Source organism: Botryllus schlosseri, chromosome 12, assembly GCF_051294905.1.
Source record: "Botryllus schlosseri isolate E-star chromosome 12, Bs_hap1, whole genome shotgun sequence".
In the NCBI taxonomy this organism is placed as follows: domain Eukaryota; kingdom Metazoa; phylum Chordata; class Ascidiacea; order Stolidobranchia; family Styelidae; genus Botryllus; species Botryllus schlosseri.
Genome location: NC_137247.1, coordinates 12,464,076 through 12,570,791, shown reverse-complemented (window position 1 = coordinate 12,570,791; position 106,716 = coordinate 12,464,076). Strand labels below are relative to the sequence as shown.

Sequence of the window (106,716 nt, the reverse complement as noted above, 5' to 3'; positions counted from 1 at the left end):
CACAGATTCCAAAATATGCTGATTACTACTTCGGCGTGCAGAGATCCTCTACTTTCTAATCGCTAGATATCATCTATTTGCTAATCGCTGGATTGATCAATCAACAGATTAGCCGTAAATCCAGAATTGATCCCTGAACTTTTTGGCGTATACATTCACTTTTCATGGACCACTTGGATAGTAGTCTGCGGACCCCGAAAGGATTCACGGGTCCTAATCTAGGAATTCTGCTTTATATACTTGTTTCGTCGCTTCATACTAACTCATGCCAATTCTTGCTAACACTTTTATAAAAAAAACTTTCATAAAATCTAAATTTTCCAAAAGCCTTATTTTTGGCATTTTCACAATTTTATTTTTAGCAGTTTTGGCATTTGGTTATCGAAATGCCAAAAATAACACGGCCTGGCTATGGGTGCCGCGATAGCATAGCTGTCTGAAAACGATTTTTTTTCATCACTTAACATAGGCAATATCTGGAGGTCTTCCACGCTGATGACAATTATCAAATAGGCACGTCATTGACAACAGGCGTTTGTATAGTGAAGTGACATCTTCGCAATAATACGCTAATGTTTCCAAGAGTTCTTGATCTCATCCGCTGCCTTTTCTCCTATCATGTAACAAGGAGCTTGCGTATTTGCAGTCGTGATGTGAGGCATAACTGAGGCATCTGCTATTCTCAAATTTTGAACTCCGTACACTCTGGAAAATATCATTCATGCATTATTCTTGTTACCAGGAGATTGCGATATCTTTCACCCTTGACTTACTGTAGCTGGGGGTTTACAACCGCGAGCTTATCCGCTGCTGAACCTATCTTGGCAGTGCAGCACGCGTGCCATCCCATTGTGGCTTTGTGATTTATCAGACATCGGTAATATTCGTCAGACCTATAGGTATATATCAGAGATCAGCATTGGACTGGACTCGGGGTACGAGGTCTTTTACTAGGATCTGCATAGGACCGGATTTGGATTTTTTTAAACGTTGGACTTTTAGCAAGCCAAGACCCGGATACGGAAACACTGTGACGAAGAGGAGAATCCATCTTTCTGTAATGGCAGTAAACTCTGTCATTGTTTTGGGAAACCTGATGAAAAACCTGTTGTTGGATGAGGTGCTGCCATTTACGTCTGAGAGCCTTCAGTACAGGCTGTGTGAACTTTATAATATATCGTCTCATTAAAGTCCGTGCAGGAGTATATTCAGGAGTAGGATATATTAACTCGGCTATATCTTGCGATGTTAGGGTCTCTTGTTCTCTGGCCTATGCTATTTTATGTAATCGTTGTGTGAACTATTAATATATGAAGAGACTCTTTGGAGTACAGAACTTTAATATACATTTTAATAATATATTCATAGTAAATATATTAAAACCCGGAGCTTTTCGAGCTGACACTTTTCAAGGGCAATCGTCAGCAAATAGAGAATTTCAAAAACATGCATCTAGCTACATTGCATACAAGCAATTATGACGTCATAGAAACAAACAACATGAAATACAGGCAAACTGCGAGCGCAGCTAGTGGCCAATTTTTAGATTCACTAAAAATTCCTTCTGCTGACACAAGCGACAACTCAACTCAACTCAACTCAACTCAGCGCTTGCAGGAACGCATCACACAACATGTTCCGAGCGTTATTAGATCACGCAAATTGGACTCTCGCGAAGACGCAGCCGTAACTGATCTGCGATTACTAGAACGTAATCAGGCCATGGCTATGAACTCTGCCATCGGCAAGCATTTGGCTGAAAATGCAACTTGCGTTAAAAACTATTAGTAAGGGAAACTTGTGAAAATATGTGAACTATATTGTTACCAAACAATTTCTTCACCAATATGTTTGTTAAGGTGTGTAATAACATGTGTTAAAATGTTGAAGTTCAACTCTTGTGGAGACACCTCCCAAAAAAGCTGTTAAATTTGACGATTCAAAAAAAAAATGAAAAAAAAAATGAAAAAATATTTATCGCCCATAAGTAACTTGGGACGTGTTTAATAATGGTTTTCCATGATTCTCAATTGATTGTTAACACTTATAATTCACTACAGGCTCTGCTTTGTGAAAAACGCCACACCCACTTTTATATTCATGCACAAAATCGCCTTTATTTCGCATAGCTATGTTCACTGAAGAGGTAGCCTATTTCACATGCACAATATCAGACATTTCAACAGGCATTGCCTATGCCTTCTTCGGACTCAACATCATCGTAACCAGGGTTGTAACCAAGTCACAAGGCTCCGAGTCACAAGTCAATCTCACTTTTATATTTTTGACTCGAGTCAAGTCGAGTCATTTTCAATTCCCACCGAGTCAAGTCCGAGTCCAAGTCAGCGAACAGAGGATCGAGTCCGAGTCATGGTATTATGACTCGAGTCCGAGTCCAAGTCATTGTGTTGACTGCTCAGTTTCCAGTTAAAGTCTTCCTAAACCCACTTTTTTAACTCTGTTTGGTGATATTGAATGGTTCGCATTTATAATATATCAATTTTCCTCACTTTTAGCAGTTTCTGGTCGCATTTTCAAGCACCAGTACCAACAAACGAAATCCCAATAGTGTGTTGGCTTCGAAATTACAATGACATGTCGGTCTTGGCCGTCTGAATCTCGAGTCAATGACTTGCTTCGAGTCATGCGCAATGACTCGAGTCCAAGTCGAGTCAATACACAGATTGACTCGAGTCGAGTCGAGTCATTTCCGTATTTTGAGAAAATGACTCGAGTCGAGTCGAGTCATTCGAAAATCGTGACTCGAGTCTGACTCGAGTCGAGTCATGACTCGAGTCATTACAACCCTGATCGTAACTGCAATTATTGCATTATAGGGTCTTTACATACTCCACAGGCTGAAATGCACGTGACCTCATTCTTCTTGCAGCTGTATATTCGTTTGTTGCAATCTTTATGACAAATATAGCTTCTGAACTGCAATAGCTCATCAGGCTCATATCCATGCACGCCTATTGTCCATCCATAATCGCTGGGGTTCGGAGACAAGTTCTGTAAAAGAATCAAATCCCGGGTCTGCAGGTACTCGCGGAGTGAACGTTATGAAAGCTGCACCCTCTGTTAGAGGTAGTGTCTCCGATTTTATCACTCCTGTCGCTGTCTTCCTTGAGAACATGTTGTATGTTTTCGTGAACTGCTGTAACCATCAAAGACCACAATGACATTCTGAAAGCAACGGCCCAGATACTGCACGTAGCTATGGGTAATTGTTGGTAATTCCCTGTCATGTCTGACGTTGACCCCACTTCACCATGTACAGAAGCCATCCACCATCAATAATGAGGGTCCAGTATGGTTGAAGTCAAATCAAGTGGTTCAGTTAAGGCCTACAAGGTTGTATACGAACATTTTGCCTTGGTAGCCTTGTTCATCTTCTGATTTTTGTTGCTGAACAGGGACAGCGGGAAAGGAGTGAACTCATACTGTAAGCTTGTCGCAACATCCATATCCCGCTGAGTGAAAATGATCAATCGGTTGAGCAACTTCAATGAGTAAATGTGAATGTTTTACTCGTAAACCTTAGGACATTTTCTTTGCGATGACAGGGCTTTTACCCAGGGTTGTAACCAACTCATAAGGCTCGGAGTCATAAGTCAATCTCACTTTTATAGTTATGACTCGAGTCAAGTCGATACTGCTCAGTTTCCAGTTAAAGCCATGTTAAATCCCCTTTTTTATAACTCTGTTTGGAGATATCGAATGGTTCGCATTTCTAATATACTAGTTTTCCTCACTTTTAGCATTTTCTGGTCGCATTTTCAAGTACAAGTACTATTAGAAGAAATCCCAATAGTTTGGACATGACAACCATGGTCGGCATCACTGACTTTTCACCCAGGTTGATCTGCATGGCCAATGGCCATCCTAAATTCAGCTGCTCCATCAGTATTTCGACTACGTCATCAACCGTATACTTGTGAATCCACTTGAGAAATACATGAGCAACTCCTTTTATCCATCGTTGACGAATGGCTTCATTTCTTCAACCCATTTTAGGACAAGTTTATTGGCCCCTGCATCTCTCTTAATCTGTGTCTTGATAAGCTCTCTGTAAACGGGTAGGCCTACATGTCTGCTGACGTCCTTCTCCATTCGCCGGTTGACAACCGACAGATGACTAAGAGTGGGCACCCAGCATCTGTGGCCAGAAAAACTGTTGCTCATTCTTCCTCTGCGGGCTCACCAACGTGTTTCCCGTGGGCGGCAGACGTTCTCAAACTGGGGGCGGGGGTCGTGGAAGCATCTGAGGGGAGGCGCGAAGCCGCCTGAGAGAAATGATTGTCTTGAACTCGGAAAGAGTTTAATTTGTGCTGAAACCTCCAGTTTCAACAATGTAAATAATCCTAATTAGGCCTTTCGATTTGAAATGTCATAATTCCGCCGTACCATCCACACACTGATGCTAGATTTTGAGTGATACCGAACCTTGCACTAATCAGAAGATGTCCCTGAATGAAGTGTAACTGGTAAATGCGTGTAGCTGCCATTGGATTTTGAATTAGGTTGTGGTCAGGTCCGTTCGAGCTAAGATCAAGTGGGGTAATAGAAAGGGTTAGGCATCAAAATCGCTAAAATATCTATGTGCTACATGTTATCATTGCACATGGTTATGTTTAATAAATTATTCAACTGCAACTACATATTTGAGAAGTGTCTCAACAGCCGTAATACCTCCCGCGCCACCAAACAATGCATTGGGGTTGCAAACATTGGTTGCTCTTTTTTAATACTTTTCGATATGACGATAAGAGGGGGCGAAATTTTTTATCAAGCGGCGTGCCGAAAAAAGTTTGAGAACCGCTGAGGATGGCCTGCAGGTGTGAAGCATCTTGGTAACAATGCAGGACAGATTCCCATTGTGGTCTGCGAGTCACTCGGTTCTGATAAAGACATTGGGCACATCTACCATGAATTGGTACTCCACCTAGAGTGCAGGTGTTCGTCCTCTTTTTGCGAATCGATTGAACGTTTCTTCAAACCTTCGCTCAAATACTCGCAATACTGGGTCACAGTGTCTGGCTCCCATTTCCCCACCAGTCACCTTTTCCATGGAGGACTTCGTGTCACCACGCTTATCCTCAGTTAAGGCAATTTCCATGGTATGTTGATCGATAGCTGAATCGACGAGGAGGTGAGGAGGGATTGCCTTGTCAAAACATCCTCCATCCATGATGTGGATGGTTGTTGTGCTTCCAGCATAGATCAACTGGATCACATCTAGTAGCCCAGAATATTCCATGTTGTCACCAATTGGTCCAAGATAAGATTTCAATAGGTGAAAACCACTCAACCTTGGAATGACTGGTAAATTTGTCTGCTTCATTATATATCTTGCCTTCAGTCCAATCGGAGGATCGACGGTCACTATAGCTACCCCAACGCGTTGTGTGCACTCTTTAAGACTGACGAAGAAGGTTTTGAGGTCATCAGGGTGTCCGTCAATAACTGGAAGGAACTCGATCTGTGCGCGCTGTTTTGCATCATTACCATTGATTCTCTTAATCCAGCCATTCCAGTTGGAATGTTGAAACTCAGGATCGTTGGCTTTATTAACCCAAACCGCTGCTCATAGTGTGAAACCTGGATAGATGAGCGTCTGATCCAAGCTGATCCATATGCCAAGGATCAGAAATTATGGTGAAACAGCGACGAACCATTCAGTAACAATTGACAATGAACTCACACAAGGCCGTGCTGAATTCATAGCCGCTTTTTTACTTCGGTACAATTGCGTCCATCTTATAGAACGGAATGATACAGAAAATACCGTTTTAGACCTTGCTGCATGGCTTAGAACTGCATTTAAGGAATTACTGAACTGGTTTTAAGCCTATGTATGTGTGTGTTACCCAGTATTACAGTATACAGAATTTGTTGAATCGTTCGGTATCGAATTACTGAACGGTGTACTTATGACTAGATAACTATGCCATCAGTGCCATACTTTTATATATATTTCCACAAAACAGCCTGTAGTAACATGTAAATTTTAACAATCGATTGAGAAACATGAAAAACCATTATTAAACCCATCCTTGGTTACTTATAGCCGATAAAAATATTTTTTTCAATTTTTTTATTTTATTTTATTTTTTCAAAGTTGTCAAATTTAACAGCTTTTTTTCTGGGTTTCCCACAAGAGTTGAACTTCAACATTTTAATACATGTTATAAGAGACATTGACGGACATATTGGTGAAGAAATTGTTTGGTAACAATATAGTTCACAGATTTGTGAAATATTTCATAAAATGCCCTTACTATATCGTGATGATAGATTTTCTATATTAGGTAGAGGCCGCACTAATTTCCATCTGTCTGCACTGGAATCGACTTATATTAAAATCCACCGACCGCGCTTGTGTCAGCAGAAGGAATTTTTAGTGAATCTAAAAATTGGCCACTAGCTGCGCTCGCGGTTTGCCTGTATTTCATGTTGTTTGTTTCTATGACGTATTAATTGGTTGTATGCAATGTAGCTAGATGCATGTTTTTGAAATTCTCCATTTGCTGACGATTGCCCTTGAAAAGTGTCAGCTCGAAAAGCTTCGGGTTTTAATATATTTTACTATGAATATATCATTAAAATGTATACTATTAAAATAGTATGTTGTGATGATGGAGGTATCAAGAGGACTCATGCTGGTTTCGATTTTCTGTCTTATTTCTCTGGCACAGAATGAATTTTTTGTATGGAGTACATTCTAGGCCAGTGGTTCCCAAACGGTGGGGAATTCCCCACTGGTGGGAATTCAATGGTTTCTGGTGGGGAATAGACGCATTTGTTCAAAATCATATACAGGATAGTCTATACCAGGGGTTCTCAACTTTCCTTGCATAACGGGCCGCATCGTAACAGCAAAAACCGCTGCGGGCCGCAGAACATTATTGCGATATATTTGTGGACTACTATTATATTTAAGCTAATACAGCCTATTTACCAGTCGTATATGGGCATGGCATTTAGTACATTTGTATGCATTCTACAGCATTAATGGACAGCGTTCGTAAGCTTTCAGTTGCTGTTTCTAGTGAGATTATGTCATCTTCCGACGGAACAAGTAAACTACTTCATGAAGCGTGCATTGCATTCGTTCCCAAGTCGGTATGTGCACCTTCAAACCCTTGCACCAGAGAACTGAACTCTCTGTTTCAATGCGTGAGCGAGCAAGTATAAAATTTACGGTAACTTTTTCGTTACGGAGGCCATTGTCACTTTCAACTCTCAGTGATATGAGAAGAAGTCTCATGCTCGGGGTAATTTCTGAGCAAACCAATCAACCCTTCTCCTTTCCTTCCATGGCTGATGTCCTGCACCAATAGTCACAGAAGTCAGCTTTGTCAAGTGAATGTTGTTGCTAGTCCCCTCTCCCCACGTTTGCCCGGCCAGCATTACGTCTACAAATATATCCACTCTGATAGAATAGTCCAATACAATTAGCGTTGCAATGTCCGTGGATTTTGTCCAATGCAAGGTTAAAGTAGTCTACGCGGCAACGTGTTTCAAAACATGCGACAAAAGATCATCTCACACTGCTGTTACTCTTCTTGTCACGGTTGAATCAGACAACTGCAGCTTCAAAATTTATTAGCTGAAGTTGTCCTTGCTGCTAAATTCCGTAAACAGCGGAGATTCGCATAGTATAGTAACATTTTGTTGAAAAACAGCTTTTCTCGCAGATTTCATGGGTTTAGCGATATTCCAAGCAATTTTGAACCATGCGTTTTTAACGTCGTCGGCAATCTCTACAATGCCTCAAAATATGGATTGCTGGGCCCGAGACCTAGCTAGCAACGCTTTTTTCTAAGATCAGGTGATATGTATAACTCCAGATGGAACTGTCCGAAGACCTATTCTAAACAATAAGAATCTAAACTCGACCATATATCAAGAAACCAGAACACACTGAAGAATGAGAATAAATTCGAAACGGAGACGGTGCGATAAGAGAGCTTAAGTAGCTAAATTAATATGGAACAATACTGTGCCGGTAGTAATTGTGATCATATTGAAAGATCTCGCGGGCCGCAGAAAAAGCGTCTGCGGGCCGCATGCGGCCCGCGGGCCGCGGGTTGAGAACCCCTGGTCTATACTATATATATTCACGGAGACACATGCGCAATTACCGTTACCAGTTAATTGCTATGGAATGTATGTATCGAAAATTATATTGCGTGTTGTTCACAAAACCTCATTTTTACCTCTGGATGGCCAATAATGGCGTCACAAACGCATCCAACACGACTAGTAAATAACGCTTTCGCGAAATTTTGAGCGTTACTATGGTACAGGTTCACAATACGTTTTAAGTTGCAGTTACAGGCGATTGTCTTGCGTACCGGTGTGGTTGTGTGTCTTGTGTAGTCAAACCAGCAAATAGCTGCTCTGTGATGACGAAAGTGTTGGGTAGTGAGGAACAGGACAGGACCGCAACTGCCGCACCCCAAACCCCCCGATTGGGAGGGGGCGAGCTCGAAGGGGCCCAAAATTATTCCGTGAATTAACATAAATCAAAGTATTTTTTTGAAACTTACCCCACTCTTTCAAAATTTTTTCGCGCTTGTCGCGCGATTTAATATTGCCGAATATCTGATTATTCGGTACCCTTCCCCCACAAAAATATACGCAGAATTTGTAGAAATGGAGACTTCGGCGTCGGCCATTACTGCGCCATGACGCACCAAGGCATATGAAGTTATAGGCCATGTAACATGCAGCTCCGAGAAGTGTGCCAGAACGATCAGCAGCGAGAAGACCTTGGCCGAGAAGGGATGCCCTTGTGGTGACCCAAACATCGATATATACGCAACATACATATATGTTTAGTTGCCAATAGGCGGCTAAATGGCTGGCGCCGAATGTTCCCGTCCTGGCGATCTGAACCCCACAGGACAAATGCCATCCCGCAGGGAAAAATTATTTGCCAGTAAAGTGAATAAAACAAACAAACAAAATTTGCCAGTAAAGCAATACCAATTTGAAATCGTGGGTGCCTTTTAGTTTTGGCGATTTCCATATCTTTTGACATAGCAGATATAGGAGGTCACGAAATAGCATAATGTAACGAAGTCAATATTGCAACGGGTTTGCCAGAAGATGTTTAATTCTTATTTAGGGGTCCTACCTTTTCCAACACACCTCACTCAGCTCTACCGGTAAATCTGATTACGTGAGCAGAGAGGGGATAAAAAATGGATAGCAAAATATATGCAATTTCCAATCATATTGACCGATTCAAATACGAATTATATGAATTTTTCGCGCTTCGCGCGTATTATCGAAATAAGGCGACGCACTAAACAGTGGACCCAATGTTGCTGGTTAGTAGCAGAGAAAAAGCGTACAGGCTCAGCAGGGTTGGGTTGGTTGCCCAAGACCTACGTTTGGGGGGGGGGGGGGCTGACGAAGTGCTGTTACGAGCCTGGTGGGGAATGAAGGCTCGGAAGAAATTTGAAGTGGGGAATGAAGACAAAAAGGTTGGGAACCACTGTTCTAGGCTATAGTATAGGCATACCGGAGAAATATACATATCGTATATTTCAGACACGGTTTCTATTACACATATTTCAATCAGTATTTGGAACATGTTATTCTTATTTACATGTTATTCTTATTATATACAATACAAATACCAGGGTTGTAACCAAGTCACATGGTTCCGAGTCACGAGTCAATCTTACTTTTGTGGTTTTGACTCGAGTCAAGTTGAGTCATTTTCAATTCATCACCGAGTCGAGTCCGAGTCATAGTGTTATGACTCGAGTCCGAGTCCAAGTCACAGTATTGAAGTCATGTTCATCCAATGTTTTCAATCCTGCTTCGGTGATATCGAATTTCTTGCTTGCCTAACATGCTTATTTTGTCCCTACCAGAGTCTTGACACATGTTTATTTAGGTAGATTACGGACAGTTCCCGGCCTCATTTACCGATGCTACAGATAGACGAGTCAGGCCGCCAATATGATAATATTAGGCTACTAATCTTAGAACTTGAAATCAAATATCTGTCTTGTCAGTCTGATACATCACAAATACAACCATATTCAGTTTTTATTACGACCACATCGACGACAGCTCACAAATATAGCTGATTGAGAATCAACGAATTCAAGTCTGCATACTATCTGATAGAGAACCTACGAATTCACGTCGACAAATAAGGTGATATAGAATCAACAGATGCTGTTTATGTAGGGGTATTTTCACCAGGCCAGCATGCTATAAAAGCGTGCATGTAGCTATGTGCAGCGACAGAAAAAAGATACCTTTTGATATTACTAAAGGTTTTCCCAATTGCATTACAGACTACATCGCAGTTACAGCATTGGAGAAATAATTGGGGCTGTTAAAAACATTTTTTCCAATTTTCCGGCTACTTCTTAGAATTGTTAGATTGCCTAAAAAGAACTCAAATGTGGCTCAATTCCGACCGGCAGAAAGTAATGCTCTGGGAGAAAATTTTGGATTAATTACGAATAGAGATTTTCGAATTTTACTGGCTATCTCATGATATTGTTAGATTGTGTAAAAATATGATAGCAAATTTGGCTCAATTTCAACAAGAAGAAGCGAAGTTATCAGAATAGGATATTTTGGATATGAAAAAATAGTCGGCTTACCACTAGTATCTAATTATATTATATGAAAGAATTTCCCACTAAAAATACTCCATTAATTTTCAAATCCAAAATTTTCTCTTCTCATATCATTGATTCTACTTTTTAAAATTTAACCAGATTCAGTGTTCTTTTAATGCAACATAACAATTTCATCAAGTAGCCTTCAAGTAAAATAAAAAAGAAGTTATTTCTGAACAGCCCTACTGTACAAACATCACACAACATTAGCCATTCATTATCACTCACGTGCACAATGCACATACCTAATAAAACGTCACATGGACAGAGGGTATTGTGTGTTTTCACAGACGGCAGATCAAATCAATGATGAGTTACACTTCAAAAATACCAAAGTGTAGATGAGATCCTCAGATATATTAAAGCGGCATGACCTTAAAATAAATCCACATTTACTGAATACACTTTCCACTGGTGCACTAGATGCAGGAATTGATAAGCATTTTTGAACCTCACTGAAGAGCGTTGCATAGTTATTCTTTCTAGTCGCCCAAAAATGCAAATAATCATCGCCTTCAAATCTACACATGAGCTTATCAGTCTCTTCCAAGTACTTGACCATCTGAGTCATTGCATTGGCTCTAATTGAACTTTTGCTTCGATTCTATGCTTGTATAATTGAAAAGTCTTGAGTACGGTACTTTGATTGCAGAGGATTTATTACCTCTTCATCACTGGATGATTTTGTACAATGCATTGCTGCTATGTACCATTGTCTGTTGTTTTTACGGCGGCCTATCTGATATCAGACTAGTGCAACGAAAGCAGTGGTGACAAATAGCGATGTCGGCAGAATTCATCAGATGCGTTGATCTAGAGTCTAGACATTACGGTTCGCAAATTTCTTCGTCTTCGAGTCATATAAAATAAGTCAAGTCATTGACTTGGGTCGAGTCATGCGTAATGACTCGAGTACAAGTCGAGTCAATCCAAATATTGACTCGACTCGAGTCGAGTCATTTTCCCATTTCAAGAAAATGACTCGAGTCAAGTCGAGTCACAAAAAAATCGTGACTCGAGTCTGACTCGAGTCGAGTCATGACTCGAGTCATTACAACCCTGACAAATACTTCAATTACACGGCGAGGTAAGATATTGGTGGATTATAAAAGTAATGCGGTATATCGATATTTCAGAGAATCAAAATAACATTGTTGATTAACGCGGTTATCTTCGAATTTGAGACGCCCGTGTACACTGTAGCCTACAGTCGTTTGCAGTGAATGAAGGTAGCTATTCCGAAGTCATAGATAGCTTAACGAATATTTACCCGTAGTTTTTTTCTAGGCAGGTTTGATCAGGTATTACCCTTCCACCAACGTTGTGTAGCGCCTTGGTATTCACTATACTTTCTGATTGCTTGATACCTGCATAAAGAATACATTTGTCGACATGTAAGCCTATGTTACATGGTGTGTACTAGATCATTGCTTCATAACCGTTTTAGACTGTGAACTAATTGTGCATTGCGAAAGTATTCGCGGAATCGAGGATTCGATATGAATAATCAGTCAAATTGAACATTATAATAGTTGGATGTAAAAGTAACAGCGGGTCTCTCTGTAGGCATAACACAATACACTTGCTATAAATTCACGATGAAATATTTTCTTTAACCCAGTGGTTCTCAAACAGGGGTATGGGTTAGGGGTGCATGGGAGCATCTGAGGGGAGACGCGAAACCGCATGAAAGTAACTATGTTTCTTGGATTAGGAATGAATTTAATTTGTGATGAAGCGTTTGAGATTCAACAATGGCAATAATAGTAATTATATTTCGATTTTCAATGTCACAATGGCGTCATACATGTCCACACACTGATGCTACATTTTGTCTGATACCGAACCTTGCACTAATCAGAAGATGTCCCTGACTGAAGTGTATCTAGTGAATGCGTGCAGCTGTGCCATTGGTTTTTGATTTAGCTTATGGTCAGGTACGTTTGAGCTAAGCTCAAGTGGTGTAATAGAAGGAATTAGGCACCAAAATCGCTAAAATATCGGATGACGATGTTTAACAAAATATTTAAGAGGAATTGTTTCGCGCAAATCGCGAATTACCAAAAACTTATTATTATGGCTATGTGCATAATCCTAATTCCATATTTGAGAAGTTTCTCAACAGCCGTAACACTTCCCATGCCACCAAACAATGCATTGGGCGGGCATACATTCTGGTTGCTCTTTTTCATATTTTTTGATATGACGATGATTTTTCACTATCATCAAGGGGGGCGTGTCGAAAAAAGTTTGAGAACCGCTGCTTTAACCTGATGCACAACAATCTCGTTGCAATCTGAAATTAGTTTAGTAAAATGTAAATTTGATTTCGTCTTCCATTTGCAGTTCTTTCATTTTGTGAAATAGCACTAGTTGACGACAGAAATCCACACAACATCTGTGTTTAGCCTGGCGAGATAGGGCAGTGGGATAATCCGCGGCTGCAACACCAATGGATTGTGTATTCGAGTCAGACCGTGGTCCCTATACCTAAGTGTTGGAGGTTTATCTAGGCTCATCCTCGCAACCTCATCCGCATAAGATGAGATGGCCAGGAGGAGCCTCCAACACTTAAGGAATTCTGGAGTCGACCTCGGTCAGACTCGAATCCACAATCCATTGGTGTTGCAGCTGTGGATTTTATCACCACGCTATCTCGCCACAATAAGTGGCAATAGTATTTAGAAGCAAAATAAACAAACATACAGTACACGAAAGTTGACCTTATAACGATACGTATCACCGAATGCTGTATCCCTTTTTGAAGTTTCAAACATCAACATTAGAGCTGTTCAAAAAAAAAACTTTTCCTTCAGATTCCACTGGCTACCTGATAAAATTGTTAGGTTGGTTGAAAAAACGCTGCACGCCAACTTTGGCTCAATTCCAACCAGTAGAAGCGAGGTTCTTGCTGTAGAAAGTTTTGAATTTATCATTCAAAAATGAAAAAAATAAAACTTCAAAATTTTTCTGTCGACCCCAAAAATTGTTAGGCTGTTAGTAGAGATGATGCACACCAAATTTGGCTCAATTGCAACCACTAGAAGCGAAGTCATTGGAGTAGAAAAATTTGGATTTGACTAAAATAGTATTTACGGTGACTAACTAATTATTTATCATAAAATCATGGAATTCTACAAAGACTTCCTGTTAAATCGCGATTGAATCTTTTCGGTAATGATTACCCGGAATGGGCGAGATCGAGTACTCGGGTGATTCGACTCTGAATATAAGGCTGCGAGTCGTCGAGTATTCGAGCATTGCTCATTGCCAAGTCACAACAATATAAATGGTATGGAAATAAGTTCAAATATGCCCATTTTCCGGGACCACAAAGAATATAATGCCGTTTCTACATCACACATTCACATTAAAGATTATTTGGTACTATATCGACCGTGCCTATTTCATTTCAGTGAGCACCCACCCCTATTGCTTACTAACCCGCAATATGCAATCTGTAGTCCTCTTCATTGGAATAATATTTTGGGTCGATTTTCGGTTGGACTGTGGGGTCAGTCGAGTTCAATGTTATTCTTCCAGTGGATCGTGGATGAGCGAGCATTGTTACCATAAGTAATCCGTGAATCTGTGCGTACATGTATCCACGACATTGAATAACTATAATACATGTACAATAAGTAGTCGATGTCATGCTTTTATTTTTTCCTTGTGGAACCGATGCCTCAAAACAAACAAGACCGAATAAATGCTTCAAAAGAAACATTGATTTGCGGTTATGATGAAGGGAGATTTAGATACTGTAGGCTGTATTACTATTCATTATGTGCATATATGTAGGGGCTGGGTATTTGAACGCGATATAGGCGATTGATTGTGAAAGAACAGTCTACGTCTCTACGAGATATGAAACGTATTTTGTTTTTTATTGAGGGTAGATTTCAATAACTATGAATGCTATCACCATCGTATAGGAATAAGTGACTCTCATCGCCACCACCGTCTATCATTCGTGTCTAATGTCTAAACAAGAATAATTTGCAATGCAACATGACGAACTACACAACAGCCGACGATAAGAGTGATGGCGACGTTAAAAGGATCCGCCACGTGAATTGGTGTCCGCGAGTTTTACCATGGGAAATTGAAAGGGCTCGATAGAAGTTGAATTTAGGGTAGTGGATGAGAATGAGCTTGCGCTCCCTTTTATCCGGTGAGTATACCCGCGTTGCCATATTTTCATTGCATTCGTTCGAATGAGGGACTTCGCCTCTCAAAAAGTGATGACAGGGTTGTTGTCACGTGCTAGGCGCGTTGCGGAGGCGACTGCATTGGATTTCGTTCTTAAATGTAAAACCAGAGCAGTACACCATACCTTGCGGATATGTTTTAATCAGTGTTGGGATCAAGTCACTACCTTTGAGTCATAAATCATCTCGAGTCATTGCACATTTTGACTCAGGTCAAGTCAAGTCGAGTCGAGTCGAGTCGAGTCGAGTCACGAGTCACGTTACTAGTCAAGTTGAATTTTCGAAGTACGAGGCATGATTCAAAGTCATTGCATTTTTCTAGCTGTCTCAAATACAGATCGCGCCCTAATATATTCTGATTCAATGAACGAATATAGAGTTGAGTAGATAAACGCAAAAAGCCGTTGTAACGGTCACGCATATGTAGAACTGCTAAACTACGCGAGTATCGCTGTGGCCCCAGCAGTCTATAATTATATCAGTAAAAAGAGGAGAGAACACGAAACCTCTGAAAGTTGAAACAAATTGATATGATGCAATACACTACACTACGCTATCCTACGCTACCCACCTAATACACGTCCATGATATACAATTTAAGCCTTCTCCAATATTTTGCGAGTTACATAAACGTATAAACGATGTTAGTTTGATTAAAATCATACAAGAGGGTTCGCTATATGAGCACTTGTCACCGTGAGCAGTTTATAGAACAGAGATACATGGCTATGATTTTACTTTACTACTAGTTTACGACTGTGAGTCCGATAACTGCGTCTGCGGTCAATTTATTTGTGATATCACAATAGAGGCCCGGTAAAATGCACAATGATTGATTGATTGGTTGCTATCACAGGTCAGACCAGTGTATCGCGAACAATCCGAACTTATGCAACTTGAAGACTTGAAATTGACTCTTAAATTTTGCTTCGAGTTACGAGTCAATCCACATTTATGAAACGCCGAGCAAAGTCAAATCATACGAAAACGTTGACTCGAGTCGTCCCAACACTGGTCTCAATTGCATTTATGAAGGTGCCACAGTATCTTGAATAACAATGGGTATTCACAACGGACAACGCTCCATGGCATTGCCAACGGATACGCACCCGCAAAAATAAGACTAAAAGTCGACAAGGTCGTAAAAAGAGGAAAGTATAACACTAACATTATTGGAGAGCTCAACTTCTATGGCGAAAACGAAGATTTCTGGATAAGAGTTCGGTCAGAAAATGGGCACAATGTAAGGACTGGTCAAGAGTGCTGAGAATACAACTTACCGTTCAACCATCGAAGATCCACCACTGTTTTTTCTCGCCCATACAACCACATTTTCGTATGCAATATACCCTTGTCCATTCGAGATAAATTCAGTTTCCATGTTGGTATTTTGCTAGAGGTCATGTTACAATAACAAGTCAAACTACTGTTATTCAAACGTAGTGATAGCCAACCTCGGTAATGTTCGCAGCAATTTCGCTGGTCACGAGTACGTGGTCTTGTAGATTTGAACCAACTCCCGCGAGATCGCTTATTGTGGTGATCTAAAAATGGTTGAGTTCGTTGAACTGAGGGTATAAAGCATATTTATTGCGGTCATACATTGAATTTATCCAATTCCGACTTCGGCCCGATACCGGAAAGCATGAGTAGATGAGGAGTGCCGAAAGCACCTGCGCTCAATATCACTTCTTTTCGGGATGTCACTGTAAAATTCTGCCCGTCTCTCGTGTACTGTACACCGTAAGCGGTTCCGTTGTCGTTGATGAGTATTTTTGTCACCAAGGCTCGTGTTAAGATGTGTAGCCTGTCTTTTCTGATGTACAGCGAGAACGTTATCATTACATAATCATCACATTTTTCTAGTCAGGTTATCATTTGTGCCTTATGTAGTTAGTGTGGGCCTATTCTGCCGGATTATTGCACAATCCCGCATCCTAGTCAAATGTATGGATGCTGAAAATTGAAAATATCGTCGGTATTTACCGCTGAGGGAACACAGGTCGCAAATAAACAGTTGCAGATGTCTCTCGAAGTCCTCGATAAGTCGTTTGCACCTTAAGACCGGCCGTCTCGATATCGTCATTGTAGCTTGCTAATCTGACCCCTTTTAACCAAACAAAGAATGATGCATTGGTGCCACCAGAAGAACAGTTTGTTTGCAATGCAGGCCTATATTTTGAAACGTTTATTACCTATTTCGTCAAAAATATCCTTGAGCAACCCAAGGAATGGTGACATTGACAGTATATTGCTGATGGTCAATTTGAGTGGACCATTTCTGCCGAGCGACTTAGTAAACTGCCCTGTCACGCCCTCTGCTCTTTGAAAGTACTTTTCGACGGTCGCGAAGTCCCATCCTTCGGCTCCGCTCACTGCCCAGGAGTCAAAATCGTGTCGACTTCCTCTCGCATATAGCATATAATTCACAGCACTCGATCCCCCTAGCACCTTACCTCGTGTGTAAATAGGTGCCTGTGAAAAGAGGTAAATGGGTTGCAGTCATTATGTGCATGGGCGCAGTCCTTTGCGTCAAATAGAAGAGACCGTGGTCCTAATGTAACATATATACTGTAATAGCAGTATTCCATTCGTAAAAGCTTCTGGATGGTCGTTAATCCACGCATTAATATAGCAATAGATGCAGTGACAATTAAATGCACAGCAAGTTATGTGAGTCGTAATGTAACCATGCCAACAAGCAAGATGATATTACAAACACATAGAAAAACATATACAATATCGATGTGCGATTTGCAAGTTACGGAGAAATTTTATTAATCAGCTTAAAGTTGGAATGACCAACTTGAATTGCTGATGATTCCAACCTCCAACTCGAGCGTCCTGTTTTCGTAGTATCGTTGAAACGTTGTTTGCTAACTTTGTTGCATTACGGATTACGCGGCCTGTGATTTAGTTGTATAATATTAATATTTTGGAAATAAGCGCTCACTTTCTCATTACCTCACAATATCACCTCGTTACTTAATATATACACATCCAATCAGCAGACTGTGTAAACTGTAAACAATGTCATTCACCGCCCCCATTGTAAAAATAAAATTAATGCGTCGCAAAATATCTTTTAAACTTTCTGCTCGGCCTGTCACAAGATTTCCTGCTTCTCTTTTGGCCTCACGAGGGAAAAAAATGCCCATCTCTTACATCACATGTTCTCTATATAGGCGAGTTTGGCATCAACATGGACCAAAACTAAGGTAGTCAACAATTTTAAGTGACCTAGTACAGATATTAGCGGATATGTAAACAGATGATTACAATCCCAGTCGTAATCACGGTCTCAGTGCGGAAAATCAGTGGAACTAAAGACGCACGTGACTCGCATTCATAAAATAGTAATTTTTCTCTGTCTTAACAGTTTCTGCCCCTATATTCAAGTATCAGGGCTGATAGACGAAATACCAATAATGTGCTAACTTTACTATTCTTTGAAGTTACAATGAAGTGTTTATCTTAGTCCTGCTAGTCTCGAGTCGTATGACTTGGTTCGAGTCATGCACAATGGCTCGAGTACAGGTCGAGTCAATACAAAAATTGACTCGAGTCGAATCGGGTCATTTTACGCATTTGAAAGAATGACTCGAGTCACGTATCGAGTCATTGCAACCCTGACTTTTGAACGTTAATGCGCGGACTAAAAGCATAGTCTGCATATAAACTTAATCAGAAATGTGTTTACATTGAAGCCAGATTATTTATGTAGCGTGATTGCGTACCCTACGTATACGTCGTCGTTCAGTATAGCTAAGTATTTCGTAAAAATTGACGTCACAAGTAGGCCTAACTGTTTTCATTTAATATAATAGTCCAGACCTTATTTGTTGCCATTGTTACTTCAGGTATTAGACGGGCTGTGTGTCAAACTGTTACATCATACGCTTCATAATTCGTAAAACAAGTCAACCAGTGCACGTGATTTTAGCGGTCATCATCCGACAAACGGGAAATATCCTAATGTTCACTCATGGTCATGTCAAGCAGAGGAATTTATTTTAGTTTATAGTGAGCAGGTCACCGTGTATAAAAGTATAATTCGAGTCGGGAGAAAAAATAAAAAAAAACTGATGCTGTGAAATACAGACACTAGACTGATGCTGATATTGCGCGAATCTCGGAAGACCTGCTTTCGCTTGCAACTATAGGGTTGCATTTAAAACAAAAATAAATTAAAATCAAACATATTTAAAAGAAGGCCCTAATTAAAACCTTTTTTATTGTTTTTGTTTTTTCAAGCCATGAAGTCACGAATATTCTATTGTGACGTCTTAATGGACTGACATTGACAATTCAAAGTACAGGGTAAATATAGCTCCTTTGATCTGTACTATAACTGTGGAACCGACTATTTTGTGGGTTCCAACCATCCCATATCGATATACGTCGGCTAAATCGGGTGGTAATTGTCCGAAGGCTCCTGCAATATGTTTTTTGGAAAGCATTTACACAATACCCGCATAATTTTACAACTTAAACACAACGTTGTTATTTTTAAAAAGGTCTTTGTTTAAAACACTGTTTAAAACATGTTTTAAACAAAGTGTTTTAAAACACCGTTTGTTTTAAATGCAACCCTACTAGCAACACAACAAGGCAGGACAATGCGCGGTATCATAACATACCAATTGAAATTGAATCATTGCTGTCTAGCCCTTGTACGAGTACACCAGTTATTGAATTTGTCATATCATCCGGTGGAGAAATATGACGCTAGATATACTATAGTGTAGAACAGTGGTTCCCAACCGCGGCCCTGAGGGCCGCATGCGGCCCCCAGCTAGCCTTCTTGCGGCCCCCAGAAAATATTAAGACATCGAGTTATGACAAAAAATAAAATTTATATTTATAAAATACGCTTGCTTGGCTTGGAGTCGGGAGTTTTAAATTAGGATTGCAGGAAAGTCGTGAGTACACTGCTATCGTTACGTCACTGCTGCTATCTTTACCTCACTAGGTAATGACAGGACCATAACTGCCGCACGCCAAACCCCCGATAGGGGGGAGCGAGCTCGAACGGGGCATAGAATTATTTCGTGAAATAGCATAAATTATAAAGTATCTTTTTTCAAAAAAATTTCACTCTAGGCGTGATTTCATGCTGCCAAATATCTTGATTTTTCCGTACTCATCCCCAAGAAAAAATGCGTAAGATTTATAGAAATAGGCATTGGGCAGATCGGCGTTGGCCGTGACCGCGCCACGACGCACCAAGACATATTAAGTTTTAGGCCAGCGACTCCAAAAAGTGTGTCAGAACGATCGGCAGCGAGAAAACCTTGGCCGTACAGGACTGCCGTTATGATGACCGAAAACTTCGTCATATATACAAAATACTGCCTTGGCAATCTAAACCTCACGAGACAGGGAACAATTATATGCCAGTTAAGAAATACCAATTTGAAATCGTGTGCGTCATTTAGTTTAGAAGCCTACGGTTGGGTGATTCTAAATTTTTTGATATAGCAGACAGGAGGTCCCGATATAACATGTTACGGAATCATACTAACGGGCGCTACAGTTTCCAAGACCCCTCACTCAGCTCTACCGGTTAATCTGATTATATGTGAGCAGCAAGGACAAGAAATTAATAGCAATATATATGCAATTCCCAGTCATACTGACCGATTTTATCATGAATTATCGAACATTTTCGCGCTTCGCGCTGGCCCACTTAACGATAAAACTATTTTCATGGCAACAGCGAACAAGTTAATAGGGGTAGGTTTATCACCCTATGGGAGCCCAAGACCCAAGTTATTTTTTTTTGGGGGGGGGGGGGGGGGGGGGGGTGGGGTGGCTGACGAAGTGCTGTTTCGTTCCTGTCAACGCGGGTATACCCCAGAAGATGTTTAATTATTATTGAGTGGTCCTACCTTTTCAAACATACCTCCTTCGGCTCTACCTGTAAAACTGATTACGTGAGCAGAGAGAGGATGAAAATTGATGGCAATATATATTCGATTCCCGATCATATTGACCGATTCAATCATGAATTACAGAAAATTTTCGCGCTTCGCGCGTCTAGGCGATAAAAGGCGACTCACTAAACTGCCCCGAAAGCAGCATAATTGGTAGTCCTATAGCTCACGACCGAAGCGTCCGAATAATTTGATAGGTCCGGTCATTATCGAAAGCTAGTGTCGCACTGATGCCAAAAATACGAGTTGAAATCTCGCCAGGGCAATACAACTACTCTGAAATAGCCACCGAAGGTCGATTGTTCCGAACAATGGGAGCGCAGCAGCACAATCACCATAATGACCACGACAACGGCCAATGGCGTCGAGCGATTGATCGGAACAATGCCAATTTTCATATTTTGATGACTATTTTGGGTCCGTTTCATTGCCCTGGTATTCGTGCGGCCCCGACCGTACTCTGAAATTCTAAACACCGAACACCGAAAACACCGAAAAAGGTTGGGAACCACTGCATGGTGTAGAACGTTCGATTTTGAAATGGCATGGTGCAAAAAACCATTTGCAGTTATACGCGCCATTTCCAATTATACATAACATAACAAGGCTCTTTTACCACGCCTCACAATGCTCGGGAAGCAGTGACTGAAGCCAGCTTTGTAATATCAAAATAGATTTTGACAAAAGTGTCTGGGGGACTAAAAATAGTTATAAAAATTTTATGTTCACCATTCTTTTGAATAATAACATTTAATGAAAATTATTTTTTTGTAAATAACCGCTGATATTTGCACTACCTAATGTTAACACATCTTCTTAGCAGCTCGTGTTAACAATATATCTCACTGCTATCAATTTATAAATACAATTATCATAGTATATCGGTTATTAATACAGTTCAAAGTTTTGATGCGACGTATTTTCCGCTTCTTCGTTTGCCCACCCCTGCTGTAAGCCAAATGCGTTGGAGTGGCATCGCTGTCAAGAGACGACTGTCGCAGGGTGCTATCAAACTTTTCAGCAATCCCAAGTCATTTCAATGTTTTTACCTGCTCGGCGTAACTCCTTCTACATTATATCAATACCAAAGAGCTGATCAATCTGGTCGTATAAATCGTACCCGAGTTGGATGCGATGCGTAAGTGTGCAATTGCGGCTCGATTGTATAATTCCAGTCCAGATGGCTTTGCCGAAGAGCGTCACGTTGGCTGTTCAGAAACACTCGCGCGTCCTTTGTATCCGTAACTCCCGCTTCCAGCAGCAGAACTCTTTAATAATGCGAAGAAAGATTTATAGTAGAAGTAGAAGTAGTATACATGCAAAACTTCTTGATTAAGTGGATACAATCTGATTGAATACGATATGGAAACGGATAAGGTATTTCATGACCTTTAGTCTGTAGGGGAGGGGATAAAGATATATATTGCGCTTGATAAGAGATGGACGAGTCAACAAAGTTTAATAACCACTAATATTGGTACATATATCCTTATTGGGAGCAAGCGCTGCTGGAAAGGCCGGCTCCGAATCGTTGTTTGGCAGTCTCAGGTCAGAGTGCGTGGTTTTACGATATTTAGAGAGAATAAAACTGCTGACAGGGTATAGGACTACTCAATAAATACTATGAGAGTACAATTCATTCATATAGCTCAGTGTCGTAAGGCATAAACGCTTTTGGGGGTTCCTGGGCCAGTGAGCATTACAAAATTTATATGCTCGTAATCTGTACCGAGGCAGCTTTCGATTGATACCCGTTTTATCAAATTTCGCGCTCGGGCTTTGCAGCTAGTACGAGATTGCGGTAGATTGCATTTGGTCAAACGGAGAGAATAACGTAACTCAAACGCAGTGAGCCGTTCGATTTGGTTGTGTCCACGTGATTGCAGTACAGTATGGATCATAGTGCCCTATATGGTGTTGACTGTTGACACAAGCAAATCTCACGGCTCAGTGAAATTGGTCTACCTCACACTTTCCATTTGGCTAAAGGCAATTTTACGGTAATTTTTGACTGGCTAGCCGAGCATCAAATTTGATAGAGCGGGTATCAATCGAAAGCTGCCGCCGTATACTGACTACGAAAATATAAATTTTATTCCGCTCATGGCCCTGGAACCCCGACAATCAGTCTCAAATTTTTCATTGTTATGGAGATTGAAATGTTGACGCAGCAAAGCTGTCTGGCTAAACGAGAGCGTAGCTCAGGAGCGATGGAGCGGCGAGAGTGAGAGTGCTCAGCTGGCGTCGCGGCAATGGGCAATGAGCTTGTGTTTCGAAGTGCAATCGCGTCACAGAGAAACGTTGCGCTGTTGATACTTTCTATATGTGCTTCGGTAGAAGCAAACACACATTCCCAGTCTTTCCTTGACTTGTAAGGGTAGAACTGGGTCCACAGAATGCAACGATAGTGTTGAGTTTTTCCTCTAGTCACCATTAGCACCACACGTCGGTGACCTTGACACCAAATTCCGGGAAGGCGAAAAAGTGCAAACTCTCTTTGGCCGAATGGACAAAACATTTGTTATTCACAGGTGCGAAAACACTAATGCGAAACCGTTTCATGTAAGTTACATTCAGAGTATAATATACAGTCAACAAAATGAATATAATTCAAATATCTGATACCGCTGTATTACCTCTGGCGCAAAAGGTCCCGGGCATTCTGAGAAATCCGAATGGTGATTGAAAAATGATAAACGAAATTCCAACGTCCCAGTTTAGTTAATTCTCCTTTATTCCTGACAAGGGCTATATAGGCCTATAGTCTTGGTAATATATAGCATTTCAGTGAAAAACAAAGGTATGGATTTTGTGGTAACATTTTGGAATCATTTAACTGGTCCTGCCCGCAAGCTAACAACTAATGGATTGAATCCAGACCACGACCCAGTTTGGTTCGACACTCCTGTTGTAAACCTTTAATCAACATTTTACCTGCTGCATTCGCGGACCAAGTCCTACCCTTACAGGTCAAGGAAAGGCTGGTAATGTGTGGCGTGTGCTCACACTTACCAGCGCAACGTGTATCTGGAGCCATACATCACAAGCATGCTAAGCCAATCGATATCATAATAATCCGACATATCCAATGCATACAGCTACTTAGACGGAAAGATTGTTGATTGAAAGTTGAAGGAGAAAATTCATAGGGCCTTAATGCGTTCTGTGGACCCAGTTCTACCCTTACAAGTCAAGGAAAGGCTGGTAATTTGTGCTCGCTTCTACCTATTGAAAGTATTAACAGCGCAACATTTCTCTGCGACTCGATTGCATTTCGAAACACAAGCTCATTGCCCATTGCCGCGACGCCAGCTGAGCACTCGCACTTTCGTCGCGCAGCCATTCCGTTGCTCCTGAGCTACGCTCTCGCTTTGCCAGACTGCATTGTTGCGTTACAATGCCAATCTCCATAACAATGAAAAATTTGAGACCGATTGTGGCGGCTCCAGGGCCACGAGCGGAATAAAATTTATATTTTCGTAATCAGTACAGCGGCAGCGTCCGATTGATACCCGTCATTTGATGCATGGCAAGCCGGTCAAAAATTGCCGTAAAATTGCCTTTAGTCAAATGGAAAGTGTGACGTAGACCACTTTCACTGAGCTGTGAGATTTGCTTGTGTCCACACCGTATAGGACACTATGGTATGGATAAACCCATTCAAAGGGTTGAGAAGGCTGCCATTGCTTTTGAACTACGAGCTGTTCAATGTCTGATTCAACAGCGGTTGATGCACTGCGAAAGTCGGATTTAGCGTCGTGTTGATTCCCTTCTCTTGAAGGACTATTTTATCCCCGGAGTCAACGAGTTTGAGACCACGCAACATTCTAAATGACTCTTCAATCGCTGTTTAAACTTAGACTAGAGCTGATAATACAATGATTTATGTTGATTCATCAATCTGTTTGCAACCCTATGTGCTACCTGATGTTTTCATCTTCAGTCAGTCTATTTGCGATCACGCATCCAGCAGTACCGGCACCAACTGCAATGAAAGGGTACGCATTACTAACCTTGTGAAGTCCGGCCAAACATATCTTTAACTCATATACTAACCTATTATGAAATCATATTCATCTTCGGCCTGTTCAATAATTATATCTTCCCGAAACATTCTCGAAAGTATGATAAATAAGAGTGCAACAGATGCCAATATCAACTTCATTTTCTTCGAATGCTGGTACAGTATTATGCTACCTGTATGGAATCAAATATGTGGTAAGTGTTTTTCGCAACAGAAATACAGCGGCATAAAATGCAGACTTCTGCCGCAGGATAATTTTGATGTTATCGAATTTTATCTATGATGGATGGGATACTGCACAAGACCAAATTGTTTCCTGAGGGCAACTTCATTTCGAATCGATTGGCATTAGACAAATTTCGCGGTTAACCCAGAGGTGGCCAAAGCAGGCAACGTTGGTATACTACACAAGTAGACGTAACGCCACGAGTTGCTACTAAATTAAAAGTAGGAGTTGCCATTTTGAAGAGAGGTCAAACTACCTGAAGGGGAAGTAGCGAATGAAGGTTTGAAGAGTACTCAAGAAGTTGTTTCTAAAATAGATTTTGTCGAAAGGTTGCAAACTTTGGGCAGTAAATCAGAGATGGGTACTTTCAAAATTGCAGGGTGCTCCTCACGACTAACGCAAAATAACAAATGATTAGGGCGATTTATTTTTTACCTAAAAACGAATGATTTTGACCTAAAAGATTTTGACATTTTTTGTCCTTAAAAAACTTAATTTTGACCAAATTTTTACCTAACGTATGCAAATTACGTGTTTTCTCACACAATGTTGCGATTGTACTACTTATCTTCATTTCTATAGTTGGAACTGTCTGTTCTTACGAAGTAGTTTGGCCTGAAAAAAACTTTTTTGACTTCAAAACTGACAAATTTAAACATAAACTTTATTTTAACGAAATCTGGCCACATGAAGAATTCCAGTAGTTACATCACGTATTATGGTAGAAATAATTAAAATTAGTTGTAGTACAACGAAAAATACTTTACTAATTCTCGGGTAGAAAGTGCCTGTCCTTACTAAGTAGCTTGCCAAGAATTGAGAAAGAATGTCCAACAGCAGCAGTTGTTGGCTGACAACACTGAAGTTGTGCGTATAGTGCTGGGGACACACCGTATTGTTTCATTCTGACAATGGTGTCTACATCACAATTTTTCATCATGCGTTTCTTGATATAAGAACCATGCAATGCCTACGCAGTCTTGCTTCAGTTAGGATATTGCGATACGTTGAGCATAACACTATCGAATGTTAACATTCTATAATAACATCATGTCAACCTATTTGTTTGATTTGAATGTTCATGATTCACAATGAGCAGACAATGGGCCGTCCACAACGTTAGGCCTATAAGGTAGGCTACAGCAAGCTGTAAAATGTTAAATGATAAGTTCACCGACATTACAAAGTCAAATTTTTTTTCCAACCTGCATTTCGGTTGTATGGTAGATTTTGCAATGTCGGTGAATAATAAGAACTCGGCGAAATACCCCCTGTATCAGTGTAACGATATATATATTTTCGAAATTCGCACCCATTTAGAGTCATTAGTAGGGCTATTTTTTTAACATGTCAAAAAAAGTCAAAATTGTGTCAAAATTGTAGCGTTAGGTCAAAAAATGTCAAAATTGTTTACAAACTCAATTTTTTTTCAACCTGCATTTCGTTTGTATCGTAGATTTTGCAAATAGTTTTTACATTTTGTGACCTAACGCTACAATTTTGACATAATTTTGACTTAATTTTGACAAACGTTTTTTTTTGGAGGGGGGCTGACGAAGTGCTGTTACGGCCCTGGCTGTATGTCCATACCGATTGCAATTATAGCACCTTGTTGGAGGCGGGTTATAACTACACCTTTTGAAGCGCAAATATACCCGAAGGTAACATACGATGGAATATGCTCGGTATCGAAACCTAGTAGAACAGTCATGCTGGCCACTAGCTCCTTATTAGACCTCCATTTAAGTCGCTTCATGTACGTGACATGGAAAGAGTTCGATTTCTCTAACAATTCGGGATCGAATATGTCAAGGGGTACGCCCCTTATAACACAGCGGGATGCGTACGGCTTGCAATAATCACGAATCGAAGCCTTGATCGGTATGCTGGTTTGAGAGACGGTGTCCTTGATTTGGTTACATTCTAATATTTGTTTGACCTGTTTTTGATTGTGGCATTTTATAGCAATATCTCCGGACGGTATGGGTTTTATTTCGGCGTAACTGCCTATAACAGCGTGCAGAGCCTTGTTTACCTATCGGGTCATACGTCTATCGCTCCCGGATATGATGATATGAGGCTCGGTTATACCTTCAAGAGTTGACTGTTGTGGTGTATTTTCGGCAACAGCCACCGATTCGGCTGCTGAATCAGATGCCATGGAATTGGATACCGAGGTCTGGTTTGAAGTCTTATTATTATCACCAACATTACTGGCCGGTTGGGCGCAAGAAGCCGTATGATTTTCATTGCTAGCTGGTCGGAAGGTTCGATGGTTAGGAGGGGTGGATCCTGGATATATAAGCATATCCCCTTGCTGGCACCTTTACGTTTATACGCGATGTGCTATCGTCACTATCAGATGAGATGGGTCTGTCGCTTTACGCTTTTCCATCCTCTACCCCAATGGTAGTGAGACGGCAACGATATCAGGCAGATATCGTCTAGGGTTGATAGTACACTAGGGTTGTTCAGAATTGACCGACTTTCAAAAAGTCATGGTTTTCAGTACGTTTCCCATGCCTTATGCCTTAAAAACATATTCTATAGCTACATCTTTCTGTAACTCATCCCTTGCATCCGTGTGCATGTTGAGCTGGGAGAAAATCGGCTGAAAATGGGGGATTCCCCTAAAATATGAGTGCCGCGATTTTACTTAGCCTATTAAAATGCCATATATGTCAGGTTTTAAGCAGCTGTTCTGGTTTGAGGTGATGCAAAACCTCACTGTAGATATTTTTACGAGTTCCGGACACCATTTTCAGATTGCACACTGCCTTGGAAATACTCAGACTTACCTAAAACTGAACATCATTTAGCACGATTCAGCGTGTAAAATAATGCGACCGTAAATGCACCATCCAATCGCCCAGCAACATTGCAAATATGTCTTATTATTCAATGAAACGTAAGAACATAACGGGAAATGGATAACGAAGTGAAAAATCATAACAAAGAAATGGATTAATTCGACAGAAATTTAGTTATTCATGAACATCGACGATTAATATCAATAATCATAGAAGGTTTCCTCAATTTGCTTTTACTCATCCTGGCGACAGGTGAGGCATAGCACGTCACTGACGCACACCTACGCATATTCGACTATTTTGAGAACGAAATAACTACCCTATCATAGAGTATCAACCTTGAGACTTCGCACACAGTTAGATCACAAAATGCAAATATGTCATATGTAATTTGGACATCTATCTCAGTAAGGAACACCGTCAAACTCGAGACAGGGCAATGCTGGCATTTGCGTAAAATCTATTATGTGATAGCACAACCATACACAGTGTTACACAATCATGTCAACTGTTACGTCACAGTCGAAGAGCCGTGCCGTCACCGAGGCACATGGGATTCGTCGTATTCACCATATTTTCTGTGTAAACACTGATCTAATGTCACAACGCTCCACTTATCAAACCGGTTGCGTAACATTTAAACATCTGATACAGGAAAAACGACAGTTGAGCATGTTACATCTCAGCGTAGCTATACAGGGATCGCGAAGCTTTTGCAAGCAACATATTTTTAATTTTCTTTCCGTTGCAGCTATAATTATGATATATTCAACAGATAGGTCAATTTAGATCTGCATTTTGGAGCAAAACCATCAATCGTACACAAAATTAACACGGCTTTGCAATGAATCCGTGCAGAACGCGCGAGGGTAGCCATGCCTCAATTTCTCTTGCTGGCAGTGACGCGTTGTTCAATCCGTTGCTCCGAGCCGTGAAAAAAACTTCAGCGTCGGGACCATCGTTAACCGATATCATTTGGTTAACTTTGGTTAACCTCAATTCTCAAATCCTTCGGCGGCAACATATAGGGTTGTACTACTAGTCTGCATTTTAACGGCATTGCGACCAAGCTACCGAACAATCGGGATTTTGGATGACTTTATATATTTGTAAGTTTAATTTTTAATTACGAATGACACTTTCAAGGGAGTTCATTTCTCGCCAATGACCAGGAAGAGAATGTGGGTTTGAAAAACTACATCGTCATAAAGGCGTCACCAAGTTCGCTTTTCTCTCTGATTAATCGACGCAACGTGAAATCCAAGATTTTAAGTCGTGCGATGTTGCGTACGGGGAAGTATGGTACCACATGATGCCATGCGCGATATCAACTTTGTTTGTCCAACTATGCGAATCTTGTATGGAGCTCGTCGGATTAGATTTGGGTGATGCATATTCCGAAAAAACGTGAAGGCGTTTTCACCATAATCGAAAAATCTCTTATGTTGGACTGGTAAATGAGCGATTACCAGCCGAAATGAATTTTGCGACTCTGGAGGGTTCCGAGCCTCTAAAACGCCCTGGATGTGCCACTTTTTGGCTGTACAAAGAAATTGTCTCAGCTACCACAAGCATAATAATTCCGGTCGTTATGTAAATTTACTAACAAATTCAGCAATATTGATAAATGAGATATGAATTAAGTGGCAAATTAGGATTTCATCAGAGTGCCATATTATATCACCAAAAGAGCCATATATGGCTCGCGAGCCATAGGTTCCCGACCCCCCACCTTCTCGCCATATCATACGCATAAGTGGTGTCGTACAAAAAGCCGTGCTACAAGTCGACAGCTATGGAATCAGAAATATCGAATATCAGCCTGCTATAAATGACCATTGTAGTCGACAAACATAGGGTTACTAATACTATACGTCCTCTTTAAATTTGTCCTCTCTTTTCAATAAATTGAAGGTGTCCTCGGAGGACGCCTAAATCTTCTCTTTTTTGGGGGGAATTTGTCATCTTGTCCTCCTAGTCAACGGTCGAAACGTTTTTGAAATCGTCAGTTTTCTTTTCCGGGCTGGAACTTTCGGAATTTTGTAAAAGTTTCCTCTTTTTTTCTGATCTCAAAATATGGTAACCCTAACAAACACCATGAATATCACAAACAACAACAATATCAACATACGAAAGGGTGCAAGTGGGTCATTTACATTAATTGGGACGGTTATGAAAGTCAGGATCTTGAACAGGAAATGCCCAATAATTTATTTACATCCAACAGTACAGAATGAAAATCGATTTTCGTAACTATATTACAGTTGGCTATACACGGCATTCACAACAGGCGTTTAGTAACATCATTATATCCCGGATTTCATTTCGCGGGAATTCGCTACTGTCTCCAAGTGTTTTTGATCTCATCCGATGCTTTTTCCCCTATCATGTAGCAAGGAGCTTGCGTATTCGCAGTCGTGATGTGAGGCATAACTGAGGCATCTGCCACTCTCAAATTTCTAACACCATACACTCTGAAAAGTATCATACATGCATTGTTTGTTTGCAGAACATCGCAATTATTGTCACTCTTGACTTACTGTAGTTGTGGGTTTACAACCGCGAATTCATCCGTTCCCGCACCTATCTTGGCAGTACAGCAAGCGTGCCATCCGAAGCGAGCTTTGTGATTTATCAGACATCGGTAATATTCGTCGGACCTATTCAAAAAAAAGTACAATCGATGTACATGTTCATATACACGAATGACTTGGCCCCCTCCCCGCAAAGGCGGACACGGCTCCGTCTATTACGTTCACGAGCACATTTGATGACAAATGCTCGTATTCGGTATCATATCAAACGTATGACCAGCTACTATATTGGAGACGACGACTTTTCTCATTTCAATTTTAGGAAGAGCTCTCACATACAGCTTACGGAGTTCAAGATCGATGAAACACTGGCCCTATATTGGATTAAATATTATTTCTGTAATATCAACACATTAGCTCCAAGGATAGCTGAAAAGTTGATGGACCATGTGGGAGAAATGCAGTAAATTCATATTTCACAGAGAATCTCAAAAGCCATTGTTAATTTGTTATCTTTGAATTCGCGGCCTCCGCATAGTGATGTGAAGCGAAAGTTGATATAATGAATCCACAAATCTCTTCGAGAATATTTACCCGTAGATCTTTCCTATGCAGGTCGGATCAGGTACTACCCTTCCCCCCACGTTTTTTAGCGCCATCGTATTCACCATCTTTTCTGACTCCTTGATACCTACATAAATAGTCAATATGACGACAATTATGCTACACTTGTAACTCAATACACCAGTCTTTCTCAACCTTTATGGTCCGTAAAACTAAGTTTTGATTGGCAAAAGTATTCGCGGACTCAACAAACGGAAATGCAGAATCAGTCAATTAAACATTATAATAGAAGAAACACGGGTCTCTTTGCAGGCATACAGTGCTATAACTCCAAGTTGAAACATTTTCTTTAACCTGATTCATAATTATCTCATTGAAATCTGGAGTTATCAAGAAATGCCATATCAATTTTATCTTCCTGCTAAAGCAGATTACAACACACTAAGTTTTGATTATAGTACCGTTGCAAAAATAAATCACAGCAGAAGTGAGAATTGGAAAACATATCTATCGCTGCTTGTTTGCAAAGTTCAGACAGATATACTTTCCCATGTATTTTTGCGGACTTGCAAATCGTCGCTTTTCCATGGAACCATTTGTCAGACTGCATGGTGCAAATTACAAGTACTGACGGGTCCTCGTAAAAGTTAACATACAGAACAGTAAGTTAACCTCTTCCTTATCTATTACTTAATTCAACAAACCGTGTTGAATATTTATAAAACTTCCTATCATATTGCGCTGAGACTCTGTCTCTTTTTAAAATAGATTTCTCACTAACCTGCGATATGCAATCTGTAGTCATCTTCGTTGGAATAGTAGTTTGGGTCGATTTTCGGTTGAACCGTCGGGTCAGTTGATTGCAGTCTTATCTTTCCAGTGGATCGCGGATGGGCGAGTATCGTTACCATAGCCAATCCTAGCGTCTGTACGGATAGTCGTACATGTATCAATGACATTGAATAAATACAATACAATCACAGGTGGTCAGTAACGAATTACTTCTACTTCAAAGGGCTAGTTATCTTCTACTTCTGGCACTTACTCAAGTATATGTAATTCTCCGCTATTCTACTTGTGTGGGCGGGGCCGTTCACAATTTCATTTGTGTGCATTGGAGTCGACTTTTATCAAAATACACCAACCAAAACTCCGTCAACACAAGGAGTTCGTGTACCCCTAAAAATAGTACATTGAACGCTCTCTCATTCGAAATTTTATGCTGGTGACGTCATATTTTGTGATACGACTGTTAAATCAACTGAAAATATAAATTTTATTCCGCTCGCGGCCCTGGAACCCCCACAATCCGCCTCGAATTTTTGATTGTTATGGAGATTGGCATTGGGACGCACAATGATGTCTGGCAAAACGAGAGAGTAGCTCAAAAGCAAAAGAGCGGCTGCGCAGCGAGAGTGGTAGAGCTCAGCTGGCGTCGCGACAATGTCCAATGAGCTTGTGTTTCGAAGTGCGATCAATTTCACTTAGCCGTGAGATTGATTCACGTAACACATTCCATTTGACTGCAGGCAATTTGACGGTAATTTTTGACCGACTTGCCGAGCATCAAATTTGATAAAATATGTATCAATCGAAAGCTGTCGCTGTACTGATTACGAAAATATAAATTTTATTCCGCTCGTGGCCCTGGAACCTCCACAATAAGCCTAGATTTTTTCATTGTTATGAAGAGTGGCACAGTGACGCAACAATGCTGTCTGGCGAAACGAGAGCGTAGGTCAGGAGCAAATGATAGCTGCGCGGCGAGAGTGGGTGCTCACTGCTCAGCTGGCGTCGCGGCAATGATACCGCTATATTGCTTCTGACGCAAAAGGTATCTGGCACTCAGAAAAATCCGAATGGTGATTGAAAAATGATAAACCAAATTCCAACGTGAACGTCACTGTTCAGTTAAACAGTGTTGATATACAATGTTCTTTCCAATTTTCTACTATTTGCTGACGATTACCCCTGACGAGTATCAGCCGAAAATATTCGGGTTCATTTCAATATGAATATACTATTTTAAGATGGTACACGAACTCCTTCTATAGACAAAGCTTGGGCATATGTATTTTGATAAAGGTCCACTCCAAGGCACACAGTCGAACGTGTGAGCGGCCCCATCCAATGACGCCAAAATTTGTCGTCTCTATAATATTTTGCACACGCGGAATTATCCAACAAATGTTTGCCAATGGCATAGTTTCTGACATTTGATCCCTCAGCATCAAGGTTGACCGAATGAGTCATGGGCGAGCTTTTCACCTAGCGCGATGCATGTTTTCTACCATTGTTGATATACAACAGTGGTCGGGAACCTATGGCTCTTTTGGGCATAAGATATGCCTCTTTGCGAAATTTTTATTTTTGTGCTTAATTTATCGACATTGCAGCAACTTGTTATTAAATCTTCAGCACGCCCAGTATATTTATTCTTGTGGCAATATAAACAAATCTTTGAGAGGTTAATACAGTGGCATATCCGGGGTTAGTGGTTCAGACCGCCTTTTCAAAATCCTCAAATTTAAGTTGCTGTTGCGCTGGCGACCAATATTCTCCACGAAATCTTGATTGATCAAAGAGAGTAGGAGACGTGGCGGCACCTGTATCACAATGCAGTTTTCAATTGCACATTGCCTTCCTGATCTACGGCGATAAATGAACTACCGTGTAAGTGACATTCACAATTACAAATTCAAATTGCAAACAACACCATATGTATCCACGTTCTTAATTGATAACGTAGCTTTGTAGTCGCTGTTCAAATGAATAGGCGTGTGGCGTAACGTTATGTTACCTCCGAATACTTTGAGAATTGAGAAGTCTAATCGGAATCAGTGCGACAATTACAATCGATTAATAACAGTTAATATAAATTCTATGGTATTTACGATGAATTGCGCAATCACAGGTCACAGGCAATCACCGGTCACAGGCAATCACAGACAATCACAGGTAGTCCGGCCGTGCCTCCCCTCACCTATGCTTTACCTCTACTTTCACGCATTATTTTCGAACAACAAATAGGCAAGTTGCGTGATTTTGGTAGTAAAAATGTTCAAAATCCAGTAGACAGGAGATATACTGCGTCGCCTGCCTCCTCTGACCCCACGTCACTGACACATCACACATTACAGTGGGTATGTATACTGCTGCATAGTGACTATATGTTTAGCTCCATCTACGAATCATGGGTCGATCCTCGCATTTAAGATTATCATCAAGACGAACCTACGATTTCGTATGACTGAAGAAAGTCTCAAATTTTGTATGAAGCTTAACCTCAACAATTATCAACCAGACTTCAAAGTCATCAGGAATGCCATGCAACACCAGAAGACGTATTAACTGTAAAACCTTGTCAAAAGTAGATTCATACTGTTACTGTTGTCTACGTCTGTTGGAAATCTAAATTTTAATTATCTTAAGCTTCCTAAAAATATCATATGCCTCTCAGTGCAATACAACTAAAAATATATAACTTGCAAATGATTTAAGCAGCTCAAATTTTCCATACTCACACTCATTACTCAAATCAAGACAACCAGCATGATTAGTACAAGTTTTTGCTGAGAAAATACGGTGCAAACGATGAATCTCATGTAGTGATTTCGAATTTGCGCTACCATGACGTCACGATTTTTCAATTGTGACGTAGTAGTTGATTGACATGTATGGCTCTTCGGGAGTTCAAATGGAAAATATAAGGTCAATATGGCTCTTCGGACGAAAAAGGTTCCCGACCACTGATATATAATGTTCTTTCCTATTCTCTATTGGTTGCTGACGAGTGTCAGGCGAAAATATTCGGATTCATTTCAATATGTATTTACTATCCAATTGTACTTTCAGATTACAATTTCACTTTCACGGTAGAAAGTCTCTGCGGGCCGGTCAAAATCCCTTTCCGGGTACTTCGATTGATCAATCCACAGTATATCGCAAATCCAAATTTCAGTACTGGACTTTTTGTCTACGACCCTATGATTTTCATTCGCATTACATAGATCCCTTGGACAGTAGACCTCGACCTTCCGAAGGGTTCACGGATCTCGATTTGGGAATTTAGCTTACAAACTTGTTTTGTCGCTTCATGCAGACCAATTTCAATACTTATATATCTATACCTTTCATAAAAATCTGTTTTCTAAAAAAGCCATATTTTTGGCATTTTGAAACCGAAAACAGTCTGCGGGCAGCTCAAAATCACGTCGCGGACCGTATATTGCCGTCCCTGAACCAGGGCTGTGGAGTCGGAGTCGGAGTCGGTGGAGTCGGAGTCGGAGTCGGGGTAATTTTCGCTTGATGGAGTCGGAGTCGGAGTCGGAGTCGTGAAAACTATAATAGCTGGAGTCGGAGTCGGAGTCGGAGTCGGTGGGAAAATACTGACTGGAGTAGGAGTCGGAGTTTGTGAGAATGACTATGACTCCGACTCCGACTCCGACTCCAACTTCTCTATCATGAAAACATTTGCTTTCAAAGAATTTTCAATAGAATTTTTATGTACCACCAATCACTGTTATTATTAACCATACAGATCGGGTGCGGCCAGCCCGTGGCACGCAGGCCAAATTTGGCACACGAGAAGGTTAGGTGTGGCCTGCGAGGTAATTCTCGAAATTCTTTATGACATCAGGTACAATTGCAAGGCCAACCAAAATTTGATTAGCATGACCGCGGAATATGATGATGACTAAAACAACAGTTCTGACGCATTGACGTTTCCAGGGGTCAGCCACATTTATCCCAGATCTTCGTATATGACCAAGAAGTAGAATATTTCATAGCAGATTTATTGGACTTGAAATTTTTCTTCGTACTTCGCATGATTCATTGTCACTAGATTTCTTGCATTCAGTATTTGAGCCCCCTTCTGAGAATTATAAATACATATTATTCACAGAATTGAGTCTAACTATATTCGCAATTAGGAGATACGGCTTCGCTTGTGATGTGCACTCGCAGCGAGATCGTCGACAAAACATTTGCACAAAATGATAGAGGCATGTTCACTGATACCGTCGATTTTGCTATGTCTAAACGTCGAATAATCCTGTCCTTGCCAAATGAGCCCAGTGGTATACAGATGCGACCCCCAATGTATGTTAGTGACATATTTATTGATATAGCTATAGCCTAATTCAGTTGTCCAAAAAATTTCGCACTTCGCGCGACCAGGGCTTGATTGCGCACTGCACAGTTGCATGACATATTGTTATCAATTTTAGAGCGTATTAATATAAGTCTTGTTTGCAATGTTACCTAATTCGGTTCGCTCCTATCGACGACTAAAAAAAGGTTATCAACATTCCAGTTTCCCGCGCAATGGTTCGTAAATCTCAGGCGTCCCTTTCGCCGAAAAAGTTGCCCACCCCTGATATAGATAAAATTGGACATTACTTGCAAATTACAACTCATTTGCAGAGGGAAAGAAAATCACAAGATGCGTTTTCGTGATGCACTCAAAATTGATGTAATTTTTGGAATTATACCATGATACTGTGTCAGAGAAAATGCTTCGGCTGGATTTGTAAAATTGTAAAAATGATGTAAATATGACCAAAGGATGCTTCCCACTTGACAAAATTAAAAATATTTGTGATGTAGCTGAGCTGGTTGGGTCGAACAAATGATTAGGAAAGACTGCAAGTCCCAATCCTTGAATACTTGATTAAGTACATGTAGACTAGACATAGACTATGGTCTTTGACTACTTAACCAAATTCCATTTATGACCAATGTCTTTTATTAGTAGCAAGAGTGTTAGTGCTTGTAATCAGGATAGTGTGCAATGACAAAATTAGTAAGTTCAATTTCTTTATTAGTTGCTGAGTCATAGACAAGAGCTATACACTTGGATTTTTATCTACATTTTTATTATACAGGATTGGATATCTGCCATACTTGAATGATTCATACATTTCAGGATATTAGAGAGTCCATGTTATAAAAACTTGAATAAGGAAGGATATTTAGCAAATCTTTATTTCATGTTAATTGCATAGATAATTCGAGCTGTGCCACGATGAAACAATTTAGCATGCCACAGTTATTCATATGTGTACATGTGTTCAATGGTTGTATGATAGTCATTCAACCGACAATGTGGCATATAATTTTCGAAGTAAATTGGTAATAATGCTGGAGTCGGAGTCGGAGTCGGGAGTCGGAGTCGGTACGTTTAAAGACCCAGGAGTCGGAGTCGGAGTCGCTACATTTAAAGACTCGGGAGTCGGAGTCGGAGTCGGAGTCGATATAATGAAAATGTGTGGAGTCGGAGTCGGAGCCGGAGTCGGTGGTAAAATTTACCGACTCCACAGCCCTGCCCTGAACTACAAGATCTTGTGAGTAAGCGGAAAATTATGCTGTCGTATGGAAAATTCAGCTTCACATGCGGGGTGAGAAAAGGGACATGGAATAGCTTGTAATGAGCTGGCTTCTCATCCGAAGCATATAGTCGCGCTACCATGTTTCTATTACTTAGTTTCGTAATTAAAAGACTAGTAGACAAAATATATCTTAGCTAATTACGTTCCCTACTTTACATGCACGATGCACGTCTATTGCTAAGTAGTGGAGCAGAGCACCGTCGAACTCCGTACACCATAAAATTCAGACGATAGCGAGGATTTTACTTATTGTAAAATAACTCTTACCGGAAGACGTGTATACGGTGGCGAGGAACATTGCACATGGCCAACAGTGGTTACTTTTTAATGCACGATAAAACCAAAGTAGTAGGCTACACTTTACGGACGTCTTCGGTAGTATGCCGAATAGTGTCCACATCCTCGTGCATAACATGGGTAGATTGTCGAATAACTAACCGCCATGTAACCTCCTCTATATATGACTAAATGACGACGACGTTATTGAAATATGAAACTGTAACACTTACATTGTTTGAGAGTTCAGTTTCAAAGGCGAAAAGAAAGATTTCTGGATAGGGGTTGGCTCTGTAAATAGACGCGGTGTGAGAACTGGTCAAAGGGGTTAACAACAAAACCTATACCGTTGATCCATCGAAGTTCCAGACTCTGCACCACTGTTTTTTCTCGCCCATACAACCATGTTGTCGTATGCAATATTCCCTTGTCCATTCATGATGAATTCAGTTTCCATATTGGTATTTTTCTAAAGGTCATGTTATTATTATTAGTCAGAATAATGTTATTAAGACATAGCGACAATCACCGGTCTAGTGATGTTCGTAGCGATTGCACTGGTCACGACTAAATGATCTTGTAGATTTGAACCAACTCCTGCGAGATCGCTTATTGTGGTGATCTAAAATAGTTGAATTCGCTGAATAAATGATTATAAAGCTCATTTATCTCCGCCATACATTGAACAAATCCAATTCCGACTTCGGTCCGATACCGGACAGCATGAGCAGATGCGGAGTACCAAATACGCCTGCGCTCAATATGACTTCCTTTCGGGCTATTGCAGTGAAATCTTGCCCGTCTCTCATGTATTGTACACCGTAAGCTGTTCCGTTGTCGTTGATGAGTACTTTCGTCGCCAAGGCTCGTGTTAAGATGTGTAGTCTGTCCTTTCTGATGCATAGTTAGGATTTACAGTTAATTGCAAAATATTAATTATTAATGATAATAATAGTTCATTGCATTATTATCATCACCACTTTATCATCACGCCTCTTTACTTAGGCTATATCCATCATTTGTGTACGCCTATATTTCCTGACATATCCTGTCAAGGCTGTTGTATAATGCCAGATCATAGTAATAATGTATGGAGTCAGAAAATATCATTGTTGGTTACCGTTCAGGGAACACTGGTCTCAAATAAGCAGATGCAGATGTCTCCCGAAGTCCACGATATGTCGTTTGCACCTTTTGCCCAGCCGTCTCGATGTCGTCATTGTAGCTCGCGAATTGGATCCCTTTTGGTCAAACAAAGAATGAGGCCTGGGGGGCCAGCATACAGAACACCAGAAGAACGTGATTTGTTTGCCATCTAGGTAGGCCTATATAGGCTCACAAAAGTATGGACACATATTCACTACCTATTTCGTCAAAAATGTCTCTGAGCAACCGGAAGAAGAGCGTTTGTGACAGCATTTTGCTAATGGTCAACTTGAGCGGACCATTTCTTCCCAGCGACTTTGTAAACTGTCCCGTCACGCCCTCCGCTTTTTGAAAGTACTTTTCGACTGTTGCAAAGTCTCATCCTTCTGCTCCATTCGCATCCCACGAGTCAAAATCGTGTCGACTTCCTCTCGCGTAGAGCATATAATTCAAAGCACTCGATCCACCGAGCACCTTACCGCGTGCGTAAAATGGTGCCTAAGAACAGAGGTCAATGATTAGTCATTCTATGTGCTTAGCTTGTTCTATCAATAAAGAATGTATAAATCCACAGCTACAACACCAAAGGGTTGTGGCCTCGAGTAAGACCGAGGTCGACTCCAGACCAGACATGGGGTGATTACTTCATGAATGTAATCGAGTGCGATTACGATTACTTCTGAATGACGCGATTACGATTACGATTACGATAACAGCAAAATCAGGAAGTAGTCGATTACGATTACGATTACATTGGAAAAGTAATCACAATTACTCACGATTACATTTATTTTGCTTCTTAGAACTAATCTAACAAGATATATTGAATACAATATAAGGATTGCGTCGTAAAGGCGTAATGAGATAACAACAACTTTCTCAGTAAAGGATGCGTTGTTTGCTTGTTACGTCATAATGTACCCATTGCCCAACTTAATAAAGGACGATCGCATCCAACGATTTGCATTCTTCCCAGGTCCGTAACTGCCGCACCCCAAACTCCCCAATAGGGTGGTGAGAGCGCTCGAATGGGACTCAAAAGTATTTGGCAAAACTAACATAAATTATAGAGTATTTTCGTGAGATTTGATCAACTTCAACATTTTTTGCGGGCGTCGCGGTTCAACTGTCTCTTGATAGCTTGATTTTGAAATGCATACCTCCCACCCTCATGAAAAAAGTAGACCATGCCTAATTTACAGGAATAAGCATTTCGGTGCCGGTCATTACCGAGCCACGACATACAAAAAGACGAATGCAGTTTCGGTCAACATGCGACTCTAAGAAGTGTATTACTATAGATTATAGAATGTAAGAATGTAAGAATGTAAGAATTGATTCGCGATTATCTTACAGACAGCACACAGATTCGGTAGTAGATAAATGCAACAAGCGTATAAACATACTTCGCCTGCTGTGCGGCACACAATGGGGTGCCTCAAAATCAAGTCTTCTCTCATTGTATAGATCACTTATCCGCTCCGTCGTCGAATATGGCTGCGAAGCATATCTCTTATCTCCAAAATATGTACTGAAAGCAATTCAAAAAATTCAAAACAAGGCATTGAGAATATGCAGTGGGGCAATGGGAAGCACTCCCATCCACGCACTTTTGCACTCGTGCAGGGAATTACTGGTACACATACGTCACTTGCGTGCATGCGCAGTAGCTAGATGTAAAATTGCCGCCAACAATGATCACATTTGCTCCCACATTATTGAAGACTCTTGGCCTGAGATCTTCCCGGATTCTTCGCTCTTCCGTACTTTCAACATGCTGTCACGACTGCCATTGTTCGAGGAAATCACAATTCGAAAAACGTGCGCCCAACAGCTCCCTGGTCGGTTGTAAACTGTGTGGTAGATACTCATCTGTGTTTACTCACACAGCAAATGGAGAATCCTCTCCAAATTCAGATCGAATGCAAGGAATATATCACTCATCGTTTTCAAAATCATACGAAGATATTTACAGATGGGTCGAAATCAGAGGAAACGTGTGGCGCAGCATATTATGTCCAGGATTTAGGGGAAGTTGGTAAGACCACGTTAGACAGAAGACTGTCAATTTTTTCTGCGGAGTTGATTGCAATTCGAGAAGCACTGTCTTGGGCAGTCGAGCAGTGCCCACAATCGGAGGATCTGCTTATTCTCTCGGACAGTCTTAGTGCCTTGGTGGCCATCGAAAATAGTCACACAGAAAACGATATAATTCGGGAAATTGCCGAAAGATGTGGTGTATTATCTTCCAATGACATCTCAGTCACCCTAATTTGGGTCCCAAGTCACAAGGGGATCAGCGGTAACGAGACCGTTGACAAGCTGGCAAAGCAAGCGGCATCCGAGCATACTCACAGCAGCACCATTGAGATTACAGCGAGGGAATGCAAGTCCCTCATCCAAGAGCATTGCGAGTCCAAATGGAAATCAGAGTTTTTTAGCAATGCGGAAAACTCCTTTTACCCAAATTTGTTCCAAACCACGAGTTTCCATGCCCCGGTGTTATCATTGCCAAGAAGAGCCTACGCTATACTTATCCGTCTGCAAACCGGTCATTGCAAACTGAACTCCCATCTGCATAGATTAGGGATTCACGATACTGGACAGTGCGAAAGCTGCGGCGTACCGGAAACCGTTGAGCATTACGTCATTCACTGTACCAAGTATGAAGGCCCTCGACAGTATCTGCGGGACCAAATTGGAGACACCGTTCCTTTCCGCTTGGAAACATTACTGGTTAATCCTCTTACCATGGGCACTCTGATAGAATATGCCCTACTAACCGGTCGAGAGTTGTAAAGATATAAAAGGATACCTGATACTCTCGTCATAGATCTGGTGCAAAAGACCATTAGAAGTCGAGCACCAATATTAAACTTATACAACAACAACAATGTAAGAATGTAAGAATGTAAGAATGTATAGAATGTTTACATTCTATAGTATTACTAAAGAAAGACCTATAGTCTAAAACTTTGAGCATGTGTCCATTGTCAATAACCGCGATTGGTGTGCGTGACTAATGATCCTATCCTTTAAATCTGAGCCAGCAATACAGATGCCACCCGGGCCACCCACAAATGAATAAAGACAGGGCAATTATTTGTGAGTGCGTCTCACGAAAGTTTTTCTTTTCGTCATCTACGTTTGGGTGACAGCAATATCTTTTGATGCTATATATAACAGACCGGAGGTCACGAATTAACAACATACAATAAAGTAATTACAACAACATACCAGATGTTATAATTATGAATTACGTGCCCTCAGCTCCACATGTAAATCTGACTATCGGGGGCTGAGAGAGCCTTAAAAATGAATAGTAATATAATGCAATTACTAATAATATTGACGATAATTCAGTCTTTAACTTGAAAATTGACTACCTGGCCCAAGACCAACGTTCGGAGTGCGGGACGAATTGCTGGTTTGTTCCTTATTCTAGCTACAACCCACGCGATCATGCCATATAACTGGATGGCTATGGCATCAGGTAAAGAATTGCGAAATAACGATTGGCGCCCGTTTAAAGTATAGAGTCATATGAGAATAAGAAAAAATGACCATATAAAATTCTACCTTCTGCACGCTGCCGTTACGAGAAACGGCAAAGAACGGTTCGGTTATGATATACATCAGCAGCTGCATGTTGATTTTTAATGCTTCGTTGTGGAAATTGTAATGTTTCATTTGGCGAGTACAAAATTTCAAATCTTTGCTTGGTGTACGTACGTACTAGGGATGGTGTGAACCTCTGAAAGGTTCAGGTTCGTGTGAACGTGAACCTTTTTGAAAGGTTCTGTGTGAACACGAACGTGAACCTCACAATGTCGCGTGACGTCGTATTTCTAATTCCAACCCTACATTTTAGTGAAGTTATAGCCTATATTGATGTACACGATACCTATAGCGATGACTCGGGCAACATAATGTGGGGTTACCATTTGTCCTCCCTTTCCGGGTTTTTGAAAATGTCCTCCGAGGACGCCTAACTGTTCTCCCTTTTGAGATTTTGTCCTCTTTTTGAGGAATTTCGGTCAAATTCACAGCAAAATTCGACTGAGATGCCGCAAATCAGCACCGAAGTGACGCTCCGACGGGTATTTCGGGAGCTGAGTGGAAAGTTGACCTTGTTTATAGTCAACCACCTGATAAAGTGAAGAAAAAAACAGTATTTTGGTCGCTGAGCGCGAGAAAGATGACCTTTTTTTAATCAACCGGCTACGAAGTGGAAAAAATTTACCATTTTCAGTAACTTCCATCGGTATTCTAAGCTTGAAAATTTTGAAAAAGTGTCCTCCTTTCCCGTTTCCAAAATATGGTAACCCTAACATAATGCCACTATGCTAAAGTATAAATTGACGTTTTAAACGTCAGCAAATGTTTCAACTGGGGCAATCAAATTGTATAATAATCCCATAAATTCAATATCTTCCGTCGCTTTGCCAACAATTTCGACGACGACTTGCAAGGTAATATAAGCTTACGCCTTAACGGTCCAGGCCAGCCCGACAATGTGTTCGGCGTCTGAGTATTGTGACGTTAATATTGAGCAGAGTGTAAAACGGGATTCTATACTTCTACCGATATTACCCCATTACCAAGTTATACAGCAGTAGCCAACACCCCAGTCCCACGGATTTTGTTTTTATGCTACAATAAACATATGAAGTCAAGATTGACCACGTACACCTGCTAGATTTTTTACATTAGACAACGATATCAATTCCTTTGATTGGTCGAATAAGCATAATTCTCTGGTTATACATGTAGTGCATCTCGCTCTTGATGTTGTGTCAATGCTGGTCAAGCTCACAGCAGAGAGTAACTAAATATTCACAAAGAGAATGCTGGTAATTCCGAGCAAAATTTTTGAGATTCTCAAGGTGAACGCTCGTTTAGTGTTGATTTTTTTCATGCTGCCAACGCCATGCATTGAGTGCCCTGCAATTGAAATGCAATAAATTTCAACCAAAGCTGTTATAATGAAGCGAAAACTGTAATATGTGAAAAGGTTTACAGTTCAGAACCTACCCAGGTTAGTTAGTGAACGTGAACCTCTAAATTTCCGAGGTTCAACACACACAGAACGCGAACGTGAACCTCACGTTCACACCATCCCTGGTACGTACTTTAGTGCATAGGCCTGTTGCTCGCCAAACACCAACAGACAAATTGCGTTTAACTATCAGAGGTGATCAAAGTAGTCACCGTGGCTACTCAAGTAGAAGTAGAAGTAACGCCGGAATTTCTACTCAAGTAGAAGTAGGAGTGGTGGTTCACAAGTAAGTAAGTAAGTAGGCATTCTACGCTTATTTTTGCCTAGAAAACTGAAAACTGTCAAGTAGAAGTAGAAGTAGTCTAAAATCATAACTACTTAAAAAGTAGTTTGAGTAGGCAAAATCTACTTCAAGTACTTCAAAAAGTAGAAGTACTTCGTTACTGACCACCTCTGTTAACTATAAGCATAAGCTTTAACTAAACATCAATGCATAAGTTACCATTTGCAACTAGGCATAATGGTGATTATTATCCTGCTGCGAGGTAGTGGCGTCTGGAGTGTTGCGATAACCTGATATATCGCACAGCCGGTGTTCTTATAATCACACTTCAATGTATACGTCGGATATCTATTTACATACAATGTGTGGATACTTCTTACGCAATCATGAGCGAAGCTAATACTTTTGACGTAATAATGAGCGGTGGTGTTTGTAAATCATACGTTTGTCCTATCATTAACCTGGTATAATAACTTTTCCTTGTTCGCGAATGTTGAGTTTATGTCAGAGTCCGTGCACAAATAAAAAGTAATCGCTCTTTCACAAAGAAATCGATTAGATATGGGAAGTAGTCGATTACGATTACGATTACTTCGGAATTTTTTCGAATGTAATCGATTGCGATTACGATTACTTGAAAATGCTGTCATCGTCGTAATCGATTACGATTACTAATCGCGATTACCCCATGTCTGCTCCAGACTACTACCCAAGTGTTGGAGGTTTATCTAGGCTCCTCCTTGCCATCTCATCCGCGTAAGCCAGGGGTCGCCAACTCAAAACGGGTCGCGGGCCACTTTTCAAATTTTGTAGCGGCCGCGGGCCGCATAAATTCCATATCGTTATCAAGTAGTCAACCGCGTTTTAAAACTCTACGTCAGTACCACACTGTGCTACCTCACATAGGCGATAGGTATAGTGAAAACAAAAGGAGTGATATTTTAAGGACTGAAAATAAAATAAAGGATCACTGTAATCAATTTCATTTTATTTTGAACTCTGAGCTGTGCAGGATACCTGAAAACGCTTTTGGGGGCTGGCGAGACACGTTACTAGCTGAAAGACGATCTCCACGTAAAGCTAGATCAGTGATTCCCAACCTTTATCGACTCATCGCCCCCTTTTCAAGCTCAACACCAATCATCGCCCCCCTAATTTTGTGAACCGAAAAATGGGCATCAAAAAAAGGTCAACTTCTCGGCTCGATGTCGAATTTTTACACTATTGCAACTAAATTTTCGTGGGTTGACTATAAAAAAAGGGTCATTTCTCTGATTTGACTCCTATATAGCCGTTTTACCGCGTCATCGCCCCCCTATCACCCCCTTCGCTATTTTCGCCCCCTTCGTCATTTCCGCCCCCCTAGACCGCCAAATCGCCCCCTGGGGGGCGATATCGCCCACGTTGGGAGCCACTGAGTTAGATGGTGTGGGGAAGTCCTAAGCCAGTGCTTCTAAATCCTTTTTAGACATGTCCCCCTTTATGATACTGAAAAATCACGCGCGCTCCTCCTCCTCCCTTATCGTCATATCACAAAATGCATCCATCGTGCTAGTAATACCAACATATAGTTTGATGGCATGGAAGGTTACGAATGTTCATGAGAGAATTCTATAATATGAATTCTGGATTATACACAGAACAATAACTATAACTATGAATTCGAGGTAAATCGCGTCTAGCGCGAAAAAATTTTCAGTTGGCCGCAGCTTCGCGACCCTTTCAGCTGCTTTTAAGCCCCAAGTTTCAGTACTACTACCCTAAGCCGTTTTCTAAGTGTCTCGGTCTTGGCAGTGTTTCTACCATTGCACGTCAATTTCAACATTTCAAAGTGTTTTTTTAGCTTTCTTCCGAAATCTCAAATCAAGTCGCGGGCCGCGTGTTGGTGACCCCTGGCGTAAGCGGAGTCTTACGGAAAGCCTAGAAGTGGGCCGTGTTACAAGTCGGCAGTTACGGAGTCAAAAATAAGGAATATCAGCCTGGTGTAAATGAGCATTGTAGTCGACAAACACCATGAATACAAAAAAAAAGACAATAACAACAGTAAACAACAGTTAACACGGCGTGATGATTAGCACACCTTAAAACGAGTGAAATTTTTAGTTATAGGTCCGAAGTTTTTACAAACTCAGGCCGACGTTTGAAATCTGAATCTGAATTGACCGCATTGGTGGACGTTGGTTCTTAGTAGAGTGGTTCTCAACGTATGGATAGATCGCGGGATGCTGACAAAACTCTGATTGGGGTTGCGGTCTAAAAAGTGCGAGAGACAACATTGTCAATATGAAGCAACGGGTGGGAATCTAGCACTCCAACAGCAGGACCGAAACTGCCACACCCCAAACCCCCTAATTGACGGGGGCGAGCTCGACGGTTGCCCAAAATTATATCGTGAATGACCTTAAATTTTAGAGTATTATTTTGAAAATTATGGCGACTTTATTCATTCAATTTTTTTGAGCTACTCTCGACAAAATGTTGCAAAATCTCTTCATTATTGGGTACCCTTCCCCCAAGAATAAATACGCATGATTTATAGAAATTGGCATCTCGCCGTCGGCCATTATTGCGCCACGACACATCCAGATACATCAAGTAACATGCGTCTCCGAGAAGTGTGCCAAAACGATCGGCAGCTAGAAAACCTTGGCCGAAAAGAACTGCCATTATGCTGACCGAAAACATATATACATATACATGTATATTCAATTGTCCATATGAGCTTATAAATGGCTGGTGCCAAATGTTCCTGTCCTGGTAATCTACAAGACAAATGCCGTCCCGCAGATAAAAATTGTTTGCCAGTGAAGGAATACCAATTTGAAATCGTGTTCGTCTTTTAGTTTAGTACGTTAGGGCGATTTTAATATCTTTTGACATAGCAGAGAGGAGGTAACGGAATAACATCATGCAACGAGGTCATTATACCAACAGACCCCCCCGAATATGTTGATTTAATATTTACGGGCCCTACATTTTCCAAGGCAACACCTCACTCAACGTTACCGTTAAATCTGATTACGTGGGCAGAGAGAGGATAAAAAATTAATTAAATATATATGCAATTCCCGTTATTATTGACCGATTCCATAATGAATTAGAGTAAATTTTAGCGCCTCGCGCGATTTATCAACCGAAACTGACATGATCATAGCAAATCTTGCTCAGAAGTACCGGTGAAAGTGAATAATCTGAAGGGAGGTCAGGGGGACGAAAGTAGTTATATAGATCGCTCGCGAATCGCCATTGTGGCTTATGGGTGCGGTCGCACATCGTATGGAAAACTCGTGGTGGCACATCGTACTTTTGGACCCCCCCTCTCGGTCGCACATCGTAATGTGTTCTTATGGATGCGCTCGCACGTCGTACTTTCAGGTATAGGCATCTGTCGCATATCGTATTGAAAACTCGTGTTGGCACATCGTACTTTTAGGTATAGGCATCTGTCGCATATCGTATTGAAAACTCGTGTTGGCACATCGTACTTTTAGGTATAGGCATCTGTCGCACGTCGTACTTTCACATGTCGTATTTCGCGTATAGGTAGTGGTGGTGATTCACAATGTGTTCTTATGGGTGCGTCGGCATATCGTACTTTCGGGTATAGGCATCTCTCGACCGGTGTTGAATATGTATCAGATATGGATAATAGTCACGTGATTGGTACTTAGTTATTGTGTATATCCCAAATTATTATATATGACCAATTTGAAGTAATCCCAACGTTTACGGTGAGTGCGACAATGATATATCGTTATTCTTATGGATGCGGTGACACGGTGACGTAGCTGATATAGACATGATAACGTTACAGGTATAGGGATCGCGGTGCTACTTAAAGACGCCATAGTTTAGTCGTGACAAATGACCTATCGTGTTCTAACTCAAGTCTTTTCGCGCTGTGCCTATTGATTCCTACGTAACCTGAATAATACATTCAGATCGGATTATTCGCACCTTCCGTACCGCTGTTTCGCACCTACAGAATAGTCTGCTGTTCACAGTCGCAACTTCACCGCGATAGCGCAATTTTCATACCTCGATCAGTAAAACAACACCGCGCTAACCCAGTTGTCGAATCGCATAGGTCAAACATTTCTTGTGAATGGAAATATTGTATTGTGGTATACAAATACGCAAACTATTCTTTCAATTCAACAAGTCTAGTTAACTGATCGATTCTCAATCTGCCGACACAGTTTTTAACGCGAGTGAGTTGATATTTCTTCCCGGGTACGAGTGAGGCTTTGTTCCATTGATCCAAAACCACCTCGCCAGTATCATCCTTCAATGTAAAACTGTATAATTTCAACTCCTTTCCGGCACCAGAATTGACCGTCTTCTCCTCTCGAGAAACACAAGTAGCGGCGATCGAGACGTATTCATCTTTATTTCCGTATACCGATTCACAGGTCAATAATGGGTATTCTTCAGTCGTATGTCTCGATTTTCCATGCAGAGTTACTGACGAAGCTCGTCCCAGTAATACAGCAGGTTTTCCAGTAAACTTGTCAATTTGGACCCAACCGGATTTGATCATAAGTTTTTTTCGTTTGTTGAATGCTTTCTCAATGGCCCCAAACAATTCACGATTGAAACACGTGAAAGATATCTCTTCATTATTACCGTCGATGAATATACCTTTGAGATATTGACAAACGCCGCCTCTTTTGGGTGATGAAACGAATTTGACGCCGACGTGAAAATTTGAAGTTGATCCGACTTGCATGTTGTTGACGCTGTTCGATGTCATATCGTTTGGTAAAGTGAGAGTCATCAACAAATCAATCGTCATTTATAGAATTAACCACGTGTTATAAAACAGGTTAACAGCCTTTGTATAACGCTGATGATCCGTGCGAATAGACTTGGTTTGAAGTAGACTTTACAGGAATTCTGTAGGAAATTACACCATTCACAAGTGGTAAAGGACACGAATGAATTTTCTTCTTACCCAGTCACTTATCAATGTACTGTAGTGAGTATTCAAGATGTCTATTGTTAAATCTCTGTACACCGCGATGTTATGAATGTCGCTTTTCATCGCTACAATGCTTATGACACTAAAAACACCATTCCAGTCGATACCATATGATCGAATCGAGTTAACCAAGGCAGCGAAATCACACTTTCGAACACGGTTCACGTTTTCTCCATGTACATAGAAATCTAGCACTCTGTGGATGAATTTTTCCGTTTCGCTCAAGGTGGGGGTTGTTAAGTTATGATAATACAGAAGGTAATTCTCAATGATCACACTAGTTGCCATAACGACTAACTATCAACTGAAAAAGTAAACCATGACACCGCGAGGTGGTAAAATGGTGAAATATACCGCTCGATCACCTAGAAAGAAGGGGTCTGTGTAAGCGTGTGAAAATTAAATCTATAAATAGACACCACCGCGACCCGGTTGTTATATTTCACTGTCGCAGACATAAACGTTGGTTGGAGCAGTTAGATCGATTATTATACAATGGCCGAGGCTCAGATAGATAATCTTGATAAATTTGGTTATGAACCAAACGCATTTGAATCGCAATTTGAAGAGAATGCGGATATCTTTGACGCGATTAATCCTGGTGATCTGATGACGCCTGATTTAAGGGTTGAAGCCACAGAACGCGACTCTACGACAACGATCGAAATGCGACCAAACCATGCAGATATAGCGCACCAGGCGTGGCTGAAGTCGGGTCAACTAGCTAGAGAAAGCGTGATTAACGATCTCACGAACTTGGTGACGACGCCGTGTGTACCGACTGATGAGGCGGCCGTTAACCTCGAATTACTGAGTACCGAGAAGCCGTCGACTTCTGGGGTGACGCTACCACGCTCTGCTGAGTCGCTATCGGTGGTTGATACTCCTAAATCTGTATCAAACAGGAAGCTGGCTCGTAAAAGAACCATATCGACGATGGTGGAATTAGGCATACCACCGACTAAACAGCTTTGTAATGATAAATTGAAAAATTCGACTCGTACTGAACCAAGACAGAAGGCCGGCAAGAAACCGGCGAAGTCTAAAACCGTGAGTGACGACGATTTTCGCGACGACGTGAAGGGTAAGAAGAAGCAGGAAGAAAAACTATGTCAATACACAGTTGACAAGATGATCACCCACCTCCAAACTATTGACGATGTTAAACCGCATTTAGGTTCAATACTATGCTATGTTGACTCGTTGATAGAGAAAAAAAATTTGACAGTCACAAAGCTCATGACTGACATCAAACGATTGCTTGCTGTCAAGGGTCAGCGCTGGAGTCTCGATGAGATTCAACCTGAATTAAATACCGCAACCGATGAGTACTTGCATCGACTTCTAGAAATTAGAACGAAATTGAAGTATAATTTGTGATTGCGCTGCATGATTTTCATTGTTGTGCGTGTGTATTCTCAATTTCTGTTTACCGTTTCAGATTTAAAATTAGAGCCATAAATAATAGCTTCTGAAATTCAACCACTAGTGGCGCCGGTGCTCGTGTATTCTCGAATCAGCGGTTTAGGTCTTTCTCTCCGGACGTCGAACAGCGAACAACGTGGCTGGCTGTCTGGATATATTCGATCGCGGATTGCTGGATAAGGAGTTAATTAGTAAGTTATTCGGTACGATTACTTTGATTTATGAATGTAATATGTTATTCGTTTATCCTACAGACAAAACAAGCGTCGGAATTGAAGTAAAGAATTGCATAGGTGGGTTATTACTGTTCAGAACTAGCGAACATGATGTAATGATTTTGTTGTTGAACAGACAGAGCAACTCAAGTTGAACGCACGAGTCTACTGGTAAGTTATCTGCTTTAACACAACGTTAGTGGACATAGATTGATGTGTTACTTGTTTTATTAAGCATAAAGAATCGAAGACACCAACAAAGAAACTAGAATGTAAGTAAGACTAGTTTCATGTTCCCCAAGTGCTGAATTTGACCACGTGTTATTAATTTTACAGATGAGTCGACGCAGACGGAATCGTGTTCGCGAAGAACCGAATGCACCACCAGAGATTGGGGACGAACGCCAAGAAGTTGTAAATCAGAACTGGCAAGCGATAAAATCGTATGTAGTGAAAAAGACTAGTCATGTGTATAATATTCGAGTCATCGGTCGGGAGCTAGCGGATGTTTCCCGCGATATACAAGCTATATTTTTCTCAGAGTCGACTCGTTTCAAAATCAATTTCGCGTATGCATTTATTTTGTACCACGTCGAGACTCTAAGATTTCGCTATTTTCATGCATCTGCGAATGTTGATAGTGTATTAGAAACACCAGCAGCAATTTCAACACTAGCTAAATTCAACGAATTTGTTGAATCCATAAGGTTGGAAACGGCGCTTGATTTATTACGAAATTCGCGGCCAAACACAAAGTCACTGCCGGTCTGTCTGACTAATGTACAGTTTTATGTATATCCTACCGACGGCATGCTGATTGGTTGTGCTGGTATTAAACTCCCGATATGGCTTGCGAGAGCGAGATGTATAATGACATTTACCCATCAAAAAAATCGACATCGGTACAGAGACAATCTGTGCGCTTTTCGCTGTATTGCCCACTCACTAGGGAAAGATACAAAAGCACTGGCTCAGCAGTTTACTTCGGTGTATGGTGTAAATGTAGAATCTGGTGTGACTCTCGACATGCTGGACGATATCGAGGACTTGTTTAATGTGGCCGTATTTGTGTACACAAAAACTGAGGGTAAAGCTGTCGCACTCCGTCGTAGTACGTTTGAAGCGAAACCTGTGTACTTACATTTAGAAAGCAACCATTTCTGTCTAATTACTGATATATTCCGTTACGCTGAGAGCTATCAATGTGATGTTTGTGAAAGATTTTTCAATTTGCAGTATGAATTGACCAGACATAAATGTACAACAGAACCTGTTGAAGTGTTTCCCGGTGGCGTGTATACCCCTCCACTGAACATATTTGAAAAGCTTGATTTAGAAGGGGTGTTCGTTCCTCACCAGCTTCGTTATTTCAAATACCGTATCGCGTTTGATATAGAGAGTATGTTTGAGAAGTGTGATATTCCAGATTCCTCCAAAACTTCATGGGAGTGCAAACATATTCCCATTTCTGTTAGCATATCTTCTAATGTGGAAGGGTTCTTGGAACCGTATGTAATTGTCTCGAGTGGTGACCCAAACGACTTGTGTGCGGAAATGGTTGATCATTTTCATGATATTCAAAGTGAGTCATTTAGGTTGTTACAGATGGAATATCAACACTACTTGGACATGCTCGAATGTAAAATTACCGAAATGAAGGCGCTCGACCCCGCCGAGAGAAAAATACCACTTGAACGTTTACAAGAGGAGTTTACGCGATATTTAAAACAAATCCCTGTTTTATCGTTCAATGGTGGTCGGTACGACTTGAACTGTCTCAAAGAGTACTTGATGGGTTTACTCGTTGATGAAAATCTGAATGTATTGAAACGAGGTAACAACTTCCTCTCGTTGACAACGAACAGACTTAAATTTTTGGATATTGTGAATTACTTGGCACCCGGGTTCTCGTACGATGCTTATTTGAAAGCCTTCAAATGTAGCGCCGCTAAAGGTCATTTTCCGTACGAGTTTCTGACTAGTTTGGAAAAGCTGGATTATACGAGTCTTCCTAGCCACAGCGACTTTTACAGCTCGCTAAAGGGTCGTAATATATCCACAGCTGAATATGAAAACTGTTTAAAGGTTTGGAATGATAACAAAATGACTACTTTACGTGATTATCTCAAATGGTACAACGCAATCGATACTCACTACTTCATTGAGGGGTTAGAAAAACAATTTCAATCTTTCAAAAGTCAGTTCAGTGTGGATATATTCAAGGAAGCTGTCTCCCTACCTGGGGTTGTATCAAGGCATCTTTTCAATAGCATTCCGCGCGATTTCACCTTGTTCAATGATAAACATCAAGACCTGGTTTCGCTATTCAGAGACAATTTAGTGGGTGGACCGTCAGTCATTTTTCATCGATATCAAAAACAGGGTGAAACTCGAATCAAAGAAATTTTTTACAAGGAGAACGCTCAGATTACCCAACATGTAACAGGGCTGGACAGCAATTCGTTATACCTTTTTGCTTTGAGTGAGCCTAGTCCAACTGGTTTCCCGGTACATTGGCAACCACTCGATGCTGACTGTACTAAATTCAAACCTGTAAAGACCGCACCGAAATGGGGGGGAGACAGCAGCTCAATGGCTAAACTGGTATTCACACATTCACAATGTACATGTCCACCATGCTTTTAATGGACCCGAAATCCGCGTAGGAGCCCGTAATTACCCCGCTGATGGGTTCTATCGTAATTCAGCTGGTCAAGGGGTAATCTTGTCTTTTCTTGGGTGTCATTTTCACGCGCATCAATGCAGATTTGGCTGTGTAGACCTGGAACGTCGAGAACGAACTAAACGTGTTCATGATTATTACAAAAGCCTCAATTATCAAGTCATATGTAAATGGGAATGTGACTGGCGCACAGAGAAACAGGAAAATCCTGATATTGTGCGATATCTTAATGGTATCCAACCGCAATTGACTCGAACCAAGTCTGTCACCGCGCATAAATTGATGGAGATGGTAATGACTGGTACATTCTTCGGATGTTTATCAGTCGATATTTTTACACCAAAACATTTGCAAAGGAAGTTTGTTGAACTATGTCCGATATTCAAAAATACGATGGTGTCTCGCGAGCATTTGTCAGGTCACATGAAACAGTTCGCCATTGATCGTAAATTACTCACCAAACCCACGCGCATGTTAGTTGCTTCATACTGGGGTAAGAAAATCTTGTTGACCTCTGACTTGATCAAGTGGTATGTAGAGCACGGGTTGATTATATCAAAAATTCATGAGGCTGTAGAATTCACCAAAAAGACATGTTTTGACAACTTTGCGAAAAATGTCTCAGACTGTCGACGGGCTGGGGACCGCGACCCTAGCCTAGAGATTATTGCCCTGACGCAAAAATTAGCCGGAAACAGCAGCTATGGTCGGGTCTTGATGAATCCACGTAAATTCAAACGAACCACCTACTGTGATAAAAGTGAATTGGGTGCCCGCGTGAAGGATCGTTTTTTTGTGAAATATGACGAATTGAACGCTGATCTATTTGAAGTAACGAAGCGACCTAAAACGATCAAGTGGGGTAACTGTATTCAGGTGGGGTTCTGGGTTTATAACAACGCTAAGCTCAAGATGCTGTCGTTTTTTTATGATTGCTTGTGTAAATATTTCCGTGACGAGTGCTTCATGCTATTAATGATGGACACAGACTCCCTCTATCTTTCGCATTCAGCCCCATTCGACGATATCCTTATCCCCGAGAAAAGGGATGAATTTTATGTGGAATACGAGAACTGGTTTCCACGCTATTTTTGTGACGAGCACCGAGCTGAGTTTTTGGCTGATCCGGTTTCTTTTGACCGTTCGCGACAGTGTTGCAAAGACACGTATGCCTATTACCTTCGTCAACCGGGTTTGATGAAAGTGGAGTACGAAGGTGGTACATCCTTCTGTGGACTCCAATCCAAAAATTACTTTTGTGATGGACCAAAGAAAAAACTGGCTTCCAAAGGCCTCCAGAAATCCAACCCAGTCGATTTCGAAACTTTTCTGGGTGTCTTGACATCTAGGCAATCTGTCGGGGGAGTGAACAAGGGGTTTCGGTGCAGAGATAGGGGTGTCTATACGTACAAACAACAGCGTAAAACATTTTCCTATTTCTATGCCAAACGCCGAGTGCTCGAGGATGGCGTGTCAACCCTACCATTGAATGTTTAATACCATTGTGATGTAATTGTATATTTTGTGTGTTATTGTATTTTATCTGTGTCTTCTGTGTGTCTGCTATTATTTTGATTTACTTGTATTTATTACGTGCTAATGTGTCATTTGTTTTCCAGATGGATAACGCTATTTCATATATTGAGTCAGTAATGTCAGAATTGGATTTAAATAGTTTGCACAAAGAGACGCTTGAACTGGAGCAGGAATTAACACAGCTCTCGATTCACGGTACCGACGACAACTCACAAGACCGCACGATACCCGATCGACCCAAGGCGCGCCGTCGGGAACTAGACGAGAAATGGACCCGTGTCCGAAGTGTCTGCATAGAAGCGCTACTTCAACTACAATTTCCTGATCGAAAGACGCCGAGTGATAACCACAGCCTATTCAACAGAGCAAAGCTGACAAATTATGTGGTCTTGGGGAAAAATTGTTCGTGGATACCGCTTTTCGGTTACGAAGAGAGACAAGCCTACTTGAGAACCCGCAAGCGACATCGAAAATTCCAATTTTTCCTTGATCAACATAGAGTCGCAAACAGTTTGAAACGACCTCGTTCTGACTCTGAAAGTAGCGATGCTACAATCGATGATTTTTGCAAACATGATTCTCTTGGTCATTGTGAACATAATCTGTGGTGAACACTGATAGTTTTAGGTGAAACTTTGTTTACAATCTGTGGGTGTTTTCGAAATGTCAACTTGTAACTAAAACATTTTAGTAACAATATTTCCTGAAATCTGTGTCTTGCTTTACAGATGGCTAGTGATTACATAATATCTGTTCTGGAACAAGCAGGTCTGACTCAGTTACACGAAAAGACACTTGTACAACGCCGCGATCATGTACACTTCGTGGAGCTGTATTTGAATCGAGAGATATCGCATGAATTATACGAACAACGCGTATCGACACAACATAAAGATTTAAAAGAGTGTTCAAAAGGTGAGATCTATAGTTGTTATAGTAACACTGTTATATTTTAAAGCTCTATGAATCCTCTCGTGTTATGAATCCTCTTATGTGATTTATTATTTTACAGATTGGGATCAGCTGCTTGACAACCTGAATAAAGCGTTTGTAACACTACAACTTCCACTGACGAAATTACGAGGGACAGATGAAGATTTCATAACCCAGGGAAAATTGTTAAATCGAACTCTACTGGGTTTATATATTCCACTAGAACAAGATGACTACAACAGTGGATATTCCCAACCTTGTTGATATATAAACACACGCACTTTATCGAGTTTCAATAAACAACAAATGATGGAATTGATCCACCCATTCGCGTGTATTGTGAGTGGTCCTTCAAGAAGTGGGAAGACTACTTTTGTTGCAAAGCTGATTAGGCATGCGACATCAATGATTAAACCTAGTGTATCCAGGGTCGTATATTGTTACAATAATTATCAGGAGGTTTTCAAGACGATGCATAACGTAGAATTCCACGCCGGTCTAGATATTTTAGAAGAGTTGAAGGTTTGCTCTGAAGACACCTTGATTATAGTGGATGATTTCATGACTGAGACAGCGAAAATTGCAGACTACTTTACAAGATTTTCACATCATTCAGCCAAGTCAATTTGCTATATCACGCAGAACCTGTACCACAAGGGTAAAGGAGCACGTGACTTGAGTCTCTCAAGCTCGTATATGGTGATTTTCAAGAATCCGCGCGACCAACAGCAGATCAGTTTTCTTGGTCGACAAATGTACCCAAACTCTAGATTTTTAACAGAGGCTTATCGTGACGCTGCTAGACGACCTCATGGTTATTTATTTCTTGATGTCACGCAAGAAGCACCTGAAAATCGACGAGTTATGACCAATATATTTCCTGGTGAAACCATGGTGGTTTATAGCCCACTGGTATAAATAGCCAAGCACAGAGACGATTTTAAATTCAAAATGACGAAGGTACCAGCTCGGACACGGCGACATATACCCACACTAGAGTTCCTACATAAAACTAAACCCGAGATACGCAAGCAAATTATATCGGGGGCCAGCAAAGAGTTGATCGATTGTATATGTGATTGTACAAAGAACATTTTAAACGGTAACATCCCTCTTTCAAAGTATAAAAGAAAGCGACTATCAGCTCATAAATGTAGTTTACGTCGACTTGTCAGGAAAGACATCCCTATTCGACATAAAAAACGTATGGTCAATCAGAATGGGGGTATGTTTATGACTCTATTATCAAGCATCCTACCCGTCGTCACTGGTTTACTCGGTAATCTTTTCAAAAAATGACTTCTTTTAAAAAAATCTTCATAAATCCGAGCCCGATCAACGGAGCTGACGTTCAGAAATTGAATTTGGATATCGACAAATGTATGAGCGACATATTACAGATGAACATACCCCAAGAACGAAAATTAGCCTTATATAACGACGCGCTAAATCGTTATCAAATAAAACACGACACATTGAATCAACCGATGAAAATCGATATATCAGAATAAAGGAATCTATTTTCGGCTAGTGAGTTGGACGCACTGCGACGTCTGATCAAGGGTGAACCATCAAGGATTCCTATACCATCGCCGAGTAGCCAACGAAGCAAAGTAAAGACTCAGCATGCCAAGACGAAAAGCGGTCGTACACCCAAGACCCCGAGACGATACGGATGGGAGCCATACTAAGTATTTCACGCCAGGGCTACCCGGTAGTTATCGCGGTGCATACGTATTCTCTAGAGGGCGGAATAGAGCTAAAGTCAAGGAGTTTCTTTCGAGCAAGGACGCGTACACAAAACATTTTCCCTACCGAAAGAAATTTAAGAGACCTAGAGTGATTACGTCCGGTCTCGGTGTTCAGTATCAAACCGATCTCATGCATATGCAAAATCTTTCAAAAGAAAACGATAATTTTAAATATGTGTTGGTGACGATCGATTGTTTCAGCCGATTTTTATATCTGTATCCACTCAAAAACAAAACCTCGCAAGGTATTATTCGCGGATTCAAGGAAATATTTAAGGATCGTATACCTCATGTTATTCAAAGTGATCAAGGTTCTGAGTTTACTAATCGTGCGTTTCAGACTTTCTTAAAAGAGAACAATGTGCGACATTTTCATACAAATAGTGAACTGAAAGCATCGATATGCGAGCGTGTTATTCGTACTGTGAAGCAAGTGTTATACCGTTATTTCACGCATAATAAGACTTTGAATTATGTCAGTGTCCTGTCTGAGATATGCCGGGGGTATAACACTACTTTTCACGTTGCTATAGGGTGTCCTCCAGCGGATGTTGATTATTCAAATCAAGAACAAATTTTCCATAGGTTATACGGTGACATGACCCCTAAAAAACCCAAACTAACTATCGGCACACCGGTCAGGATTTCGAAATCACGTGGTAATTTTGTAAAAAGTGCCTTGGCGAGTTGGACCGAAGAAATCTTTTTCGTATCTCAATGTCGTAAAGGTGACCCTCCTACTTATCAATTGAAAGACTACCATGGCGAAGTTATAGACGGTCGCTTTCAGCGTGAAGAGTTACAACCAATAACTAAAAATAATAATATTTACAATATCGAGAAAATCCTGTCTACTCGCAGGAAAGGAAAGAAAACGCAATATTTTGTAAAATGGTTGGGTTACCCATCTACATTTAATTCCTGGGTCTCGGATTTGTATAAATAGACGCTGAAAATGTTGTTCAACCAAACTATGGATTCTGATTCCGGCTCATCTCGCATGGGTCAAGTCTCGAACAGTCTGAAAAACCAGATTGTGTTTATTGTACAGATTTGTATGTTAGTGTGTGTAATCGTGTTTTCCTTATATCAAATTTCTGTCGGGGTGGATCGTGAGATATATTTAACGCTACTGTCTTCTTCACTTGGGTATTTATTACCGAATCCATCACCTCACCGTATATGTTGAAAGAAACAATAAAATGTTGTTGACTCTACCTTCGAATGCAAGTTTGGATAAATTTCCGAATACTAGCACAGATTTTCAAACGGAACTTTACAAAGAATTAGAAATGAATCGCCATGAGCTAGGATTATGTGAGCTGACCTTCCCCCATGATTTCCAACCGCGAATTGAAGTGACAGCGAAAAGTATCGGTTTTGGATTTGTCGATGCGAATGGATACACCGAACGGTATTATATTCCCGAAGGTTCGTATTACAACATCGGTGAAATGTTAGAATCGTACGAGAAATATTACATGGGGGACATTTTCATTTTACAAGGATTCGGTGACTTTAGAATCACATTCAGAAGATTAGTCACGAGTAAAAAAAGACACAAGCGGGGTGTACCCATAAATACCGATACCGCAGACTCTAGCGTCAAACACATACCCCTTACCACGCATGATTCACCCGAGCCTTACGGACTGATACCGCTCGGTTCTGTGTTGGCCACAATAACATTTAGACGCGTTGTATCTCGTCGCCGCGGAGTGGTAGAATTTATATTTACACCTGCGATAAAGTTGGAACGGATTGATAAGGTTTATGTGTATTGCGATCTGATACAACCAAGACCACATGGTAACAAGCTGCAACAACTTTTACGGGTGGTTACTGTAACCGCTAAACCGAATGAAAACCAAATCAACATATTCCCAAAACCATACTTCTTTGCTTTAGCGAGAAACAATTTTAGAACGATACGAATTTATCTACGTGATGCAGCTGGCAACCCTATTAAATTTCGAAAAGCACCAGTGACAGTAACCCTACGCTTCCGTCGTAGAGCTGTTGATTCAATATGAGTTACATCACGTTGTCTGGCACCCAAGGTGAATTCTCGGTGGTGTTACCGAATGAAATTATTTGTAATGAGCTTGCGTTGATGGATATGAGTTTTGTCAGTGAATCTCTTGATCGAATTATAATCAATCGTGATCAAGCACTCTGGGAGCTACATAATGAGAAAGATCGAATAGTAGAAGCGTACCTAACACCACTTGGGAATTATGCAAACAACCTCGAGTTGACGCGAAGAATATTATCTGACACTTTCAAACACTGTTTCACCGAAAGAATCAACGATGAACTTTTCCGAATTCGTTACTCGAAACGTATCACACTCCACCCCACGGATATATTCACGAATTATTTCAGTGTAGTTGATCAAGTGTCGACACCAGTATGTAATGTCACGTCGATCAAACCTAAACCAACTCAACCCCACCTCAGATATCTTTTTGTGTATATCAATGTACTACGACATCATCCGGTGGGTGATTACATGAGTCAATTGCTTCGTGTGATCCAAGTAAATAACGAGACGTGTATGAGACAAGAAGTTGTATATGAAAAACCTTTTTATTTCCCAGTATCGATTAACCACATCCGCGATATAAAAATCACCATCCGGGATCAATACGGTCAGTTAGTACATGATATAGAGACCACATTGACACTCCACGCACGATGAAAATAGTGACGTTAACCACCTCTATGCTTGGTGTTGATTTTGAACACAGACTACTCACCATCAACAACATCCCGACAAGATATTGTGAATTAGCCCTCATGGAGATCGATTTCACTTTAACCGAACCGGCGATTGGTCAATATTTGTTTGTGTATTGCGATATTATTCACCCTCACTTACTTGGAGATGTGTTAGCGCGTTTATTACGAGTTATACCACTGACACCTGGTGATGTCACGCATAATTGGGTAGCGACAAATCCGTATTATTTCCCTGTTTCAAAAGATGTTGTAGATTCTGTATGTCTTTACCTCAGGGATGAGTTTGGGGAACCTATAAATATAATAAGTCGTTCATTGCAAGCTACATTTAACATTAGGAAGCGATTATGAAAGTTGTTTTCACGTGTGATCATCATTCTGTCCATCGTCATTATAACCAGACAGGTGATGGTTATGGATATTTTAGTGGTGGAGTTCAAGCCGGTTCCGGTATTGGGAGTTTGTTTAAATCACTCGGTCGTTTAGTGACACCTATTGCGAAATACGCCGGCGGTCAATTGTTACGGACTGGAGGTGAAATAGCGAGAGATCTATTACGGGGTAACTCGATCAAGTCTAGTGTTGTCAAGAGAAGTAAACAAGCTGGCGGTCGAGTGATTGATAAAATTTTAACCCCAAAAGCTATAAAAAGGAAAAAAACAAAGTCAAAGAACACTTCATCCAAACGTCGTCGTAAACAACAGGATATATTCGACTAAGAACTATGTTGATGCACGCGGGTTCCCGAGAATGTCATAACTCCGGATTAAACATATTTAGTATACCCCACACGCAAACCAGTATTGAGGAATCGCAATATGTCGTCGTCAAACCCCATAGTTTAGGTAATGTCATGGAAGTACAATTACCAAGGACGGATCGATATATGGATCTACAAAACACGTTCTTGAGATTACGTTTGAAGCTCACTAAACGCGATGGAACTGATTTAGCAAACGATACACAAGTGGGCCTGGTCAATAACATGTTGGATTCTCTTTTCAAACAAATCGATGTCACTATTTCAAATGAGGTTATCACAAATTCGGATAATTGTCATGCCTACAAAGCTTATATCTCTCGGTTGTTGAATGATACACATGGTGCCTCGGAGAGTTTTGTGCAAGGACAAGGTTTTTATAAAGATGTCGCTGGATCTATGGATGTTCTTGGTGCAGCGAATACTGGATATGTTAAACGAAAAGACCTTACAAAAAACAGCACCCCGCTAGAGTTGATCGGAAAAATTCGAATGGGTCTTTTTGAACAGTCTAGATGTATGTTGGATAATGTCGACATGAAATTAAAATTTACACGTAACGAAGATAATTTCTGTCTTCTCGGCGACGCGGAGGATGTACAAATTGTTTTACTCGAAATGGAGGTGTATGTCAAACAGATGAAGATCGCTGAAAGTGTAAGCTTAGCACACAAGTCTGTATTACAGAAGAATACTGCCAAGTACCCGTGGATACGCTTACAAATGTCGACTCATACATTCGCGGCGGGTTTATCGAAAATTGATAGAGAGTTAGTTAGCGGCACCATGCCAAAGAAGATCGTAATTGGTTTAGTCGAGACCACGACATTTAATGGTGTTCGAGCCAAAAATCCGTTCAACTTTAAACACTTTGATGTTCAAAATCTTTCGTTAAGTGTGGATGGGCGTCAAATTAACGGACGCGAATTTCATTTCGATTTTGATAAACACGGCGGACTCGAAGGTTATATGACACTATTCTCTCAGACAGGTCGCTGGGAATCCGAGGCACCTTTAAATATTTCACGCAAAGATTATGTTAATGGATACACTCTTTTTGTGTTTGATTTGACGCCCGATAATAGTTTGGGATGTTATCAACTTCATAAGACAGGAACTGTGCATCTGGTTTTGACTACCTCGAAGCCGTTACCAACCTCCGTAACCTTGTTATGTTTGAAGGAGTTTCAACATCTTCTACAGCTGAATCAAAAAAGACAAGTCGTCGAAATATGAATACGTCTGAGATCAATGATATTCTCTATAACCACCCTGACACACAAAGTCTATATCTAGGAACTTATCCAGTAGACCAGTTACCAAAGAAACCAACTAGCGGAAAATTCGCTATCATCATTAATTACGACGAGTCGAGTTTGCCTGGGTCTCACTGGGTGTCTATATACAGAGATGGCGATACTCATTTTCATGATTCACTAGGTTTCGAACCGCTAAAACCTCAGATAATCGAATTCCTTGAACCGGATGAATTTTCCGTGACCGGGAAACAGTTACAGAGTAAAACTTCGGATGTGTGTGGAGATCATGCTATAGCATTCTTGATAAAAAGAGCTCAAGGATTTTCCGCCAAGGAATACTTGAATAATTTTGGTGATGATAAAAAAGTTAATGATACGATTGTGCGTGCTTTTGTGAAGAGTTTGATTTCAAAGTAATAAATGAATGTTTAATGTGTATACTTGTGATTCTTGTTGCGACTGTGAACAGCAGACTATTCTGTAGGTGCGAAACAGCGGTACGGAAGGTGCGAATAATCCGATCTGAATGTATTATTCAGGTTACGTAGGAATCAATAGGCACAGCGCGAAAAGACTTGAGTTAGAACACGATAGGTCATTTGTCACGACTAAACTATGGCGTCTTTAAGTAGCACCGCGATCCCTATACCTGTAACGTTATCATGTCTATATCAGCTACGTCACCGTGTCACCGCATCCATAAGAATAACGATATATCATTGTCGCACTCACCGTAAACGTTGGGATTACTTCAAATTGGTCATATATAATAATTTGGGATATACACAATAACTAAGTACCAATCACGTGACTATTATCCATATCTGATACATATTCAACACCGGTCGAGAGATGCCTATACCCGAAAGTACGATATGCCGACGCACCCATAAGAACACATTGTGAATCACCACCACTACCTATACGCGAAATACGACATGTGAAAGTACGACGTGCGACAGATGCCTATACCTAAAAGTACGATGTGCCAACACGAGTTTTCAATACGATATGCGACAGATGCCTATACCTAAAAGTACGATGTGCCAACACGAGTTTTCAATACGATATGCGACAGATGCCTATACCTGAAAGTACGACGTGCGAGCGCATCCATAAGAACACATTACGATGTGCGACCGAGAGGGGGGGTCCAAAAGTACGATGTGCCACCACGAGTTTTCCATACGATGTGCGACCGCACCCATAAGCCACAATGGCGATTCGCGAGCGATCTATATAACTACTGACGAAGCCCCTCATAAGTTAGGTTTATCACCCTATGGAGCCCACGACCAACGTAGGTGGACTGACGAAGTGCTGTTTCGGCCCTGTCCAACAGTATACACTGAAGCTCAATGCTGCCAACAAACAATTGCTGCAGTTCAACGTTTTTCTCTATTCACACCAAGATACTTCGTGAGAACAGACAGTTCGAACAAGAAATGTTGAAAAGCAATACAAATCTATTATTATGTGCATTGTGCTCAAATGACTAATTTAAATACCTGACGGCAAAGTTTTGTAAAAATTAAGTTTTAAGTGTCAAAAATGTCAAAACTATCATTATTAGTGCCGAATGCTTCGTTTTTTAGGTGAAAAAATAATCGCCCTACTGATGACTAAAAATGATCGTCACTTTAGCTCAGTCCTATTACGACCTGTTCATGGCCTTTATGGTAAGGTGATAACTAAGAAAAAGATCACCCCCTCTCCATGTTATAATCACAGGCTCAATACCTGAAATATTCCAAGCTGTAAGCACTCAAGTCGAAAATTAGGACAAATCTTATATATAAGAACAAGAAGGACATTCTGATTCGGATGAATAGTCCATGTACTGAATGTCCGTCGGAGTTTTTTGGATTTTGGGCTGAGCCGGATCGGATACGTATTCATACTTTTGCTGATAAAGACGGATTACTAGGTAGTAGTGAATAGGATTTAGTCGGTTTCGGGGTGGATATAAGTTTTTTTTAAATATATTTGGCCAGAGCAGGATCCACACTTTCTTTGCGATGCGGCTGGAGTCGGATCGGAACCGGATTTCATCATGAAGAAACAGGATCGGAGTCGCAGCAGGGAATTTGTAAATCTGCCCCATACTATCGCGTGGTAACAGATGTTACACACCAAATGTGTTGGGCGGCATCGCTGACAAATGGTGGCTGTCGCATGGCGCTATAAAACGTTTCGGCAGTCGCATGTTCTTTTACCATTATCGGCTAAGCATATTACCCTTTGCATTATATCAATATGGTCGTATGCAATACCCGATTGTGATGCGCTGCATAAGTGTGCATTTGCGGCTCGATTGTGTAATTCCAGTCCAGATGGCTTTGCTGCAGAGATTCTCGTTGGGTGTTCAGAAAAATTTGGGGGTCCTTTGCATCCGTAATTCCAGCTTCCAGCAGTAGAACTCTTGGATAATGTGAAGAAAGATTTAATTGAAGAGTCGAGGTGTCGAAGTATTAGACGGCCCAAAGTTCAAACTCATACATATGATTTTTGATGACCTGCCCGTTTTTGGCCATCAGTGGTTGTAGGCAATTAGGCTAGATCAGTAGTCGAATTGGAACTGTTTTGATGAGCAGTGGTGTATACACAGGGCTATGGCTAGGGCTCAAAATCGAACCCCAGTCCCCCAGAAATGCCGGTGCTATCTCCCATTTACGACATGTTTCAACGGTACTGTTCTTTCAACATACTGCAGAAACGCAGGTCATTTGTGCACCATTAATCTATTGTAATGTATTATATGTGCATTGTGGGAGATTTTAGTTTGATGACTCCGTGAAAAGGAAGGGTTTCTCAATGTCTTGCAGATGAACGTAAGGGTTCTCACGTCACCAAAGGTTAAGAACCATGCAGAACTATAGATTCAATGCACCGAGGAAACTCATCAATTGTTATTTCATCGGAAATATTATACACAGAATTAGAATTTCAGAAGGCGTGGTTTCGAGTTTGAAATGTGTGGGCTTTCGACCCCAAAACCCCACCCGATTGCTACGCCACTGTTAGTAGTGAAGACTCTGAGCTAGCGATGGCTGCCTAGCGCCAAAGCATCATACAACAAAACACCGGTATCACGATTCACGCCATGCGACGACACTTGTTTTCTAGTTGTTCGGCAACTAATATTCTTTCAGATGTGCAACTAGAACTAGAACTAATAGAACTACTCTCTTTTCCAAATCCGCAAATAAATCTAGAACTAGAACTTCGTACTTTTCAAAATTCGCAGTGAGAATAAGAACTAGAACTACTCGCGTCTCAAAATCCGCAACTAGAACTAGAACTAGAATTACTCAAGAACGTTAATGAGTTGACCGTCAACTAACTAAATTGGTCTTTTGTACAAGTCAGGACTTCATGTATTATCGTAGATTTAAAACGATGTTTCCTAGCCGGAAAATATTAGGAGATTTTAAGTCAGAGAGGTTAGTTACCAAACTTTGTGTGGTCGCTACCCCCACTTTTGATTTGAAAATGTCGAGCGACCACCTCTCAATTTGGCGTGCTGGTTACTAAAAAGGGTCTACACCTTCGCATAAACCTATACTCACGGCCCATGTGTAAAGCTAGCGACTACATGTGTGCAGTAATAGCAATTATGAACTAGTTAACCTCCGTCAATAGATTAGGAAACTCAATCAAGATTATAGCGAACGTATATAGGAGTAGTATGTATAAGCGCCTTAAGGGCCCGCCAATGAGAAGAGGCCACGTGTCCAGCCACGCCCACATTCAGATTTGAATTTTCCCGCAATTTTTTCAAATTTTTTTTAAATTATTTTTTTTTCAAGTTTTAAATTCTATACGTCATTCAGAAATCGCTGCAGCATGTAAACATACCCTACCCTAGACTCTAACTGAGGACCTCCTGACTTATAGATCAGAACTGTAACCACTACACCATCGCGTCGACATGAATTTTTCGTCTGTATTGAAGCTTTTAAAAGGCTGTCAGCAACAAACATTGAATGAAATTCATATACGACTAAGCTATTGCTAGCTACCTCTAATTAGGTTCGTTATTACTAATCATTGACGATCACCATTTATTAGATGGAATATCTACATGATAATAAATGCGATATTGTTTTTCATCGGCCTTGATAAAAGGCTCTGCTTTCATTTCTGGTCTCAAGAAAATCGAAAGGTTAGCTTTTTTCCGTGGCTGGACGGATTTCCACATTTGTCTCGACTTTCGGCAATGCGCGTGATCGATAATGATCAAAATAAGCTGTCATTGCTTCGTCATCAGAAACAGGCTCGGTTTTAATTCCCGCTGTTGGAAAGACTGATACGCCAGCGCTGAAATATTCAGATTTCGCGCTTTCGACTTTAATCAGCATGTACAAACGAGCATATTCAACTAGCAGTGATGCTATATCGATACAGTGCAGTGTGTATAGCTGGATGCTAACCAATTCACATTTAACAATGCGACCCGCGCACAATTATGTAACCCGATTTTCGTTGAATATTGACGACCCCGACAAATCGAATGAGTTCTTTTCCATAGACATCTATCAGACAGTTGTCAGTCCAATGGGCACGAACTTGAGATTCCGTGGGGTTAAATTCCAAATCAAATAAGATCAGAGTATCTCTCCTCGCTTTCAGGATTTGGACTGATGCGTCCGGCCTATATCGCAACACTACCATATGTGGCCACACAAACCTGTATACACGTACAGTTGTTACTTGTAGTGCCATCGTCGCCCGCCAATGCGATAAACTCCCAACAGCTGACACATAGGGCTTCAATCTAATACCAGCATAACTTTTACAGGTCGAGAACAAGGGTAATTTAATTGGAACTTAAACGCCTGCGGCGACTATAATTCGAAGATTGTTTCGGCTCGAGGGTCGGATGAAACATATGAATCCATTCGCGTGGCGCGCTATGGCCAATTTAGGATGATGAGCCAAAACACGTAGGCGAGTGCATGTAGATCATAACTATATATTCAGAACAAATCAAGTATTGATTTCATGATAACGTACTCGCGTCATAAACATTCACCTGGAATCTGGTTACAGATTTGCTGATGGTACCTGCTGACAGCATCATAACGATGTAACCTTTACTCACCCATCAGCTAATGTCTTACTATGTTACTAAAACATGCTTTCTGCATGTACTTTTGTGAAGACAAACGTAATTTACTGATGTCCTAAATATTTTATTAATTCAGCTTTTTTATGTGGCAGCTCATAATTTGAAATCAGCAACGACTTCATTACATTATGAGTCTTACATTTTACGTTACTCCCTACGTCCAAATAGAAATACGGTTTGCTTGATTCTTTACTGAAAAAAAAGCGTTTATATTCAACTCGTTGCATTTTAAATTGCTTGGAGTCGTGACCGAAGTTATGAACGAGTTATGTCTACTGCCCAGTGGACCTGTAGAGGCGCGATCTACTTAACACGCACATGGATCGCTTATTCCCAGTAAATCGCTAAAAGTAATAAACGTGCTGGAGTTGTCAACCGAAAATCACATTTATGATACGAAATAAGTCATTGCCATTTTAAAGTTATGGGATGTTTATGAACTGCCTTTGAAATGCGTTGGGCCGAAGTCGGGTCATTGCACCAGCAATAAAAGAAAGTATTATAGTAAGTTTAATCAGGTCGAATTTATTATATTTTTTGAATACATTTCATCAATATCTTGATGCTATCGTGAGCCGCTAAAATGTTGTCTGCGTGCGATCCGCTGACCGTAGTTTGCTCATCCCCGGTTTTCAGCATAATCTTTCGAGTAAGTATGTTGGTAGGCAAAACCTATCAGAATATACTTTGATAAAGGCGTTAAGTCGTTACCGAGTACCTTTCGTCAGCAACTTCTTCAGTAACAGAAAATGGCTGATCAATCGAGACCTATCGAAATAAATGAACAGCATGCGATAGTAGTTAAGTAGATCGGTCGCATGGGGCTATGGGTTCTTATGGCGGGGTCGCGAGCGGCTGGAAAACCGGGGGTGGCGAGCGGCTCCTTATGCCTTATGGTGGGGTGGCGAGCGGCTATTGCGTCTTATGGCGGGGGTGGCAAGCGGCTCTTATTTCTTATGGCGGAGGTCGCAAGCGGCTGAGAAACCGGGGGTGGCAAGCGGCTTTTATGCCTTATGGTGGGGTGGCGAGCGGCTATTGCGTCTTATGGCGGGGGTGGCAAGCGGCTCTTATTTCTTATGGCGGAGGTCGCAAGCGGCTGAGAAACCGGGGGTGGCAAGCGGCTTTTATGCCTTATGGTGGGGTGGCGAGCGGCTATTGTGTCTTGTGGTCGCACGGTAACCCTTTTCAGCATAGGGATAGCTCGCACGCGGCTTCGTTGTTGGCATGTCGTACTTCGTGTTGAATATGTATCAAGTAAATAGTCATGTGATTGGTCCTTAGGTAATGTGTATATTCCAAATTACGGCGAGTACGACAATGTTATATCGTTATTCATATGGACGCGGCGATGATTCGTACTTTCAGGCATCTCTCGCGCGGTGTTGAATATGTACGAGTCACCAACAATAACCGCACAAACGGAAACGTGGCTTGTTGTGAGGATTAAGCAGTGCGTGCGACAGACGGCGATTCGAATATCAACAATAGTCGCGTTCGCAAACTAACACTTCAAAAAGGTGTGAAATATTGGTAAAATCCCGCGATCGCTCACAAGATAATACCTAGGACATAACCATCGCTCGCGACTCGCTGTTACATACATGCCGCTCGTTGACAATGTAATATTTTGGTAATTGGTTTGCCACAGAGCCGGCGTAGACGGTGATTCAAATATCAACAATAGCCGCGTTCACAAACCAACACTTCAAAAACGTGTGAAATAGGTTACAAATCCCACGATCGCTCACAAGATAACACCAAAGACATCACCATTTCTCGCGTCTTGTCATTACACACATCCCAATCGCTACAGTGTAATGTGTCGATGGTTGTTACTATCAAGTAATAAGTTATGAATAGCAGTACCAGCGCAGACCGTGATTCGAAAACCAACAATTTGACACTTGCTCGCGATCGCTATATGTTTTGACACTTCGGAACAGTCGTTAACTTTGTGTGATACAAATCATGAAAATATTCAATCAGTGTGTCAATTTGTCAACTTGAAATGGAACTTACTACACAGCTCAAGTTGATTCGTATCTGAATGTGTTGATCCGGTACAACTCTAATCCTTTGAGAAATCCATTTACCGCGATCTGTTGATTCGAACGTAACCTGAATATTACTGACTCCAACTTCAGTCGCGTCGGATTATTCACACATTCCACGCCGCTGTTTCACACCTATAGAGGCAATACCAACTATAACTCTACAAGAATCACAAGTATGTGCATTATACAGTTATTATCTTTATCAACATGAATTTAAACTCTTAACAAAAACACGCAACTATAATCATTTGCCAACTCTAGCATTACCAAAAAATTCAGGTATTGTTGATTGAAAATTCTTGAATCCGTATTATTAGGAGTTTTATAGTACGACGTCGGAATCCACTCGCGAGATGTACTAAAGGTAAATCCAGATAATCCAAAATGAAATATTTTGACTTTGACATAGTCTGAATTGAAATAGATTGACAAACATGACTAACAACTTACAACTTAGTCATATTTAGAGATTATACGCACATTGATTCGAAACAAGTAATGAAACATTACAACTCTATTCGCGACCTGTCTTTACGCTTGTCAAAGAGAGCTTCAGAAATATTATCACTATGACATCTCAACATTTTAACATCTTGCCATCAACAAAAGAGTAAAATACAAAAACCTTGTCAAGTCAATCCGTTTGTAACTCACCGAACCGAAGCAAAAAAAGTGTCCATACGAAAAGTAGACAAGACTACGCAAGTAATTACTACAACCCACAAACATATCAAGTTCGGTTTTAGGCATATACCACCAACTCGTCTTTTTTGTTCAACTGTAAAAGTCGTTACTATGCCGCAAGACAAAGAAATTACTATGCGGTATATTTTGTAAGACAAAAGTAATTACTTCTCGGTGTCGGCGACTTGAGGTTAACATAATATATTGGAGTATACGACATTTGAAAGTATGACCATCGTAGTTTCTTACAATCGAACGCAGGTGTTATATCGAAAATTATCGTGATGTAAACATAAGGATTGTCACATCGATTTAACATATGAGATTTCGTAATGGTCTATCATGACTTGATTATTAAATTATTCGCGTTAATTAGACCCGGCGTTGTGGTAAAGGTTATTATGACAGCAACAAACTTTTCAGTACCGTTGTTATTAACATATTGAGTTGTAAAACTATGCGGGTCTGAAATGTTCTTTAATGGAAAATTATTCCACCTTGGTACATATCACCCTGCGTATCGCGGATATCAGAAAATATTTTACAAATGTAATTGTCTCCACTAACCAAGACTAAAGATGAAACAACAATTTCCTTTGTTAAACAATAACCGGTACAATACTTTATCATCGTAATCAGCAGTGAGAATTGAAACACTTTCGCACATTATCCGGTGTCAAGATATCACACTGGGTGAATTGACATACAGCCGCTTGATTAATACGTAATCCATTCGCACCATTTCACATACTTTGATCATTACAAAAGTAAATCGGAATATGTTTGCTAGATGCATTCAATTCAGTTAGAAATATCTGGTACACAACAATCATAATATCAAGGAAGTACTTGCTACGCTGTAATCCACTTAACGTGTTTTGCATTGTTGTTCATTTGTAGTATTGATTGTTTTTGAACCCCCCAAATAATAATTCCCGACATGAAACCGAACCGCTGAAAGTCGTTACCATCACAACGAAACAATTTGTACGATATTTTTCAAATGCATCCTATAGTTAGGTGTACTAGAATTATTTGTGTAACACATACGCCGACAATGCAATCGAAAATTTTTCCGTTGTCATTCGCTAAAGTAAATGTCATCACAATACTCATCAAGCTGTCATCTGTAAATCAAGATTACATCCAACTTGTAACTGTATCGTTTAACTACCGGGTTGCATCAGTTTGCTATTTTTGTCATTTAGTGACTGCTGAACATACCAAACGATACACATTCACTTACGAAATACTGTGTTGGTCGTAATTTCCATCATCGTGATAATCGAAGTACATTTGTTTCGAGTTCATAACAACCGACTACTTTTCTATGACCCGATATATTTTTGACAAGTTATGCTTAGAAGATTGGTGCATCTCGCGAAAAATAATATACCACTCATATTGATACTGCTACTCCATCGACCGGTATTTTCAAACGAGTCGATTTTCAACCGAGCAAAATTTATTACTCGAGTTGTCCTGCTTACTATATTTAAATGTAAACTCACCCGTCTTTCAACAACAAACAATGATAAAAAGTACACAAGCAAACACAACAAGTTTTACTTTTGTAGAACACTAATTATTATTCCACGCATCTCATTTCATACTAAGTGTATATGAAAGATATTCATGGTACACGAATATATTCGCTCATGCTACGAACATACGCAATGATTGGTGACGCTTTCACACTATTTCGATTTAGTGTAACAAAAACAACAACAACAATTTTCACTCTCTTGACTTATGAAAACAACAGACGAACCTTCATTCAATATTTTGTTTTTGTCAACTAGTTACTTTTTCATGAGACCCCCACAACTCTTACAGAAGTACGAAAGATATTTACATCACACAAAGTAATCAACGTTACTCGATATTCTCACATTACGAAACTAAAGAATGGTTGGTTTGACTCTACAAACTGTTTCGTTACCTCAAGAACTTTATTGTCTGAATGGTTGTTCATGTGTCTTAAGAACCGAATAGTTCAACACAGCACTAGCACCAACAGAAACCTCAGAGTTGTTTACACAAAAGTTTGTATGTGTACAGTATGCGAATACCATGTGTAAGTCCAGCACAATTGTGGTATCCATCTGGGTTAAGTTAACACAATTTACGACACCAAGGTCGCCTCATCTTTCGTAAGACAACAAACCAACCAAGGTTTCAGGATATGTCCATGTCATAGCAGTAAATCAGCTACTCCAACAACAGAGTACATATGTTTTCTAGTTACGGTGCTTACATCTTACACACAAATCAATCTACTTTGCTAACAAAAAGTGCTGAGTCGTCAAGTGATTGCCCTAGCAACAAAACAGCTAAACGTACTATCATACAAAATGGCCGTTATAGTCACCAACGGTACATGGTACAAGTAACAAGACTCGAGAATCCAGTTATTGAAAAAACGTGAAAGTGTTTCTGCGCCAAGTCGTTATGTTGACGAAAGCGTATATTGTAATATCATGATCGATTTGCATTCGTTGGTCACAAAATGTCACTACTCTAAATAATTATATCTCACTCAAAAGCATACTTGCCGCCATTCGTTTTCATCAAGCACGAGTTCAAGAAACTTACTACGACATGAATTGTTATTTTTATGTTGTGTAAATAGTTAATAATTAATTTTAGTAACACTATATCAACATCACGGAGTTGTGCGAATAGATTTACACGTAGTCTTGTGGTTTTAATCGAAGCACACAGCGTGTTCTAATGTAGAGTCCTCTCTATTGTACAACAACTCGGTAATCGAAATGTGTTAACATTTAAACAGCGATCCTGTTTCGTCACGCGAAAAATATCTTTACTGTCGCAACACTCTGATACTCTGCACAGGACGTGTAAATCCTTTTCACACTCATAATAATACACTAACGGGATACCGACGTCAAGCAACAACGTTTACCAACATCACTGACACTGAACATACGATACCTACCCAAGTAAAAATATCATTTTCACCAGGAGGTCAGCCGTTACCTGTGTACAATTACCATTTGCCCTTGGGGGTCTAGCGTTACCCGAGTAACAAAAACCTTTTTCACTTGGAAATATATTTTTTTCCTGGGTAACAATCCTTTTTCACTTGGAAATATATTTTTTCCCAGAGTAAGAAACCATTTTCACTTGTAAATATATTTTTTCCCCGGTTAACAAACCTTTTTCACTTGGAAATATATTTTTTTTCCTGAGCAGCAAACCTTTTTCACTTGGAAATATATTTTTTCTCTCGGTAACAAACGTTTTTCACTTGGAAATATATTTTTCCCCTGGGTAACAATCCTTTTTCACTTGGAAATATATTTTTTTCCTGGGTAACAATCCTTTTTCACTTGGAAATATATGTTTTCCCTCAACAACAAACGTTTTTCACTTGGAAATATATTTTTTTCCCTGGGTAACAAACCCCTTTTCACTTGGAAATATATTTTTGCCCTGGATAACAAACCTTTTTCACTTGGAAATATATTTTTTCTCTTGGTAACAAACCTTTTTCACTTGGAAATATATTTTTCTCTGGGTAACAAACCTTTTTCACTTGGGAATATATTTTTTCCCCGATCAACAAACCTTTTTCACTTGGAAATATATTTTTTCCCCGAGCAACAAACCATTTTCACTGAGCAACAAACCCTTTTCTCCCCAGGCAACAAACCCTTTTCGTTTGGAAAACTATCATTTACCTGAGTACCAAAACCATTTTCGTTTTTGAAAACTGACAACTACACCGGTCAATTTGATATTTTTTGTATATTGTTACAACGAACAGTGACAAAATATACACCAACAACGACCCCGATACATTTGTTTAATCAAACATTCACTTGTTCTGATTCATCCCATCAAAATCATTGGGTACTCGCATGCAATAACAATGTGCTGTTGTACATCGACATGTATGTTTTCGGAATTGGCGAATAAAGCGGTTTCCGATATGTCCGTGATGTCCAGGTTCGTGCTTTGGATTTTTCAGAGTCAGAATGTCTGAATAAAACACCTCATCGACTTTGGTAACTGGTTGATACATGGATAATGAATTTATGTTCCCCATTGCGCTAACAACACCTGGTTACTTGTGAGTTTCCTCAGATCTGTTTACTATATTGTGTCTTTACTGGTCAATACATTTCACTCCAGTCAGCTGAAACCGGATCACTAATATGAGAAAGTGTGTGAACCGGATCCGGATATTCACTAATGAACCAACGACCAATATTCAAGTAAACATGTTACAGACCGTGTTTTGTCTCCATGAAAAATACCAATGCATACACCATCACATCAAGTACGTCGCGATTGTTCACAAGTATTCGCGTAAACCAGGTGTACATACAATGTGTCGGTGTACAAACATCACGGAAAACAAATTCATGTTCTCAAGTCTCATCATGCGACGACTCTGTACATTCAATGTGGGCATAGATGACACACGACATGATACAATGGACAGTGCATTATGCATACCGATATATTCTCAGTCAAATATGCGAACCGTGTATTATCACGCATCCCGATTTTCGCTGAATATCCACAACACCAACAAATCTGTACATTTCTTTTCCCTCGACCTCGACGATAGAGTTGTCATCCCAATGTACCAATCGAGTGTATGGTTCATCAGGTGTAAAATCCAAATCAAATGTCACCAAAGTATCGTTTTTCATTTTCAATATTTCCACCGCTGCATCTTGTCTGTGTCGTAAAACCACGGTGTGGGGCCAGAGGAATCTATGGACAGTTACGCGTAGTCCCATATTTACTCGTGGATATACTCAGGTAACGACAGCGCTTTCTCAGTGGTCTGCGTGGGTGAACCGTTTCAATACGTAGCTGGATCAACTAGACCAAAAGTTTCCAACCGCGATTTATGTTGAACTGTCGAGTTACGAGATAGCACCCTCTTGCGGTGTGATTAACACGAAATAAGCCTTCAACTCGCAGGGACACACCTTGGAGTACATTATCTAATCATAATCGAACTCGAGATTCACACACACACAGAGTCCCTGTTTACGATTTCATTCCGGAGTCACCGCTCACGATGTTTATCTGTAGTCGTTATGTGGGAGTAGCGACATCTGACATATTCATCGTATTATAGATTGATAACGATGGTGATCGCCAAATACATTATGTCGGGTGAAACACTGCGGTCTCAGCAAAAAAATTCGCAGGTTATGACCAACAATACGCGGGGATTGAGCGAGTTACACAACCCGATTATGTCAAAGTCTGGGTCACGATACAAGTCTACCTGAGAATCCGAACAATCTTGCAAAATCAAGGTGTGAACCCGTGAAAGGGTTGTACTCATGTGATATTGATTTTTCACTAGTTGGGTGGAGGTTGGTTCATACTAAGACCATGTTACGTCCAAATATGGCTGCTTGCCTGTCCCCAAGTCATCTATGCCCACATTGAATGTACAGAGTCGTCGCATGATGAGACTTGAGAACATGAATTTGTTTTCCGTGATGTTTGTACACCGACACATTGTATGTACACCTGGTTTACGCGAATACTTGTGAACAATCGCGACGTACTTGATGTGATGGTGTATGCATTGGTATTTTTCATGTAGACAAAACACGGTCTGTAACATGTTTACTTGAATATTGGTCGTTGGTTCATTAGTGAATATCCGGATCCGGTTCACACACTTTCTCATATTAGTGATCCGGTTTCAGCTGACTGGAGTGAAATGTATTGACCAGTAAAGACACAATATAGTAAACAGATCTGAAGAAACTCACAAGTAACCAGGTGTTGTTAGCGCAATGGGGAACATAAATTCATTATCCATGTATCAACCAGTTACCAAAGTCGATGAGGTGTTTTATTCAGACATTCTGACTCTGAAAAATCCAAAGCACGAACCTGGACATCACGGACATATCGGAAACCGCTTTATTCGCCAATTCCGAAAACATACATGTCGATGTACAACAGCACATTGTTATTGCATGCGAGTACCCAATGATTTTGATGGGATGAATCAGAACAAGTGAATGTTTGATTAAACAAATGTATCGGGGTCGTTGTTGGTGTATATTTTGTCACTGTTCGTTGTAACAATATACAAAAAATATCAAATTGACCGGTGTAGTTGTCAGTTTTCAAAAACGAAAATGGTATTGGTACTCAGGTAAATGCTAGTTTTCCAAACGAAAAGGGTTTGTTGCCTGGGGAGAAAAGGGTTTGTTGCTCAGTGAAAATGGTTTGTTGCTCGGGGAAAAAATATATTTCCAAGTGAAAAAGGTTTTTTGATCGGGGAAAAAATATATTCCCAAGTGAAAAAGGTTTGTTACCCAGAGAAAAATATATTTCCAAGTGGAAAAGGTTTGTTACCAAGAGAAAAAATATATTTCCAAGTGAAAAAGGTTTGTTATCCAGGGCAAAAATATATTTCCAAGTGAAAAGGGGTTTGTTACCCAGGGAAAAAAATATATTTCCAAGTGAAAAACGTTTGTTGTTGAGGGAAAACATATATTTCCAAGTGAAAAAGGATTGTTACCCAGGAAAAAAATATATTTCCAAGTGAAAAAGGATTGTTACCCAGGGGAAAAATATATTTCCAAGTGAAAAACGTTTGTTACCGAGAGAAAAAATATATTTCCAAGTGAAAAAGGTTTGCTGCTCAGGAAAAAAAAAATATTTCCAAGTGAAAAAGGTTTGTTAACCGGGGAAAAAATATATTTACAAGTGAAAATGGTTTCTTACTCTGGGAAAAAATATATTTCCAAGTGAAAAAGGATTGTTACCCAGGAAAAAAATATATTTTCAAGTGAAAAAGGATTGTTACCCAGGGGAGAAATATATTTCCAAGTGAAAAACGTTTGTTACCCAGAGAAAAAATATATTTCCAAGTGAAAAAGGTTTTTGTTACTCGGGTAACGCTAGACCCCCAAGGGCAAATGGTAATTGTACACAGGTAACGGCTGACCTCCTGGTGAAAATGATATTTTTACTTGGGTAGGTATCGTATGTTCAGTGTCAGTGATGTTGGTAAACGTTGTTGCTTGACGTCGGTATCCCGTTAGTGTATTATCATGAGTGTGAAAAGGATTTACACGTCCTGTGCAGAGTATCAGAGTGTTGCGACAGTAAAGATATTTTTCGCGTGACGAAACAGGATCGCTGTTTAAATGTTAACACATTTCGATTACCGAGTTGTTGTACAATAGAGAGGACTCTACATTAGAACACGCTGTGTGCTTCGATTAAAACCACAAGACTACGTGTAAATCTATTCGCACAACTCCGTGATGTTGATATAGTGTTACTAAAATTAATTATTAACTATTTACACAACATAAAAATAACAATTCATGTCGTAGTAAGTTTCTTGAACTCGTGTTTGATGAAAACGAATGGCGGCAAGTATGCTTTTGAGTGAGATATAATTATTTAGAGTAGTGACATTTTGTGACCAACGAATGCAAATCGATCATGATATTACAATATACGCTTTCGTCAACATAACGACTTGGCGCAGAAACACTTTCACGTTTTTTCAATAACTGGATTCTCGAGTCTTGTTACTTGTACCATGTACCGTTGGTGACTATAACGGCCATTTTGTATGATAGTACGTTTAGCTGTTTTGTTGCTAGGGCAATCACTTGACGACTCAGCACTTTTTGTTAGCAAAGTAGATTGATTTGTGTGTAAGATGTAAGCACCGTAACTAGAAAACATATGTACTCTGTTGTTGGAGTAGCTGATTTACTGCTATGACATGGACATATCCTGAAACCTTGGTTGGTTTGTTGTCTTACGAAAGATGAGGCGACCTTGGTGTCGTAAATTGTGTTAACTTAACCCAGATGGATACCACAATTGTGCTGGACTTACACATGGTATTCGCATACTGTACACATACAAACTTTTGTGTAAACAACTCTGAGGTTTCTGTTGGTGCTAGTGCTGTGTTGAACTATTCGGTTCTTAAGACACATGAACAACCATTCAGACAATAAAGTTCTTGAGGTAACGAAACAGTTTGTAGAGTCAAACCAACCATTCTTTAGTTTCGTAATGTGAGAATATCGAGTAACGTTGATTACTTTGTGTGATGTAAATATCTTTCGTACTTCTGTAAGAGTTGTGGGGGTCTCATGAAAAAGTAACTAGTTGACAAAAACAAAATATTGAATGAAGGTTCGTCTGTTGTTTTCATAAGTCAAGAGAGTGAAAATTGTTGTTGTTGTTTTTGTTACACTAAATCGAAATAGTGTGAAAGCGTCACCAATCATTGCGTATGTTCGTAGCATGAGCGAATATATTCGTGTACCATGAATATCTTTCATATACACTTAGTATGAAATGAGATGCGTGGAATAATAATTAGTGTTCTACAAAAGTAAAACTTGTTGTGTTTGCTTGTGTACTTTTTATCATTGTTTGTTGTTGAAAGACGGGTGAGTTTACATTTAAATATAGTAAGCAGGACAACTCGAGTAATAAATTTTGCTCGGTTGAAAATCGACTCGTTTGAAAATACCGGTCGATGGAGTAGCAGTATCAATATGAGTGGTATATTATTTTTCGCGAGATGCACCAATCTTCTAAGCATAACTTGTCAAAAATATATCGGGTCATAGAAAAGTAGTCGGTTGTTATGAACTCGAAACAAATGTACTTCGATTATCACGATGATGGAAATTACGACCAACACAGTATTTCGTAAGTGAATGTGTATCGTTTGGTATGTTCAGCAGTCACTAAATGACAAAAATAGCAAACTGATGCAACCCGGTAGTTAAACGATACAGTTACAAGTTGGATGTAATCTTGATTTACAGATGACAGCTTGATGAGTATTGTGATGACATTTACTTTAGCGAATGACAACGGAAAAATTTTCGATTGCATTGTCGGCGTATGTGTTACACAAATAATTCTAGTACACCTAACTATAGGATGCATTTGAAAAATATCGTACAAATTGTTTCGTTGTGATGGTAACGACTTTCAGCGGTTCGGTTTCATGTCGGGAATTATTATTTGGGGGGTTCAAAAACAATCAATACTACAAATGAACAACAATGCAAAACACGTTAAGTGGATTACAGCGTAGCAAGTACTGCCTTGATATTATGATTGTTGTGTACCAGATATTTCTAACTGAATTGAATGCATCTAGCAAACATATTCCGATTTACTTTTGTAATGATCAAAGTATGTGAAATGGTGCGAATGGATTACGTATTAATCAAGCGGCTGTATGTCAATTCACCCAGTGTGATATCTTGACACCGGATAATGTGCGAAAGTGTTTCAATTCTCACTGCTGATTACGATGATAAAGTATTGTACCGGTTATTGTTTAACAAAGGAAATTGTTGTTTCATCTTTAGTCTTGGTTAGTGGAGACAATTACATTTGTAAAATATTTTCTGATATCCGCGATACGCAGGGTGATATGTACCAAGGTGGAATAATTTTCCATTAAAGAACATTCCAGACCCGCATAGTTTTACAACTCAATATGTTAATAACAACGGTACTGAAAAGTTTGTTGCTGTCATAATAACCTTTACCACAACGCCGGGTCTAATTAACGCGAATAATTTAATAATCAAGTCATGATAGACCATTACGAAATCTCATATGTTAAATCGATGTGACAATCCTTATGTTTACATCACGATAATTTTCGATATAACACCTGCGTTCGATTGTAAGAAACTACGATGGTCATACTTTCAAATGTCGTATACTCCAATATATTATGTTAACCTCAAGTCGCCGACACCGAGAAGTAATTACTTTTGTCTTACAAAATATACCGCATAGTAATTTCTTTGTCTTGCGGCATAGTAACGACTTTTACAGTTGAACAAAAAAGACGAGTTGGTGGTATATGCCTAAAACCGAACTTGATATGTTTGTGGGTTGTAGTAATTACTTGCGTAGTCTTGTCTACTTTTCGTATGGACACTTTTTTTGCTTCGGTTCGGTGAGTTACAAACGGATTGACTTGACAAGGTTTTTGTATTTTACTCTTTTGTTGATGGCAAGATGTTAAAATGTTGAGATGTCATAGTGATAATATTTCTGAAGCTCTCTTTGACAAGCGTAAAGACAGGTCGCGAATAGAGTTGTAATGTTTCATTACTTGTTTCGAATCAATGTGCGTATAATCTCTAAATATGACTAAGTTGTAAGTTGTTAGTCATGTTTGTCAATCTATTTCAATTCAGACTATGTCAAAGTCAAAATATTTCATTTTGGATTATCTGGATTTACCTTTAGTACATCTCGCGAGTGGATTCCGACGTCGTACTATAAAACTCCTAATAATACGGATTCAAGAATTTTCAATCAACAATACCTGAATTTTTTGGTAATGCTAGAGTTGGCAAATGATTATAGTTGCGTGTTTTTGTTAAGAGTTTAAATTCATGTTGATAAAGATAATAACTGTATAATGCACATACTTGTGATTCTTGTAGAGTTATAGTTGGTATTGCCTCTATAGGTGTGAAACAGCGGCGTGGAATGTGTGAATAATCCGACGCGACTGAAGTTGGAGTCAGTAATATTCAGGTTACGTTCGAATCAACAGATCGCGGTAAATGGATTTCTCAAAGGATTAGAGTTGTACCGGTTCAACACATTCAGATACGAATCAACTTGAGCTGTGTAGTAAGTTCCATTTCAAGTTGACAAATTGACACACTGATTGAATATTTTCATGATTTGTATCACACAAAGTTAACGACTGTTCCGAAGTGTCGAAACATATAGCGATCGCGAGCAAGTGTCAAATTGTTGGTTTTCGAATCACGGTCTGCGCTGGTACTGCTATTCATAACTTATTACTTGATAGTAACAACCATCGACACATTACACTGTAGCGATTGGGATGTGTGTAATGACAAGACGCGAGAAATGGTGATGTCTTTGGTGTTATCTTGTGAGCGATCGTGGGATTTGTAACCTATTTCACACGTTTTTGAAGTGTTGGTTTGTGAACGCGGCTATTGTTGATATTTGAATCACCGTCTACGCCGGCTCTGTGGCAAACCAATTACCAAAATATTACATTGTCAACGAGCGGCATGTATGTAACAGCGAGTCGCGAGCGATGGTTATGTCCTAGGTATTATCTTGTGAGCGATCGCGGGATTTTACCAATATTTCACACCTTTTTGAAGTGTTAGTTTGCGAACGCGACTATTGTTGATATTCGAATCGCCGTCTGTCGCACGCACTGCTTAATCCTCACAACAAGCCACGTTTCCGTTTGTGCGGTTATTGTTGGTGACTCGTACATATTCAACACCGCGCGAGAGATGCCTGAAAGTACGAATCATCGCCGCGTCCATATGAATAACGATATATCATTGTCGTACTCGCCGTAATTTGGAATATACACATTACCTAAGGACCAATCACATGACTATTTACTTGATACATATTCAACACGAAGTACGACATGCCAACAACGAAGCCGCGTGCGAGCTATCCCTATGCTGAAAAGGGTTACCGTGCGACCACAAGACACAATAGCCGCTCGCCACCCCACCATAAGGCATAAAAGCCGCTTGCCACCCCCGGTTTCTCAGCCGCTTGCGACCTCCGCCATAAGAAATAAGAGCCGCTTGCCACCCCCGCCATAAGACGCAATAGCCGCTCGCCACCCCACCATAAGGCATAAAAGCCGCTTGCCACCCCCGGTTTCTCAGCCGCTTGCGACCTCCGCCATAAGAAATAAGAGCCGCTTGCCACCCCCGCCATAAGACGCAATAGCCGCTCGCCACCCCACCATAAGGCATAAGGAGCCGCTCGCCACCCCCGGTTTTCCAGCCGCTCGCGACCCCGCCATAAGAACCCATAGCCCCATGCGACCGATCTACTTAACTACTTGCGATATGAATAGGACATAAGCTACGATGTCCGATGATTCCTTTCAATTAAAGTAGAAGTATAGCTATTTGCGACAAAGTAAAACGTTACTCGACTGCGCTGTTGATAGTGGTGAGTAATGATATTCGTTTTCTTTCGATAATATCAAACATGCGGACTCATGTCGAAGGGTAATTTTTAGAACTCTAATATCGCATAGCGAAACTTTGTAAAATTTTTCGATTTATTTAGCTATGTTTCCTTTGCGATAGCCATCCAGCATCGCGAAAATTTACTGTACAATTTAGAATAAACTTCTACCTTTCATCAAGGTCGTTGAAAAAGTACTTTTTAAAATTCGACTATCATAGCATAGTAAATTTCTACTCAAGTACAAGAAGTAGCGATTTTACGGTGATTAGAAAATACGTATTATGGGTCCAGTTTTACCTAAACCTGAAAAGGCAGTCTAAATCACAACACGTTATCTGATACCTTCCGAATGACGAGATCGAATAACCCTGAAAAATGAATATTAGTCATAATATCGAATCGCGCATTGCTATACATAAAATTTGCTCTGACATCGGCCATAGTGATCATTTAGAATTGGATAGTCAAGAAGTCGAAATTTCTTCGATGCGCCTAGTGCACTAATTCGAGTGCTGAAATCCGTATCGACTATATTTGTTATAATTAGGGCACGTTTTTTTTTTTGCAACTTTTGCAACTTTTTTTCACAGCTTCCGGCAGCTTCCTAAATACTCGTAAGATGTGTAGAATGCTGTTTCAAGCTGTTTGAAGGAATCTTATAGTGCAACTTTTTGCAACTTTTGTCCATTTTTTTTATGCAACTATTTGTAACATTTTGCAGCTTTTTCGATTTTTCATGAAAGTATTTTCGGTTTTGGTGAAATACACGGCCAAATTCGACTGAAACGCCGTAAATCAGCACCGAAGTACGGCTATTTCGGGAGCTGGACCGATAAATTGATTTTTTTTGTTAGTCAACCGAGCAAAATGTGGTCTTTTAGTACAACTTTTGTCAAAAATAAATAAATAAATGCAACTTTCCGCGGATTTAACTGCAACAAAAACTTGCCCTAGTTATAATGATTCGAGTCGAGTAGTAAAATTTAATTTGCGAGCACTGAAATTACAGTAATATAGTTATATGACCGATAGGAAATTTGGTTGACATTTCCCTGGAATAGTAATCAATCCGAAACATTATGATAAATAGATAAGGTCGAAGAAATATAAAAATATCATTAACGGGGTATGTATTATGAAACTGGAAATATTGTATTTGAGGTAGCCCGAAATTAGTTTCTAATTCGTAATTTCAACCGCATCGGAAGTTTTACATAAAAATAAATGAACAAATACTTTGATACTAAATTCAAAGTAACGTAAATCTCTGAATGAGTTTCCCTCGAATAGTAATCAATCCGAAACATTATCACGCAAGGTTTGGGAAACAGCCAAATATCATTAAAGCGGTATGTATTGTGAAACAGGCAATATGTTCTTTGCGGTGACCAGCGAATATGTTCTAATTGATAATATCAACCCCATCATCAGTCTCTCATGAAAATGAATGAGCAAATTCTTGAATCCTACTTTTCAAATTAGCTTGGATCTCTGAATGTGCTCTGACTCGCTGTTATCTTCAAACCATGGAATTATCACGAGTATTACCATCGATTACTGAAGAAAAGGATGAAATTATATCCGGAGCATATTCCTTGGCCAGTAATTTTATCATGTACCAACTCGACGGGGCAAGCGTTAAGGCGAATACGAAAGCGGAGAGAACCTTACGACGAGTTGGTGATGAAATGTTCGAGCGACATCGAACCGTCGTAAACGCCCTCTCTAAACGTCTAAGATACAGTATTGTTGAAGTCGATGAAAAATATGAAGAATATTCTATGGATGAGCGGATGTTCCTGGTGATAGCTGATGAAATTTTTAAAGATACCCAAGAGAATTGGGGTCGGATTGCCTCTCTGTTCGTGCTCGGTAGCATTCTTGCTCACAAAAACGAGGATGAGCATCACGGGGAGAATATAGAAGGTATCATACAGTCAGTCGGGAATTACATTGGCAGTAGAAGACGAAAGTGGATAGGGGAAAATGGAGGATGGGTAAGTGATTTTACATGCCCTGATGGGGATTTAGGAAATATCATTTAGCTTGAGGTACTGTGTATCTGATCTCCATAGCCCATATCATCTATCGATACTGAAACTTAGCTCGCACTTCATTATTCCGTTTTCAATTTACATTTTCTCATAAGGCTCAGTAATTTACAATCCAACCGCTCCGAACTTTCAATTACCTAGCAAGTACGCTACTTTCTTCTGATAGATTAGGAAGACTTACATTTGTTTGTTTGTTTCAGAACAGTTTTGTAGGATTTTTTGATAACGCAGCTTTCGATGATAATAAAGTTTGGAAGAGGCTCATGCTTGCTGGAATTGGACTAACGTCTATTGCAATGGCATTAACAAGATGATGGATACTCCTTTGTCATATATCATGTAATATTTTTTATTAATCTATTTCTTCGCCGTTTAATTACATCGATTTTACTATAGGATAGATGCAGTTTCTTCTGAGATTACATGAAAGATTGATCCATGAAAACCGTCTTTATCTGGAACATTTTCATTTTTCAAATTTATCCGTCTATACGTCGGGGAATTGTTAGGTCACCTAGAAAACAGGTCAAATTTGATCAAATTCCGATCAAAGTGGCGACAGGGAGTTATGACGGCTCAAAATTATCCACCTTCCGATGCCATATCATCGTCGGTTGTCCACGAGCAAATATCGTGTTCTATAAATATTGTTTATATGGAACAGATATAAATGTTGCTATTTCTTTGTTATTTACGAGAATACTTTGCCGAGTAATTAATTTTACGGGAATTCTAAACCTCAATACATACATGTGAGCAAAGTTACATCAACCTGTGTTAACCTACCGTGTATTGTAACTACCTGCAATTTTATCAAGCCGTAGCGAACACGTAAGTAATTTGAAGTGAAGGAATAAAGGCGCCGAATTCTAATGTATAGATGCATATTTATGCGTAAATATCGTCTTACCGGGCGAATGCAATTGTTTCCTTAAAGTTTTCCTGTCTACACCATTCAAGCGCGGCAAGATCAGTTTGAGTTGGCGACATTCAGGATGATATTTCACGAAGCTCTTAATGATATTCACATATTCCTCGTCGATTCTTGTTCTATCGCTGTCACTGAGGTCGATTATCTTTAGCTGTTCATTGAATAATTGAATATTAGGCGGTTCAGATCATGCAATTTCATAAACGAAATCTGAACTACATTGCTTTATTGAGATCCATGAGAGAGCAGAAAGAACTTACTGTAGCGCATCGTTTCCCCATCTCTTCGCTAAGATTTCTGATTTGCATGGAAAGCATCTTGCAATTACTCAGATTGAATTCTTCAACGCGGGTTTTGTGCATGATTTCAGTTACTGTTTTGTAGCAGGAGGAAATATGAGGATTTCTACTCAAATCCAACGAATGCAGCTAAAACATATAGTGTGATGTTCAGATATTTCACGACACTACAAACCACTCAGTTATTGTAATAAGAATATTTATCGACAACAGAGCAATTTTCGCAATTCAATTTCTGCACCTCATCGCAAAACTGGTGTAATACAGAAAATAATGAAGGTCGAGAGGATATTGAAGAAACTGCGGAAACTACCATTAATGTGAGTGAGCGATAGGACACATTTCGCCCATAAGCTATGACACTTTTTATCAGCAGACGTGATCAGGAATGCCTTATTGATGATAAATTCGCTCGCTAAATGAAATACCATGCCTGACTATGATGGGAACTCATATTAGTATTATTCTATGCTTGATTATTTCACTTGTAAGAAAACAAAACAGATCTAGGAAAAATGGATCACCCCATGATTTCCGAGACCGTTATTCAACGACGTTAATGATTGTTCATCCAATTCGCAAGCTGAAAGTCGAACTTCCTTCGTGTTATGCGTTTTTGCGAAGCGTCCTATTTCTTGCAATCCTACCGGTTCCAAATCTGTATTGTAACTTAGATCGAGTTTGTCAACCTATAACATACAGCAAATTATTCTGAAAAAGACACATAAAATTGTGTAAACGAGTGGCTACCTCGATTTCACCAAAGCATTCAAAAGCATCAATTTCCTCAGGTGTAAGGTCGCATCCTTTCGCCACAAGAGTAACCGCTTTGTCTTTGCAAAATAAGGACGGTAGTGCAGCCACACACTCTTCATCCAGATGATTATAACTGATGTCGAGATATTGGAGCTAAACGAATATGGGAAACTGACAATTTACGACCAGAATTAATCGGCGATGAAGACAAACATTACAAACTTATAACAGAGAAATGTTGATTAGTCAATCACGTCATAATAGATTGGCGAAATGTTCTGAGATTAAAATAGAATTTCCGTGATTCGTCTCAAATGGACTCTATGCAACCAGTTATAAAGAACTCAACAACAATCGCTCAAGACAAGACCCATACCTTACTGTTTTTGACCTGCATGGCGACGAAATCCTTGGACTGCAAGTGCGAGTTCACAAGTGACAAATAGGTTAGATCGGTTGAAATAATAGTCCCGAGTTGCGTAAAGTTGATGTTGTCGATGTAGCTAAGATCGAGTTTTTGCAATTTCACCTATGAGAATGAGGTATTAAAAATCTCATTTCGAAAGGATTTATGCTAGATTAGTCTCCGGATTTTTTCCATCGCCAATATACCTGATGCTGGTCGATAAGTTGACTCAAAACGATCAGAAAATCGTTAGATCCGCTACTTTCTTCCAGATTGAGTTCCGTTGAACCACACTCCTTCATCAACTCGCAGATGGATGGCAGGAGTTTGTCAATACCATCGTGGGCTGTGACGCTGAGTTTTTTTATTTGGACCTGTACGAGTGCAAAACTTTTCCCCATAAAACGGTAATTGAGGTGATGTTTAATTAAACCCTCATCAACTCTCACTAGTCTAGTACGACTATTGCGATAAATGGCTACACCGGTGCGCAATTAAGCATTGTTCGGTACGATACCTTCAATTCACGCGTAATGACGATATCAATATGAATCAATGCGGTGATGATGAAAGTTTTTTTAAAGCCAGCTTTCTATATTATACGGATAACATGCTTAAATTGAACGTGGGTTTATAATGCTCCGTGACCGTGAGCGGAATGTGTAAATGTGTTACCACAAATTCGAATTCGCGAATTTGATCCAAGATCATCTTTACAAGGCTTTCGTTGAGACGGCATTGGCGGAATTCTAATTCGTACATGCGGGATTTCTCCATGAGACCATTCACGATATTCTTCACATCCAATTCAGTCGTAGTTTTATGATTGATCCCATAAGCAGTTTCAACTTCATCATGATCCACAAGTATTGATTGATGATACATCCTCTTATCACCTTTAACATATGTGAATTATCATAAATTCATGATCAGAAAATAAAATTGATATTCATTCTTATCAACCCCCAGTGTGATTTTTGTGTTGGACTATTTCAATATTGCGATAAGTCGCATAAAATGATGATACGTGACATATACTCAAGCAAGAAACTGATCCAGTACCAACACCACCACGTATGCCAATAACATATGACTGAATCATTGTAGTTTGCAGAGTTTAGTCGACCATTGTACAGTTTATGTGCTATGAGAATATCGAGTTAATCCAATTACACGATCATAAAATTTATCCAGGAGTAAAAACTATATTATTTCTCAGTATTACATGGCCTAAATGATTACAAATAAACATCCAAAACGTTTCATTGGTTTTTACTTTGTGAGAATAATTTTATATACTTTATTATAATCATGGTAGGGTGCTTGTAATAACGAAGGTGTTTTTAGCAACAAGCTATAATTAATTTCATCAATGACATAAGGTAATTGATACATTTTGAAGATGACTGTATAAGATATTAAGGTAATTGTAAGAGTAGACGGTGATAAAACTATTTTACTTAAGTATTATATATCGCTACATAAATATCGTTATGCCTTTGGTACGATGTAAATAGTTGTCTCGTGCGGAATCCATTGCGTGTCGCGACCATTCGTACACCGTCGAGGAATACCTGGCGAGGTCGACCTGTGACTATTTTTTGCAGACTTAAGTTGTAATATTGCAAGTTTTGAGGTTCTAAGATGTAGTAAGCAGGACGATGGGTTTTTCACGTATTCGATGCGTTGTGTGACCACGTAAAGATTCCGACGACTCCGCTCGAATAAGGCTATAGCTGTTCTACAGGTAATAATTGCATAAGACCGATGACAGTTGCAGTATATAATTAGACTGCATTTTCTCCATAACTCGAGGCTCCGTTCGAGTAAAAAAGGAGTCCGCGAATACTATAAAGATATAATTCTGAGGAAGCCGCCCGCCCCCGCTCTGGGTTCGGGGGCAAATAATAGGGATTAAATAGGGGGCGGGCGGCTTCCTCAGAATTATATCTTTCGCGGACTCCTTTTTTACTCGAACGGAGCCTCGAGTTATGGAGAAAATGCAGTCTAATTATATACTGCAACTGTCATCGGTCTTATGCAATTATTACCTGTAGAACAGCTATAGCCTTATTCGAGCGGAGTCGTCGGAATCTTTACGTGGTCACACAACGCATCGAATACGTGAAAAACCCATCGTCCTGCTTACTACATCTTAGAACCTCAAAACTTGCAATATTACAACTTAAGTCTGCAAAAAATAGTCACAGGTCGACCTCGCCAGGTATTCCTCGACGGTGTACGAATGGTCGCGACACGCAATGGATTCCGCACGAGACAACTATTTACATCGTACCAAAGGCATAACGATATTTATGTAGCGATTTATAATACTTAAGTAAAATAGTTTTATCACCGTCTACTCTTACAATTACCTTAATATCTTATACAGTCATCTTCAAAATGTATCAATTACCTTATGTCATTGATGAAATTAATTATAGCTTGTTGCTAAAAACACCTTCGTTATTACAAGCACCCTACCATGATTATAATAAAGTATATAAAATTATTCTCACAAAGTAAAAACCAATGAAACGTTTTGGATGTTTATTTGTAATCATTTAGGCCATGTAATACTGAGAAATAATATAGTTTTTACTCCTGGATAAATTTTATGATCGTGTAATTGGATTAACTCGATATTCTCATAGCACATAAACTGTACAATGGTCGACTAAACTCTGCAAACTACAATGATTCAGTCATATGTTATTGGCATACGTGGTGGTGTTGGTACTGGATCAGTTTCTTGCTTGAGTATATGTCACGTATCATCATTTTATGCGACTTATCGCAATATTGAAATAGTCCAACACAAAAATCACACTGGGGGTTGATAAGAATGAATATCAATTTTATTTTCTGATCATGAATTTATGATAATTCACATATGTTAAAGGTGATAAGAGGATGTATCATCAATCAATACTTGTGGATCATGATGAAGTTGAAACTGCTTATGGGATCAATCATAAAACTACGACTGAATTGGATGTGAAGAATATCGTGAATGGTCTCATGGAGAAATCCCGCATGTACGAGTTAGAATTCCGCCAATGCCGTCTCAACGAAAGCCTTGTAAAGATGATCTTGGATCAAATTCGCGAATTCGAATTTGTGGTAACACATTTACACATTCCGCTCACGGTCACGGAGCATTATAAACCCACGTTCAATTTAAGCATGTTATCCGTATAATATAGAAAGCTGGCTTTAAAAAAACTTTCATCATCACCGCATTGATTCATATTGATATCGTCATTACGCGTGAATTGAAGGTATCGTACCGAACAATGCTTAATTGCGCACCGGTGTAGCCATTTATCGCAATAGTCGTACTAGACTAGTGAGAGTTGATGAGGGTTTAATTAAACATCACCTCAATTACCGTTTTATGGGGAAAAGTTTTGCACTCGTACAGGTCCAAATAAAAAAACTCAGCGTCACAGCCCACGATGGTATTGACAAACTCCTGCCATCCATCTGCGAGTTGATGAAGGAGTGTGGTTCAACGGAACTCAATCTGGAAGAAAGTAGCGGATCTAACGATTTTCTGATCGTTTTGAGTCAACTTATCGACCAGCATCAGGTATATTGGCGATGGAAAAAATCCGGAGACTAATCTAGCATAAATCCTTTCGAAATGAGATTTTTAATACCTCATTCTCATAGGTGAAATTGCAAAAACTCGATCTTAGCTACATCGACAACATCAACTTTACGCAACTCGGGACTATTATTTCAACCGATCTAACCTATTTGTCACTTGTGAACTCGCACTTGCAGTCCAAGGATTTCGTCGCCATGCAGGTCAAAAACAGTAAGGTATGGGTCTTGTCTTGAGCGATTGTTGTTGAGTTCTTTATAACTGGTTGCATAGAGTCCATTTGAGACGAATCACGGAAATTCTATTTTAATCTCAGAACATTTCGCCAATCTATTATGACGTGATTGACTAATCAACATTTCTCTGTTATAAGTTTGTAATGTTTGTCTTCATCGCCGATTAATTCTGGTCGTAAATTGTCAGTTTCCCATATTCGTTTAGCTCCAATATCTCGACATCAGTTATAATCATCTGGATGAAGAGTGTGTGGCTGCACTACCGTCCTTATTTTGCAAAGACAAAGCGGTTACTCTTGTGGCGAAAGGATGCGACCTTACACCTGAGGAAATTGATGCTTTTGAATGCTTTGGTGAAATCGAGGTAGCCACTCGTTTACACAATTTTATGTGTCTTTTTCAGAATAATTTGCTGTATGTTATAGGTTGACAAACTCGATCTAAGTTACAATACAGATTTGGAACCGGTAGGATTGCAAGAAATAGGACGCTTCGCAAAAACGCATAACACGAAGGAAGTTCGACTTTCAGCTTGCGAATTGGATGAACAATCATTAACGTCGTTGAATAACGGTCTCGGAAATCATGGGGTGATCCATTTTTCCTAGATCTGTTTTGTTTTCTTACAAGTGAAATAATCAAGCATAGAATAATACTAATATGAGTTCCCATCATAGTCAGGCATGGTATTTCATTTAGCGAGCGAATTTATCATCAATAAGGCATTCCTGATCACGTCTGCTGATAAAAAGTGTCATAGCTTATGGGCGAAATGTGTCCTATCGCTCACTCACATTAATGGTAGTTTCCGCAGTTTCTTCAATATCCTCTCGACCTTCATTATTTTCTGTATTACACCAGTTTTGCGATGAGGTGCAGAAATTGAATTGCGAAAATTGCTCTGTTGTCGATAAATATTCTTATTACAATAACTGAGTGGTTTGTAGTGTCGTGAAATATCTGAACATCACACTATATGTTTTAGCTGCATTCGTTGGATTTGAGTAGAAATCCTCATATTTCCTCCTGCTACAAAACAGTAACTGAAATCATGCACAAAACCCGCGTTGAAGAATTCAATCTGAGTAATTGCAAGATGCTTTCCATGCAAATCAGAAATCTTAGCGAAGAGATGGGGAAACGATGCGCTACAGTAAGTTCTTTCTGCTCTCTCATGGATCTCAATAAAGCAATGTAGTTCAGATTTCGTTTATGAAATTGCATGATCTGAACCGCCTAATATTCAATTATTCAATGAACAGCTAAAGATAATCGACCTCAGTGACAGCGATAGAACAAGAATCGACGAGGAATATGTGAATATCATTAAGAGCTTCGTGAAATATCATCCTGAATGTCGCCAACTCAAACTGATCTTGCCGCGCTTGAATGGTGTAGACAGGAAAACTTTAAGGAAACAATTGCATTCGCCCGGTAAGACGATATTTACGCATAAATATGCATCTATACATTAGAATTCGGCGCCTTTATTCCTTCACTTCAAATTACTTACGTGTTCGCTACGGCTTGATAAAATTGCAGGTAGTTACAATACACGGTAGGTTAACACAGGTTGATGTAACTTTGCTCACATGTATGTATTGAGGTTTAGAATTCCCGTAAAATTAATTACTCGGCAAAGTATTCTCGTAAATAACAAAGAAATAGCAACATTTATATCTGTTCCATATAAACAATATTTATAGAACACGATATTTGCTCGTGGACAACCGACGATGATATGGCATCGGAAGGTGGATAATTTTGAGCCGTCATAACTCCCTGTCGCCACTTTGATCGGAATTTGATCAAATTTGACCTGTTTTCTAGGTGACCTAACAATTCCCCGACGTATAGACGGATAAATTTGAAAAATGAAAATGTTCCAGATAAAGACGGTTTTCATGGATCAATCTTTCATGTAATCTCAGAAGAAACTGCATCTATCCTATAGTAAAATCGATGTAATTAAACGGCGAAGAAATAGATTAATAAAAAATATTACATGATATATGACAAAGGAGTATCCATCATCTTGTTAATGCCATTGCAATAGACGTTAGTCCAATTCCAGCAAGCATGAGCCTCTTCCAAACTTTATTATCATCGAAAGCTGCGTTATCAAAAAATCCTACAAAACTGTTCTGAAACAAACAAACAAATGTAAGTCTTCCTAATCTATCAGAAGAAAGTAGCGTACTTGCTAGGTAATTGAAAGTTCGGAGCGGTTGGATTGTAAATTACTGAGCCTTATGAGAAAATGTAAATTGAAAACGGAATAATGAAGTGCGAGCTAAGTTTCAGTATCGATAGATGATATGGGCTATGGAGATCAGATACACAGTACCTCAAGCTAAATGATATTTCCTAAATCCCCATCAGGGCATGTAAAATCACTTACCCATCCTCCATTTTCCCCTATCCACTTTCGTCTTCTACTGCCAATGTAATTCCCGACTGACTGTATGATACCTTCTATATTCTCCCCGTGATGCTCATCCTCGTTTTTGTGAGCAAGAATGCTACCGAGCACGAACAGAGAGGCAATCCGACCCCAATTCTCTTGGGTATCTTTAAAAATTTCATCAGCTATCACCAGGAACATCCGCTCATCCATAGAATATTCTTCATATTTTTCATCGACTTCAACAATACTGTATCTTAGACGTTTAGAGAGGGCGTTTACGACGGTTCGATGTCGCTCGAACATTTCATCACCAACTCGTCGTAAGGTTCTCTCCGCTTTCGTATTCGCCTTAACGCTTGCCCCGTCGAGTTGGTACATGATAAAATTACTGGCCAAGGAATATGCTCCGGATATAATTTCATCCTTTTCTTCGGTAATCGATGGTAATACTCGTGATAATTCCATGGTTTGAAGATAACAGCGAGTCAGAGCACATTCAGAGATCCAAGCTAATTTGAAAAGTAGGATTCAAGAATTTGCTCATTCATTTTCATGAGAGACTGATGATGGGGTTGATATTATCAATTAGAACATATTCGCTGGTCACCGCAAAGAACATATTGCCTGTTTCACAATACATACCGCTTTAATGATATTTGGCTGTTTCCCAAACCTTGCGTGATAATGTTTCGGATTGATTACTATTCGAGGGAAACTCATTCAGAGATTTACGTTACTTTGAATTTAGTATCAAAGTATTTGTTCATTTATTTTTATGTAAAACTTCCGATGCGGTTGAAATTACGAATTAGAAACTAATTTCGGGCTACCTCAAATACAATATTTCCAGTTTCATAATACATACCCCGTTAATGATATTTTTATATTTCTTCGACCTTATCTATTTATCATAATGTTTCGGATTGATTACTATTCCAGGGAAATGTCAACCAAATTTCCTATCGGTCATATAACTATATTACTGTAATTTCAGTGCTCGCAAATTAAATTTTACTACTCGACTCGAATCATTATAACTAGGGCAAGTTTTTGTTGCAGTTAAATCCGCGGAAAGTTGCATTTATTTATTTATTTTTGACAAAAGTTGTACTAAAAGACCACATTTTGCTCGGTTGACTAACAAAAAAAAATCAATTTATCGGTCCAGCTCCCGAAATAGCCGTACTTCGGTGCTGATTTACGGCGTTTCAGTCGAATTTGGCCGTGTATTTCACCAAAACCGAAAATACTTTCATGAAAAATCGAAAAAGCTGCAAAATGTTACAAATAGTTGCATAAAAAAAATGGACAAAAGTTGCAAAAAGTTGCACTATAAGATTCCTTCAAACAGCTTGAAACAGCATTCTACACATCTTACGAGTATTTAGGAAGCTGCCGGAAGCTGTGAAAAAAAGTTGCAAAAGTTGCAAAAAAAAAAAACGTGCCCTAATTATAACAAATATAGTCGATACGGATTTCAGCACTCGAATTAGTGCACTAGGCGCATCGAAGAAATTTCGACTTCTTGACTATCCAATTCTAAATGATCACTATGGCCGATGTCAGAGCAAATTTTATGTATAGCAATGCGCGATTCGATATTATGACTAATATTCATTTTTCAGGGTTATTCGATCTCGTCATTCGGAAGGTATCAGATAACGTGTTGTGATTTAGACTGCCTTTTCAGGTTTAGGTAAAACTGGACCCATAATACGTATTTTCTAATCACCGTAAAATCGCTACTTCTTGTACTTGAGTAGAAATTTACTATGCTATGATAGTCGAATTTTAAAAAGTACTTTTTCAACGACCTTGATGAAAGGTAGAAGTTTATTCTAAATTGTACAGTAAATTTTCGCGATGCTGGATGGCTATCGCAAAGGAAACATAGCTAAATAAATCGAAAAATTTTACAAAGTTTCGCTATGCGATATTAGAGTTCTAAAAATTACCCTTCGACATGAGTCCGCATGTTTGATATTATCGAAAGAAAACGAATATCATTACTCACCACTATCAACAGCGCAGTCGAGTAACGTTTTACTTTGTCGCAAATAGCTATACTTCTACTTTAATTGAAAGGAATCATCGGACATCGTAGCTTATGTCCTATTCATATCGCATGCTGTTCATTTATTTCGATAGGTCTCGATTGATCAGCCATTTTCTGTTACTGAAGAAGTTGCTGACGAAAGGTACTCGGTAACGACTTAACGCCTTTATCAAAGTATATTCTGATAGGTTTTGCCTACCAACATACTTACTCGAAAGATTATGCTGAAAACTGGGGATGAGCAAACTACGGTCAGCGGATCGCACGCAGACAACATTTTAGCGGCTCACGATAGCATCAAGATATTGATGAAATGTATTCAAAAAATATAATAAATTCGACCTGATTAAACTTACTATAATACTTTCTTTTATTGCTGGTGCAATGAACCGACTTCGGCCCAACGCATTTCAAAGGCAGTTCATAAACATCCCATAACTTTAAAATGGCAATGACTTATTTCGTATCATAAATGTGATTTTCGGTTGACAACTCCAGCACGTTTATTACTTTTAGCGATTTACTGGGAATAAGCGATCCATGTGCGTGTTAAGTAGATCGCGCCTCTACAGGTTCACTGGGCAGTAGGCATAACTCGTTCTTAACTTCGGTCACGACTCCAAGCAATTTAAAATGCAACGAGTTGAATATAAACGCTTTTTTTTTCAGTAAAGAATCAAGCAAACCGTATTTCTATTTGGACGTAGGGAGTAACGTAAAATGTAAGACTCATAATGTAATGAAGTCGTTGCTGATTTCAAATTATGAGCTGCCACATAAAGTAGCTGAATTAATAAAATATTTAGGACATCAGTAAATTACGTTTGTCTTCACAAAAGTACATGCAGAAAGCATGTTTTAGTAACATAGTAAGACATTAGCTGATGGGTGAGTAAAGGTTACATGGTTATGATGCTGTCAGCAGGTACCATCAGCAAATCTGTAACCAGATTCCAGGTGAATGTTTATGACGCGAGTACGTTATCATGAAATCAATACTTGATTTGTTCTGAATATATAGTTATTATCTACATGCACTCGCCTACGTGTTTTGGCTCATCATCCTAAATTGGCCATAGCGCGCCACGCGAATGGATTCATATGTTTCATCCGACCCTCGAGCCGAAACAATCTTCGAATTATAGTCGCCGCAGGCGTTTAAGTTCCAATTAAATTACCCTTGTTCTCAACCTGTAAAAGTTATGCTGGTATTAGATTGAAGCCCTATGTGTCAGCTGTTGGGAGTTTATCGCATTGGCGGGCGACGATGGCACTACAAGTAACAACTGTACGTGTATACAGGTTTGTGTGGCCACATATGGTAGTGTTGCGGCATAGGCCGGACGCATCAGTCCAAATCTTGAAAGCGAGGAGAGATACTCTGATCTTATTTGATTTGGAATTTAACCCCACGGAATCTCAAGTTCGTGCCCATTGGACTGACAACTGTCTGATAGATGTCTATGGAAAACAACTCATTCGATTTGTCGGGGTCGTCAATATTCAACGAAAATCGGGTTACATAATTGTGCGCGGGTCGCATTGTTAAAAGTGAATTGGTTAGCATCCAGCTATACACACTGCACTGTATCGATATAGCATCACTGCTAGTTGAATATGCTCGTTTGTACATGCTGATTAAAGTCGAAAGCGCGAAATCTGAATATTTCAGCGCTGGCGTATCAGTCTTTCCAACAGCGGGAATTAAAACCGAGCCTGTTTCTGATGACGAAGCAATGACAGCTTATTTTGATCATTATCGATCACGCGCATTGCCGAAAGTCGAGACAAATGTGGAAATCCGTCCAGCCACGGAAAAAAGCTAACCTTTCGATTTTCTTGAGACCAGAAATGAAAGCAGAGCCTTTTATCAAGGCCGATGAAAAACAATATCGCATTTATTATCATGTAGATATTCCATCTAATAAATGGTGATCGTCAATGATTAGTAATAACGAACCTAATTAGAGGTAGCTAGCAATAGCTTAGTCGTATATGAATTTCATTCAATGTTTGTTGCTGACAGCCTTTTAAAAGCTTCAATACAGACGAGAAATTCATGTCGACGCGATGGTGTAGTGGTTACAGTTCTGATCTATAAGTCAGGAGGTCCTCAGTTCGAGTCTAGGGTAGGGTGTGTTTACATGCTGCAGCGATTTCTGAATGACGCATAGAATTTAAAACTTGAAAAAAAATAATTGACAAAAAAATTTGAAAAAATGGCGGGAAAATTCAAATTTGAATGTGGGCGTGGCTGGACACGTGGCCTCTTCTCATTGGCGGGCCCTTAAGGCGCTTATACATACTAATTATAGGTCTTTGCATGGGTGGATTTTTATCTATATCTATCCATCTATACGTGGAATACTGCCACACTCAAAATAGAGATAACGATCTAAAAGTTATTCAGACGCTCCGAGCGTCGTTATCGCTATCTCTATTTCGCGTGACGCGGTATTTCACGTAGCAGTACTTCAATTGCAACTTTAATCAATCAGCTTCATATCCATATAGATATACCAATCCTTCCAAAAGACCTATATACTAGGGATGGTGTGAACCTCTGGAAGGTTCAGGTTCGTCTGAACGCGAACCTTTTTGAAAGGTTCTGTGTGAATGCGAACGTGAACCTCATGTCTTAACGATCTAGGCCCGACCGGACAATGTATTCGGCGTCTGAGTGTTGCTATGATGATGTTGCGCATCGTGTTAAACGGGTTTTACCCCATTAACAAGTCATACAGCAGTACAATATGATACAATGAACGTATAAAATCGAGATGGACCCCGTATGCTTGCTAGATTTTTTACACCAGACAACGATATCAATTTCATTGATTGGTTGAATAAGAATAATTCGCTGACTCCCTACATGTAGCGTATTTCGCTCTTGATGTTTTGTGATTGCGGGTCAAGCTCATACCAGAGAGCTGGATATTTCGAGCAAACTTTTGTAACAAGGCAGGTAAAATTTTTGAGGTTGTCAAGGTGCATGCTCGTTTACTCTTGATTTTTTATGCTGCCAGCGCCATGCACAGAGTGACCCGCAGTTGAAATGCAATAAATTTCAACCAAAGGTGTTATACTGACGTGAAAATTGTAATATACGAAAATGGTTCACGGTGCAGAACCAACCAAGGTTCGTTTGTGAAAGTGAACCTCTAAATTACCGAGGTTCACACACAGAACGCGAACGTGATCCTCTCGTTCAGACCATCTCTACTATATACGTCGCTATGCTCTTGATTTAGTTTCCTAATCTAAGGACGGAGGCTAACGACTTCATAATTGCTATTGTTGCGCACACATCTGCTTAATTGGCATTCTTTTAACAGTCATTGGTATTTAATCTTCGTCTCCGCGACCCCAGAGAATAGGCAAACGACCCCATTGCGGCCGCTATACCACTAGCTTGAGAACCAATGTTTTGGTGATGACCATTTTTTGAAATCTTCATGAAAAATATTTTGTGACTTAAAATCATTAGTATGTTATCAAATGAATTAAGAAATTCCACGCTCTTCATAGAAGCCAAAACTATTCGTCCAGCACATGTGCAGACGACAAATCGCCATCGTAAAATTCGAAAAGACCTAGATCACCTAATGCAGTGGCTCCCAACATTTTTGTTGTCGCGGACCTAGTTAAAGAAATTATCAATTCTGCGGACCCCTGCCTAAATTTGCCTGGAAGACACCCTATTGCAGTGGTTCCCAACCTTTTTCCACCCACGTACCACTTCGAGGTTTTATGCAGTGCTCGCGTACCACCTACATAATTTACGCACGCCGTAGGGCGTAAGTGGTCAAAGTGTTTTCACCATTTATGACGTCATACTGACGTATTTGCGCTATGTGAGGTGTAATAACTAGGGCGACTTTTTACCTAAAAATCGGAGGATTTTGACCCATAAAAAATTGATTTTGACCAAATTTTGACTTCACATACGCAAATTAGGTGTTTTCGCACATAATGTTAAAATTGTACTACTTATACTCATTTCTGGTAGGGACTGTCTGTCCTTACGAAAAAGCGTTTTTGACCTAAAAACTGACAAATTTTGACATGAAAAAACTTTATTTTAACGATATTTGTCCCAGTAGTTACACCAGGTATTATGGTACAGTTAATTAAGATTTGTTGTAGTGCAACGAAATATACTTTCTTACATTCTCGGGTAGAAAGAGTCTGTCCTTACGTAGTAGCTTGCCAAGATGGAGAAATATCGTTTAGCAGGAGTAGTTGTTGGCTGACAACACTAAAGCTGCGTGTACACTGATGGTGACACAACATGTGGCTTCATACTGACAATGTTGTCCTGCATCACAATTTTTCATCATGCGCTTCTTGAAAATATAACCATGCAATGTCAAGCAGTATTGCTGCAGTTAGGATATCGCGGTACCTTGAGCATAACACACACCATATCAATTGTCAACCTATTTGTTCCGTTTGACAGTTCATGATCCACGATGAGCAGACAATGGGTCGCCTACAGTGGTATAGGCCTATAAAGTGGGCTACAAGCTGTAAAATGTCAAAATCTACGATACAAACGGAATGGAGAGGTCCAAAAATTTTGACCTTGTAAACAATTTTGACAACTTTTTGACTTAACGCTCAATTTTGTAAAGCAAAATCGCCTTAGTAATAACAAATTTTATTAAACTATACATTATCAGCCCGGGTTGATGAGATGCATGAAATGTTTTTTCCCCACTAGTCAAAAACTTTAAAAAATTATAAATCAACCCAACTGAACTAATACCTTGCTTCGGTCGAAAAAAGACAGATTCTACTCGCGTACCACCTGGAAGACCTTCGCGTACCACTAGTGGTACGCGTACCACAGGTTGGGAACCACTGCCCTATTGACTATTGTAATAATTATGCTACACACCCATATAGTACTGTGTAAAATTGTCGTTCAGCTGAACGAAAGAACGAAAGTTGTATACTCCATCGGCATAAAATTGAATAAGCAATTGACATAGAAACATCTAGGCAGCAGAAGAGCGTAATAGGTTTTTAGCGGGAGTTGGGACTCGCACTGTTAGAACTAAAATAACAGCTGTTGTTGCCATTCTTGAACTAAACCGCATGTTTTCTATTACGTAATAGACGAGACAATCATGATTTGACTATAATCGACATGCGCTGTGGTGGAGGTAGTATTGTACTGTATAAGGCAGGGGCGGGCAACTTCTCCAAGTCGGCGGGCCGGATATAGGAAAATTAAGTACTTGGCGGGCCGGATTGCTGAATCGATACATTATTCGTATTTAATGAATGTATTTTAACGACAGCAATGCAACTTCAAAGCCATTTCTCGCCAATAATGACGAAGACAATGTGGATTTGAGAACAGCACTGTCATACAGCAGGGGTGGCCAATCTTTTTGCCAGTCACGGTCGCATTTCGACTACTCATGTATCCTACGGCCGCATTCCAGGGAATAGTGGTAATGAACTAGCAGGACGCCAAATACTCATGTTAAAATGTCTATGTCCATTTCCGGCAAACTCCGTACTAATCTATTAAATAATGTAGGCTGTTCAGGTGTTCATAGTCGCGCCAAGCGCGAAAAATTTTTCAGATTCATTCACGAATTTCGTCATTAAAATTAGTAGTTCTACATATTATTTCTCATCCCATGTGATCAGATTCACTGGTAGAGTTGGTGGGGGGTCGGTCAGGGCAGGCCAATTATTATTAGTCACTTTGTTTCATGCTGTTCTTTGCATGTCTTGACCTCCCGCCAGGATTGTCGATATAGTGAGGAGAACACGATTCCGAGTTGGTATTTCTATATGTGGCGCATCTGTTCGCAATGGTACTGTGGGGCTCTGATCACAAAGTGCGCAACTATAATAAAATCGAAAAATGAAGTCGCATTGAATCGCGCGCTGCGCGAAGAAACTTTCAAGAATAATTAAAATTTTTCTAGAAATCGGGAGTCAATTCGTAAATTCAAATTATAAGTCGACGGCCGCCAACACCTACTAATTGAATTACGTGTCCACGGCCGCACAAATTTGCTTCTACGGCCGCAGGTTGGCCACCCCTGTCATACAGGTACCACCATTTCTGCTTCTCTCTGATCAATCAACACACGGTACAATCCTTCATTAAGATTTCAAGGCATTCAATAAGACCGGTACCCCAAATTTACCAAGATATCAATGCATTGGGGTTAAGTAGGTGACGAGATAGCGTGGTTGTTAAACTGTGGGACCTGTCTATCTCGATATTGAATTCATGTGGGTCGCGGCCTCGAAATTTGAAATTGGCCCGCGACCCGTTTTCAGTTGGCGACACCTGACATAATCGGTGTTTTACAAAAGCCTAGAAGTGTGCGCCGTGCTACAAGTCGGCGGTGACGGAATCAAAAATAAGAAATATCGGCCTGCTGTAAATGACCATTGTCGTCGACAAACACCATTATTACCACAAATGACATTAGGGTTCAGTACATCGTAAATGCCGAAAATGCAAGTCTTCTCGCTTCGACGAACTTACGCGTAAGCTCCACCCTCGCTCGCTGTACATACATATGTATAAAAAACATACAATCACTGAAATGTATGTGAGCAAGTAGTGGGGAATCTCGGAAGACTGGGGCCGGCGGGCCACATTATCATGTAAGACGAAAAACTGTCCGCGGGCCGGATCCGGCCCGCGGGCCGTATGTTGCCCACCCCTGGTATAAGGTCAATGTACATTGTACACACTGTAGGCAGCATCATCAATTTATTTTGGTGCAGAGTGGTACAGTTAATTCTCGCGTGCTTGAGCATGACACATGCGCACTTTGAAAGATGGTAATGAATGTAAACATACGGCTATTCGTTTTCCCCAAAATTAATCAAGGTAATCAAATCACATCACAAACCGCTAAGGGGTCCGTGGACTTCAGCTTGGAAACCATTGATTTAATGATAAACCCCTTCAGACGGATTTGCAAAGGCTGTCACTGCTTTTGGACCGCCCGCCGTTCAATGTCTATAATTCCACAGAGGTTAATTCACCGTAACTGCCGGTTATAGCGTCATGTAGATTTATTGCTTTATAATTAATGGTAGGCATCGAGTCGAATTTCAATTATGCTGAAATAGAGGAAACCCCTCTCTCCCAAAAAGGGCCATTGTATCCCAGGAGTCAACGATTTCGAGACCATGCAGCATTGCCAAGGACTTTTCAACCGCTGTTTAAACTTTAAATACACCTAGAAATACATTGATTCATGCTCATAAATCACTCAGTTTACGACCCTATCTGTGCTACCTGACGTTTTCCTCTTCAGTCAGTCTATTTGCGATCACGCATCCAGCAGTACCAGCGCCAACTGTAATGAAATGGTACGTATAACCAACCTCGTGAAGTCCAATCAAATATACTAACCTATTATGAAATCATATTCCTTTTCGGCCTGTTCAATTATTATATCTTCCCGAAGCATACGCGAAAGTATGACAAATAAGAGTGCAGCTGATGCCAATATCAATTTCATTTTCCTCGAATACCGGTACAATATTATATGGGCGGTATGAAATGAAATATGCGATCAATGTGTCGGTAGGCCTATTCCGCAATAGAAATTCACTCGTTGGATATACCAACTTTTGCCGCAGGATATAGTCTTTAGCGCACATTATTGAATCTTATCTGTGTGAACTGGAATGCCGAACAAACTGAATTGCATCCCGAGGACAATCTCATTTCAATAACCAGGTGGTCATTACATGCTCTTCGTGGGAACAGAAATCTTGGGTATTAGGGAAATCACGGAACATTTTTTATGATCGGTATACCGTGCCATCTTATCTCTTATCAAGAACACGTTGAAATAAATCTTCGGGAATTCGGACAAATATGGCACACCGCCAACACTCAATACCATTCGAGTTCGTACGATCGCCATTCGGGAGGACTTGTTTGTTTCGGGAAGACCAATTTCGGCATTGGCTGCACGTTATTTCGTTGTAAATAATCGCATATCGTACTCTGGAGGATGTCAAGAACGGGGATATTTTGACAATGAACGAATGGATTGATTAAAAAGTCGTTACCGATTTTAAAATGAGCAAATTTGAAATCAAATATTTATAATCATTGTCAGCAGTAAAGAATAGCATGGAGCCATTAGGTCATCTTTCGGCAGACCTAACCTTACAGCACAAAGTTTCTACAGGGTTAATTCGAGTTGTTTGAAATAGGTCAATTTTGTTTGCAATAAGGTCAGTTTTGTTTGAAGTAAGGTCAGTACCATGTTCGAAAGGCGGATAGTCATGTTTGAGATAAGATCAGTCGCTATATTAACTAGGTGAGCTGCAGTACCAACATATCCCAGGCAAGCTGTCCGAACACGCCCCAGACACGATGCCCGAGTGTCAACACAATCCGAACACACCCAAGACACCATGTCTGAATGGTAACACAGGCCGAACACACCTCAGACATGATGCCCGAACACGTCCCAGACACGACGTCCGAGTGTAAACACAGTTCGAACACACCCCAGAGGGAGTGTTCAAATATACCCAGAGGGAGTGTGTTCGGACATGATGTCTGAGGTGTGTTCGGCCTGTGTTGCCATTTGGACATGGTGACTTGGGTGTGTTCGGACATCATGTCTGAGGTGTGTTCGGCCTGTGTTGACACTCGGTCATCATGCCTGGGATGTGTTCGGATTGACCTCATTTCAAACATGAGACTGATCCCATTTCAAACATGACTGACTGTCCTTATTTCAACATGAGACTGTCCTTATTTCCGGAGGTGGTCAGTAACGAAGTACTTCTACTTTTTTGAAGTACTCAAGTACTTTTCCGCTACTTGGGTACTTACTCAAGTAGATCTAATTTTCCGCTACTTCTACTTCATAATCTTTTGTGATCTACATACTCACTTTTCGCTATTTTCAGTTTGTCAAGTAGAAGTAGTTTTAACCTCCTTTCCGAAAAATTGGCTGAGGAATTTCGGGGCTGTTTTCACGGAGTATCACCATTTAATTTTCATAAAAGTTGAGCAAAGTCGATAATTTTCGTCGCGCTTCGCGCACATAGGATATGGAGTGACCAGTATGATTTTAGCATCGGTGAATATAATTTAGGTTCCGTGGTTCCGTTCACACATTATTGTTACCCATATGAAATATTTCATCACAGTATATAAGGCCCATCATAGCGTTTGAAATTGATGTTTCACAATCTAGCATTTACTTATCATATCGCAATCTAGCAGTCCACGGCGTGTCTTAATCTCGGATAGTGGACTCTTTGTGGACTTTTTTAGCTTTAGACCTGTTTTAGCATACCACCTTTGAAACTTTCTGGACTAAAAACATGAAATACATTTTCCGCTTTTAGAAGTAGTATGTATATTTCTCTTTCAATTCCCAGTATCATACTTTGAGTTCTAATTAGTTTCTGTTCTTTTGTCTGGAGAACATACATGTTGAAGAATAAAAGCAAGTGTAGTAATGCTTTCAATTTCCGGAAATAAAGCTACACAATATGGCATTTTTACGATCCTTCACGTTTTTATTAATGTTTACTAATCGCGCAAACTGTTTACACCATATCCGATACAACTTCTCCGTATTGCTCTTCGACTAAACTACGGGCCTTATAATTTAGGTGAGGGCGCCATACCATGATATTTTGTAAAACTGGCTGTTCGAGTAAACAGAGATTAGTATCGCGTTTTCATATCAATACTATATCATTTTCATCCCATGATGTGGACGAATGCTTATGCTGTCGATAATTTGATACCTCCTGGTATGGATCAAACGAATCATGCTCTGCACCTTTCGCATTGCTCAATTTGCAGTTTTTGACAATTCACGCGAACGAATTGGGATCATTTTCACATCTACCTACTTAATTGAGTAGATTTAAAGTCAGTCAATTACACTTCTACTTTAAGTAGTTTTCGGTTGCTTGTAGAAGAAGTATTTCCACTCGTACTTGAGTAGATTCTTTTCGTCGCTACCTCTACTTCTACTTGAGTAACTTTTTCGACTACTTTGACCACCTCTGTTATTTCAAACATGACTTTGACTATCCTTATATCAAACATCAGTCTGACCTTATTTCAACCATGACTAACCTTATTTACATCGTGTCTAGGGTGTGTTCGGTCTGTGTTGCCATTCGGACATGGTGTCTGGGGTGTGTTCGGACATCAAGTCCGAGGTGTGCTCGGACTGTGTTGCCATTCGGAAATGGTGTCTGGGGTGTGTTCGGACTAAGTTGACACTCGGACATCATGTCTGGAGGGTGTTCGGACATCATGTCCGGGGTGCATTCGGCCTGTGCTGTCATTAGGACATGGTGTCTGACTGCAGAGGTGGTCAAAGTAGTCAAGAAAGCTAGTCAAGTGGAAGTAGTAGAAGTAGCGACGAAAAAATCTACCCAAGTACGAGTAGAAGTACTTCTTCCATAAGCAAGCTAAAACTTCTTGAAGTAAAAGCACAATTGACTGACTTCAACTCTACTCAAGTAAGTAAGTAGTTATGAAAACGATCGTAGCTCGTTCGCATGGATTGTCAAAAGATGCAAATTGAGCTATGCTGAAGGTGCCGAGCTTGATATATATCGAAATGCATACCAGGAGGTAGTCAATTTTTGAGAGCATAAGCATTCGTCCGCATCATAGGATGAAAGTGATAGTAGTGATATGGAAATGCGATACTAGTCCTCTATTTACTCGAACAGCACGTTTTAGAAAATATCATGGCATGCCGCACTCCCCCATATTAAGGCCCGTAGTTTAGTCGAACAGCAATACGAAGAAGTTGTATAGGATACGGTGTAAACACTTTGCGCGATTAGTAAATGTTAATAAAAAAATATGGTGGATCGTGAAAATAGCATTTTGTGTAGCTTTATTTCCGGAAATACAAGGCATTGCTACACTTGCTTTTATACTACAACATGTATGTTATCCAGACAAAAGAACTGATATCAATTAGAACTCAAAGTATATGATAATGGGAATTGAAAGTGAAATATGAATACTAATTCTAAAAGCGGAAAATGTATTTCATGTCTTTAGTCCACTAAGTTTCAAAGGTGGTATACTAAAACAGCTCTAAAAAAACTAAAAAAATGTCAGAGTCCACTTTCGAGATTAGGACACGCCGTTGACTGTTAGATTACGATACGTCAATTCTAGATTGCGAAACATCAGGTTCAAGCGTTATGATGAGCCATATATACTGTGATGAAATATTTCATATGCGCGAAGGGTGACAATGCGGTATGAACGGAACCACGCCAACCCGCTACTTAAATTATATTCACCGATACCTTCGTAAAATCATACTGGTTACTCCGTATCCACTGAGCGCGAAGCGCTACGAAAATTCTGGCCTTTACTCAACTTTTATGAAAATTAAATGTTGATACCCCGTGAAAGCAGACACAAAATTGCTCTGGCTATCTTCCTGATGTGAGGATTAAACTACTTCTACTTGACAAATTGAAAATAGCGAAATGTAAGTAGATCACAAAATATTACGAAGTAGAAGTAGCGAAAATCAGATCTACTTGAGTAAGTACCAGAATTAGGGGAAAACTACTTGAGTACTTCGAAAAAGTAGAAGTAGTTCGTTACTGACCACCTCTGTGTCTGAGGTGTGTTCAGCCTGTGTTGCCGTTCAGACATGGTGCCTTGTGTCTGTTCGGACTGTGTTGACACTCCGACATCGTGTC

General features: G+C 40.1%; 3 protein-coding genes across 4 annotated transcripts; all 3 read right to left on the bottom strand.

The window, feature by feature from the left end:
- Positions 1–687: 687 nt before the first annotated feature.
- LOC145451978 (L-sorbose 1-dehydrogenase-like) lies at positions 688–27,976 on the bottom strand. Of its 2 annotated transcripts, XM_080330198.1 has the most exons (13): positions 27,854–27,976; positions 24,862–25,002; positions 24,730–24,790; positions 21,926–22,073; positions 17,065–17,344; positions 16,856–16,976; positions 16,472–16,685; positions 16,324–16,413; positions 16,038–16,262; positions 14,103–14,247; positions 11,929–12,025; positions 774–893; positions 688–705 (listed from the first exon to the last, which is right to left on the bottom strand). In XM_080330198.1, the coding sequence occupies exons 2-9, from the start codon at positions 24,968–24,970 to the stop codon at positions 16,146–16,148; spliced, it is 1,140 nt and encodes a 379-aa protein (XP_080186324.1). In that variant the 5' UTR covers positions 24,971–25,002; positions 27,854–27,976; the 3' UTR covers positions 688–705; positions 774–893; positions 11,929–12,025; positions 14,103–14,247; positions 16,038–16,145. The 2 variants fall into 2 exon arrangements, with proteins under 2 accessions (XP_080186324.1, XP_080186325.1); XM_080330199.1 differs by lacking the exon at positions 14,103–14,247.
- Positions 27,977–30,001: 2,025 nt separating this feature from the next.
- Positions 30,002–39,130, bottom strand: LOC145451977 (glucose dehydrogenase [FAD, quinone]-like). The gene is made up of 10 exons (XM_080330197.1): positions 38,996–39,130; positions 38,752–38,872; positions 38,312–38,525; positions 38,161–38,253; positions 37,979–38,100; positions 37,865–37,922; positions 31,745–31,889; positions 30,994–31,090; positions 30,406–30,525; positions 30,002–30,339 (listed from the first exon to the last, which is right to left on the bottom strand). The coding sequence occupies exons 1-10, from the start codon at positions 39,048–39,050 to the stop codon at positions 30,204–30,206; spliced, it is 1,161 nt and encodes a 386-aa protein (XP_080186323.1). The 5' UTR covers positions 39,051–39,130; the 3' UTR covers positions 30,002–30,203.
- A 4-nt stretch (positions 39,131–39,134) lies between these two features.
- Positions 39,135–102,660, bottom strand: LOC145451984 (alcohol dehydrogenase [acceptor]-like). Its single transcript, XM_080330204.1, has 4 exons — positions 102,398–102,660; positions 102,281–102,341; positions 64,618–64,765; positions 39,135–39,275 (listed from the first exon to the last, which is right to left on the bottom strand). The coding sequence occupies exons 1-4, from the start codon at positions 102,504–102,506 to the stop codon at positions 39,156–39,158; spliced, it is 438 nt and encodes a 145-aa protein (XP_080186330.1). The 5' UTR covers positions 102,507–102,660; the 3' UTR covers positions 39,135–39,155.
- Between the last annotated feature and the right edge of the window lie 4,056 nt (positions 102,661–106,716).

Coding starts and splice junctions, on each gene's coding strand:
- LOC145451978 (XM_080330198.1), bottom strand. CDS start 24,970: ATGAAGTTGATATTGGCATCTGTTGCACTCTTATTTATCATACTTTCG. Junction 16,977..17,064: donor GGATATTTTTGACGAAATAG/GTAATAAACGTT, acceptor TTTGGTTAAAAG/GGGTCAGATTAGCAAGCTAC. Junction 16,686..16,855: donor CGACCTGTGTTCCCTCAGCG/GTAAATACCGAC, acceptor GCTGTACATCAG/AAAAGACAGGCTACACATCT.
- LOC145451977 (XM_080330197.1), bottom strand. CDS start 39,050: ATGCTGTCACAAACGCTCTTCTTCCGGTTGCTCAGAGACATTTTTGAC. Junction 31,091..31,744: donor CTACAGATTGCATATCGCAG/GTTAGTGAGAAA, acceptor CTATTTATGTAG/GTATCAAGGAGTCAGAAAAG. Junction 30,340..30,405: donor GTTGTAAACCCACAACTACA/GTAAGTCAAGAG, acceptor GATACTTTTCAG/AGTGTATGGTGTTAGAAATT.
- LOC145451984 (XM_080330204.1), bottom strand. CDS start 102,506: ATGAAATTGATATTGGCATCAGCTGCACTCTTATTTGTCATACTTTCG. Junction 64,766..102,280: donor ACTGAAGAGGAAAACGTCAG/GTAGCACAGATA, acceptor ACATTATCCAAG/AGTTCTACTGCTGGAAGCTG. Junction 39,276..64,617: donor ATGCAGCGCATCACAATCGG/GTATTGCATACG, acceptor CTCTGTTCTTAG/GCACCATTTTACGCACGCGG.